This window comes from Brienomyrus brachyistius, chromosome 11, assembly GCF_023856365.1.
Source record: "Brienomyrus brachyistius isolate T26 chromosome 11, BBRACH_0.4, whole genome shotgun sequence".
NCBI classification, from domain to species: Eukaryota; Metazoa; Chordata; class Actinopteri; order Osteoglossiformes; family Mormyridae; genus Brienomyrus; species Brienomyrus brachyistius.
The window spans coordinates 7,243,631-7,365,526 of record NC_064543.1 but is presented as its reverse complement, the minus strand read 5'-3'; the positions used below and the strand labels follow the sequence as shown (position 1 = coordinate 7,365,526).

The window sequence follows — 121,896 nt, the reverse complement described above, 5'->3', positions numbered from 1 at the left end:
ATTTTCCAGCATATTTCATTTAGAACGTCATTAGAAGTGTGAATAAGAGAGTGAAGGAAATAAGGGGAAAACGCAAAAACAGAGAAATTGTCACGCACCTTTAAATATGACTACTTGGGTAAAATACGGAACGTAGTTATTAAAAATGTCACTAACAGCAAACTGGCCACCATTACCAGAACGCAATTTATAAATGACACATAAATATTCTGTAGAAATTTGTCCCTGGGAGAAAATGATGGATTCGTGGGTGCCAGTCTATCCCCGAGCTTGGTAAATGTCTATCTCAACTGCTCATTTCTAAGACACTCGCCAGATCTAAGCTGTGTTGGAAACACACCCCACACAGCTATGCAGGTAACTAAATCCTTTACTGTACTGTACACCCTGTCGTGAGTGACCACTCCAGCTGATGCTATGCTTAAGCACATTTATCCAAAATAAAGGAACATACTCTGACTTTCTGACAGCTTTACCCAAAGAAAGAATAACCGTCAGTCAGCATCGAAGTTTATGCTCCTTAAACGGAGTCATGGTCAGACTGAGATACTGAGAACTTTGTGGAAAGTGAGATGTTTGAGAGGAACATAAAGGTACAGGCTACTGGATTTTCTCACCGAACATCAAAGGATTTCCCTTCTGTTTAGCACAGGACAGAATTGAATTAATAGACAGAGATAATGTGGCTTGTTAACTTCATGTGTCAATATGTGTCTTTGTATTTGAAACTGATGGAACAAGGTGTTCTCAACAGAAATCTATGCATGTACAACTTCTTTGGTGCCATAACTTGTGGAGTCTAATAAAATGGTCTTTAACTGGTAGGGTTTTGGTGTAAGTGCTTTGCTGATGTACCCTTAAACAGGGCACGTAATTGTGATCTGTGATTCTGCAGCATAAAGGGATAAATATTGTATATAGTGTTGGTTGCCCAATAAACAACTAAATATAATTTTATAAGTTGAGTATCTCATTGCCCACATTTGATATCTAATGACACATAACATTAATCTATCTCTGTCTAGTCTAGACCAGTGTTTCTTAACCCAGTACTCGGGGACCCCAGACGGTCCACATTTTTGCTCCATACCAGGAGCTGGGAGGGAGCAAAAATGTGGACTGCTTGGCAGGGAGCTTGAAGGAGAAAAAGCAAAAAACAGGGACCGTTTAATAATCTAAGCACTCTTTGTACTAGGGGAGTGTATGAGCTGGGTTTCAGACTGTGAGGCTTGTAGGGACAACCACTGTCTCCACATAAGTACCCTGTAGATCAGTGGCTTCGCTTTGGCTAGAAAAACAAACCCTATCTTCAGAGTGTGTCTCTGGGTGTGATGCTTCTTTGAACATTCTGTGTTTTACCAACCAAAATGAACTCTTAGTAAAATTTTCATTCTTGATAAATAATACTTATTTTAATGTAAACTCTGAAATGCCATTCGGTTGCATGAAAAGCATGCCGTTTCCCAACCGTAACTTCCCCATGACGGAAAAAAACATGGCATTCTTTAAGTCCTTAAACATACAACGTGCTTTGATTAAATAACCTAAAACTAGACCAGCTTTTGCTTTTATTAATGAGCCTATTACTAGGCAGAGGAGAGATCTTGGCCTCCATGCTTTCATCGTGATTACTCAGAGACATGTTGTGTATTTTCACTCTTTCTGTACAGAATCACGACGAAAACATCGAGTTTAAAATTTAAAATGATCCAAATCATAATGTTGTTTTGAAATTAAAGATATTATCATACTGCTCATTTGGAGGTACCAGAACCTGAAAAGGCAATTGTAATTATAAGCTATAATTGATAATTTTGTAAAAGTTGCTTCTATGTAACCCATGTTTAATATAGTTAATATACTTTAATATCGCTGCATGAATAATACATGCACACACAGAAATAAGATTAACAATACAATCTGTTATATTTACAGGCTACCATTTATACCGACGGGACTTTGAAGGACTCGGGAAACGAGCGTTCACTCAGTCCTATGCAGAGCTGCGGGCGCTTCCGTTTATCGCACCTGTAATAATGCGTCTCGCCGGTAATTGGAGTCCCGGGTCGCACGCCGGCACCTCTGGCACCGCCCACCGCGCCAAGGGCCCGCCCCGTCACGTGACGCGCTGCGGGCTGACTCAGCTGACTTGTCACGCAGCGTCAGTCCGGAGTCGCACAATTATGAAAAAGCTATCTTCCGCTGGAGCTGGAGCGGAGGCAGATTACCCCGACGTCACCCGGGCTTTCCTTCCAAGGCTAATCGATAACACCGCCGATAGATGGCTAAGAGCCACGGAGCGGCTCTTCCTGAGTTTGCACGGTGAAGAGAATGGTATGCAGCCTCGCCGGACGCTGTTTATTTTTGTGGTAGGGTGGCGAGCTGGAGATGTGTGGCTGGTGGTGTCGGTACTGTCGGTGCTGGTGGGAGATATAAGTGTAGTCTGGAGCACGTCTGTCAGTGCTGTCACGGCTCTCTGGTCAGCGACAGTGTGGTATCGACTGCGGGACGCAATGCTAGTCACCGTTAAACACGGGGAGTGCAGCCCCTATCTTCCCCATCAGCATGTGATTCCTCATATGCGTTTCTGGTGAGGGGTCGGCGCAAGCGTCCGTGTGCTGCGCGCCTGTCTTGGTTTCGGCACGATCGATGTTGGAAAAGCGAAAGGGCTGCGCCTCGCCGACTCGAGCATGTTCTCATGTACGGAGCTCCGTGGTGTCATGGAGACTCCCTGCACTGTCGCGGCATGTGGCAGCCGCGAGCGACCTCGGCGCGAGCACGCGGGATTCCCACGCGAGCGGCCGCGTAACCCAGACCGTTTCGACCGGTGCGGCTGGAGAACCGGGCCGCCTTGCTCTGTCACATTCGCTCCGTCACATTCGCTCCGGTGCGGCGAGTTTGTCCCGCTTCGAAGGTCTGCGAGGTACAGTTCAGTCTTACTCAATCTGACACTGAAGGAGACGAGGCGGCGTGCCAATTTAATGACGGACGCTGCACAAACTGACACAGGCTGGCCAAGCTGTCACGGTCTTCCCCGGTTCCCCTGCGCTGGCCCCGTTTTTTTTTTAGTATCGCCGGCATGTTCTAGAATGATCTGAAACTGCACGCACTATGTGGAATAAGGCTGAGTAGTTCTGTGTCGGTGTCGAGGGCAAGATGTACCCGTGGAGCTGAGTCTTGTCACACAGCAGCATTTGGCGTCAGGCTTTCGTCAGCACGGTGCGCTGGATGCTCCTGCAGTCTGTCCTGGCGTGGCTTTACGTTACAACGCAGCTTTCATGCTCTCATATGGGAGGGTGCCCTTAAATATGCGGCAGTCTGCCTAATATAACTATGCGAGAGTCTCGTCAGTAATGATTTGTTATAATAATTCCAGAGTTAAGCTAGCACCCAGTCTGTAATAGAGACGTAAAGAATATCTAAGAAAGTATTTATTCCACTGCAGACGATATTCTCTCTTTTTTACTGAAGCATTCGGAATGGATACACATAATGAATCTAAAGTGTTTTTTTTTGCCGTTTGCCCTCCCAGCACTGTCGTGAATGTTCTGCCAAATATAAGATTTGATCTGGTGAACTGAACAACATAAACAGTGTTAATAAAAACACAATAGAATAAAACAATTATTACAATAAATGTCCCCATGACCCAGACCAGTCGGGTGGGTACCTAAATAGATAGTAGATAGATAATTGCATTCTCGAATACCGAGACACAGTATTTAACGCAAACCTGAAAAAAACATGTGCAGTATAATACATAAATCTGAGGAGAATTGTGGTTAATAGGATGCTGAAGATGATTTTCAGAAAGTTACTCATTTCTAGTTATTTCTAGAACATGTTCTAGTTATGTATCTGTGTGGTGGTGGGTTAAGGTTTTGGTTTGTTTTGCTTAAACATGCCTGCTGTTCTGGAGGCAGGATTGCAATTATATTCTGAGTGCAGAACCTTTACCTACCTCAGGGGTCTAATTGTCATTGTTTATGATCTTGGGCCATTGACAGAAATGGCCATGCTTGGACTAACAAGCAGCGTCTTCTTAAAGAGTGAGAGTCTGTGGCCGATTTTATCTGTCACCACTGGGCCCTGTGGGCAGGTCAAACGGTGATTTTTCCCACGAATGACTATACATAATAGATAAGGCAGGAGTGTAAAGAACGAGTCAGTCTGTTACAGGTTAACACGGTTCATCACCTCCTTGAGGTTCTGATGCATAAATGCACTAACTCTGTGTTGTTTTGGCATTTGTGTTTATATGATGCCTTTTATGTTAAATTATTTGAGACCTTTAAAATTGATGGAGTTCTTCACTAACAATTATAAGCAGGGACCTGTGATTTAGGTCTTTCAGTTCTCTTGGTTTAACTTCATAGTACTTTTCTTGTGAGGTGTTGTATTACTGTAATGTGTTAGGGGTGGGTGGCTGCATGTTTGATTTGAGATTGATACTCTGGCTCATATGATCGCCAAGTTCACCTCTTTCTTTATTCACAGCCAACATATCTATGGTAGTAACTTTAAAATGCTTTGCTAATTAGTTTTTAAAGTGTTCCCCTCATGTCCAATCCTGTTTTGCAAAGGCTGCATTTCTCTATCTTCTCTTGTGTCTTTCCTTAACTGATTTAGCCTGAAGTGCAACAATTCTGTCCCGCTAATAGTTTTGTCTGTGAATGATAATTCATTGACAGTTTTATTTAATGAATAAGTGAAGTTTCTGGTGGTAGTTGATGTTCACAGACAGCCTCAACGATCTTGTTCTGCACGAGATTCTCATCTTGGTGTTGCCTGTTTTAGATTGGTGTTCACTCAGTTTAATCTTAATAGGGGATATCTATTGAAAAAGAACTTTAAAAATGTTGAGTACAACTTCAGCATCGAGAAATAATGACAGTTGCTTCATTTTCAGAGATCCTTTCCATCTCAGAAATAAGCTTCCTTCTCAAAGCAGGTGAAAAAGTGTGTAATGCTGTCTGGGGTTGGCCACTTGTAAGGAAGTGCAGTTTTCCCACTTGGTGTCCTTGAGTCTGAAGGTTGTGGATTTGCAGTTCAACAAAGCTGTTTCAGTGATTACTGTGCTGGATTTCCTTCCGCTCTTTTGAGTTTGAATTCTGCTACCAGTTTAATAATTTATGGTAATCAGATGTAGGAACTGTTAAGCAGTGATCTGGTGAGTTTTTCTGTCGCTAGGCTTTTCCATTATGAGTACATCACTTGTAGTTCACTTGGAGTATTACAGGATTCACAAACATTTGGCTGCTCACAGATGCAGGTGTTGGTTGTGTCAGTGTGAGCTTTTAAGATCATGCCATTTGGGAAACGTTGAGGGTCCTCTTCTCGTACTTACTGGCACGCTTTCCGGAAGGCATTAAAACCGCATGGTAACTTTTCAGTCACGGATTTCAACTTATTTGCTCACTTATTCTGCCGCAGTGGACGAAGAGGGGGGAAGAGGACAAAAGAAGGGTGTGTAATGTTAAAATACAAAAAAAAAAATCCGGCATAGCAGCTCCAAGACTGTTTTTCTACGATAACACTCATGTTTCTGATGTGCGTCTTTCTGTGTTTAGCTATGTGACTGAAATGCAGGACAGTGACGCTGTGGGTCTGTGAGGTGCTGAGCTGGTTTTCAGCCACTAGGGTAAAATGGTGTTGACTTGTTAGCTTTTTTCTGGCTTACAGGTTGCCTTTGGCTCAGTGCACTTTTACACGTTACTGTGTCAGTTGTTACGGTGCTCATCCATCACCAGTGCACTGGGTACTTGTATCGTACTTCAGTCATTACATTTCCCTGCTGTTTTTTTCTGCTTGATAATTAGCCATCGTTAAGCCAATAAGGATTCATATTCCTGATCATGGAAATATCTTTGAAATATATCAGTCTCATTTAACCTATAAATTCATTTCTATTTTAAATAATTCTGCAACATTAAAACTTTTTCCAGTTAATATATAAGGGCAGTAAATTCGTCTGTCATAACTCCTTTGAGCATTCAGAAGCTTATGTTGTCTTTCTTTATGTGTGTTTGAGTGTGTAGTGTTCCCCAGATCAAGCACAGTAAATAGGAACACCTTTCGTCACTTGCATTAGATCGCAGACCTGTCGTGGACCCTGCAGCGAGGCCCAGGGCTGGTGCTAAGTCACATTCCGGCACCCTGACTCATTGAAAAGAATGCAAGATGGTGATGATTTTAGAAGGATTAAGCTAAAATTACAGGAATAGACAAGGAAAGACCATTGTGCGGACTCCGTATCTGGTGGCACCTGAACCACTCCTCTTCTCGTTCCTTGGAGGCAAATCGCCTGGTTCTTCACTTATCCGGAATAAAAGGAACAGGTCTAGTTGCCACAAAAAGCTCAAACTAGATACAGAAAGCGAAATGAGCATCTTTACTGGTCTGGTGAAGTGATTGTAAATAAATCTGTACCTGGTCTCAGTTGATTTTTACTAAATGTGAAATTTTACTAAATTTTACCATTGATCCTAATAAATGTGGCTCATGTCTTCTCACCTAATTTATAAGCAGGAATTAGTCTGTTTATATATTTTTTTTTTGATCGGTGCTTGTTGTGTAAAGATGACACTGCCCGGCTGCTTTGTTCTCAGGAAATACCGCATTGCCTAGAATCGTGTTGCCTTTTCAGTGAAGATACAGGGTGTGCACTGTCAGGTATTTGCATTGTATGGAAACGCTACAGACTGCATTCGTAAAGCCCAAGAGGAAAGCACTCTTGTCTCATTTGTTACTGAGATGTTTGTGTTTGTTTAGTCACTTGTACTACAGGGTTGTACTAAATGATTGCCATTTGGCGGCTGCTGACGTAACAGAGTTACGTGAAGAATATCGAGTGTGTACAGCTGATACCTTAAATACGGCTCTTATTTGACATGCCAGGTTGAGAGCATCGTTACATCAGGTCATACAAAAAAGTCTATCTAGCCTCTCAGATCTATCCATACTATAATTGTGTTTTGTTCTTGTACCACCTTATGAATGTAAGTTGTTACTGCTAGAGCGAATGTAGATTACCTGGGGTGTTGTGCCGGGAATGTAGAGGAGGCGAGTCTGCCTCACGCGGTGACGTGTTCGTTTCAGTGTCGTCAAAATCATGTGGTGCAACTGCTTGCGAAGGCCGCCTTTACGGAATTGCAGAAAATTTCCTTGCTCTGTCTCTGGCAGTGTCTGTGGTGGAAATGTCCATTGACTGGCTTATTATGACTGGGCCTGTAATTCCCAACCCCCCCCCCCCACCTCTGGGGGAGGTGTTGGTCCAGAGTTTATGTACATATACACCATTTGTTAAGTCAAGAATTGTTCTTTACGTAATAATGAAGTTAGCCATTTCTTCTTTGCAGCTGCACAGTTGGCTTGAGACTTTTTTTATTTTATTTTATTTATTTATTGAGCACATGCTCATTTACATCATCATTTTTGGAATATACAATGCTGGCTAGTTCTTAGTTTCCTGTGGCCAATTACTTCTTGTGAATATTTAACCAGATAATTGAACAGCACGAATAACAGAGGAGATGTAATATGCAACTTGCTAAAATATAATGTAATAGCTGGTCTCAATCTATATGCTGCAAGATCCTTGGGGGCTGCATGTTGAGTTGATTGTGGAGTATTTGTGCAGAAATTGTGAATGAAATCTTTATGAACACTTAGATAAAAATGTGTTCTTTGGGAAAAGTCTGTGCAGAAACGTAGAATTGTGTTAATGAAAGCTTGGGAGAAACATTTCGGAGACAAAGAACATCTACTTGGTGTTTGGCAGAAGCTTGACATGTTTATGCCTGACATTTAGAGGGACCATGGCTACGTTCTCATCAAGGACAAAATCGCGGTTCTGTGCTTCTGCTGTGTATTTGTGGATGTGGCAGGCTTTTTCATGTATGCTGCTGAAGGTAAATGTTTTTATTAGTTGTATAGTTTTTATGCTGGAAATAACTGTATGAGATGGCTTATTTCTGTCACAAAGACACGAAAATGCTGGGAGGGAATCGCCTCCGAAGCCTTCTGGTAGGTGATACTCCTAAAGTCTGCCCTGCAGTTTGAGGACGCTGTGAATCTGAGGGTGGAGTCTTCTGTATGTCCTTCATCTGCCCAGCTTGTCTTCTCTTTGCTGTCCACCCCACCCCACCCCCCCAAAAAAAACACACTCACACCCCGTCTCTTGGAAACGACTGTCTTGCTCTAAACCCCTTCTTTGCGGCCCCACACAGATTAAACAGCCTGAACTCTTGTGTTTTTTTTTCTGGAGAGTGATTGTTCAGCGTTTAACAGGGGACTTTTTTTTTTGTTAAAAAAAAAAAGAAAGAATTCCACTGTCATTTAGACGTCGAGACTTAAGCAGGTACACGCTGAACCTGAGAATTAGATGGATGTAGACTGGCATTCTTGGATGGGATAGGATATGCCTCCGGTACGATATGCCTGGAATGTTCCGCTATTCCTTTTTGTTACAAGATGAAGAACGGGAACGTGAGGTGTGTATTGTAGTTTGAGGCGCGACATTGATGGCCTTGGAACATCATTTTAAATAAAAGAATAGTGATGTTTAACAAGCTGTAAAACAAAAGTATGACAGTTGTTTTTTTTTAGTTGTGACTGGCCAACAGCAGTTTATGTCTGGCGCAGGTGCATAGTAGTTTTGGAGAGTCATTAATGATTATTTTTAGACATGAGGTTTTGTAGTAGCTTTTCTCATCACTGCTGAGTGCTGGTTGAAGGGTTTAGGTGCTCCGGTGCTGTGGAATGCAGAGCTCTCGTCCAGGATCCCTGGGGGGGGGTGGTGGTGGTGGTGGTGGTGGGGGGGGGGGGGTTGTGAGATCCAGCTCGATGAACAAAAAGGTGTTGGGGCTTGAAATTTAATTAAAAATTCTTTGGAGTTAAACCCCTTTGGCTGGATAAGGCATCGTGCTTGGGTGATTCCGGGGACTAGTTTAGCGGTTCTACGGGGTTGACGCTGCGGACGTGAAGAATTTTGTATGATTGCTTCATTTGTTTATTCAGCTGCCTGCTGATCCTTGAGGGTTTTTCTGGGTAAATCTGAGATTATATCGAGGTTACCTGGACAATCCCCCCCCCCTCCCCGTCAATGCAGCTAATTTGTGAATAAGCTGTACACGAATGTCATGTTTTTGCTCCTATAAAAAACAAGCTAAGGGTCAAACAGGTGCTGTTTCCTGGAGAAAAGATTAGAGGAACTCCATATGACTTTTATCTTCTGTTATATTCTTCTTGGGATGAATGAATGTAATGATTTGTCGTCTCCTCTTTTTTCCACTCCCAGAAATCCTGGGTAGAAAGAACTTTCACCAAGCGGGAATGTGTGTACATACTTCCAGTGTCAAAAGACCCACACAGGTACGTGCAAAGACGACTGGATGGGGTTGTAACATCACACTTTTTGCTTTGGGGTTATAGCACAGGGTCAGCCAACATACAACGCCCCTGGAACTGCAGTTTAAGGGTCTTGCTCAAGGGCTCAGGGACATATGACTGTTCTGCAGAGGCCTGGGTTTGAACTGGCAACCTTCTGGTCATGGGCACAGAGGCTTAGCCCACTGAGCCATTCACTGCCCAATTAAACACAAGCCCAATTCTCCCAGCAAAAGAAACTTCTAAAAACAGATTCTTGTTTTACTTTATAATGGTTTGCACTTGATCTTTTTCAGTGACAGTCAGTTTTATAAATATGGGCAGATTTACAGGGCTTGATGCACACATTCAGGGGCTTATGGTGGCAGTATATTTCATTTGTGGACGTTTGCTGGACCTGGCTGCTCAGGTTCATCATAATGAGCATCTAAGTGAAGCTGAAGGTGGTGTGAGCCAGGCGTGCTGGTGAGGAGGTCCACACAGACGTCAGAGGGGATCAGGGAGCCCAATTCAGATTTGTCTTCCCGCGCCTGGCCAAGCCGCAACACAAGCTGGTGGATTTTCAGCACGCCCCAGCAAGAAGACTCCCCCTACCTCAGAATATGTGCATCTGAAAAAGTGAGGGACTATCCCTCTGAGCCGTCTCCTCCACGTCTGTCCTACTAGTGTATTGCCGTATGGAGCGTGGTTTCTGGAAACGAGGGTCATGTGTGCGAGGCCAACCGAGGGGCCTTCCTTTTTAAGGAATATCATTTTCTTTCCCCCAGTTTTGGACAATTATTTTTAGAAGTACATGCATAAAAACATCCTGGGTAAAGCGACTAGTGTATTATGCTTACACTGCTCAGGATAAAACAAACACAAAGGAGGTGTTCTCAAACAGGTATAAAGGTGTTGCAGTTCATACCTTCTAAGGATTTGTGTAACGACAGGAGAGTGGGAGTTATTAACCCTGGTAGATTGGATTACTTAGTGCTGTCAATCAGTGTTTGCTACCAATGGGAGGGAGGTTAAATCTGCCTGTGTCACGCAGCCCACTATAATTCCATCCCCTGTTTCACCCAGTGCTTCCAAAGCAGGTTTGACATTAATGGGAACTTTCCAGTGTAAAATGAAGCTTTCACTCTGTTACTACTTGAAAGCCATTGTTTTTGGTTATCCTTTGATTATAAAACCAATGTTTTGTTTGTGTCAGAAAGTTAGCTTTTATTCTGCTTCGATTTTTTTTTTCTTTTAATTATTTTCAAGAGAAAGAGTTAATTAGTGCAGGGAGGAAAAAAAGGTGCACAGGGCTGTACTTTTTGAATCTGTTATGTCTCCAGTAAATTACCATTAGGGTTCCTCAGAAAATATGGTTAAATGTCAAAACCATTCATTGGCATAAACACAGAGTGCTAGGCTCTGTGTCTACTCTGCTGTTTTGCATAATAAAAGGTTTCGGTTACAAATGAAGCGGTCCTGGGGCTTGTTTACTGTACCCTCACAGACAGCTGACAGGGGTAAACGGAAAGCTGTTATTTCTGCGGTGCGCCCAACCTGGGCAACCTCGCGGTTTCTGAATTTTTTTTTTTCCCATTGACCTTCATAGTCTGTGCCCTGGTGGGTTAATGACGAGCAGCTTATTTTACTATATTATGTTTGTCAGGTTGGTTTAGTCAGCTTGCAAGACTCATCAGAAAACATAAAGCTTCTTGGTGTGGTCTGAATCAGTGTATACTGTAGAATGTTTAATCTCATATTTTATAACTGATATTAAACGAGTTTTATCACCCGTTGTTACATTGTAGCTTGAGATTCTGTTGAATTATTTCAATGGAAGATCTGTGAGACACTAGTGTCTAGTCAATCATTCTAGCTGTATGGCAATACATAACATTTTCTGTTTTTTTTATGTTTATTTTTAGATGCCTTCCAGGATGTCAGATCTGCCAGCAGTTAGTGCGGTGAGTTTTGACCGGTCGTGTTTCTCAGAACTTCTGGTTTCCTTGTCCAGTGTCCAGGTTAATATGTTGGTTGTAAGTACATTACGAAAACTTATGGTTGAGAACTGTTGGATGGTCTCCACCTTCTAGCAAACATCTTAATGTGGATCAGGATGTGATGAGCTCTTGATCTTCCCGCTCTACTGTTTCTAATGATTGACGCTGTCGGCACAGACCTCAAATGACCTGGGCCATCTTCTCTGGCAGGTGCTGCTGTGGGCGGCTGGTCCGGCAGCATGCCGGCTTCACCGCCAGCCTGGCCACCAAGTACTCGGACGTGAAGGTGGGAGAGAGCCCCATGCCCGAGCTGGAGCAGTGGTCGGTGGAGAAACACACGGAGGAGTCCCCTACTGATGCCTACGGTGTCATCAACTTCCAGGGGGGGGCCCACTCATACAGAGCCAAGGTCTGCACCCGAAAGGGTGCCCCCCCCCCCCCCCCCCCCCCATCTCATCCTGCTCGTCTACTCAGTCGTTATGCCAGTGTTACAGTTACGGCGTGGATGCCGGCTGGAAATATTCAGCGTGTGGGAGGACTGAGTAAGAGTATCAGCACACAAGGGCTGTTTGTGAAGCAATCGGTCACATCTGCTTAGACAAAATACAGCACTCGACTGCCCTTACCACATAATTAAACTGAGATGTGTGAAATTACGCGAATTATTTTAGTGTATCAGATCACAGTTAAAAAAAATAATTCCAACAGCTTTCTGTATTCTCACATCAGTTGATATTTATCAGTCGGTAATGGTCATATTATTATTTGAGCCTGATGACTTTGGTTTGCAAAGGGAAGGTGTGGGTGAGCAAGTGATAGCGAGGTGTCAGGAAGAACGAATTGGTAAACCGGTATGAGGGATGGTCCATGTCCGACCTCAGCCAACCGCTGTATGCCGTCCATTTATGCCGAATGAATGACTGGGGCATGTGCCCGGCCCATGATGGGTGTGTACGTAGTAACACTGGCATGATTTTTTTTGGGTAACACACATCACAGTTCAATAGTCTCTTGATTAAATAGGTGTAGACATGCATCGCATCCCAGTGAGGATGCTTTTTCTCGTACTGTAATGAGGAGGAGCACAGGAGAGCCGATGTCTTCAGAGCTTGGTGGTCTGAAAGGCCTGTCTTGTCGTCTTTGCCCCCTCTACCTCTCCCTCCTTCCCTGCCCCTGGGAGCAGTACTTGCGGTTGTCCTACGACTCCAAGCCTGAGATGATCCTACGCCTCATGCTGAAAGAATGGCAGATGGAGCTTCCGAAAATCGTCATCTCCGTCCATGGTGGCCTGCAGAACTTCGAGCTGCACCCGCGTATCAAGCAGGTGGTGGGGAAGGGGCTGATAAAGGCGGCTGTCACCACCGGTGCCTGGATCCTGACCGGGGGCGTAAACACAGGTGAGAACCTGAGCCCTAATCACCTGGCCCCAGAGGGCAGGAGGACATAATGACAGGAGGGTTTATGTTCCGCACATTATTTATGCTGAAGGGTGTTTATGTCTAATTCCCGTTGCCATTAAGAGGCACGCATGTGTCATTTAGATTTGTCAGAATGCTCTGTTGCATCATCGTTGTTTTTATGCTATATGAAGCGTTGCTTAACCCTTGTATAAATATTAACATAAAAATGTATATCCATTAAATATGATTTTCCTATTGAAATAACATGCAAGTAATAATATTGTTTAATGTTTTGTAATGCCTATCAGGCGAAATGCCTTTTCTGTTTATTTGCATGTAAAGCAAAGCACCTACCCCTCAAAATATGCTGACATCAGCATTTTTTTTTTACTTATATATATATATATATATATATATATATATATATATATATATATATATATATATATATATATATATATATATATATATATATAAAAAATCTCTGCAAGGTTCCAAATCTGCCATCGCCCTTTATCCACAAAAAAAGCTAAATTTGGCAAATATGGCAAAAACTGTCATTAGATAATGTCCCATTCACACTTTGGAGTTTAAGAACAGGGAGTGGCAATAGGGGCAATGAGGGTAAAATAATGTTTTTACTCTTATTTCAGTGACATTCTAAGTAATTCTGACTGAGAGATGAAGTAATGGTGGGGGGAAAGCGTGTTTTTGTTTGAACGCAGAGTACAAACGCAGCACTTAAAAAGTGCATGTAAAAATGCTGATATTTTACCACGCTTGGGTCACTAGCAGCCTGGTGCCTTTTTGGTAAATAAAATGTTAAGCTAGCTTACCATAAATTTGGTAATAAATTAAAGTACATGGCACACCTGGGAACATCATCCGCGCTGAGTTGTATGACTCCGGGAGAGCCGTAAACATGATGTCACCGGTCACTAGTGAACCTAGCTTGGTATACAAGGGATAATTATGTAAACCAGGTTGTATTGCTGGTGTCTGTGTTTGTGTGACTATCCATGGCACTCAATAGAAAGTGACACGCAGTGAATTGATACAATGACTCATTCAGCACTTGTTTCTAGCTGAACTGAACAATGAACCACATTTAGCCGGACTTGGTGTTTTACTCAGGGCTGATTTGCGTGTTTGTCAAAGTTAGTGGCCTATTTTGTTTTTTGTTTTTTTCCTGTTTTCTTCAGGTGTAGCAAAACACGTGGGAGACGCCCTGAAAGAGCACTCATGCAGGTCCGCACGAAAAATTGGCACTATTGGGATAGCTCCATGGGGAGTTATTGAAAACCGGAACGACCTCATCGGGAAAGATGTGAGGAGACAACCACCCACATTCTTCTGAATCGGTTTAGTTGTCCTGGTAGAGGCTCGCCCACAGTTTCCTGGTCCATTGGGCTCCGGTTGGAGTTGCATCCCGCTTTAAATGCCACCACTATTTTTCGCTCGTTTGCAAGTGAATTCGATACAGGCCTGTATGTTCGCAGGTCAGCGCGTATGCACCGGCTCAGAGGGAAGTGGGGGAGCGCAAGCACTGATTAAGCTGCATGCTTACATAGCAGTTTGTAACTGAGCTGAGATCAGCTCCGAGAAGCGCTTCGGTTTCGGGCAAGTTTATCTGAGATATCGCTCCTTGCCTCTCCTTCGAAGGTGGAGGTGAGGTGTGATCCGGTATTAGGGGTGGGGGCGCGGGGATAGTAGGGGTCATCTGAAGCAGAACAAGCAGTGGGGGGGGGGGGTGTTTCTGTCAGGCCCAAGGGAAGTAAATGTCCAAATGGTCATTTGTAATTTCTGTTTTCCATTGTGTGTAATTACTGAGCTCCACTTACCCCCTCCCCGGGGCCTCTGTTCGACACCCAGGTGGTCGCCGCATATCAAACGCTGCTGAACCCCTTGAGCAAGCTGAACGTCCTCAACAACCTGCACTCACATTTCGTCCTGGTGGACGACGGTACGGTCGGCAAATATGGCGCCGAGGTCAAACTGAGGCGGGAGCTGGAGAAGCACATCAACCTGCAGAAGATACATGCCAGTAAGTCCGTGCTGCTACTGGGGCCTGCCTTCCGGACATAATGAAATGAGGCTTTATTCGGCGCAACATCACAGTGCTTCTCTTCACGTACCCCATGATGCTCTCCTTTGAGACATGCGCACACACACACACACATATAATGGTTGAGAGCAAAGCTTGGGGTCCAAGCGCAGGGTCAACCCTCTTAGCTGGCCCCTCTGCTCTTCCCTGCTGAGGACGGGATTTGAGCCAGTGACCTTCGGAGGCCCAGCGAGTTGCACTGGGGTGGGGGTATTTGGGGGGTGGGTTCTGGGCCTATCGCAGACAGCACAGGGCACAAATCAGCAGCATGCCTGGAACAACCTCACTCAGACAATTATACAGTAATATTTGAGGGACATCAATTAACCGAAATGCACGAACTCTGGAAGTCTGTGTGACTGTGTGATATGGGGAACCCTCCCACCCCTGCAGGTATGAGGCAATAGCGCTACCAGCTGAGACATATTATCCTTTTTTTTTTTATAATATCTGAGTTTGGTTATTCCCCAGCTTGCGTAACGCATCCGCGTAAATTACCCTCTGTGGTGCGCTAGGTGTGCTGAAGTCGTGATTTATAATGATGGCTTTAAACACAGCCCGGTCACACTGAGCTGACCTAGTTTTCCCACAATGGATGGTTACGGAGGCCAAGCAGAGGTCCGCTGCGGCGATTTCCTCATTACACATTGTCTCCGGGGGGGCTTGGCGTTCCTTCCTTCTGCCTTTCTGTGTTCTAACGGCGCCGTGCTGTCCTGCCTGCGTCTCCCATCAGGGATCGGTCAGGGCGTGCCAGTAGTGGCCCTGATCTTCGAGGGCGGACCCAACGTCATCCTGACGGTGCTGGAGTACCTGCAGGAGAGCCCGCCCGTGCCCGTGGTGGTGTGCGAGGGCACGGGCCGCGCCGCAGACATCCTGGCCTACGTCCACAAGCAGACGGAGGAAGGCGGGTGAGGCTGGCCGAGCCAGGCATAAGCAGGCACCTTCATGTTAGTGCGGTCGCTTCTGTGCCTGTTGTGTCTGGTTTGACCCAATGATGGTCTGCCAGAGCAGGATTGTGGTGATCTGGGGTTAATTCCAGGGAAGCACAGGTCTCGGTTTCTCGGCCTACCCAGAATGGCAGACATGCACCTTGCCTCAGCCTTGGCCTGTGAAGTTGGGAACAAGCTTGGGTCTGAGCGGAACAAGACCTGGTTTCGAACCCAGAACCTTGCCGTAGTACATTTCTCCCCACTTCTGGTCCTGGAGCGCCATTTTGCAAAATGGTTTCCAGATTTTCCTGCTCAGACACACTTTTTCAGCTCACCAGCTGATTGCCAGGTTTAATAGTGTGTGTTTGAAAGTTAAATGAGTCGCCGTCTGGCCCTGCAGAACTGGAATTGGGAAACCTTGTGATGGTAGCAGAGTCACCGTGCCATGCACATATTTTTATATGGGTCTCCGCTCTGAATAAATTCCCTTCAGGTCATATGTCAATTCACATATATTAGCATTTTTTATATCAAGTAAAAAAAAGTCTTATGATTGACATCAAGTAGACTCCATAACGATGAACTAGGGAAGATATCAGTAATTAATTGTGACAGAAAAGTGATGTTTTACCTTTTCTCTTTTGACCAATCAGGCGCCTGCCTGAAGGGGTTGAAACCGAAATTATTGCAACTATAAAAAAGACCTTCAACTTTGGGCAATGTGATGCGATCCACCTCTTCCAGAAGCTAATGGAATGCATGAAGAGCAAAGATCTGGTGAGATGTGTGCCTGGTGTAGCTGTGAAGGATAAACAGGCAGTAGATGACTGGATGGATGTCAAATGGTCGTCTTGAGCTTAGGAACAAATGCAGGGGAGTTAATTACAAGCTTGGTCTTGGGCAAAATTTATATCGTTAAATAATTTATTAAATGTATTAAAAGTAAGAATGTGTTCACTCTGCATGGAGATTTTTTTAACTGTTCCCTGTTGTTGTGAAACAAAGATAACCGTCTTTCACATTGGATCTGAGGATCACCAGGACATCGACGTCGCCATCCTCACAGCCTTGCTGAAAGGTACTTCCAGCTCTTCCCTGGAGGGGACCTTATGGCCATCTTATGTTGTATTTAGCTGTTTTTTTTTTTTTAAAGTTCATTTAGATATTTTGGGGGATCTCTTACTCTCTCCCTGCTAAGATGTCATCAGACTGCTCTTCTCGCACACTCATGTCCTGAGCGGGTTTACTGAGATTGGGGCTGTAGCGGTGGAAGGGACAAAGAAGCGATTTACAGATATTCATATGTGTTCCCGAAATTAAGAAGCTGAATATTCGCACTAAATTACCACAATGCAGGTTTTTGGGTTTGAAAGGAAGCTCTGCTGACTCGTCATTCAGGCTTTGGTGTAGCTAACAGTCTTGCAGACAGATGATGTCATTTTTGTTGTGTGAAAGTATTTATGGCTTTAGGGGTTAGGACTAGATCTAAATCCGGATGACGAGGTTTGGGAATGGGCCACCCGTTGGAGTCTCGTCAGACCGTCCTAAGCCTGTGACGAACAGGTCAAATCAGTTTGTCAATCTAAAACCCATATTGAAAACTGCTGTTTTATTTTTAATTTTTTCTTTTTTAAGATCTTGCGACTGTTCTCAAGCCACTATTTACTATTTATAGTATATGAGACCGCTGTGCTTTCCACTGAACCTAAAGCCATTAAAATCTGTCCTAATCTTCTTCCATTTCATCGTATCAAAATATAAGTGAATGTTGTTTGATTTTATTAAACAGAGCCCTGTATTTTAGTGACTGTTAGAAGGTTCAGTGTAGATGAGCTGTTTCTGCTTGCTGGGTTACATGGTCATAATGTTTTACATTGTGTGCCGATGCCTTTGCGTAGTAAATTGCCTGTGATGTCACTTGCTTAGGAATGGAGGTCAGCTATGACAGCATCTGTCTTCAGGCTTAATGACGGCATGACACGCAAGATGTCAGACCCAAAAATGAGAAACCCAAGCCCGCCTGCCCATCCTTCCCGTCCCCTGTCCCCTCCCCCCCCCCCCCCCCCCCCCCCCCCCGCTGCCCCACTCTTACAGGCAACGCACTACAAAAGAATAGTGTGATGGCTCATGGGATTTTTACTTACACAAAAAATGTTCTGAGGGTAGAAGGAAAAATGATTAGTTCACAAAGAACCAATCGGATTATAGAGTAGGTGGGTCCAAGCAACTAAAGGAGGCAGCACCAACCGATCAGATGTCTTGGTCCCGCCTCCTCTAGTTGCTTGGACCCACTTCCTCTACAATCTGATTCAGAGTGATAACCAATCACTTTTTTCCTTCTGTTGTAAGACTCCTTCTGCAGTAAGACTCCCACAAGCAGCGTGATGAGAAACCCTTCAGTCTTATTTTCTGGGTGTTCTACTGAATTCTAATTGACGTTTTGTACAGTGTGTGACTTTCTGCCTGCGTGCCTGTCTGTCTGACTGTCCGTCCGTCCAGGTACCAACACCTCTGCCTTTGACCAGCTTGTCCTCACCTTGGCCTGGGACCGGGTGGACATTGCCAAAAACCATGTGTTTGTATATGGGCAGCAGTTACTGGTAGGTAAACAGAAGCAAATGGTCCTGGTAACACCCTGGATAAGGTCTCCTGCCAAATGAATGAAAGTGAGAAACGTTAATAATTAGGGTATTATTATCAGTGACTCATTGTATGTTTATCATAACCTAACTGACTTTACTGCTCATCAGCTAAACAGTCTCCAGTTACACAGTCAAAAATTCGCCTCAGATTCCTGTAATCTTTCAAGGGATGCTGGATTATTGTACAGGGTTATATGCTACTGTGATCATTAATTTGTGATCCAATATTATGCCTTATCCCACAAATTGGGAGAAGGGGTTCTGGCTGGTGTTGGAGGATCTGCTAGTTTACCCATCTGAGCATATTTATGTGTGCCTACATGTTTGTATTGAGTGGTGACCTGAACTTCTGTGTGTGCTGATTGAATGTGTGTGTGTGTGTGTGTGTGTGTGTGTGTGTGTGTGTGCACACGCTCACCCTAGGTGGGCTCACTGGAGCAGGTAATGCTGGACGCGCTGGTGATGGACCGGGTCGACTTCGTGAAGCTGCTTATAGAGAATGGGGTCAGTATGCACCGGTTCCTCACCATCAGCCGGCTGGAAGAGCTCTACAACACGGTACGCTTATCCCTCCATGCTCGCAAAACCTCATCATAGGACGTCCTTCGAGGGCCTTTATTTACCAACCCTTTCTCTCTGTTTGCTGTCCTGATTATAGAAACAATCCCCAACCAATGCAACACTGTATCACCTTGTAAGGGATGTGAAGCAGGTAAGAAGGAACAGTGTTGTACACCTAACAATAGTGCTACTTTTTCTGTGCTCTGTAGACTGTATGTTTCTGTGATTTCTTGTTGATTAATGGCTTCTCTCACTGTAGGGTAACCTGCCACCAAATTACAAAATCACGCTGATTGACGTTGGCCTTGTCATTGAGTACCTGATGGGTGGGACCTACAGATGCAACTACACCAGGAAGAGGTTCAGAATTATTTACAACAACCTCCACGGAAGCACCCGGGTAAACCATTTAAACTAGCCATCTGTTTGGGTCTACAGTCCCCAAAAAGGAACAAATCATTCAAACATGTTTGGGGTGTGACATCCTTGATGTGATCTCAGTGCCTGTCCCTTCTAAAACTCGACCCTTTAACATCCTCTCAGCGAGGACGGCATTCATCCAGCAATGCATCACAGCTGCGAAAGAACCATGAGGCCTTCAGCATCCAAGCAGACAAGAAGGAGAAGACCCGTCACAATCACTTCATCAAAACCGCACAACCCTACAAACCCAAGGTGCTCCAAGGAGCTCGGCCTTTAAGCATTATACACCTGAAATTGTCCTTGGGTGATTTTAATTGGCTGCTTTGCTTGCTGCCTTAATTGGTTGGAATTCTTGGTCTGAAACAGCCAGAATCCACGACGGAGCAGTCAAAGAAGAAGACCCGCGAGGAGATTGTGGACATCGACGACCCAGAGATGCGGCGCTTCCCTTATCCCTTCAACGAGCTCCTTGTGTGGGCTGTACTCATGAAGCGGCAGAAGATGTCGCTCTTCTTCTGGCAGCACGGTGAGGAGTCCATGGCGAAGGCTCTGGTGGCCTGCAAGCTGTGCCGCTCCTTGAGTTACGAGGCCAAGAAGAGCGACGTGGTGGACGACACGTCCGAGGAGCTCAAGGAATACTCAAAGTGAGTGCAATTAGTCGACATTTGCTTAAAAATCATGGTGATCAAAATTGTATTTGACACATGATGTATGTACAAGAGAGTGGCGACAAGGTTCCGCATTGAGGGGAAACTAGGGAGGGGGCACCGAAGAATCAGCAGTTGACTAGCTTGGAAAATCGTCTGCAAGTTGAGGAATATTTTTGTAAATGTGTAAGTATCTGTGGATTGTGGTGACGAGGTGATCAGTGATCATGGTTAGGTGATCTAGCTGTGAGAGGGTGTTCGGATGCTCATGAAGTCATATCAACTTCTGGGTGCCCTTTTCAGATGCTGCTGTAAGATGGATGGATGTGTGTGTGTGTGGGGGGGGTATCGAGATGGGGGTGAACATTTTATGGCATTGGTTCCCGAGATCTGTCTGGCTCCTGAAAGCACTGATTTTGGTTCTGGATTCAGTGAATTTGGCACGCTGGCGGTGGACCTGCTGGAGCAGTCCTTCAGGCAGGATGAGACGATGGCCATGAAACTGCTGACCTACGAGCTGAAGAACTGGAGTAACTCGACCTGTCTGAAGCTGGCGGTGTCCTCCAGGTTAAGGCCCTTTGTGGCCCACACCTGTACTCAGATGCTGCTGTCTGATATGTGGATGGGCCGGCTGAACATGCGGAAGAATTCCTGGTACAAGGTGATATTGCGTTCTGGCTGTCTTTCTTTAATTCCGTCATTCCCTTTGTTTGCTTATACTTTGTTTTTATTATGTTTATGATGTTTTTATTCACACTGGGCCCTCCATCACTGCAATGTTGCAAATTATCTATATTTATCCAGGGATTAATTGCTTGTATGCCACTGGCTATGTAATAGAAAAACAAACTAACATCCACATGCCTTCAAATGTCATCATTCAAGGATGAGTGATTACCAGTTCTGACAGTTTTCTGTTTTTTTTTTTTTTTTAGTTAGTAGCTATAGATTTCATAGTGGTTGATTTTCTTCTTCCTGTGTCTTTTTTTTATTCTGTTGTACTGTGTCATTGCCTTAGGTGTTTGTGTTTGTAGCATAGATACACTGGCCTGTCCAGAACAAATACGATTATTAGCATGTGGCACTTAACTAGCTAGATTAACATCAAGCTTCGGCTAGCCAGCAATCTAAAACATAATATGTGACTGGAATACTTGATGCGCAAAACATTTATAAGTACTTATTCATGAACTAACTTCATGACACTGTGGGTGATGTAAATGGAATTGAATTGCTCATAGGCAAGAAAAATATCTTGAGGATAGACAAGGAAACTTTGCAGTTGTCAATGAGGCTGTGTTTCTGTGACAGTCAGTATAATTGGTTGATTTTAGGCAGGGGAAATTCTAGGGTTTGACCCTTAGGGGGGACCTAACCCCCAGGAATTACAGGGAAAAAATTGCTTAAATGAATTGAGAGACAAAGGGCGCTTTTCCACTGCAGTAGGTACCTTACTTTTGGTCCTTCAAGAAGTACCAAAAGTACGATGCTTCAAGGTGTTGATTTTCCACTGGTGTAAAAATTTGTAACGACACTGAGTGACATCACAATGCAAGGTGGGGTATTTTGTACTGAATTCAAAAAGTAGTTGCAGTATATTATAGGGCCGGAAGATGTGGGATATTAATACCCACATCACATGTTACGGTTATGGAATTCTTGTATTACTAAAAAAGTACCCCAGTCGTTTAGTACTTCTGGCACAGTTACTCAGTGGAAAACAGAAATTGCCAAAAGTATGGTACTTGGTGCAGTGGAAAAGCACCCAAAGAACTGGGTGATGGAAGCCCCCTAAAATAAGGTCTAGCATCACCTATGGTTTTAGGAAAAAAAAAATAGTGCTGGAAGAGAATACATTAAAGCAGGTTTTATATGATTGTGTGAAATGTAGGTATATAACATATTCGACTTTATGATGAAGACCCAGACACGTCATGTCCATTAACACCATTTGCCCAATTCTGTCCTTCAGGTGATCTTGAGCATTTTGGTTCCACCAGCCATCCTCTTGCTGGAGTACAAAACCAAGGCAGAGATGTCCCACATCCCTCAGTCGCAGGATGCCCACCAGATGACCATGGAGGACAGTGAACACAACTTCCAGAATGTAGCTGACGACATCCAAATGGTCAGCCTTCAACTTCCATCAGTCTATCAGTTGGTTTATTATTTTTTTTTTTCTGGTTCAAATTAGTGAATTGTCGCAATGTGTGCTTGTTTTCACAGGATTCATGATTTTCAGAGAAAGTCCACGGCGTTATTGTAAATCAATTAGCCATGTGTCTTGGTACGGGATGGCATATGAAAATTGACATAGGGAGCATTGATAAAGAGGTTTAATAGGACCGGCTTTTTATTTCTAGGCTGACGAGGAACAGGGTAGGCTTGCAGTTAAATGCACATGCACTGCTACATGCTGAACGGTGGATGGTAAAGTCATGTATGTCGTTTACACTATAGGAACTAGGGCAGATGGAGTAGACTTTTATCAAAGGTTTCCTGATTCGACTGGTACCTCCTGAGACTGACAGTGTCTTCAGACAGTATAAATAACGCAACAATTAGTGTTTGCATGGCTAGGAGTTCAGCGCCTTTGCCAGCGTTTCCTGAACTGTGTTGAAGTATCACTACCGCCGTTATTAAGCAGCAGCTACTTACTTCTTTTTGCTCTCAACGACTTTTAAGGACGTTTTCAAGGAAGCCAGAATCAACGACAACGTGGAAGTGAAGAGTGAGCCGGAGGTGCACGTGCGCCCCCGCAGGCTGCCCATCACCAGGAAGTTCTATGCGTTCTACCACGCCCCCATTGTGAAGTTCTGGTTTAACGCGGTACGTGGGAGCCGGTATGCACTAGGGAAAGTGCTCCCGTCCTCCGCTCCCAGCCAGAGTGCATACATGCTCTCGCAGTGAGACGATTTTGGCCGCAGGCACATTTCCAGGCCTTCTTGGCCCCCCCATTTCATTTGCATTTCCCAGGGGAAAGCTTGGTTCCCATCCCAGGCGTGCATGGTGCTGACGGAGAGAGCAGATACTATCGCAGATCACATAATCAGAGGGCACGGCACCCGCATTAAAAGCTGGCGAATTACCCCAAGCCCCCGCTCCGGAACCTCCTAAAGCAGCGCCACACTTGGTCACACACGCCGCTGATAATAATTTCGTACTTGGCAGCTTTTGTGTGTGTGTGTTTCCGTTGCTTAATGGTCAAACACCGGCACCCACCACTGTTTTTTTTTTTATCCCTCCGAGGGCTTGTCGCTTTCAAGATTAACTGATTTGGGTGGGTTGAGAGTGAGTGCCCAGAAGGTGGGTAATAGATTTCTTCATAAGGCTGTCTGGGAAGACATTTCAGTAAATGGAACAGTTCTGGAAGTGTGTATTTTATTGGTCATATACTGTCATAGTTGGCAGATAGAGTGAGTGTGTGTGTGTGTGAGCTGCCTGGTTGACTGGCATCCCGTGGGTAATCTAAAGTCGCCAGTTCACCCTGCTGTATAGGACATACAAACTCCGCCCACACAGGCCAGGGGTGTGATTCACACCTCTGATCCAGGAGGTGGGAGGCTATGGTGCCACCTATTGAACCACCACTGCTGTTTACTTTCCTGGGAGGTATGTCCTGCTCAAAGAAGAACGATGATTTACTCTGCCATGCAAGCCGAAATATCGAACGGCTTTGCAGGGCTGTAGCGCATGACATGGGTGCATTAAAAGAATTCCTACATGGAGCCCATGCAGCTGACATCGGGGTGAAATGGATAAATAAAATAGATAAAGGGAAAAGCACAGAATGATGTTTAAACGAACATTATTTCACACAGTGTTTAATACTTCCATTCACTGAGACTGTAGTCTCTTGCCTTTCCCTGGGCCTTCCTGAGCGAGTCATTTCCCATTTTGCCATTCAGCTGGCGTTCCTGGGCTTCCTGATGCTGTACTCTTTCGTGGTTCTGGTCCGGATGCCAGCATGGCCCTTGCCACAGGAGTGGATTGTCATCGGCTACATATTCACCTTGGGTGTGGAGAAGATCCGTGAGGTACGTATGGGGCCCTCTCACAGCCTGCAACATGCTTAGTTTTAGACTTGGATGAAAGTTTTAAAATATGTGTCATGAAATCCGATATGTTATGAAATCTGACATTCGATATATTAAGAAACATAAAATCTGATTTTTTTTTTGTAGATGTTTATGTCAGAAGCTGGAAAAATAAGTCAAAAGATTAAAGTGTGGTTCAGTGAATATTTTAACATATCGGACACCCTCGCTATCCTCACATTCTTCGTGGGGTTCGGATTAAGATTTGGATCAGATGAAACTTTCACAACGGGAAGGCTCGTCTATTGCCTGAATATCATTTTTTGGTATGTGAGGCTCCTCGATATCTTGACTGTTAACCAGCAAGCTGGACCCTATGTCATGATGATTGCTAAAATGGTGAGTGAGAGAATCTGTCCTCTGTGCAAACATCTCCGCATGTGCCGAATGACTTGACACCTCAGACTCTTCCCATTGAGCATGCTAGCGCAACATTTGCGACAATACTTCCTTTTAGTTACATCTAGTTCAGTAAAAATGTTTTTCTTAACACTACAGTGACTCTTGCATCGTTCAATGCCATTGAAAAAGAATTCTGCCTGCATTGTGTCATACATTGTGCTAAAAACAAGTGCTGTATTGTACCATCTCAATTATGATTGTGCAATTAATGAGTAATTAACATGTGTGACAGTAAAAGTACATTCATCTTGTAACTAATGACCTTGTAATGGCATTGTAAACCGCAATACAAGTGTGTGTGTTTTTTAAATGGCCTTTGTTCACAGTAACTTGTAACTTAGACCTCAATCTGTCTGTGATGTCGTTGCAGGTTGCCAATATGTTTTACATAGTTGTCATCATGGCAGTGGTCCTCCTTAGCTATGGCGTTCCTCGAAAAGCCATCTTGTACCCAAATGAAAATGCATCGTGGACCCTAGCTAAGGACGTCGTCTTCCAGCCGTACTGGATGATGTATGGTGAAGTGTATGCTTATGAAATTGATGGTAAGGGCCACCCAAGTTTGGTGAATATGAAAGCAAATGCCTTTGAGATGTTAGCAGTGATGGGAATGCAAATTAATATAAATATCAAGTTCAGCTATTTCATTTTCATTGGCTTTCCCCTCAGTCTGTGCAAACAACTCTGAAGTGAAACACCTGTGTGCGTCAGGGGTGTGGCTGACACAACTACTGCAAGCTGTCTACCTCTTTGTTCAATATATTCTCATGGTGAATCTTCTCATCGCTTTCTTCAAGTAAGCGTCTCCGTTTCAGACAGTCTGGTTCGGTCTGCCCGCGCAGTCAGTGTCCGACGGCCGAGCACCAAGTGCGCTTCTGCTCTGTCCTTGCAGCAATGTGTACTTCCAGATGAAGTCCATGTCCAACCTGGTGTGGAAGTACCAGCGTTACCACTTCGTCTTGGCGTACCACGAGAGGCCGGTGCTCCCCCCACCGCTCATCTTACTCAGTCACCTGGCTGCTCTCTTCTCCTGCATCTGCAGGAAGCGGAAGAAAGACAGTGGAACCTATGGCCCAAGTATGGGCGATGTCCGTCTCTGTGGACATGCATGGGGGCCCATAAGGCCGTTTTGAGTCAATTTTTTTCAATTCTAACGGGACATTCTTGTTGTCTAATTTTTATTACTCCTCCCCCCCCCACCTCTTCCCCTGCCTCAGAGCTTTTTCTAACAGAAGAAGATCAAAAAAAGTTGCACGACTTTGAAGAGCAGTGTGTGGAGATGTACTTCCAAGAAAAGGATGACCAGTTTCACTCCAAGAGTGAGGAACGGATCCGGGTGACCTCGGATAGGTGTGTCTTCCTGAAGCTGCCTTTCGGAAAGCAGGACCGTACGGCATTTCCTTCTGGGAACTATGCAAAGAATTCATGTATCTGTTGACAGTGTTGTGGTGTTAAAAACACTCTGTGTTTGTGTGGTGGAGAGACGTTGATTCTTATTCATATTTCTGAGATTGTGTCAGTGACACCTTTGATTTATTTTGACGTTCTTTTCAGGGTTGAAACCATGTGCATTCAGCTGAAGGAAGTTGGCAACAGGGTGAACTTTATAAAACGCTCTCTTCACACACTAGACTCTCAGATTGGCCACCTGCAAGACCTGTCTGCCCTCACGGTGGACACGCTGAAGGCTTTGACTGCCCAGAGGGCCTCAGAGGTCAGCAAAGTCCACAATGAGATCAGCCGGGAGCTCAGCGTGTCCAAGAACCTCGGGCCCAACCTGGTGGACGTGGGAACGCAGCCGAAGTCCTTTGCTTGCATGAAGCACAGCATAGGGGCTTACCTCGGGTCATCGTTCGTGCAGGGCGGCGGCAAAATTCCTGACTCCCTGTTCAGTTGCGGAGTTCGGGAAATGGCTGAGCGGGGTTCGGGGCCTGACCTCCACCCGAGGAACACGGACTGCCTGGAGGATGGTTCCTCGCAAAGCGTTTTAGGCAAGAGTGGGATGTCTCACCCTGACCTGCAGCTGGGGGGGCACTCCATCGATGGGGACAGGCTGGCCCTTCCCGAAGAGTCCGGGGGTGTCCCCCCGTCCCATAGCCCACCTGACATCCCCTCTCCGACCGCACGGTTTTTTGTCAGCACTCCATCTCAGCCAGATGGCCCTGTCGGTGATTCCACAGATGAGGGGCACCTGGACGTCCCACCCGGGAGCCCTACCGTCGAATTTGGGGCGTTTGTTGGTAAGTGTCCGAACAGGAAATGCATGTTCCCCAGCATTGTTATCATTACGACTGCCCCCGATTCTGCTGCTGCTGCTGCTCCACCTCCTCCTTCCCCTCGGGAGCTGCGTGCTAAGGGGGGGGGGTACATCAACGAGGCATTCTGCAATGATGAGGCCACCGCCTATGGGGGTTCTGCATCCCGGGAGGAGAGGAGCAGCCCCTTACCGGGCTGTGACCTGGCCTCGGCCATCCGGCCCAAGAAGACCCTCCAGGATGGAGGGAGACCCGCTGAGAACACAAAGCATAGCCGCTGCGGTAAAGGAATCCTACAGAAGCTCCGGGCCTCGGCCAGAGTGAGAGGTTTGGCTCTGACCTCTCCGAACTGCGTGTGTGGCTGCAGGTCACCTGCTCCTCTTCGGTGGTGAACAGATCGCACTGCGGAATGAGGTCACCTCCTCTACTCCTCCTGCCTTGCATCACAAAACTGTTTGCTCAAGCTGTCTGGCTTTGTGTGGAGGGTGCTGGGATTAATCACATGTTCATTTTTGTTCCTATTTAATGTCATTTATTTTTCAACTTTTAATGTCAATCTTTCACGCAACGCTCTGTAATGTAAGTCATGGGTAAATTTGTAGTAACTATGGACTGAGACGTGCAGCCCCATGTAAAAATGGAAAAACTTAAGACATTCATAAAGGGCGACATAAATCTTTTTTTTTATTATTTTATTGTTTTGAATATGCCAGTAAATGTTTGGGAGCAGTTGTAGCGTGTATGAACGGCCGAATGTCCAGATCCAGAGGGATTGTTTCAGGTGGGGGTGTCAAACACGCTTCCTGGTGAAGCTTTTTATTTGGCTTCATCAGTTTTCCATCTAGTTTGGATGGTTGGAAAAGGAACATAAGCAGTTAATGTTGGGTGGGAGGTGGGGTTAGGGGTTGCTGGACTGAGAAGCTGCTGGCTCACAGGTTTGTGTTTGGCACTTCCGCACATCTTAAGGAGAGCAGGCCGAGAGCTCGAGTAAAGAATAGCAGGTCGGCGCCCAGCCAAACTGGGAAAAGCAGAGAGGAGCCGTTCTGCTTACAGATCAGCACACATTTTAGCCTGGTGATATAACCACCTGCTCTGTCCCTCCCCGTCCTCTTCCGCTTGTCAGGACCGTGCTGTGTTTAAAAACATTTGGTGATAGTGGCTGACTTTCCCCCCTGCTTTGTTTTTTTAGTAAATCTCACATGTACACGTGTAGAGGGTGGTGGATTTCACACACGACAGGTGTGGGCGGTTTGATTCCACTGGCATTGTTCAAAATCCTGATCTGAGGTCTGTCACCGTGTTGTATCCTCTGCTCTTTGTTTTGGGTTCGATCCTGTTTTGTTTTTAAAAAACATTTCTGATCAGCTGGTGCCCCAACCCGCTCTCTAGCAGCACCACTGACTTGTCTCTCCCTGACGGCCAAGGTCACAAAGATAACTTGGAGCCTCAGAGATCATTCTCGAAAGACGTCAATCCTGGAAATAGGCAATTCACTCCATACAAGAGGATCAATGAAATGGTCAGCTTTATTTAGTAATTTGTATTTTGTTTATATATAAAATCACATATACATACACACACACACACACACACACACACACCTTCTTATGTATTTTTCCGTCCTTTAGGGTCAACTAGAAGGTCAGATGAGGACCGTGAATTCATATGCTGGATTCACAGAGTTTGATAGGAGTCCTGAATCTCTCCGTCCTGAAATGGGTTTGTGTGACTCATTACTGCCCCCTTCAGTTGGAAGCCCAAGAGTGTGAATGACAGGAATTGCATCAGGGATGTTCCTTATGGGTGTGGCTCATTTTTTGTCCGCCGCACACAGGTTCAGCACAGAACAGGAAGGAAGGCAGTCGAGTATCCGCTGAAGATATCTTCCACGAGGACCTGAGGGCCTCCTCAGTGTTGGTAAGCTTCAGCTCGCCCATCAGGACCCCAGTAAGGGTCGCGGCAACATGCCCCGTGTGACCCCGTGTGACCCCGTGTGACCCCGTGCTCACGTTTCCTGTCGTCGTTTTTTTTTTCTCCTCCCCTTCTTCCCTTCCCGCCCTAATATGCAGGAGCAGGTGCAGGTACAAGGCAAATCAGGCCAAGCCAGCGGTCTGTAAGTACTCTGATGCCACCTCACCTGACACATGAAATGCATCCTGTCCGCGAGACGGTCAGCGTCGCCCCTCAAAATTGTGCGAAGCCACCAGCACCCGGCTGTCCCCCGCAGGATGAGGGCGAACGGCCCTTAAGCCACGTGCAGCTATTACAGCGTTTAGTGTGATACTTACCGCCATTTCCCCCCCCCCCCCACTCCATTCTATTTGGAATCAGGAACTCATCTCTTCCTCAGAGAGCATGGAGCATGCCAGGCTCCAGAATTAGCATTTTTTTTTTTCCATAGAATTACAGGATTTGTAGTGTTTGCCGCAGTTGTAGACGGCTCGACGGAAGTTTGATCTCGTTCGAAAACCGAAACGGAAGAAGCTTGTTTGTGTACTGGTCTGTTTTAATGCTGAATTCTGACTGTCCTTCCTTGCAGAGCTCCTGGAGAGGACCTCCTAAATGGTAAGATGTTATGTGTCTTGTTTGAAATATGTTCTTTCGTGGCCTAAACAGCCAGAACCAAAGAGTGTTTGGTCGGTCGTGGACCGCCCTCGGGCCGGGCTATCACTGGCCACCGTTCTCTCTTGTTTTCCTCTCGGCTGCTAACTTTCGCCCAGCCGGAAGCTTCCTCTGATCGGCACAGTTAAAATCCTCTTTAGTGCAATGACATTCCTGCCGCAGAGGTGGCTCGCTGTCTTCGGTTAACCTGTTCTATTTCTGGAGACTGGCCTTTGGGCCTTGCGGTACCGTTAGCCTGCGAGGTGGTTTCGAGTGGAGGTCTTCTGGACCTGAGTGGGGAAGCTGGTGTTCCATGCTTGACTGAATTACACACCTGGTGAATCTGCGCCAGGAATAAATGGCCGACTAGCGGTACATGGCTCATGTTATCGCTTTCTCGTCAACGTTCAGCAGTTTATGGCCGAGGATGGTATTTTAATAGTGTAACGTTTCGCTGTGTTATGTAATTACAGCCCCAGCAGGCCTCTATGCCTCAAGACACACGCATCTGGCAGGCAGGAAGGACTGTAAGTGAATAAATTCGTCTCTTTTGCACACAGCAACACGTGTAAAACAGCATGTTATGTAGAAGTGTTTTGAAGCGCATTGTGCCACCTAGTGGCGACTTCTGCTGCAGTCTTCAGCTGGCCAGCATGAGAGGCGTGAGAAGCTCAGCAGTCATCGGATGTTTGCATTTGTTTTATTTTGCTGTTGTGCAGCCATTGGTTCCCCCTTCAAGCCTATGGACACAAGTTACCAATATTCAGGTGAGGGAGCCAATGAATTATTTCATGACTTTTACTTTTAATTCCCTCTGGCGGTACTCTTAAAAAAATACACCCCTGTCTCTGTGTCCTCCAGCTGTGGAGCGCAATAACCTGATGAGATTGTCTCAGAGCATTTCATTCACCCCTGTGCCCCCAAGAGGTATGTCCTAGTCCTACCCTTGGTTCGCCATTTAGGTCCCCCGTCTGCCCAGTCTCACTGTTCTGTGGTGTGCCTCCTCCCCCCCCCCGCCCACAGGAGAGCCCATCACAGTGTACCGGCTGGAGGAGAGCTCCCCAAACACCATCAACAATAGTATGTCCTCTTGGTCCCAGAGGGGACTGTGTGCAAAGATAGAGTTCCTCAGTAAAGAAGAGATGGGTGGTGGCCTGCGGAGGGCGCTCAAGGTGCTCTGCACGTGGTCTGAGTATGACATCCTCAAACCAGGCCACCTGTACATCGTCAAGTCTTTCCTGCCAGAGGTGGTCAACACCTGGCAGAGCGTCTACAAGGAAGACACTGTGCTGCACCTGTGTCTCAGGGTAGGTGACAGTGCGCCCTGCACATCGCCATGACGGTCTGCGTCTGCCTGCGGTCAAACACATGTATTCGGTTTTCTCTGCATCGTTCCAATTGGCCTCATTTTCACATTTTAAAATACAAGAATCGATACTGCTTGACCCCTCATCTGGAGAAATGGAACAGAATGATGGAGTTTCTGAAATTTACTTTGGGAATATTTCTGATCCGTTATGTTTTGATTTATTTTCTGTATTGATGCTTCTGTTAGAAATTCGTGAAATTATTGGTGGATTTTCTAGTATTTTATTCATGTAGAAAAATGTTTCCATAATATCAAAGAATCTTCCCTGTCCTCCCTCTGACTTATTCATAAAGGATCTGCTGTTTCTTCCACATTTTGTGATTTGGAATATGCTATTTTTAAGTCTCGTCCTCACGGAACTGTTCTAATTCACTTTGCACTTTAAAAAACAAAACCGCAGCAACAGCAAATGTACCTCATCTTCATGAATGTCGAGGAGCTGTGCTTTGTAGTCGTGACCAACCGGCTCCTTCCACGTTGTGGAAGAGGAAGGAAGGAGTCAGACTTGTAAATACAGCAAACCCAACCTGCTAAGGCTGTTTACAGATACATGGTGACGTGAAAACTGATGTAACAAGTTGGTCACATGAAAATTTTAAAAACATACAGCTGTGTTCCGGTCAGAAGAGATCAAGGAGGGCTCATGATAAGAGGCTGCAATTTCTGTGACTTTCATACCCTCTGTACTGAGCGTGGATGTGGAGAGCAAACGAGCTGGATAAGAACATTCTGCAGGAATCACCATTGGAGGCTCAGGTTGCCCCAGGTTGATGCTATGGGGCGACAAAGGCTACACTCTGTAACCTCACTGACTTTTTTTCTTTTTCTTTTTATTTCATTTCTCTCCCTTGCCGCCCTCCCCCCAATTTAGGAAATTCAGCAGCAGAGAGCTGCTCAGAAGCTGACTTTTGCCTTCAACCAAATGAAGCCGAAGACTATTCCTTATTCTCCCAGGTATTTTGACTTTAATAGCTGGACCTCTCTTCCCCAAAAAAAATACTAAAATCTGAAAGCACGTCTGTTTCTTCGCTCCACTTTCCCATAGGTTCCTGGAAGTGTTTCTGTTGTACTGTCATTCTGCTGGTCAGTGGTTCGCCATCGAAGAGTGCATCACTGGAGAATTCAGGAAGTTCAACAACAACAACGGGGATGAGATCGTCCCCACAAACTTGCTGGAAGAAACCATGCTAGCCTTTAGCCACTGGACGTACGAGTACACCAGAGGAGAGCTGCTGGTCCTGGATTTACAAGGTACAATTTGATTTATCTTGATTTTATCTTCGCCTGTAGGGCAAAAGGTCAGGAGAAAACTGCGATAGAGATCGTCGAGCACTTTATGCGTGAATGTAAGATGGGAGGACTTTGTACATCGGGCAGTTTGACAATATCACCTTCGCCGTGTCTTTCTAGGTGTTGGGGAGATACTGACTGATCCATCTGTGATAAAAAGTGGGGAAAAGGGGTAAGTATCCATGCGGTATCCTCACCTGCACCTTCCCACAGAGCTCCGCATGTCCTGGGACACCGCTTTCGTGACGTCGCTTTCCGTGCCGACGGAGACCTTTTACACACGCTGGGGATGCAGTACACCATAAACTCTGCAACAGAGATTATAAAACGGAATGTAATGTTTCAAAGGTAGGCCGACATCCTCCCTGACACCACAACAAACGGGACACCCTCTGTCTCAGTCCACAGATGACAGTCGGACCTCAAACGGTGAGAGCTATAAGGGAATGGGTAACACTCTTCTTAGAATTTAATGCATGTATCCCTCCTCCCCCGAGGTCGTATGACATGGTGTTTGGACCTGCAAATCTGGGAGATGATGCAATAAGAAATTTCAGAGCAAAACATCACTGTAATTCCTGCTGCAGAAAACTGAAACTTCCTGGTAGGTAATTTTTGTAGTTTTTAGTCATTACTTAATACATTAAAATAAGTCTTTTTTGTTTTTTTGTTTTTTTTTTTTTTTTTTTTTTTTTTTTTACCTGTTTCTCAAATAATTAATTTTTTATGTCTGGTCAGATCTGAAGCGCAATGACTACACGCCTGACAAGGCAGCGCTGAGTCCAGATGAGGCGGCGGACGGTTCGGCTGCCCTGGGAAGCAGCACCAAAGAGCAGAAGCACTCCATGCGGCTGATGCTGTGAGGCCGCCCGCGCGGAATGCAGACGCACACGGTCAGAGCGCCGCTCTTCCGCCCGCTCGCTTAACTGCGCAGATGCAGATGCTTGAGTCGGTCAGCTGCACCTCAAAACAGGCAAAGGTATCCATTCCAATAAACACCTGTATCTGTACATTATCTGCCTGCATCTTGGCAGAAAACAACAAATGAGCGAGCGTGATGAATATGAAGATTTTTAAGTATGTACCTGGGGGGGGGGCAACTTTGAAGACCTTTTTTTTTTTTTTTCTTTTTCAAGTTTATATATTGCTATTAGCATATGAAGGGGCTAACAACTGGTACAATCTCATTGTATAGATGGTTATAGTATTTATTATGAATTATGAGACGCTGCCTTGTATGAAACAGAAGCAATTTAAAGTGCATTGCCAGGTTTCGAAGAGAACCTGTCTACATTTAGACTGCAAGAATTTGTCGGGCAGAATGTACTGCTGATTTTTAAAAATAAATGTAAAAACAATGTAAAAAAAAAAAAAAAGTAGTGATAACTCTATGGCATTTGTGGTACATACTATTAATAAAGTGGATTTCAAATCTTGTAAAATAAGGGCAGATTGCAATGCAACTTTTACAGTACAATGTATGTAATTTTAACGTGTTGAAGTCTATATGAAACTGTGTCCACCAAAAAAAGAGAAAATGTTAATAGGTGCATTTTTAATGTTACAAAGGTACTATTATCACTTCTGTCATTCAAGTGTCGTACGAACAAATTAATCTAGTGTATCTTATAGATACATTTATATGGCACGAACATAATGGATTAAAGGTAGAATATTTTATGCAGGGGAAATGTGAACCGTATTATGGGGATAATACTGTATTCCTTTTGTACTGTATATCATTTAATAAAATATAAAATGCTTAATGCCATCTGTTTTTTTTGGAGCCATCCTGCAACAGGAAGCACGTCCTTTGGTCACCGTGTCTTTGGATGCAGACGCTGTGGGGTCCGTTCCAGACTGTGGTACACGTGACACACCCATCAAACAAATTGCCCCTCGATGACTTGTTCCCTAAGGTATTGGAGATGTCGAAATGCTGTCCCCATTCGGAATAACTTCACGGGCGAATGTAAGGTAGCTAGATAGAATGGTGCAAATAATGGTTTTGGGACCTAGCCTATTGCAGCCCTCCTGTAGGTGAGTGAAGAAGAAGTGCCGCATTTAGGATACAAGGACCAATACAGGTAAAATTGCACGAAAATATTTTCAAAGTCATGGGGAAAAGGTATAAATTAACTAGATCAATCTTGGGATTTTGTGAATCGATATCGAATTATCAAATCCAGGATCAGGATTAGTCATAAAATCGTTCCCCCCCAGCCCCCCCCCCCCCCCCCCCCCCCCCCCCCACTAATAATAACATTTAGATGGAGTGGGTAGAGACTCGTGTCTGGAACCTGTCTGCTCTCGGTCAGCCACAAACCTCTCCCACCATAGCTTTACTCACTAAGAGAACCGTATAGTTTTTGTGTTTGATATCAGGTTAAAGTCTATGAGTAGCCTCTCATTCAACTGTGAGTGCGGATCAGGGTGACCAGCCTAGATGAACTCGGTCCTCCGTAAACTGTTGCTGTTCTCTGACAGTTCCCCTGAAACTCAGCTGACCCGACTTTTTTGTCCGGGGTCAAGGGCAACAACTCGTTTGCTGTAAATAAGGTAGTTAAGCATAGTTATTGGAGCGTAAATCTTTGTGAATGTGCTGTGTCTGCGACTGTAAGGTCTGAGTCATTAGATGCTACGGGAGATTGTCACAGGGTCATTTCCATGCAAGACATTTACCAGGATTGCTCAAAATAACTTTACAGTATGACCAAGAAGTGTATTGAAAATGAATAACATGATTTTACACATTTCATTCCCCTTTGTCCCCTGTCATAATCTAGCTTTTTATAGTCTGAGATTGTTTATGATGACAGTATAATCAGGCTTGCCAGCTCTCATGCATCCGGTGTGACACTCACACTTTCAGACTCGGACTCACGCAAGAAATCTTATGGCAAATCTTTATTATTCCATTATAAACCTAAAATCAGCTACATCAAAAGCGTTGGGGTAGTTTGCAAACCCTACAGACTATTTACAAAGTAATAAAACTTTTCCATAATTGTAAAAGTGCGTGCAGACTCGTCTCGAATTGAAAATCTTCCGCCAGCCAGGTGACTAAAGTTTGCCACCCTGATGCTGATCTTTAAACGGTCCCCCACCATTTATGATGACTGTCATTGATAAGCTTTTTCCCCTCTCAAATCTAGTAATGGAAAGGCTCTTGTTGAAGAAGGAAAAAAAAGGCTGTAAGCTGACTGAACTAGATTGGGGTGGCTTTATTGAGGAGTCATCAACATTTTTTTATAATCTTTACTACCAGAAAGATAGTAGAAGAAAATTGCCATTGGAGAAACATTATGATGTTACATAAAGCAAAGCAAGTTTATTTGTACAGCACATTTCATACCATTAGGCAAGTCAAAGTGCTTTACGTAAGAAGGATAAAATGTAATTGGATTGTACAATATACAACACAGTTGTCTTATACAATATAAAGACACTAATGAAGTGGTTTTTGGCTGTATGCTATAGTTTTAATAAAAAAAAAAAGTTTGAATTCTATTTGGTAGGCATCTTTGATCTAAGTGATACTATTTAAAAAAGAATATGTAAAAAAAAATATTTCATAATTTTGAAATCAAACAATGTTGAGGTTGTATTCAGCTTCTGAACACCAGTGTAATATGTTGATGGAATTCCATTATGGGCTAATGTTAAAGTAAAATGCATTCCGGACCTGGATGCTGATGAGCGGTGGATGGATGGATGGCAAGCATCTGGTGACATCTAGTGTTAGAATTAGGAATAACAACATGGACATTGGTTTCTTTCTGCTAGTACACAAAAATCACTAAATGGCTTAATTGTACACATGTTCTTAAATTGAGATAAAAAATCAAAGTAAATACGGTCAATATGCCAATTCGGAAGAGAAGGGGTTTTGGGTAATTTTCAGACTTGGAGTCGGTACGTTCTGTTTCAACACTGAGTAGGTATGTTGCGGACAGTCAGTGAAGTATTGGATTGAAAAGAATAATATTTTGGGATTTATTTTGACATACAAGCAGCTAAAAGACAATGTTAACACGTCCTCTATGATTACTGTCTGGAAAATGAAGGTGTGATGTATGATTCTGAGTGATGTAGATAGAATCGTGCATAAATTTGCCCCATGTATGTTTTTATAAACAAATGCACATTTTTTTTTCTTAAATTAATCACTAATAGAGCACCACAGTTTAGAGAGACCCATTCACCTAACTGCATGTCTTTGAAGTATTGTATGTGTGTGTGTCAAGCAATGGACAGACATCCCGTCCACAGTGCGTCCCCTGCCTTGTGCCCTTTGCACCTTCAGCATCTATGCAACCTTGTACTCGATGGATGGATGATTTCGTGCTGTAATGTATAATTACATTTGATCATGTGGACCTGTTTGCTCATAAAAGATAAATTACAGAACTATGCAAAAGTGTTAAATCCTTAAAATGGTCAGATTTACCAGAATTACAAACGTTAGATGCACATTATCTTCCTGTCAGTATTTTTTAGTACAAACTGAGCATCTCACAGTAAATTTACAGTCAAAATCTGTTATTCGCTAGCAAATCTTGAAAAGAAAGTCAAAAACTAAGAAATGCTGCTTGCATAGGTATTCAACCCCTACACATAGTATTTGTACAGCTGCCTTTTGCTGCAGTCACACTATTTTGGGGGTAAATAGCTACCAGCTTTTTAAACTGCGCAGGAGTGATTTTTGTTCATTCTTTATGCCTGCTTTGTTCCGGGTCTTTCAGGTCAGTGGGATGTTGCTTTTTGATTGCAATTTTCAGGTGCTGTATGGGATTTGGATATGGACTTCAACCAGATTTTTGCATAGCACAGTAACAGAGCCCTTAAATTTTGCTGCGTACATTAGCCCTGCCAAAATGTGTGAAGATTACATAATGAAAACGATATATAAAATTAACTCTCGGTAGGTTGCTAAGACACCGTTGCTAGGGTAATCACTTGTATACAAGTAAACACTTTTCCAGTGGTAAACAAAAGAACTACTGGAATCTACCGCCTGTGGAAAGTGAAGAGATGTTAGGTCGTACATGTTCAGTCTTCTTCTATGTGTAGTTGAGTAAGATTTTTACTCAGGGTTTGTTAGTGATTTTGTTTTTGGCCTGCTGAATGATTCCAAGGGACGGTCTGGCTAAAGAAGGTGCTCCTCTTTCTGCAGTAAATGGCAGCCTTTCAGCATGCATGTGGGTGGCTCTTGGTTGTAAGTTTCCAGGGGAAATGGAGGTTTGCCATAATTGAGATGTTTTTCTGCTGCTCTGTGTATTGGGGACATTGCAGCCTGCCGGTCAGATTCGCAGAGTGACTGCTGTAGGCAGGACATACTAACTAAAGTGGCAGCTGGAGCAGGACATTGTGGGTAGCTGTGCAGTTTTGCTTTGTGGCTTCCAGCCATACTTCAGAGGAGTTCCAGGTCTCCTGTGCGGGAAGCCTGACTACAACAGGCACCCCCTTACCCAGCACCGCGGTACCGCGGGTAACACGGCCATTATGGACGTGGACTCATCATTTGAAGGCTGGCCAGTTCAAAAGACAAGTTTTGACAAGCATCAGCAACATGGCTGTCAGTCAGTGAACGTCTCCTTCTCCTCTCCAGGGCTTGTGAACACGGCTTCTCAGTCACGCTGGTGGCATTTAACCCGGTGACACTCCCCCTTGTCCTCTGCCACACATGACAGAATGGCCACACAGGCCAATAATTCAGTGTTCAGCTATCTGCGGTGATAGGATGCAAGTCATTCTTATTCACCAGAGAATTCTTATCAGGAATATAAGGTATAAAGCTGTATGTTATTTGGTCAGATATTCTACAGCAGTGTGTCAGAACCCGGTCCTCTGGGACTCCCAGGCGGTCCACATTTTCGCTCCCTCCCAAGCCCCAGTATAAGCAACAACGTAGACTGTATGGGGGTCTCCGAGGACCAGGTGGAGAAACTGTTCAAAAGGCTTGAGACTTTCCTGAGGCTCATGCAGGAAGTCTGGCTGGGGCTGCACTGCACAGGTGGTGGGTCTGGTGGAAAATGAGGGTGGTGGCATGTACTCTGTAGTCTGATGGCAGCCTGATTTGTTCACCACTGGAAAAGTCTGATGGCAGCAATCAGCAAGATGCCCAGGGGATGCGGCTCGTCCCCTTGGACACCCTCCACACCACCACCTCCTCGTCACGTCAGGAGCCCTCTGCTGGCAGTAACCTGTTAGACCGCATAGTCTCAGGCCGACATTCCTAGGCCAGGCCATCCATAAGAAAATCAATGTACATAAATGTACGTTAAGTCTGAGTCTCTAATCAGGATTTCTTTTCCTCACATGACAAGAGGACTCTGTCTGGCTGATTGACTATCCTAATGTGCTGACCCAAGCCGGCTGTGTCCCAAATGTGGGGTGAGACAGGACACTGTGATGCTCACTGCCCAGAGCAGACCCCCCCACAGTTCCTGCTTCTGCATCTCAGACAGTACCTGTTCTTTATTCTCCATGGCGAAGAGTGCCTCTCTATGCTTTCTATTTCTACACTTCTCGGAATCCTCTCCTCTTACATTTGTCCTGCCAGCAAAGATATTCTCCAACACCTAAATATCCTCAAACTTAACCTCACAGTCCAGCCCCCAAAATACAAATAAAAATGTATAGTTATTGGCTTTAGCCTTCAGCTCTTTGCTTCTCTTCTCATCCACACCAGTCTCCTGAACCGGTTTATAGAAAATGTCATGCCGACTTTGGAATTTTTACTTCTGAGGAGATGAAAATAAGAAGCTGAGGATCAGCTCTTCCTTCTCCATCTTCTCTTGTAGTCCATCAGCTGCATATAGCAGATACTCAGTGATGGAACACAGTTCGCAATTATATTGTTTCTTCTGAGAGGATTTCTTTGGTCCTTCTTTAGGGAACTTGCATGTCCATGGCCCACAGACCCTCTTTGGAGACTTGGATGTGGGCCAGTATACAGCCTACAGCTACAAGGCCTTGTCTCAACTACCCGTTTGACGACACAGCTGTGAGCGAAGTCCAGGAACGTCTAATTCAGGTCTCCAATGTCTATGTCCTGCTCTACAGCCACCAGGACCAGCGCCGGCCTGTTATTGCAGACCTGTGACTCCACCCCCCACGTAATGATGTCGTGAACTAAAAATAATGTGTTTACATGAACATGTGGGTCCCACTTCACATAATGGAAGGTTATGGTGCGGTGGGTGTCATACAGTTAAGCTGTGCTGTACATGCCTGAACGTCTTCAAACTAGCCCATTTACATCTTCAAATATCTCCCAGTAGACAGACCCATAGCAGAAAACCATTTACATATGGATACATGCTGACCAGCACAGTTACCCGCACACCAGACCCTAACAATACATGACCGATAGCGCCACCTTGTGGACATGCAACAGGAGCAGTTATTCAGAAAAATTACACAGAATATTCATTTTCCCAGTCTAATATTAGTGTATATATTAAAAAGTGAAAGTATCTTCACAGCATTTAAAGAAACAGATTACATACATAATGCATATACAGAACATAACTGTTTTCACACTGAGGATAAGTTGAAAAATGAAAACACACAATTCTATGTTCCTCCTATTTGGGGGTTTTACTTGCTCTAATGGTGCACAAACATTTTAAAACCCAAAACCGTATTCAAAAATAAAAATGGTTTTAATTTGAGTAATTTTTAAGATTAAATTTTAATGTTTTGTATGGAGGGAACCCATCGTAAATATTCACGCTGCTCTCACATCAGCCTTACCTGGAAAAATGTACATGAAATCTTTCAAAAAAAGAAAAAGATTTAAGAAAATTTAAATCAGTCAGTAAAACTTTAACCGAGGGGGCACAGAAAATGTAGTAGTACTCTTACTTAGTTTCTGGTTAATTAATACATTAAGTGTTAGTTACCTACTGTTCCCATGTTCATCATTAACCAATCATAACGGTTCATGCAGATATTATATGTGTTGATGATTTGTACTTAAGTAGTAACTGAGTTACTAAGTTACTTGCACCCCTTCAAGTAAAATGTTACAGAACAATCTTTCATATTTTTCTTAAACACTGAAAGATACAAAAACTGAGTATTTCTGCTTTTGGTTTAATTAGTAACTCCATTTCCCTACGGTAAAGAACAGCATCTTTAATAACACGAGAAACAAAAAACAAGATCTTCTGCCGGACACTAGCTAAGCCCCTTCTTCGAAAGGGAGAAGCAGACACTCCAAACTGACGGAAAATTGTCGTCATACTGCAGAAACAAGGTCCCCAAAATTCCCTCCTCAACAGATGAAACAAAACTCTCACTCTCCATAAAACGATCAGCACTTTGTAATGCTCATCCAGATTTAATGTGCAACATCCGCAGTAGGTATGTGCAATACATACAACTCTTTATTGTTATCTGATCCGATGTATTCACAGCACAGGGAACCATAAGGTCAGATAAGTGAAAGGCCATCAGAACTGAAAACAAGAAAATTAAGGGATCCCAGCAATGAAAAGAACCAGTCTTTGATATTCTGAGTGATGTTAGCTGGTGAATGCGAACCATGCAGATCAGTCACGCTGACAGCACGAGTCATGCGCACTACCAGTTTCAGTGAGAAGAACCATCACCCGTTGGCCATCGAAGCTTCTACCGTGCGTGGAGGTGCTATGCACCATGATGGACCTTTCCACCTTTGCTCCTTCACCTTGCGTAGAGGTCTGCTAATGTCCACTCTGTCCGGTCCCTTCTACAAGGATGTGTAGAAGAAGATGTAGGCAGCAGAAGACTTTACAGAGGACGTGGAGAGCTCGGTCACCTCGTGGTCGTCAAACTTGAACCAGCGCTGCCTGGCCGTGTTCTTGCAGAAGGCCGTGTAGTGGCCGCCGTCCAGCCCTCCATAGTGGTTCTGTTTCATGGGAAAATTTACCGTCAAACTCCACTGAATAAGGCGCAAGAACAGACCTGAAAGTGAGCGTGTTGGCTGGACTTTAACTCGAGCTGAAGGCGAGCAAACTCACAGACATGCCGTAGAGGCTGTACTTCTTCAGGCCTTGCTTTGGCCCGATAACATACTGCATTAGGTCCAGATTTTCCAGAGGGAAGTCAACATATGTCTGCAGCTTCTGTTTCCATCTTCCATCATAGGAGAAGCTTAAAGAGTCAGAAGAGGCTGTCAAATGACTGTTAAACGAGAATGTATAAAGGCACCAATGCAATGCCGTCTATCAGCAGATCGAGGGCCAAGTCATACCGTTTCAGATGCACCAGGAGGATGGGAGGGACTTTCCAGATCTCCAGCTTTTTTGTGGCATCTCGGTGTGTCTTGCAGTGACTGCAGAACACCTTGTTGTTGTCTGTCAGTTTCTCTTCCTTAGAGAACAACTTCAAGCAGTCCTGTGGAGAGAGGGTTTTAAAAAAAAAAAGCTCAGTTTGCAGACCTGTAGGCGCAGCATCCACCATATCGCAGCTTAGCAGCCGAACCTGCAGTGAGCATCGGCTGGAGGAGGCCAAGGGCAGCGACAGGTACATGAATGTCTCAAAGGTACGCGACTTCTGCTGGCACACCAGGCACTGTACAGTGGACTTGAACTGGCCCTGGAATAGTGCCACAATGATGGACTCATTCAGCTGCTTGTGTTTGCTCCAGGCCAGTTCTGCTGCCCTGTGATCATCCAGTTGATCGTTGGCTTCCTCTTTGCACCTATTGCGTTTGTCAGCCTGCGTAGAGACGGAAAAACAATCAATGGACATCCAAACAACCGAGAGTCAAACCATCAAAGCAGAGAACCGTCAGCCCTAAGATCACCTTTCGTCAACGTCCATGACCATCTGGAACTTAAAACCTTTAAAATATACAACCTGATCCTTCAAAATCCTTTCCCATCCTTACAGCCATACTGCAGTTCTTGTGAGCTCTGAAGTGCAGAACACCTGCTAATATCATTAGCCAAGGGAAAGGAGTGATCTGATTCGTCCAAATGCAATACAGTAAGAACAGGGACTGTTCTAAACCACGCAGAATGTTTTCTATGGGATGCATGGCAGACACAAGATGGGCTCTGACCCACTTGCTCAGGCACTGAAACTCTTCCACCTCATATCCATGGCTACCCAGTGAAAACAACATCAAGCCCAGGCATGGCCAGTTCAGATGAAATCAGGCATGATGCATGTTCTTGGTGGAGGGCGTGAATGCATGCAGGAGATTTCTCTTATGCAAGACAGAACGTATGAAAGACACGTACAACACAGAAAGCAGAATCACAGACACACTACAGGGTTTACTTACTCTCTAATTGGGCCATAAAAACGAACACCAAAAAAAAAAAGGAGAAAATTAAATGCCGTCAAAAACATGTAAGATAAGCAGGTCAAGGAATCACTTTAATTCGTAAACCAGATGCTGTCAGAATGACAACAATGTAATCCCCGGAAAGCCCCGCCTCTCCCTCCTCCATCTAATCCCTACTCCTCCCAGACCCCCCCCCCCCCATCATCCACAATCTCTACAATCTCAATGTAATGAGGTTCCGCAGATCCGTGTCTGTCCTTTCATTTTGCCAGCACTAAGTGACACTGCGTAAATGTTTTTTTTCTCAAAATGAAATACATCCGGAGATCATGACCTGGGAAGTTTGGAAACCCAGTAAATAACTTAAAAAGTATCGCACTAAAAAGACCAAAATGTCTGGGGCTGCCTGACTGCGTTTTCCCGAATCAGCCCTGCTTCAGTTCTGGTGCAATTTCTCTAAGAATTCGATTAGTTCCAGATCTTCACCCGTACAATATACGTCTGACAAATGTATCCTGCAGCTGACCTTTCCACCGAGTGCCGCTGCTTCGATTCGTCTCAGAATGAAATCAGGTGTAGATTTTCATCCACATGTTTTTTCTGAAGCGGTAATAAAATCCATAAATATACTTTTGTTATGTTCTAAAGATCAAGTGTCTTCTACGGTCGCCTTTCCTTTATCTGCCACTAAACAGCACTGTGTCAACTTCAGTATTTTTCAGTATTTAATTGCTTCACCCACACAATTTGCCTACGAAGTTTGAACAAGATCCATGAAATATGTTCCGAGTTACTGCGCTAATGATATAAGCATCTGGGGCGGCGATGAACAGGTTTTCCAAACCATATGCGTTTCACGTCTGAGAAATGCCTTAACCTGTGTGTCTGATTATCTACAGCACTGGGGGGGGGGTGTGTTCTTTGGTGCACGACTCACTTTATTGAGGTCCTCGTGCAAGCCATCCATAAGGAAAAGCAGCAACTCCTGGGAGTCCTGCTGGTCGTAGCCGGCAAACTGGTCATTGATCTTGCCGATGGTGACCTTGAAGTCGCGGGGGCTAATGAACTTGTACTGGCCAGACCAGAGGGCCTTCATGATGACGCCAAACTCCTCCGCCACCTCGCCCTTGTGCCCTAGGATGTTGGCTCTGCACCACAGAGAAACACAAGGTTCGTTACTTGCTCCAAGGTAGAATGGGGGGGGGGGTTAGGGATGGAGGAGGTAGAAAGGAGGCCTGATCTGGCTTGAACCGCACCTGTTGATGTGTTCCTGGTAGTAGTCCTTGTTGAAGTAGTTGGCCATGGTTGTTGTGTTGCACAAGCACTGCAGGATGGAGTTCATGTAGCAGGTGTTGCCCAAGTTGCGCAGGCCTGTTAGAGATGGCCCAAGCCCGCCAAACACGGGGTTGAGATTCATGATCTTGGCTGCCGATGGCCGTGAGATCTCGGCTTTGGCGTAGGCTGTGATGCTGACTGGCCTGAAGCAGAGAACATGGAAGTGAGCGTCCTGTCCCTTCGTCTTTCAAGCCATACTGATAAACAGAATTACGGGAGCCAATTTTTGCCTCTCTCGTGTATTTGCATTCCTGAGGCCCTGAGTACTGCGACCACACGACAGCAACATCCCTGAGCAGACTGGAGGCCATCAGAAAGGACACCGAGCTTACGGGTGCGTACTTCGTATCGCGGTTGACAGTGGGCGTGGCTGCAGGCTTCTTCAGACCCTCCTTCTGCACGTCCTGCACAAGGTCTGGGGAGGAGTAGGAGCGCTTCAACTTGGACCACTCCCGCTCGGGCTCCTGCGTCACCTGCTTCTGTTTGGGCGTCGGGGGTGTGGCTGGGGGCGTGGCTGGGGGTGTATGTTCCACACCCACCTCAGGTGGGTACAGGTGCACTGTGTTGGTGGGGGAATGGTAGTACCGGTATGTGCCAGTCACAGTGTCCAGAAACTGGTGGGAATAAAGAAAATCCTTTAATTGCTGAAAGTGGGATGATGATAGGAACATGTGCAGACAGACAGAACGTCAAACATCTGGAGCAAAAGACACGGCCGACTGCAACGATTCTTGGCTTTACCCTCATCCAGCCTGCTGGCAGTCCGGGGACAGCCCTTCCCATCTCTGCATTTCTTGTCCTGGGCACTGGGTCCTGCTGGGAAATACCCCCATTAGGGCAGATTAATTACTATTTAGCCTGTGTAAATATGACCAATGTGCTGTTCATCCGCTTTTGCAATTGTAGAGGTTTGTAACAAACTCTGGGGCACTTGTGAAATTATAACAATTTCCATGTGTGACATCACTGCCAGCTCTGTCCCCCCCCCCCCCGCATCCTCCCAACTCCTCTCTGACATTTCAGTTAAACACACCTTCCTCCTTACATGCGTCTGTTCGCGGAGCTTTGCCACAAACCTGTCTTGAGTTTTGACCGACACTCTAAGCAGAGGCTGTCGAAACCTGACCGGGCCGGTCATGTAGCAGCAGGACCAACCTTGGATCCAGGAGCAGTGCCTCCCGGGTCTCGGCCTGGCATCCCACTGCTTTGGTCCTTTTGCCCAGGCTGCTCTTCTTCCTCCCTGTCCTTCCCACTCTGCTGCTCCTTCTCCACCTCCTTCTCTGCCTGCTGCCCCTCTTTCTCCCTCTCCTCTTCCTCTCGCTGCCGTTCCTCCCTGGCCGCTTGCTCCTGCCGCTCCTTTTCTTCCTTGGCCCGTTGCTGCCTCTGTCTCTCCTCCTCCTCATGCTCCTCCCTCGCCTGCCGCTCCCGCCTCCGCTGCTCCTGCTCCTGCTTGGCCTTCTCCATTAGGAGCACGGTGTCTGCGTGAATGCGGCTCCGCTCCTCCTCACTCAAGGAGCCCCTGGGATCAAAGGCGGGCTTGATCGAACGGTCAGGGATGACGGGGCCATCGCCAGCCGGCCTCTGGGACGCAGGAATCTCGTCGTTTGGCCTGGCACCGTCGGACACCTTGACCGCAGGCTTCTTGGCGCGGTCAAACTGGAGGAAGAGCGACAGAATTAAAACCAGAAGACGGAAGAGGAGACATGGTGCTAAGCGTACATGCCAACAGCACGAACCTTAGGAATGACCTTGGTGGGACCTGCTGGATGGCTCTCCGCCGCCTGGCTTGAAGGAACTTCAGATGGGAGGGATGCAGTTACCACCTTCGGTGTCTCGGGCGCATCCTCCATCACCTTCTGCGTTGTTTCATGCACAGCCGAATTCCCATTTATCTCCACAGGGGGCGCCGGTTCCGGTTCTGGCTCGGGTGGAGTTGGCGGCTTGGGCTCCTCCAGGGATGGGTAGCTGAAGTTCACTGACATCAACAGAGATAACACAAATAAACGGTAAAGGCTGGTAAATGTAATAATATAGACACAGCATGTATTACGCGGCTGTGGGGACACAGATGCATGCTCGAGGTTGACGTGAATCGCTGCTTGGAGAGAGACATACACACTTACATCTTGGGATGACGTCACCCCGGGTTTCTGCTCTCGGTGGTTTTACTTTGGCGTTGGATGTGTACATTGGGTAGAAGAGCAGCCAGTTCTCGTACCCCCCCTCCAGCACCAGTGGCTCACTGCGGAGGAAGGTCTTGCTGTCCCACTGGGGAAGGCAGAGACGGCGGGCGGTCAGCTTCCACACCGTGCGGCCTCTCAGGGCAGCCCCGCTCCCCTTTGGATGACTGGCACAGGGCTACTTCTCACCTTATAAAGGGCATCCTTCAGGCTCTGCAGGGTGGTGCCCAGCCTGAGATCTGTCACTGAGCTGAACCAGTCCAGCAGGACGACGTAGTCCGCAATGCCCCGGTGGCTCCACTGCTCCTTAGACCTCTCTGGGAGTTTGACTGCGATCTGATCAACAGTGATTCTGGGGAAGAGGGCGCCGGCACATTTGAGTGCAGTCCTACAGTTGTGCTACATGTAACCATAATTCCACATGTCCAACCATCTTCTGACTGCCTATACTAGTCTGGGGGGGGGAATACAAGGCATATCTTGTATTCAAAACACCTGTGCTGGGATTCAAAATTCCTGGAGCTGGGAAGGAACAGCCAACCTCTGTGCCAGAATGATCACATGGCAAGTTTTATTCATCTAGCCAACATAGGAATTAACCCAAAAAGACAGGATTGGGCACTGCATGGCTCTGAAGGGCACTCCGGCCACTTCCTGAGGTCCTGCCCTTACCCTGGGAGCACAGCCTCCTCCGGGACGCTGATGCAGGTTTGCGTCGGCAGCTGGATGTGTGACTCCTCAAAATCCCCGCAGCTCCTAGCATCCATGATGATGACACTCATGGTGTTATCTTTTGTCATTTGGAAGAGCTGCTGGGCACTGATTCCACCCTGGAGGGCACTTCCTGTTGGGGGGGGGGGGGGAACAGGTGAGGTCATCTGAGTTCTGTTAGCCAGGGGGATTAAACACATTATGGAGCAGAATCCTAACCTTTTGGGGTTTCACTCTTCGGGTCCTTCAGGTCCCCCCTGATCTAAAGCACAGGACGGCATGACAAAACACAGCATTAAACCATATTAAAAACATAACCGCATAAATGACAGGTCACTACTCCAGTAGATCAGCAGGTCGCAGCTTATTTTGCATACAGCAAATGTACTTTTAAGTACTACATGTGAGTCTTATAATATTTTATGTTTGTGTCGATAATTTGCTACTATATCTACTAGCAGCCTTCGTATCGCAGGGTTACACATCTGCAGATTCAAGCGAAGCATGGATTGAAAATATTTGGGGAAAGAAATTTGAGAAAGTTCCAATTAGAAGTAATCTAGAGATTGTTTAAAGTATACAGGAGGATGTGTGTAGGTTATATGCAAATACGACGCCATTTTATATAAGGGACTTGAGCATGCACAGATTTTGGTATCCATGAGGGGTCCTGGACACCATCACCCATGGATACGAAGGCTTGACTGTGCAAACATATTTATTCAAGCTGGTAGTCATTGTAAACATCTATCGGGCATGGCTGAGCAGTACAGGGATACTTACATTATCCTTCTTGGCATCTGATGCCTTATCCAAAGTGCCCTTTCTTCTCTCCTTTTCTGAGCTTTCCTCTTTCTTCTTGACGTCGTCTTGTTTTTCCTTCTCCTCTAGCTTTTTCCGTACCTCAGCCTCCTCATACCTTTTCCATGAGGGACACAGTTATTAAAAGGGTACAGCAAAGTTGTCTTAAACACCCCAGCAACCATTACTGTACATTTGTTTTTAGGTGTATAGTATTCAAACCTCAGGGATTATTACCCAAAATAACATTTCATGTTACTTGGGAAGATGCCATTTAGCATTGATTTTCAGGATCATGTACCTGAATAGCAGTATGTATGGTTGTAATAGTACAAGGTCTAACCTTAGCTTAAGGCTCTCAGACAGCCTTTCTGCCTCCTCTATGGCTTTTTTGAAGCTATTTGGACCAAGCAACGAAAGGTAATAATCCTTTGGGGGGAAAAAGAAAATGTATTTATTCGTCACTGATTGACAACAGAACAGAATGAATTCCTTTATGCCCATTAGACAGAACTGACTTTATATTAACAGACATTAAAACTGCTATTCAGCTAGAAATATTTTAGCTGCATTTGTTTTACGGTTTGTAGGTCACATGCTTAGTTTTCCTACGTCAGTTGTAAATACGTCATAGACACGTGTAGTCGGACGTCACCTTCTGCTGCCGGAAATCGGGCCTTTTTCTGATGAGATCATAGACGGTGAGATACTTCATGTACATCACATAGGCCTTTTCCTCATCTCTGTCCAGGCGATACTCCTCCGCCGCTTTAAATATTTTACAGGCACTCTGGACATAGCTGGAATAGAGCCGCAATAGAGCCAAAAAAGTTAGAAAAATAGAAACACATCAACCAAATAGCAACTTAACTGTGTTGACGAACACCCGTGACATTCAATACAGCCAGTGTAAAGGTCGCCCCCGAACGGATCGTATCTTGTTCGGAAAACTTTTGTACAGAATAATTTGTGAGTAATGGGGACATGCAAAATTATACAAGTGAAGCCATAATATAAATACATTACATTAGAACACATAACTTGTCACACACCTCCGCGTACTCGTTTTTTCAGGCTTGATTTCGGCTTTCTTGTTGAGTTCTCCCAACGAGGTGGACAGGTACAAGTCCTTCACCCCAGATGTTACAGCCGGCATCTTAGCGGGTTTACTAGTGACCTTGGACAGGTATTTTCACATGCTCGTTTTAGGTAAACGCTGACCTGTTTGAAAACAAACATAAAAATGACATTTATTTAATTCGGCTTTCGCTGTGGTATATATTAATTCTAGATGCAAGTTTTAACGTCTGGCATATTTGCATGACATGTTTGGAAAAACAAAGCGAATTCATAAAAGCAACACCTTACTTCCTCATGTAAATAAGTTATCCGTCACTGACAGTAACATCTGCCAAGTTTCACTTCTACCGTCACCGTCCCTAGCTCGGCAGTAAATTTCCCAAAGCTAAAATCTAAATAGGTAAAGTATTAACCGACACACTAGGTAACTGTTGCTTTTAACATACCACTTTTAATATACTGCCAGTCTTAGAAACTACTAATTTACATTGCATAATTAACGAAGACCTTTACACTAAATCGCTATTTTAACATCTAATTTAATTAATTTAACGACGTCTGAGGGTAACGCTTACCAGCAAGTCCACTGGTCAAAAACAGCACTGCGCAGTACTGGTGTCGTTAAACTAACGTAACCGGACAGCCTACAATATGTCGACAGTAAGTACCCAAGGGCCCTAATACAAGAGAAACTGAACCGAAATATAGCTAGTTTAACCCACCGTTAAGGACAAAACACTTAGCCCAGTAAACTTTGGGTGATCACTCCCCAGTGAGCACTGATCCAGGAAACACCACAGCTACGATCTAGGCTAGCTTACGCAAAGAAACATAACTGCAGTAAAACATGCATTAGCAATGCCCCAAAATATAAAGTGCGCGCTCCGTCATATCGGTTCAGTTCATTCCAGGAATATCTCAAAGGAACGGAATACATACGTTATGTCACTAGCAGCGAATATATGGTTTGTTTTGGTTCCCCCCCTCCCCGAACATCTGATTCCCGGAAGAGCCCCCAAAAGCACGAGACGTGACGTCATATTCAAAACGTGCCAACTTTATCAGCGAGCTGTCTGAAAACGCAGAAAGTTTGCTGCGCTTCCAGGTCACTTTATGTACACGTTAATTTGCAAGTGTTTTATGACTTTTGAAAACTGCTGGAAAATGTATATATCTGGTTTAATTCTCAATATATATGTTCTCCGTGTGTTATTTTAACACCTGCATTATTTTGCCAGTTTACTGATTAAAGATATTCAATACCAATGCTATATGAAGAGCAGACTCCAACTGAATTTTTATTTATTTATTTGTTTGTCTGTTTTTTGTTGGGGGGGGGGGGAGTAATGGGGTTTTGAATAGCTAACCATCTGGCCGAGCTACTGGACCCCTCAGCAATGCGGTTTGCCTACACTCCCATAGAGCGCATGCACAAAATGGTTGCCGTGTATCACTCCGCCTGCATACTTATTTCAATATGGTCTCCTTTGTTACCACGCTACGAAAGAACCATAAAACTACCGCACATTACCATCCAATGTTAAACTGCACCACCGCAGACGAAGTGGCACTAGGCTACCCGTCAAGGCCACGGCGACCCAACTTCGACTGCCGCGCCGAAGTGGTGGAAATAGTGACCCTGTCAGATCTGTATACATCCGCGCAGGATACGGGGACTTTTCTTTGAGTAAAAAAAAAAAAAAAAATTGAGCGTCGAAGAGACGGCATTAAAGAATTACCCCCCGTGTGCCTAAGAGCCGCCAGCGGTCTGCCGCCCTGCACGCCTGCTTTACCCACCCCGGAAAAAGGTAAGGCTAGGACAGGGCTGCACTCAACATGTCAGACATTAACGAAGCTTTTCCAGGTCAGTGTCGGGGTATTTTATGCGGCTCCACCGGATGTGGAAGTTGATCTCTTTTGCTGGTACAAAAATAATTCCACTTCCCCCGGAACCCCGATCATCCGACCGATTTCCTGTTTATTGCATTAACTTGCGAGGTTTCCGGAGTTACCGGCGTTTAACGGTGTTTAAAACGTTTTCGCGAAATTGCATTTTGTTCCTGGATTTGTTTAAAAAAGGGGGGGAGGGGGGCCTGCATACATGTTGTTGTTGTGGTAGAAAATGGTGGCCTGTAGTGAAGCAGGGGGTGCCGCGAGCCCGTCGTTCTTAAAAGCGGGGAAGTGGTCCCTCGTGGTCCCGCCGCCGCTCGTGGTATTGAGCGGATCTGGATCTGGGCTGGTTTATTTATCACGGTCATTTCATTTACCCAACTTTGGTCATGCTTACTTCTTCGCGCCCCTTTCCCTGCGAAATCCCCCCCCCCGAATAAATCTGAATTGACTTATAAGGCATGCTTATCATGAATCCAAGTTAATATTAAGGAACATGCCAAAACGTCTTCTGTACATTTAAAAGAATGAATCCAAAACTACCCGAAGGGTTTTCCGTGGGTGTTGACCGCATTGACTGGGTGTGAGTCCCATTTGTTCTGCAGTCACGACTGTAGTGCAATGAATCATGTTCAATGGATGAATATCTATTTAAACAGCAAAGTTCTGTTTTAGTGTCAATTCAGAAGAATCCAGATCACTTGCATCGAGTGGTACATCTTATGATGCTTTCTTACATGTTATTGAAGGGGAAATATTTATTAGATATTGACGTTCAGGAAACTTAATTACCAAATCTAAACTGTAAATACTATTATTTTTGTTGCTCTCATTTTAAGGAGCCAAAGCGGTTCCTTAATTATTTAGGCGTTTGTTTATGCAGTGTAAGCCATACAAGCAGGTCTTCGGTTTTCTATATTAGTATTTACATAACCTTTCCTATGCGTCCAGGAAGAATTTGAGTTTGATTCGCCAAGGGAAAAATCAGAAGGTGACAGTAATGAACAACAGTATTCGTGAAGCATCTTCCAAAAAGTTGGATTATGCAGAAAGTTTACTACATCAGCGTTTTGATGTAGTACGGCGTTTTATTTTAAAGCACATTTCTTAGCTTTTAATGATACCACTTAGCCTATGAAATTGTATTTTTTAAATGTACAGTTGGAAAAAGAACCACTTAGAATTCATAAATACTAAATTATTTCTTTAAGACAACCCAGGACTGTCTTCCCGTGGTCCCATATGTCAGCCTTGGTTAGTACACAGAAGCCCAGTCCAAACCGTGTCCCGTTATAAGCATCAGGAAAGGGCCCCAAAACTCCACACATTAATGCCTTAATTCCAGCAAACCCCCCAACCCCACCTTGCAACACTGACCTGGATGAGCAGTTGGAAGTTGGATGGATAGATGGAAATTTAACTGTTAAATGTCACCCCTGCCACACACAACTGAAAAAAAAATTCCCTTAATTAGAAGCTACATTAAGTCAAGTCTTACAGTTAACTTACATTACATTTATTAACGGTGTTCATTAGCTTTTTTTTATTGAATTTATATTGAGTGCTTATAGATAAAAATATACATACATTGTATGCCTTGAGCAATATGGTATCATACTGTTTAACTTGCAGCTATAGACTGATTCAGTACCTGACAAAGTGTGCCTTTATCAACACTAGATGTCCCTGGTGGATTTGGGGAAAAAGCTTCTAGAAGCTGCCCGATCGGGTCAGGATGACGAGGTCCGTATTTTGATGGCCAATGGAGCTCCCTTCACGACAGACTGGGTGAGTAAACCTGGATGTTGACGGTACCCAAATCCATTGAAGGAAAAGGCTTATTTTTGCTAGTGTAGCAGAAGTGATTTATTAATGTATTGAAATTTCTATACTAGAGTTGAGTGGTGCCCATGACGCAGCATCGTATTCTATGTAGTGGTGCATAGAGCCTTCTTAACGATGGCATCCTGCCCTGCTTACCGACATGTCTGTGAGCTCGTTCTCATTGTACCATCTCCTCCCTGTAGCTGGGAACCTCCCCTCTGCACCTCTCTGCTCAGTACGGCCATTACTCCACCACAGAGGTCCTGCTGCGGGCTGGCGTCAGCCGGGATGCCAGGACCAAGGTGGACCGGACACCCCTCCACATGGCGGCGTCAGAGGGCCACGCGCGCATCGTGGAGGTGCTGCTGAAGGTAAGGCTGAACTCACTTTGACTAGCAAGGGCTTTTGATTGGGGTTCCCCACTGTGATGTGTGGACCCGGCCGGCCATGATTGCTGGCCCTGCAGCCTGAGCCACAAGGGTGGGTAGTTCAGGTCCAGAAAGTAAAAATCCGGGCCATGATTTTATTTCAACCAACCGGTTGAGTTATCTATCACTGTAACTCCTTATACTTGACTGGTTAGTTGAAACAAAATCTGGGCCTGGATTTTTCCTTTCTGGACCTGAATTAGCCGCCTCTGCTGAGCGCCATGTCCGGTTCTGTTCAAATCCCAAGGCTGACCCTGAACATGAGTCTGTCCTAATATATTTGTTGCTCTAAAAATGTTCTGGGGAGCAGGCATTGGGGAGGTTGGGGGGGCAGGGTAGCACAGGGGTTGCTACTTTGATATCGCAGTGGCTGCCGTCCATTAAAAACAACCGACGATGAACCACTTACTGGGCCACCATGTGACTTTGTCGAAACACCCCCGGGGGGCGCCCCCCATTATCTCACGAGCGGCCTCTGACCTGTGGCTGGTTTCAAGCATGGCGCCGATGTCAACGCGAAGGACATGCTGAAGATGACAGCCCTCCATTGGGCCGCGGAGCACAGCCACCGCGACGTTGTCGAGCTCCTCATAAAGTACGGCGCCGATGTTCACGCGCAGAGCAAATTCAGCAAGAGTGCCCTGGACATCGCCATCGACAACGGGAATGAGGAGCTGGCTGAGATCCTCCAGGTAGAAGTCACTTTTTATTAGCCGGTTAGATATTAATAAAACCAGTGTCCAGTGTCCCCCCCCCCCCCCCGCCTTGTGCCCTGTGCTTCCTGGGACAGTCCGAGGCTACACTGTGACCCTACTGGATAAACAACTGTGATGAAAGGTGGATGGCTGTTGCTCACACAGAGCGAAAGTAAAACTTTTGTAATTTGTCCCTCAGGTGTCTATGCAGAACCAGATAAACACCAATCCAGAGAGTCCAGACACTGTGACCATACACACCACGACGCCACAGTTTATTATCGGACCTGGAGGGGTGGTTAACCTGACAGGCCTTGTCTCTGCTGGGAATTCCTCCAAATCAGCAGGTATGTCTTTAAAGTTAATGGGTTAAGGATCCCTAGAGGAGTGTCCCCTGAACAATTAGCGGTAAAATAGAAATTCAAGCTTTGGAAATGTTTCATGCATGTGCATAAATGTAGTGCCGTGAGTGTAACGGAAATGAGAGAAAAATCACTAAAATCGGTGACAGTATTGGCATGAATTTGTGGCTCAGCCGGTCTTCATGTGATAAGGTGGCCTTATTCTGTTGAGGTTTTTTAACCGGTTGTTACTGGTTTCGAAGAATCGTAAACATGACTTAACGTCCACTCGATCTGTGTGTGTGTGCCAAGATGCTCTGTCGGGATACAGGTGACCGTACGTGTTGACTAACTGATGTCACGTTTTCTCTTAGATGAGGCGGGTCTGTCAACGTTACAGTTTGGCGACTCCTCAACATCAGTTTTAGCTACATTAGCCGCGTTAGCGGAAGCGTCCACCCCTTTATCCAATTCATCCGAAACACAAGGTACTCTATGTTAAGTTGTTTAGAACGTAATTTAGATAACGTAGCTTATTTTTGCACTGTTTTCTTACCACTGCATTGTGTTTGCATTCATTTATTGGTTATTTTTTGGCGGATTGTTCATTGACGCTCAGTTTTTGCATTGGCACGTGTAGAGGTATCAGGGGCTGAATGACAATATATTTTTTCAATCGATTTCGGTGTTGAGGGCTTATTCAGATGTAGAGTATATGCTGTTCTGTAGTGTTTGTATTGCTGCAAGAAGCAAGGGATGTAAACTTTCGAAAATATTTTCTTGATATGTCAGAAACAGGTTGTTATGAATTAATTGATAAATCACAAAATCGTGCATATTGTTTATCGACTGAGACGTGATGGGATGAGATTTTCACATGAAGGTGGCCGGTGTTGTCCATTGTCTTGTTTGTCGTTGGTTTTTTATTTATTTTTTTTACTTCCATATGGCTGGTTTTGTGAGTTTGTTCTCAATGGAGACTAGGATTAGCATGAATGAATGCATTTCCCCTGTTTGTGGTTAAGTGAGGTGATGGGGAGCCCCCTCCGCACAATTGCGAGCGTTGCATTATGCAGTCCTTGACCTTTTCGTTATCACTATTGATCTAAGCAAAAAACAGCCTGTAAAACTCACTTTGAATACCATCCAGAGGGCAGGTTTCCATGTGGAGAATAGACTGGATTTGCTTTTACGTTGCTCTGTGGCAAATTACACTTGAGAGCTTTTAGTTTCATCAAAGCACGATATCCCCGGCATATTCAGGGATGTTTTAAAGCCATGGCATATTTCAGACTTGTGTCTGATCACAGACTTGCAGCGTTATTACTGGTAATTTTACAGTGACTCATTTCAGTGAACATTGTCTGCTGAAATAAAGAAAATAGTATTTGGGATTTGAAAAACGTGCAAAATCTTTTTACATTTTTTTTTCCATATTCCATCAAGTTCTTCTGTTTTTCTTTGGTAAAAATTTTAGCTAGCATGTATATCTTAGTAAGGAATTCTATGTTCCGTGACTTCTGCAGACAAGTCTGTCAGTTTGTTGCGGGAGCCAGTGACTGCACACTTCCTGTGAAGCTCTTTTCTTTTCCAGTCGTCGCCACAGAAGAGGTGGTGACTGCCGACTCTGTGGACGGTGCTATTCAGCAGGTAGTCAGCTCAGGGGGTCAGCAGGTCATCACCATAGTAACAGATGGCATCCAGCTTGGCAACCTGCAGACGGCCAGCGGGATTGGCCAGCCCATAATAGTGACAATGCCTGATGGCCAACAAGGTAAATCTTTTAATTAAGAAAAGGAATTGAATCATCCTTTTGATTTTTCCCCCTTGTGTCAAACAAACACTTTTTAAAAGACTGACATATGATATGCTGAAGTGATAGAATTCAATTGAATATCCTTCAAATCAGACGCAACGGTAATTATTAGTCCATGAAAAGATGGCTGTGCTAATAGATTTGTTTTTGCGCATTCTTTAAAAATCCTACCAATGAAGTAAATCTTATATTGATATAATTAAAATATATTAAAAAAATTTATGCTGTCAATATATTCACGATATGTTTAATATTGGGTTTATGAATCACTGCCGACTAAACTGATGATGGCATTTGGCACTACTCTTTATTGGAAAGTTTTAAATGTGCTGTGAATTAGTTAACATTTTATGATGGCAGAAGGTAGTACCGGGGCAGTATGCCGATCGAGCTGCTGCTTCTAATGCCGGATGTGTTCAGTTCTCACAGTGCCAGCCACAGACATGGCGGAGGAGACCGTGATCAGCGAAGAGCCGACAGTCAAACGGCAGCGCATAGAGATCATAGAGAACCACATAGAGAGCCCCGAAATCGAGGTAAGCTGAAACCGGGTCCAGCTTCTGTTCCGCATCATCAGTGGCAAGCTGTTTACTGACGACTGCGCTGGGTCGCGCGTGAGAACCTCGCGTTTCTCTGAAATTTCCTGCGACGTGTGCAGAAGCAGCTGCTTTTCGCGTGAATAGTGTTCAGCTTCTGAAATGGGTCCTGAGTACATGTGGGAGCCAGACAGACATGAAAGGCAAATGGCTAACATGCTCTTAGTGTGCTTTAAGAACATGACCAGTGTTCATGTCAGATGGGCCTGAACACTGGTGTGCGCTGAGCTTTCTATTTTAACATTTTGGTTTTGTCATTTTAGGTACAATATGAACACCCCAGATAATATAATGGAGGCAGTGGTTGTATAATTGAGGAAATAAAGGAAAGTACTTCAGAATGCAAAGGAGGGGAAAAGTGACGGAGAATGTGTAAAAATGTATCTATTTTTTTACTTTGATATCAGTATTTAAAGAATACATTAACACTGTAAAAAAAAAAAAAATCTGTCCTGATGTCAGAGACATTAAATAGCTATTGCAAGATGAGGTATATTTTGCAAATAAAATGTCAATAAAACAATTGCTGAATATGTTCTTTTCTCAATTTTTTTTCCCCTTCCTTGCTCATTTTCTGTTGCCTGAAAGAACCCGATTGCTACTGAGTAGGGGACATTTGAGACATAAGGAATGTTTGTCAGCCAAATCAAAACTGGCTGCAAAATACATTATTTTCAGGAGAGCAGCTGAACAAATGGTACAAGTAATGAGCAAAACCTTGTTTGTTCTCAGAGCTGTTGAACCTTCCTCCTTTCGATCCTGATTTCATAGTGCGATCTGTTTGAAAACAATTAACTCTGAGGGAGAACACCAGCCGAACACCTGCCTAGCTTTTCACAGCAAACAGCAGATGAACGTGTAGAAATGATGTTTGTTAGTGTGATATTTATTCTCAATTTTAATGTTCAGAGAGGGAAGAAGACCAAAAGGAGTGCTTTCATCTGTGTAAAAATAATCAATAGCGAAAATGTAAATATTTATGCATGATAAAGTTTTAGCTACTTTGTTGACAAATTGTGCGGCAGAAACCTTTTATCTGCAGGGTGGGTTGTCTCAGAGGCATTGTCTGTATTTTCAGATAAAGGATAAATTAAAGTTGCATTGATGAGCATTTTTATTGCATATATCTGGACTGGGTAATTCCTGATTTTTTTTGATGGGGCTTTAGTAAGGTTTGCCATTGTGTAGAGCAGTGAAAGTAAACACGCAGTCTGGACCTTTGAATACAAACAACCTTTAATACAGGTTGGTGTAGAAAAGCCATTGCCAACTTTGAAGTTCCATGTTTGTGGCGAGTCGTGCATGTCAACCAAGGTACCTGCTTCTCTGAACCCATGAGCAGGGGTGTCGTTTGAAGTATAAGGTTGCCCACAGTTGTGTTGTGAGGTTTTTTTTTTAAGAATGAAAGTCATTTCTGTTAGACTCAAGTTGTTTCCCTCCCTCTCGAAAATGAAAATTGTTTTTCCAGGAGAAGGAAACCTTACAAAAACAGTTAGAGGAGGCCAATCGGGAAGCGCAGAAATATCGGCAGCAGCTTCTGAAGAAGGAACAGGAGGCCGAGGCGTACAGGCAGAAGCTGGAAGCCATCACCCGTCACCAGAGCAGCAAGAAGGCCGCATGAGCCGCCCCCCACCTGCACCCCCACCCCAGGAGGGACACGCTCAGCCAGCGGGAGAGCTGCCGTCGCTCTACAGCTCTGTCTACGGAGTGTGCTGGAGGAACAACACTAAAACTGTCTGTTACGTTAGGCAATAGGGACGAGGGCCTTGCCCTGCTTGCCAAGCGATTCGCCAGCTGTGCAACAGACGGTTCCAAGACCCACGTTAGCCGAAGGTGCTTTGATGGGTTCCTGAGCTCTTACCGGCGTCCGTTTGTTTAAAAAAGAAAAGAAAAGGACAGACTGAATTTAACGGATTGCCTCCCTCCTCTTTTTAGTGGATGGTTATTTTTAAATATGTTTTGTAACACAGGTGATGCTGCAGGTTTAGCCTCTGTGCTCCGGGTTGACTTGGTTGAAGCTGACTTTCTTCACCTGTGCTTTTTCTGATTTTTTTTTTCCCTCCATTGTTTATAGGTCAAAGATGTATAAATTGTGAAACAGTGGGCAGTAATGAGTCTGTAAGCTCGGTAATGAGTCTGTAAGCTCGGTAATGTGCACACTACAAGAAACGGTTCCCTCAGCTTGAAAAGTAAAAGACAGCAGGATAATCCAGGAAAAGGAATTCTGTTATGAATGTCGTGGCAACTGTTACCAGGGCCACAGTTCTGGCAGTCTTTGGGAGTGTGGTCTCCACTAACCAAATCCCTAGTTGATTAGATACACAGGAAACAAACAGGTGGAAACGATTACTCCACTGTTCATTTTTTTAAAATAAAATATTTTTTAGCATTTAAAATGAAGGAAACAATTGAAGGATAGATTTACATGTACATATTTTATCCATTAATGTCCATAAAATGAAAGTCTTTAATTCCAGAAGTTTCCACCTTTCCCAAAACAGATATTTTGAAATGTGTACCTTTTATATGTTTAGTTATGCCTTCTTTAACACATTACGTGAGAATGGAATTGTTTTATGTTGCCCTGGTAAAAATTCAATCTTGCATTGACGCATACATTTTTATATGTGTTTTATATGTATTTTGTGTTGTGATTTTAGAACTACCGAAACCATCAAACCATTTGTACTAAATCTCATATCCACACTAAGTCTTCTGTTCGGATGCATGGGATTTGTGGTGTTCCTGTAAAAGAAGGAAAGATTTAATTTTCAGTGTGAACCGTTATCAGACAACTTTTTAAATTTCCTGTGCATTTTAAATGAAAAATATAGTGGCATATTGCATTACACATACATGTCTCCTCATTTTAGATCTTAAAGGCAAAATATGCTTGTCGTGTACCTGCATGCTCATTCAGAGCTGATGACGCCAGACCTTCTGTAGTTTGGTTTCGTGTTTTTGACAGTTACTGTCAGCTGCTGACAATTCCCTATTTTTGTTTGTTATAACCACTAACGAGGCTGCATTTCAGTCACGGTTTGCAATGAAGACGTCCAAGACCACTAAGCTCTAGTGCAAATACAAACCGCAGTAGGGCAGCTTGGTGAGTCAAACCGGAGCTCATTATGTCTCTGAGGTAAGTGCCTCAGATCCATATGTGAATTTTCCCAGGCTCTGCCAGCCCTCTATAGTGATCACCATGTCATTTTTCTTTTAAGCAAATATTGCATATCCCATGTGCCTAAGTACATACTCACCACCAATAATTAACCAATAGCCAATATATTTCAAATATTTGTTGATTACCTAGAATCTAATTTTCATTGGTGCACAGGATGTGCTGTGTGCACCACAAATAGACTATGAGATTAAAACGTGGTGTAAGAATTTTAAATAGGAAACAAATAAAGAATAAATGTAGGAAAAATATTGTGAAAACTCAAAGCAAAATGATGCAACATAGCAGTACTTTTGCCGCATTATAAAACCGGTGAATCATAATTTATTTAGTGATTGCTGCCTCCTTAAAGAGGTACCTGATCTAGTCATGAAGATCTAGATTCACAAAACTACTTTTTTGTTACGGAGTCAACCATTGAACTAAAGGAACTAACAAAATGGAGGTTCGAGAGATTCTGTAACTGGTCAAATCAGTCCAGCACTAATAAATCAAACACAAGTGCATCTTTAGTTATGTACAACCTGTTTTATAAGGACCAGTGACTAATCCAGTCTCAAGCATAGTAATGTACAGTATAAATAAACATACCAAAGCCACATGCTAGGTATTGGATGGACACCAATGGGTAATTGTGATTAAAATATATCACTGGTGGATTTCTGGATTAAATCTTCCTGAAAAATATGGGAAGGGTAGGATTATGGGTAAAAGAAATGTTTACATAAACTGAGTCATGTCAATCCAAAAATGACGCATGTGCTTTTTCAAATTTACCTCTCATATCTCCAAGTCCCTTTCTGTGGGCCATTGATATTATTGTCTGTAATGATAATGACGTCACCATTTGGGTGTGCGCCTGTAAGGGTCCTATAAAAACCTGCGTCCTTCGCAAAAAAAAAAAAAAAACACTGGCCACCCTTGCCTGTAGTACATCGTGTCTGATTTTACAGTGGACTCTTGAGAATGCAGGCTGCAGAGTACAATCGCAGAGGTAAGGGATGTGTCGTTTAATTTGTCGTTTTTCTTGTCTCGTTGCTACAGTACTTGTATCTCTGATAAATATATATATTTTTTTATGTGAAATGTGATTAAAATGTCAGACACAGAAATTTAATGCATAAGCTGGGACTTGAAGGCACTCGTTCAAAAATTTTGAAGCAAATGTCTGTCGTGCTCATCATAGAGGTATTTGTGTTATATTATGTCTCTAGAATAACTGATAATTGTAACTTCACTGTTTTCTGCACTCAAGGCAAAGAGCTCATTGACTATATCACGGAATACCTGACCCAGATCAGGCTGAGGCGGGTCAGCCCCGACGTCCAGCCGGGTTACATGCGCAGCCTCCTTCCAGAAAATGCTCCCATAGAACCAGAAAACTGGGAGGAAATCTTTCATGACATTGAAAAAATAATAATGCCTGGGGTAAGCTTTTCACAGTATTCCTCTGTAATCATGCTTTCTGAAAATTCATTTTGTTGTTTAGGTCTAGAGCAGTGATTCCCAGCCCGCTCCTCAGGGACCTCCAGACAGTCCATGTTTTTGTTCCCTCCCAGCTCCCGGCCAGACAGTCCGCATTTTTGCTCCCTGACAACTCCCAAAGATGGGGACTGTTTGGGAGGGAGCAAAAATGTGGACTGTTTGGAGGTCCCCGAGGACCAGGTTAGGAAACACTGCCCCGGAGAGCTACAGGGACAATTCTGGATGAAATTAACATGGTACCAGTGAAAGATCTGGAATGGGAAACTCAATCAAGATGGATGTCCAATTAAAATTGGATGGGTGCTTTTCCACTGCACAAAGTTGCAGATGGTTGCAGAACCACCTAGATGGTTCTGTTTTCTGATGTATTGGAAATGAAAATTATATTATAATTCTGAGGTATTTCTCTTATAAATATTGCACCAGCTTTGTAGGTTCCTTAATGCTGACGTTGTGACCCTTAAGCATCTGAGTTGGTTGTAATGTATGGAGTTGGTTGGTTTCTGGAAGGTCTGATATGGTTGCAGTTGATGCTGGTAGGCGAGCTGGAGCACCTGAGTTGGATTTAATGGATGGCGATTATTCAGGCTGCAGTGATCTAGCACTGGAGAGTGACAACAGGGCTGTGTCTCACCATGCACCAGGTGGTACACTGGCAGAGCCCCTACATGCATGCCTACTTCCCTGCTCTCAGCTCCTGGCCCTCCCTCCTGGGAGACATGCTGGCGGATGCCATCAACTGCCTTGGATTCACCTGGGTAAGTGGGTGGAGGTTCCTGTGACGAGGTGCTCAAGCCGACGAACAGGTGGCTGTTTGTTTTGCAGGCTTAATGTCTTTGTTTCTCCAGACAAGTTAAGATCTTAAATACAATGAAACATATAGTCAAGAGGGACAGTTTTGAAAGCCTAACACAAGAATGTGACCGTATCTGAACACCTAAAATATCATCCATCCATCCATCCAACCCAGTGGTGGAGCCAGGAAATTTTCAGTGGGGTGGCCATGGTGGGACCAGAGGTCATTTTGGGGCGGCATATAAATCTAAATATGAATATAAGGCATCTAGAAAATAAAGGAACATTTAAGGTACATAGAGGCTATAATTCTACGTTGTTTATAATTCAGGCAGTGGTGGAATTATCAAATAAACATTTAATATATCAATTCCTTGCGGTTAAGGTAACAAGCGTACACTAAGTACAAGATTCCCAAACGTCTGCTTTGCTGCTGTTCTGAGAGCACATGTTTAGCGCAGCAGTGCAGTGAGTTTATTCTTTATCATCATCAGCTATACCGAGAAATAGGTACGGAGTAAAAGGATCTTGCCACCCCCGACAGATCCACATACGATTCACCCATCCATCCATCCTCCAGTCTGTCCGTCTTGTCACTGCTTATATTGGTCAGAATGACGGAGCCGAACATACTGGTCACTCAAACCCCACCTCTGCTTTGCAGGCTTCTAGCCCAGCTTGCACTGAGCTGGAGATAAACGTTCTGGACTGGCTCTGCAAGGCGCTGGGGCTGCCCTCCCATTTTCTGCACCACCACACCGGCAGCAGAGGTGGAGGAATGCTGCAGGTATTGCCTTGCCCCCCCCCCCCCCCCCCCCCCCCGCACCAGGCAGGAGAACATCATGTTACATGTATATATTGATATTGTTCCACTTGCTCCTTGTGTCCTTGGAGAAAGTTTAGAACCTGACCCATATTAACTACATAAATCAGTGTTTCCCAGTCCGGTCTTTGGGGACCCACAGACAGTCCACATCTTTGCTCCCTCCCAGCTCCCCGTAAACTGTCTGTGGGCCCCCAAGGATCAGACTGGGAAACAGTGATATAAATAAACATTCACTGGGTGAAATGGCTGCAGTGTTTATGTAGTATAATATTTTTAAAATTTATCTATATGTAATGCTACTGTTTATGGATTTAAAGTTCCCACGAGCATGGTGACCTTCACGTTGTTGGAATGAGTCTCTAATTGTAAACAGAGCTTAAAATTAAAAGGATGTAACTGTCATTTAAGTAGTAAGATCTTTCCTGGTGTTGATTTAGCCTTCAGGAGAAAATCATGTTCTTTTAGGCTGTTTTGTTAATATTTGAAGGGACCCACGGCTAACATAACGTGTCTTCCAGAGCACGGTCAGCGAGTGCACCTTGGTCTCCCTGCTTGCGGCCAGGAAGGCTAAGATCCTCGAGCTGAAGGAGACAGAGGCGGACATTGATGACTCCGTGCTGAACTCCCGGCTGGTCGCCTATGCATCTGACCAGGTTAGATGTGGCGGGGAGGGACTGATGGCTGTTAGCATGACGTGTATCATGCCATGGCCTCCCTTGGCCTTATGACGTCGGAGGTGATCCTCAGGGGTGATCCTCAGGGGTGATCCTAAGGGGTGATCCTCAGGGGCAATCTTCAGGGGTGATCCTCAGGGGTGATCCTCATGGGTGATCCTCAGGGGCAACACCCAGCCTAACCCCCTGTGATTGCTCTGCACTCTAGGCTCACTCCTCTGTGGAGAAGGCAGGTCTGATTTCCCTGGTCAAAATCCGCTTCCTGCCCACAGACGAGCAGTTTTCCCTCCGCGGAGAAACGCTGCAGACAGCGATTGAGGAGGACCGGAGGAAAGGTCTAGTACCAGTCTTGGTAGGTTGTAGGCTTCAATCTACTTACAGTTCAGTTATGATGCACATAGCAGAACTGCCTATGATAAATGTAACTAAACTTGCCTTGTTTCCACCTCCCTGTTGTTTTCTGACAGCTCTGTGTGACTCTGGGCACTACAGGAGTCTGTTCATTTGACCGCTTGTCTGAACTGGGACCAGTGTGTATGTTCATCTTTTCTTCTCATCTGCTATCCATGCACTGCCTAGCCAGCTTTATGTTATTTCTCTGTTCTCATGTACATATTTTACGCCATCTTCCATTGCCAAGGACTGCTTCCAATACTGAGAACAGAAGTATGCAAAATGGTAAAACCCCCCCAGATGTCAATCTTGCCTCACCCCAAATATCAAGGATGCATCGGTTGCATCCTCAATAAACGAGACCAAACCCATGATCCACTGCACCCCAAGTTCATTCTAGGGAGGCAAGTTAGCAAGACTGCTCTTGCCAAGACTGCAAGTACGATTTTTTGCATTCTTGGTATTGAGAAATAGCTTTAGTGCCTGTGAAAGCACGGGAGTAGCATTAATGCTGTTATCAGACTGAGGGAGGCGCCGACGTCACATGACCAGATCTCCTGCTCTTCAGGTGCCAGAGAAGGCCTGTGGCTGCATGTAGACGCCGCATATGCTGGCTCCGCCTTCCTCTGCCCCGAGCTGCGGGGCTTCCTCAATGGCATTGAGTTCGCAGACTCCTTCGTCTTCAACCCCTCCAAATGGATGATGGTCCATTTTGACTGCACTGCCTTCTGGTAAGAGAACCGCTTTATCCAACCATCCTTCCCATTCAAGATCCATTTACTTTTAGATATATTTGACAGACGGTATCGTTCAAAGCATCGTGCAAGAGAGACAGGTAAAATATAACAAGCATATTGCTTTCAAGGAGCCAATTTAGGTACAAGTGCTGCTAAGATAAGTGCAAGGTAGTTTATACGTGATTAATCTTGACACTCTGCTGGTGCTGCAGGGTCAAGGACAAGTACAAGCTTCAACAGACCTTCACTGTGGACCCGGTCTATCTCAGGCATGAGAACTCTGGGGCTGCCACTGATTTTATGGTATGACACTGGTCCCTTTCTTCTGTGTTACTGCTGTGTTTTCATGTTACATTCATTCTAGAATTTTGGGATCCTGGCACTCAGTTTATTACAATTAGTCCTTAAAATTTATTGACTGCAGCTAGAATTTTTTTATATCCGTATACAGTAGCTAGAATTTTTTATTGTTGCAAATCTCTCCTCAAAGGTAGTACATCAGGGCTCCCTTCCAGGACCCTGGTAATATTTTTTACGTGACTCTGCCTGCCACTACTTAGCAGCCCTTTTTGTTTATTGCTCTCAGCATTGGCAGATTCCTCTCAGTCGCCGGTTCCGTTCACTGAAGCTTTGGTTTGTGATGCGATCATTCGGAGTGAAGAACCTGCAGGCGCACATACGACACGTAAGGCAAAAGCACTTAAGGGTGCATGGACTCTATCTCATTTGGCAACAGTGACACTTGTGCTGGTGTTTAAGTATGTTCTCCTCCTTCCTGTTATTTCAGGGCATTGACATGGCGAAGCTGTTTGAGTCCTTTGTCAGGGCTGATCCAAATTTTGAAATTCCAGCTCAGAGACACCTTGGCTTGGTGGTTTTCTGTTTGAAGGTACGTTGTAGCTTTCTGTGAGAATAGCAAAACGGGTCTGAGAGAATATGCCACAAAACAATCCTTTAGTCTTTAGTCTTTGTTGAGAAACTGTAAAGATTATTATTACTCTATACCATTGGGCACCGACCAGTTGATCACAATCAGAAGGTCCATCTTTAAGATGTTCCTAGTCCATCTTGACACTTTCACACTGTTGCTGTCGCCAATCAGAAAAATATATCAAGATATCGCCCCCCCCCCCCCCCCCCCCCATCAAAAAAATTATTGTGGCAACTCAGCAGCTCTTCAAATACATTGTAAAAAAAAAAATTGAGACCACTGCTCTACACAAAGGACAAAGCTTTGTAGGCCCACAACAAAGATATGGTACAATAAGGAGTTGAAGAGGATAATGATTGTCGGATGATCTTTGAACACCACAGGTGAATGACCTCGAGGATAAAAAAGAAAAGTCACTGAATGGGGGAAAGGTTTACAACCTGCTTCTGAAGGACAGAGATCCAAGGAAAATTAACCCTCTCATGTCCAATTGCAGGGAGGAAACTCTTCGACGCAGGAGCTTCTGAGAGCACTGACCAAGTCAGGCACGATGTACCTCATTCCCGCCGTCATCTCCTCCAAGCTAGTGATCCGCTTCACTGTCACGTCCCAGTTCACCACCAAAGAGGACATTGTACGGGATTGGGGTATCATCCACCACACTGCTACTACCATCTTGGCCAAGAGGGCCGTGGACCGAACCATCAATAGCTCCGGGGAGGTTCTGACAGCCCACAGCTACATGGTGGATCGCGTCGAAGCACGGGATGAGGAGCAGTGCGCCCTGGAGTGTCAGCCCGGGGGGAACATCCACACTCGGGAGGCCGGACACATCACCTACACGGCTACTAGACCTCAGAACGCAATGCTGCCTTTTGACACCTACGTCCATCAGAATGGTCTGGACCAGAGGAGGACCACCCGCTCCTTGAGCTGCAACGGGGAAATGCTGACTGGCCCAAAGGATTCAGACCTCCTCAGACTTCTCTCAAAGGACGTCACCATCGCCGCACGCAACGTGTCCTGCATCAAGGAGGGTGTCCTCTCGAAGATCCCAGAGAGTGCTGGCATCCTGGAAAAGAGGGTTTCCAGGAGGCTCACCAAGCAGTACAGCGTCCCCATCTTCTCGCAGTGCGGGATTCAGTGTGGCGTTATGCAGCCATGCTGCTCCTTCAAGGCTCTGCAGATATTCAACAAACCTTGGTTTGCCTGCAGCAGAGTGAGCTCTGCTTTAACTTAAGATCAGTTTTGGAAAAACCTGCTCCATTTACCGCATCATCGTTACAGTCATTTAGAAAACCTGTTACATTAATTACAGGATGCCGCTGAAGAACTATACATAATTACTGGCAGGTATTCAACTTATTACACCATTATTTCTTTAATCTTCATCAATCAGTGCATTATTGTCTTTTCCTTCCTTCCATGTATTTATCTGCCCAGCCATACATCCATCCATCCATCTGTCCATCCATCCACCTACCCATCTATCTTCCATAATCATTTACCTAATACAGACACTAATATTGCCTTTTGATTTTAAAAAAGTTCTGCAAATTGTGTAACATTCAAAACATTTTATTAACAATTTTTTCCAACAACGTTGGAATTTTTTAAGGTGATACCTGTGGAAATATTTCACAAAACACTAATATGACTGCCATAAATTATTTTTTCATTACTGATGATTCCTTAATTGGGCAATTCTTACTTTTTGTTCAAATACATTTTACAAAAGCTTTCATTCCTGCTGTTTTGTCTCTACACTAAATTTAGTTGTCACAAATTTGAAAGTATTCTCATTATTTGTCGTCATTAAAAGCTCAATTCCCCAGATTGCACACTGTTCACAGCTTCACCGTGCCGTCCCTTATTGACTCGTACACGTCCCGTGCCAGTGGAACATAGCTCTTCTTGCTGTCGTCCAGAAAGTACAAAGGATCCCGAATCACACCTGGGTCAAAGCCTTCCTCCGCCAGCTTTACCTTCATCTGCTTAAATGTCGCAGTGACAGGCAGGTAACTCTGGGGAAATTGGGGGAAAAAAAACATAGATTGACATAAATTCTGTAAAATAAATAAACTTTTCAGGGAATTCTGGCCTAAATGTAAATGCGCTGTACTCCGTTTTACCTGGATTCTGAGAAATCGCGGTCTTGCATAGCTGGGTAGATAGGACTGTACAACCTCATAGGTCCTGGCTCCATCAAAATTTTGACCATCTTCCAGCAAAAGTGCAGCCATTCCTACTCTACCCTCATGTCCTGAAAGATACATATCAAGTAACGTAAAAAAATATAAACAGAAGAAATATAACGGATAACATATAAAATATAACAGAAGAAAAATATTAAAAAGTAAAAAGCTGCCATGCAATTACAAACCTGCAAAGTTTTAAAAGAGATTCATTTGTTTTAGAAACCTTTGAATTACTGAACTTCCATAGCTGTTTAATCAATGCGAGGTCATGTGACTGCTGATCCAATCCCAGAAAGCACAGGTCACAGGGTCACTCTGAACAGGATGTTGATGCTTTGCAGGGCATGCGCACACACTCACAATCACACGCTAAGGGCAATTTAGAGAGACTAACCCACCAAACCCACTAAACCATATGCCCTTAGACTGGGAAAAAACAGGGAATTCAGAGAATATACAAACTTCCTACTGAAGGGGCCAGGGCTGGGAACAGAATCCATTTTTTTATTATTATAAAAATCATCATACAGAATAAATCACACAAAATAAAATATTTGCCACTTTCAAAATTGAGACGTTTTTTTCCCAAAATGCACAACAACATTACCATGACTCAGATCAATGACATCACTACTAAAGCTCAACTCTGCTTTCAGATGACAGAACCCGAATTCTGCTTCATTACCTGGTACCTTGGCACCAAACACATTAGCTTCTTTAATGCAATTCACCATGATCAGAACTTCAGCAACTTCAGTGGTGGCAACATTCTCCCCCCTTCCATCTAAAACGAAAGTAAATAGTCACACTTCTCCAAAGACCGATAATCACATAGCAATCCATCACAAAAACACTCAATCAAGTGTCAATCTAGTGTCAATCTAGAATGTGATTTCAATTCAGGTAAAACTAAACCTCTTCAGTAAAAACTGGCACAAAAACAAACCAGCCCAGTGAGTTTGCGAGACTGGAATAATTTTTAGTGGGAAGTTTTATTGTGAAAAAAATAATTAACTACCGAATGAAGGAAAAGATTTTTAGAACATCTTGGAACATAGTATGAAGCACAGAGAGGCACCGTCGGTCAGCAGAGTTACACGTGCAGATCTGTCCACATGACTGTGCAGAACTACACTGATCTACAGCTAAGTGGCCTGAGAGGTTCATCATCAAACCAAAATGAAAATGATGCTGCTATTAAAAGCAAATCACTATTTTACATTGTTAGTTTTGCCTGGCTTATAAAAGAAGAGTGATTCTATATTATTTCTGCCTATAATGCGAACTGTAGGAGTAAAACCACATACATAAATAATAAAATTTAAATTCTTATTCCTTATAAGGATTAAAAAGAAGATTCACTCAAAAAATGTAGTACTAATGACCATCACTTAGGCCATTATTACTTGGATTTTAACAGTTTTGCTCATCTAACCTGAAAGTGTCTCCAATACGATCCTGAAAGTAGACGAATCCTTCGTGATCAATCTTCATGAGGTCGCCGGTGTTGAAATATAAGTCACCTTTCTGAAACACATCCCTCAGCTGCTTCTTCTGAGTTTGCTGCGGGTTTCTAGCATATCCAGCGAACGGAGCGATTTTGGTTATTTTCGCCACCAAAAGCCCGGTCTCTCCTACAGAAAGTGAAAAAGGTTAATGACACCAAATGCTGTGGCTTTTTATTCCTGTATAATTCACATCGGAGGAGCATCATGAACTTTGCGTTTTATACCTTTTGGCACCTGCACACAGAATCCTCTGGAGTCCCTCACTGGTTCTTCCTTCTCTGTGTCATATTTAATCAGTGCGTACCGGCAAAACATCTGCAGAACACAAATTATGAAATCAGATTGAAAAAACGGCACCGTAAGAGAAAAACTAAAAGGCACAGTAATTCTTAAAACACGTATTTATACTTAATTGTCCAGTCGTCCATCTACACATCATTTTCTGAACCTCTGAGTTTGTGGTTTAAGTTAGAATTATTTTAATTCTTCCTTCTCTGTGTCATATTTAATCAGTGCGTACCGGCAAAACATCTGCAGAACACAAATTATTACATCAGATTGAAAAAGAGAAAAATTAAAAGATAGTCATTCTTAAAACACATATCTATGACTGACCTGTCAGTCTATTATCTGCACGTCATTTTCTGAGTTTCCACGTTTATGGATTATATATTATTTAGAAAAAAAATTAGATTTGTCGCTGTCAGAAATGACAGCATCGCAGTCATTTGGTCTGGCTATCTAAACCACACTCCTCCCACACTCTCCAATTCGTACAATTTCTAGAAATACTGGATGGATTAACCCATAAATATGAAAGCAAACTAGAAAGACTTGATAGATCACCTGGAAATGTAAAAGTTAATTAGCTGGTAGGAAAGTATGCATATCCATGTATAGCGTTGCATTGGCATACAAGTGACTTGATCTTGATGGACAAGAAGTGACACTTTATTGATCCCCAGGGGAAATTCTCTTCATGCCTCCCCCAACTTACTCTCTATAGGTGAAGGGCAAGCTGGTTGTGAAGGACAGTCACCTGATCTGTGGCCCAGGATGCTGGGTGTTTGCTCAAGGACCCACAGACGTGCCTAGGCTAGGATTGAGCTAACTTTCGGATCACAGGTACGGAGACTTAGCCCACTGAGCCATATGCTGCCCGCAATTGATGATTGCCGAATCCACATTTTGAACGTTTAAACATGGCCAGTCTCTTTCCTTTTCAGACTTACATATAAGCTTGGGGTCCAAGCAAAGCCACTTATCAGTGCCAGCCAGCTACTGCACTGCTACAGGTAAAATCTGTCGAACGGGGAGGCTAGCAACCAGCAATCGATATAAATATCCACGAAATATTTGTGTTTAAAAGAGCCACAGAAAACCTGTGTATACAAAATTGTGGCTGCAGGTTCCATTTTTGCTCTCGCCTGCCCTCTTCTGGCAGTTTTTGCTGCTCTCTGTCAGCACAGTTACAATTTTGGATTTTATCAAGTGTATATTTTTCTGTGTAGATTTTCATTCGTCTAAAGTGATAATAAGATCCATCAAAGATCAAATAGCGTAAATACAGTAAATAATGACAAATAGATCGATCCTGTTCGCAAGGATAAGCCTCTAATCATGTCATCCTTCTCTTAGCTGTCACTAAACACTGTTTCTTCAGTTTTGGTGCAATTTATCACAATAGATCCAGACCATCACCCAGACAAATTGTGCCTTCTGATGACTGCACAATTGATGACTATCCAGAACTGCTTCAATTTTGATGCAGTTTGTCTCAAAATTTGGTCAGGTCCAGATCTTAACCCTTACAACATGTCTGCAAAGATTGAAAAAGATCTGTCAAATACTTTTTGATTTATCGCACTAATAGGATCAAATGTCTGAGACTATCACTTTTTTTTTACTATCACTATGCAGAGTTGCTTCGGTTCTGGGGGGAGGTATCTTAAAATTTGAACAACGCCAATTTGTCACCCCTACAATGTGCCTGCAAAGCTTAAAAAAGATCCATACAATGTTTTCAGAGTTACTGTGTTCACAAGACCAAGTGTTTTCAACAGCTGCTATTTCCTTCCTTTGCAGATACACAGCGCTGCTGCTTCATTTTTGAGGCAATCTATCTGAAAATGAAACCAGGTGTAGATCCTCATCTCTATAATATAATTTGTGAAGCAGTACTAACATCCATCAAACACTATTTGAGTTATCATCAAGGTCATATGTCATTTGCCTTTATCCTTCCTATTGTTACCATTAAGAGGCGTTGTTCCAGTTTTGGGACGATTTGTGTCAAAAAATTTAATCAGTTCCAGTCTGGCACACATACAATGCCTGGGAAAAGCTTAAAAAAGATCCATCAAAAACTTTTTGAGTTATAATCTTATTAAATGTTAAAACTATCCTTTTTTTGATATCACTATGGAGCGCTGCTTCAATTTTGGGGCGATCACTTTCAAAACTAAACAATTTTCATTCCAGCCCTCCTACAATGCCTCTGTTTAGTTTGAAAAAGATATATCAAGTAACTTTTGAGTTATCATCTTAACAGTATTAAGTGTCAGAATTCTTAGCTATTTTAGCTATTACTATGCGGCACTGCTTCAATTTTGAGGTGATCTGTCTCCAAATGTAATCTGCTTTCATTCCTAATGAATCACTGTAATATCTGAAAAAGATCCATAAAATGGTTTTTGAGTCATTGTCTTGCATACCAAAGTGTCTGTGGTATTAAAACCATGTGTTCCCCATAGTCCAGGGAATACAATTATATCATGTTCAGCTATCGTACCTTATACAGAAAAAACTCCCGTCCACATGCACCAGGTTTTCCAATGTAGTTCAGAAAGCCAACATTGCTCTCAGTCGCGCCGTAACACTCGCAGATTCGTACGTCTCCGTACCTCTGAAGAAACTCGGACCAAGTATCTGTCCGTATGCCGTTGCCGATAGCCAGCCTGACCTTGTGATCTCGGTCATTGTCTTTCTGAAAGGTAACAAATACACATAAATACTACAATAATGATGTTTCTCTTCCTGAGAGTCAACCCAAGGTTTCTCTGCACAGTTTTATCAATCTATCCATCCATCCATCCATCCATTTTCCAAACCGCTTATCCTACTGGGTCGCGGGGGATCCGGAGCCTATCCCAGAAACAATGGGCACGAGGCAGGGAACAACCCAGGATGGGGGGCCAGCCCATCGCAGGGCACACTCACACCATTCACTCACACATGCACACCTACGGGCAATTTAGAAACTCCAATTAGTCTCAGCATGTTTTTGGACTGTGGGGGGAAACCGGAGTACCCAGAGGAAACCCCACGACGACATGGGGAGAACATGCAAACTCCACACACACGTGACCCAAGCAGAGACTCGAACCCGGGTCCCAGAGGTGTGAGGCAACAGTGCTAACCACTGCACCACCATGCCGCCCCAGTAATTTTCATTTAATTAAAAAATAAAGTTCCATTACATTACAAACGTACTGTTTGGAGATGAACAAGTTCACGCGAACATATCAAGATGCTACAACTCAAAATACTAGGCCTCTACGCCACAGAACATGTACAATTTGATATTAAAAATTCCATCCAAAATTCTGTTCAGACTCCAAAGGCTCATGTCTTCCTGCTCTGTGCTTCAATAAGAACGACATAACCAGAATTTTATCAATTAAAATTTAGCTGGACTAATGGTAAAACTGGGAGGTGCTTTTTAAAAATATGGTTAACAATTTACCTAAAAGAATAGGTTAGATTAACCTAAATTCAAGAATAATATGTGTACAGAAGTACAAAATGTGCTTCTATTCGTTCTGTTGATTTGGCAATGTACTTTATTCAGAGATTAGTGATTACCTTCGGTTGGTTGCAAAGGTATCGCATTATTTCTCCAATGTACTGTATCACGGTCACATTATACTTTCGGCAATCATCCCAGAACTGGGAAGTGGAAAACTTGCGTTTCAACACAATGGTCACACCTGAAAATGGGAAGGAAAATGGGTATGAGTATCTCACTACATTAAAATTCACATTTACAAGAGAATTTTATCCTTAAGAGGTAAAAATGACTGCAGTAGGGTGTCATGTGACTGTCATGGGGAGTCGCAGTGGAGAGGTAAAGGTGAGGTCAGATCCAAATCCCACAATCCTTTGGGGGACAGCTCAGCAGGTTAGGCTGCTGTGGCTGTGATTGGAAGGTTAGCGGCTCAAATCCCATCCTTGGCAGAACAGTCACCTCTCAAGTGGGGTGCTTGTAAACTCCAGAACATTCTTAATCCATAAACACTGCTGATACCAGCTTGTGCTCGGGTAAAACTAGATACATCTTTAAATTTTGACATTCAAAATTAATTTTGACATTCAGACTATCCATTTGTCTTTCTCCTTCCATTAGAAAGAATTTGATATTTCCACTCCTGTGAGTATAATCACATCCAGCTCTAAACCAGGGGTGGCCAGTCTTATCCACAAAGGGCCAGTGTGTATGCAGATTTGTGGGATAACCTTTAGGTCAGCTACTCAAACCCAGGTGTGAGGACTCTTCAGCCAATCAGCCCTCTAATTAGTAACCTAATTAGGGAGTTACAGCGAAAACCTGCACACACACGGGCCCTTTGCAGATAAGACTGCCCTTCCCTGCTTTAGACCTTCACTTTTTCACAAATTTTCCCATTTTCTCATGCAGTAGCAACCGATCTACATACGTTCTTAAAGGGACCCAATTTGCAAACACATACTGAACCAACAACAACAAAGAAAATAAATCAATAAGGGATTTACATACAAGAATGTCAATCAAACATAATTCAATAACCAATTAACTGTGTCCTGGGGGCTCCTACAGCCCTTAAACCCTCCAAATTACTCCGAGGCCCCAGGTTAACATCCTGAGCCTGTGCTTTTGCCCTGAGTTGCACTCTTGGCTGCGTGGATATGTCTCAGAAGAGAACACGATGGGATATTCAAAAAGAAGCATTGGAAAGTATTCATTGACAAAGCAAATAAAGCATAATTTCAATATCTTGCTGAAATGCTTGCCAACTTTTTTGCTTCACACTTTGTTTCACACTTTACCTCTTTCAATTGCACCGCAAAATCCCATAAGGAATCCAGAGGCATGGTAGAGAGGAAGGTAAATGTACAACACATCGCCAGAGGTCACTCCATTTAATTTTTGTACAAAAGATGCCATCCAGACCCTCTCATGGTTTAACACTGCAGCCTTAGGAAGTCCTTGAAAGACATACAGCGAAGAAACAAGATTTCGTATTTAACAGAGAGAATCCGTATTTAACAGAGGTGGAGATTTCAGGTCCAGAGAGTACAAATCGAGACCAACATTTTGTTTCAGCCAACCAGTTGAGTGTAAAGAGTCACAGTCACAGAGCACTCAGCTGGTTGGTTGAACCAACCAGTCTTGATTTGTACTCTCTGGACCTGAAATCTCCACCTCAGGTATTCAGTTTGCTTTATAGTATTTGCTTCATTAGAATGTTTCAAGTTGAATAATTTATAAATAATTGTATTTTGGTAATTAAGCTGCAATATCTTCAGAGTTTTTTCAAATTTCATTTTCTATTCAGATGCAATGTGCCCTCTGCTGTAGATGGACACATTCTCAACGACAGAAAATCACAGACATCATATGTGTAAAATCATGTTTCTGCCACACGAATGTTCCTGTTCAGTTTTGTTCAGATCTTCATGGTAGAGTAAATATTCATTATTTTATTACCTGTTGTGCCGGATGTATAGATGTACACTGAAGGGGATTTCATAGTAATATTTGACCTACAGGTTGGGGATATCGCTTCATCGGAGGCCTGACTGATTTTGTCCGAGAGCGTTTCTATTCCTTGGGTGTCGCATTCTTCGTCCAGAATGAACACAGAGGCGTTACTCTCCTTCAGCCCCGGTAACACCTCTTCAACGGCGCTTTTCAAATCTAGGAGAACATGACTTTGTAGGTTGATTCTGTTACTATAATCAAGATTAATAATTAATAATAATAAAATGTTATTTTATTATTATATAATAATCATCCAAACGGTTCATTCACGATTTACAAAGTATTTCAGCCAAATGCAGATTCTTACCTGCTGCGGCTATTAATACTCTCGCCCCCGAACAAGAAAAACAATGCAGTAGGGATTTGGATCTAATGTTGCAGTTCAGCAGCGCAACGACACAGCCCAGTTTCGCCAGGGCCAAGTAAATCCACACGTACAGGGGTTCATTTCCGAGGAAAACTGCGACGGTATCGCCCTCTTTCAAGCGAGCGTGTGTCAGCAAAGCTCTGCCAATTTTATTGCTGACTTTATCCGCGTCCTTATAACTATATGTTTCATCACCGAAAACAATGAAGGCTTTGTTCGGGTTCTTCTTCACCTTGTCCAAAAAGCAGTCCAATATGGTATAACAAGGCTTTTTTCGTTTGCATTTCGAAATAAAAATGCCAACGTGAACTGCCGCTAAGAAGTATCTTAAATCGTGGAGTAAGTAAGGAAACCAGGAACACAGGAGAAACGGCAGGACTGCGAGTCCGGCAAGAGCAGCATACAGCGTGAACATGCTGAACAGCACTTCATAAACCATATTCGCCCGAAGTCATGGTTTTCCAGAATAACTTTAGTCACACGCCCTGTTTGCGCTTAAATTCACCAGTGATTCGATCCCTAGGCGGAGCCTGTGTTTCGTGGCCGCGGTTAGACGGCCTGTCAGATGAAAGGTTCAGCACAACTAGATATTGCGCAACAAGTTATAGAACTTCTTGAAATAACAAGAAAGAAAGTACCTTGAAAGATACTTTAAATAAAGAAACATGTTAAATAATAATAATAATAAGACACATAAGAATAACACTGCAATGAAAGTGCAGTGCATTTATAATCTTAGCATGATTTTTAACTGAAGGGGGAAATCAGAGAACCTATGGGATGTTCCACAAAGCAAGATCAAGACTTAATAATAATAATAATAATAATAATAATAATAAATATAAAAGAAACGCAATTCCATTCATTCATTCATATTCTGAAACCGGCGGGGGGGGGGGGGGGGGGGGGGGGGGGGGGGGGACGGACGGACCTGCAGATGTGCCAAGGCTGGCCTCAAACCAGCAACCTTTGGATCTGATCACAGGCACAGAGGCACAAGTTGTCCCAACTTAAGACAAAAGTAATGATTGTCCAGTATGAGTTAAGCTAAGGAGTATTTCTATTGGACTGTCATGAGAAGAAGAAACACAACAACGATATAGAGGAAAACACACAGACTCCACATGCATGGAAGGGGTGGGGGCTCAACCCCCAGTCCTAGAGGTGTGAGGCTACAGTGCAAACAAGGGGACTACTGTGCCACCCCACGGTATATTACTCCATAGTACACTCCCGTATTTTGTGTCCGATCCATAAGTATCTATGTTCATGTCCAACCAATGAGAATCCATGGGCGAGTGCACTGATTGGACTGCTCCCCTGCTTTAATTTTAGGGTGAATTGAGCCGCTTCTGTCGCGGAATTTGATAGATGATTGGGGCAAAAAGTCATGTCCAAAACTCAGGTGTAACCAGGGCTGGACTGGCATCTGCACAAGAAGTCTGTGAACCAAAGCATCTCTGGCTCTGGGGAGGTTCTGACGGCCCACGGTGACATTGTGGATGGAGCCAAAACTCAGCATGAGGAGGCCAGAAACACAGACACATGACTTCAGCATGTAATGCTGCCTTCTGGCTTTTGGGGGGGGCTGATGAGTGGCTCAGCGGGCTAAGTCAAGGACCACCCACTCCTTGAGCTGCAATGGGGAAATGCTGACTGGCCTAAAGGATTCAGACCTCCTCAGACTTCTCTCAACGGATGTCAGCATCGCCGCACGCAACGTGTCCTGCATCAAGGAGGGTGTCCTCTCGAAGATCCCAGAGAGTGCTGGCATCCTATAAAGAGGGTTTCGAGGAGGCTCACCAAGCAGTACAGCGTCCCCATCTTCATTCAGTGTGGCGTTATGCAGCCATGCTGCTCCTTCAAGGCTCTGCAGATATTCAACAAACCTTGGTTTGCCTGCAGCAGAGTGAGCTCTGCTTTAACTTAAGATCAGTTTTGGAAAAAGCTGCTCAATTTACCGCATCATCGTTAAGGAACCTTGCTAAACTAATCCGAGCACGCACAGGTCAGTGATTGTCAAACACTGGGGGCGCAGGATAATTTTCTGAAAATGATAAAACAAAGTTTATATTTTTTATCGTTGCCAACTTCCCCCCCTTGGCAAATTTTATTGGTAGTAGTAGCTGGTTGGAAAAATATATCATGGGGAATTTTTCAGTATATTAAACTGTTCTTAGGTGTCTATAAAGAAAGTATGTGATCTTTTGTTTGGTGGAAAAATGCCCAAAGTGCTTTTACAGATGAATCGCTTGCGAACGTCACACCATTAATTTATTTGAATATATATATTTGAAAAGGGGAAACAATAACTTTTGAGATTCACGGTGTCAGTTCCATGTACCGAACTCTGTTTATTCAACTTTCCGAGGTAGAGTCAGATTCCCATTTTATGGCACCTTTGCGGTTGGGTTTTAAGGATTTTTGCAGAGGTGTGGGGCAGGCTATTTTACGGGAGTGTTTTCCCTATATTTTCTTTTGACAAACCCTGATCCCCTTGCCAGTTTATCGTGGGAGATTTATTCTGTGGAAAATGAAAGATCGACCTGCGGAACAGATTCCCTAATTAGCTACGATGATGTCAGGGGCCGGTACTTAGAAATGTTATTCGTTATTAACTAGCCAACAAAATCCCGAATCCTCCACTATGCAAAACTGCCGATCATCCAATGCAATAGTCTCCATTATTTTAGTAGTTGTGTCTTCAGATTGACAGAATATAAATTTATGAAGGTTAGGCCTCCACATGACAAACCACGTTGGGGATGAGAACCTGAGTGCAGCCAATCCCTCAGCACCATTCCAGTCCAGATGGACCAAGGTGAGTTCCTCCCCCCAGTGGCTGGAGTGCCAATCCTGCCATTAATATCATACCCAGGAGGAAGCAATTGCAGGTTAAGGACCTTCCTCAAGGGCCCAACAGAGTACAATCACTCCAGGCATTCAGGGGATTTGAACCCACAACCTTGCAGTTGCTGGCACAGATCCCTAGCCTCAAGGCCACCACTCCACCCCATTAAACTGACAAAAAGAATATAAATATCTATATATATAAAGAAAGTAAGTGGCATTTTAAGACATGGACCATAAGACTTACACAAAGATACACAGGGAATAGACTGTCCAGACTGGCATGTAAGTTTAATATTCAACAAATGAACAGGTCACATGACCAGCACTCAGAGTATTCAGATAAAAACCCATTTATCGGCTTTCACATTCCTAGTTGATTCACCCAGCAATGAGAGGAAATGCATCCCCACCACAGCAGCCCGAGCATTCGGTACACAGCCACCTGCCCACCTGCCCACTCACCCCACCAAACAACAGCTGCTCATAGTGCTAATTCTCATCCGTATGACTGCTGTAATACACTGCTAATCTTAATAAAAGATTATATGACTACACTGCAGCACTCCTCAGCACTACTCAGCTTGATACTGTGTATCTATAATGTATATAATATTTTCTGTTTTATTTTCATATTTACTGCAATTTTTTACTTTTATAGCTTTGGTGGGAAACACAGTTTAATTATACATGTGCAGTAATTATCACTATTATTTGAATAATCATAATTATTTAAAGCTCAATTCCCCATTTCACACACTGTTCACAGCTTCACCGTGCCGTCCCTTATTGACTCGTACACGTCCCGTGCCAGTGGAACATAGCTCTTCTTGCTGTCGTCCAGAAAGTACAAAGGATCCCGAATCACACCTGGGTCAAAGCCTTCCTCCGCCAGCTTTACCTTCATCTGCTTAAATGTCCCAGTGACAGGCAGGTAACTCTGGGGAAAATTGGGGGGAAAAAACATAGATTGACATAAATTCTGTAAAATAAATAAACTTTTCAGGGAATTCTGGCCTAAATGTAAATGCGCTGTACTCCGTTTTACCTGGATTCTGAGAAATCGCGGTCTTGCATAGCTGGGCAGATAGGACTGTACAACCTCATAGGTCCTGGCTCCATCAAAATTTTCACCATCTTCCAGCAAAAGTGCAGCCATTCCTACTCTACCCTCATGTCCTGAAAGATACATATCAAGTAACGTAAAAAATATAAACAGAAGAAATATAACGGATAACATATAAAACATAACAGAAGGAAAATATAAAAAAGTTGCCATGCAATTCAGAGAATATACAAAGCTCCTACTGAAGGGGTCAGGGGTGGGAACCGAATCCATTTTATTATTATTATAAAAATCATCATACAGAATAAATCACACAAAATAAAATATTTGTCACTTTCAAAATTGAGGTGTTTTTTCCCAAAATGCACAACAACATTACCATGACTCAGATCAATGACATCACTACTAAAGCTCAACTCTGCTTTCAGATGACAGAACCCGAATTTTGCTTCATTACCTGGTACCTTGACACCAAACACATTAGCTTCTTTAATGCAATTCACCATGATCAGAACTTCAGCAACTTCAGTGGTGGCAACATTCTCCCCCTTCCATCTAAAACGAAAGTAAATAGTCACACTTCTCCAAAGACCGATAATCACAAAAACACTCAATCAAGTGTCAATCTAGTGTCAATCTAGAATGTGATTTCAATTCAGGTAAAACTAAACTTCTTCACTAAAAACTGGCACAAAAACAAACCAACCCAGTGAGTTGGCGAGACTGGAAGAATTTTTAGTGGGAAGTTTTATTGTGATAAAAATAATTAACTACCGAATGAAGTAAAAGATTTTTAGAACATCTTGGAACATAGTATGAAGCACAGAGAGGCACCGTCGGTCAGCAGAGTTACACGTGCAGATCTGTCCACATGACTGTGCAGAACTACACTGATCTACAGCATCAGCAGGCAGCTAAGTGGCCTGAGAGGTTCATCATCAAACCAAAATGAAAATGATGCTGCTATTAAAAGCAAATCACTATTTTACATTGTTAGTTTTGCCTGGCTTATAAAAGAAGAGTGATTCTATATTATTTCTGCCAATAATGTGAACTGTAGGAGTAAAACTACATACATAAATAATAAAATTTAAATTCTTATTCCTTATAAGGATTAAAAAGAAGATTCACTCAAAAAATGTAGTACTAATTATCACCGCTTGGGCCATTATTACTTGGATTTTAACAGTTTTGCTCATCTAACCTGAAAGTGTCTCCAATACGATCCTGAAAGTAGACGAATCCTTCGTGATCAATCTTCATGAGGTCTCCGGTGTTGAAATATAAGTCACCTTTCTGAAACACATCCCTCAGCTGCTTCTTCTGCGTTTGCTGCGGGTTTCTAGCATATCCAGCGAACGGAGTGATTTTGGTTATTTTCGCCACCAAAAGCCCGGTCTCTCCTACAGAAAGTGAAAAGGGTTAATGACACCAAATGCTGTGGCTTTTTATTCCTGTATAATTCACATCGGAGGAGCATCATGAACTTTGCGTTTTATACCTTTTGGCACCTGCACACAGAATCCTCTGGAGTCCCTCACTGGATCTTCCTTCTCTGTGTCATATTTAATCAGTGCGTACCGGCAAAACATCTGCAGAACACAAATTATTAAATCAGATTGAAAAAACGGCACCGTAAGAGAAAAACTAAAAGGCACAGTAATTCTTAAAACACGTATTTATACTTAATTGTCCAGTCGTCCATCTACACATCAATTTCTGAACCTCTGCGTTTGTGGTTTAAGTTAGAATTATGCTTTGCCTTCATACCTTAAACAGAAAAAACTCCCTTCCGCATGCACCAAGTTTTCCGACGTAGTTCAGAAAAGCAATGTTGCTCTCTGTCGCACCATAACACTCGCCGATTCGTACATTTCCGTACCGCCGCAGAAACTCAGACCAAGTATCTGTCCGTATGCCGTTGCCGATAGCCAGTCTGACCTTGTGATCTCGGTCATTGTCTTTCTAAAAGGTAAATATAATATAATAAGGTAAACAGACATATATACTATCTTAATGGTGTCTCTCTTTCTGATAGTCAATGTATATTAGTTACAACTAGTATATATAAACAATCCCATTACTTTACAAATGTAGGCCTTCTGTTTGATGATGAACAAGTTCACGAGAACATCTCAAGATACTACAATTCAATAAACTTAGCCTCTCTACTCCACAGAACATGTACAATTTGATATTAAAAATTCCATCCAAAATTCTGTTCAGACTCCAAAGGCTCATGTCTTCCTGCTCTGTGCTTCAATAAGAACGACATAACCAGAATTTCATCAATTGAAATTTTGCTGGACTAATGGTAAAACTGGGAGGTGCTTTTTAAAAATATGGTTAACAATTAACCTAAAAGAATAGGTTAGATTAACCTAAATTCAAGAATAATATGTTTACAGAAGTACAAAATGTGCTTCTATTCGTTCTGTTGATTTGGCAATGTACTTTATTCAGAGATTAGTGATTACCTTCGGTTGGTTGCAAAGGTATCGCATTATTTCTCCAATGTACTGTATCACGGTCACATTATACTTTCGGCAATCATCCCAGAACTGGGAAGCGGAAAACTTGTGTTTCAACACAATGGTCACACCTGAAAATGGGAAGGAAAATGGGGATGAGTATCTCGCTACATTAAAATTCACATTTACAAGAGAATTTTATCCTTAAGAGGTAAAAATGACTGCAGTAGGGTGTCGTGTGACTGTCATGGGGAGTCGCAGTGGAGAGGTAAAGGTGAGGTCAGATCCAAATCCCACAATCCTTTGGGGGACGGCTCAGCAGGTTAGGCTGCTGTGGCTGTGATTGGAAGGTTAGCGGCTCAAATCCCATCCTTTGCAGAACAGTCACCTCTCCAGTGGGACCCTTGAGAAAGGGTTAGGGTTAAGGTTAGGGTTAGGGAAACCCTAGGGAAGGGTTAGGGTTAGGGTTCGGGTTAGGGTTAGGGAAACACTCCAAACTGCTACAAGGCGTCAGATAAATGGCGTGACCCCAAGTTTCACTCTCAACTGTGTGTGTGTGTATGTACAGACACACCGATCAGCCATAACATTAAAACCACCTGTCTAATACTGTGTAGATCCCCCCTCATGCCAAAAAAAGGGTTGTGACATTTCAAGGCCTGGACTCCATAAGACTTCTAAAGGCGTCTTGTGGTAACTGGCACCAAGACATTAGCTTTGCAATGTATTCTGTGCAAAGCTGCAAAGTGGAGCCTCCACGGGTCGGACTGGTTTGGCCAGCACTCCCCACAGATGCTTGATCGGACTAAGATCTGGCCTCAGCGGTCGCCCTACCTTCCACCACTTTTGCTAGATACTGACCACTGCATACCAGGAATACCCCACAAGACCATTCTGAAGATGCTGACCCAGTTGCTTAGCCATTTGAATTTGGCCCTCGTCAAAGTTGGCAAGAACCTTACAAAATGGCCATTTTTCCCGCTTCTAACACATCAACTTGAAGAACTGGCTGTTCACTTGCATTTGTGAAAAAAGCATTGAAATGTGCCTCAATTAGTAATTTAGCAAAAGTCATAAAAGCATAACTTCAGTACTGTCCTGCTGAAATGCTTGCCTACTTTTTTGCTGGGTTGGTTGAGTTTCACACTTTACCTCTTTCAATTCCACCGCAAAGTCCCATAAGGAATCCAGAGGCATGGTAGAGTGGAAGGTAAACGTACATCACATCACCAGAGGTCACTCCATTTAATTTTTGTAGAGAAGACAGCAGCCAGACCTTCTCATGGTTTAACACTGCAGCCTTAGGAAGTCCTTGAAAGACATAAAACCATGTTTAAGAAACAAAATGAAATTGAAACTACAGAAATCCTTAATTTGCTTTATGAAAGAAATGCTTCAAGCTGAAGAATTCTAAAAGAATTCTGTTTTTGTATTTATACCGCAAACTTTTCAGATTATTTAAAAACATTTCCTTTTCTATTCAGATGCAGTGTGCCCTCTGCTGTAGATGGACACCTTCTCAATTTGCTAAATTTGACAGAAAATCCCAGATATCATATGTGTAAAAAATGTGTTTCTGCCACATGAATGTTCCTGTTCAGTTTTCATATTTATTTAAATCCATACAGCCGGGCTGTAGCGGCTGGAATACCAGGGTTGTTCAGTGATTATTATAGGGCAGTCCTGCCCCCCTTTTCAGCCAATCTCTGGGGATTTTACTGATAGCAGGAATGTGGGGGACCTGCGGAGTGGGTAAATGGAGAAATGGCGCCCTCCGCACAACCCTATATATACCAGGGAACATTAATTGTCTCTCTTTTGATTCTAACTGTAGGGGCGGCATGGTAGTGCAGTGGTTAGCACTGTTGACACACACCTCTGGGACCCAGGTTCGAGTCTCCGCCTGGGTCACATGTGTGCGGAGTTTGCATGTTCTCCCCATGTCATTGTGGGGTTTCCTCCGGGTACTCCGGTTTCCCTCCACAGTCAAAAAACATGCTGAGGCTAATTGGAGTTGCTAAATTGCCCATAGGAGTGCACGCGTGATACACCTGTTGCGTGTTCATTACAATAGTTAGTTTATTATATAACCAAAATGTTGTTGAGATTTTATTAAAAGGTACAGTCTAAAGTATATTCTACAGTTTTTATTACCTGTTGTGCCGGATGTATAGATGTACACTGTAGGGGATTTCATAGTAATATTTGACCTACAGGTTGGGGATATCGCTTCATCGGAGGCCTGACTGATTTTGTCCGAGAGCGTTTCTATTCCTTGGGTCTCGCATTCTTCGTCCAGAATGAACACAGAGGCGTTAGTCTCCTTCAGCCCCGGTAACACCTCTTCAACGGCGCTTTTCAAATCTAGGAGAACATGACTTTGTAGGTTGATTCTGTTACTATAATCAAGATTAATAATTAATAATAAAATGTTATTTTATCATTATATAATAATCATCCAAACGGTTCATTCACGATTTACAAAGTATTTCAGCCAAATGCAGATTCTTACCTGCTGCGGCTATTAATACTCTCGCCCCCGAACAAGAAAAACAATGCAGTAGGGATTTGGATCTAATGTTGCAGTTCAGCAGCGCAACGACACAGCCCAGTTTCGCCAGGGCCAAGTAAATCCACACGTACAGGGGTTCATTTCCGAGGAAAACTGCGACGGTATCGCCCTCTTTCAAGCGAGCGTGTGTCAGCAAAGCTCTGCCAATTTTATTGCTGACTTTATCCGCGTCCTTATAACTATATGTTTCATCACCGAAAACAATGAAGGCTTTGTTCGGGTTCTTCTTCACCTTGTCCAAAAAGCAGTCCAATACGGTATAACAAGGCTTTTTTCGTTCGCATTTCGAAATAAAAATGCCAACGTGAACTGTCGCTAAGAAGTATCTTAAATCGTGGAGTAAGTAAGGAAACCAGGAACACAGGAGAAACGGCAGGACTGCTAGTCCGGCAAGAGCAGCATACAGCGTGAACATGCCGAACACCATTAATACATCATATTCGCTTGAAAGCAAGGTTTTCAATAATGATCTTAGTTACAGCCAGTGAGAACCGATGCAGTACCGTACAGTGCGCGGGTTGCGAAGACGATTCCCGTCTTACGGAGAATCACGTGACCGAGGAGTCGCTCTGAACTCTGGAAGATACGGAAGTGGGGCTGCGCGCGGGCGCCTGAGATGCTGTACGGAGAGAGTTTCGCTGGATGTTTATAATCGTGTTAAACAATGGACCCTACTAGAAAGTTCCCTTTTTTGGGAACATTTTTAAACTATATCGTCCAATAAGGTAAATATCTACAAACAAGTTACTGGACCCAGGTTTTCTATATTGTGCTGTTCTTCGGAGTTTATTTAACCTAGTTAACTTAGTGTCCTCGTGTTAAAAGATAACGAATAACGTGTATTTTATTAATCCCACGAAGGGCAATTTACGCGTTGTAGCCGTAGTTATACACAGGGTCAAACAATACACACAACATAAGAGCATAAGGGAAATAAAATGACTCGTACACCCTGAAGCTTTTAAGAACCAGTTCTGTCGGTCAGAACCAGCTGTTGCCATCCACACCCAAAGGGTTTGTGTAGCCCCTGTCCTGTTTAGTGGGTGTGGTCACATGACCCATCGATAACTGGAGTAGCTGGCATTGAAGAGGAGGGGCTAAATCAATGATATGGTCACATGTCCTGGATGACTCCGCCAATACAGAAATAGGCCCCTAATCTGATACGAATACACTGTATGGACAAAAGAATTCGGACTCTTAATCATTTAATTCAGGTGTTTCTTTCAGATCCATTGCAACAAGTGTATAAAACCAAGCACCGAGCCATGCAGTCAGGTTTACAAACATTTGTGAAAGAATGGGCCATTTTGAAGAGCTCAGTGAAATCAAGCTTCGTACTGTCATAGGCTGCCAGCTTTGCAATAAATCTGTTTGTGAAATTTCTTCCCTACTAGATATAACTATATAGGCTGTAACTAAGATCACAATGACTAAGTGGTATTATTGCAAAGTGGAAGCGTTTAAGAGCAACAGAAACTCAGCCATGAAGTGGCAGAACATGTAAAGTAAGAGAGCGTTGTTACTGATTGTTGAGCCACATGATGCATAAAAGTCAATGTTTTGTTGACTCAATAGCTGCAGATTTGCAAACATTCTCTGGCATTAACCCCAGAATAAAAACTGTGTTCCGTGGACTTTGTGGAATGGGCTTCCATGGCCGAGCGGCAGCATAAAAGCCTCTCAGTGTCAGATGGAGTGTAAAGCACGCTGCCACTGGACTCTGGAGTACTGGAAATGTGTTTTGTTCAGTGACGAATCACGCTTTTCCGTCTAGCAGTGTGATGGACGAATCTGAGTTTGGTGGATGCCAGGAGAACGTTACCTGCCTGACTGCATTGTGCCAACTGTAAATCTTGGCAGAGGAGGGAAAATGATCTTAGGAGTTTTACTTACAAAAAAAAAATGTTCTGAGGGCAGAAGGGAAAATGATTGATTCAGAGATATAATCACTGAGATTGTAGAGGTGAATCCAAGCAACAAGTGTAGCTGTTATTTTCCTTCTTAATTTATCAAAAATCTTTAAATGAAGTTACTTTGATGACCAGATAAAATAGTCTATATCTTTGGAGTCTGAAAAATGTTGTATTTTCATTTCATTATGTTCTTCCATGTTTTGTGATTGATACTTTGGAGTTGTCGAAATATGGAAACATGCTTTTCTCCATCCAAAGAGAAACTCCAGTTGAGTGCACTGATTGGATCAGTCCTCTAGGGTGAGTTGAGCAGTTTCTCAAGCGAAATTTGATAGCTGGAGAACAGAAGCATTTTAATCGTCACTCAAAAGTAAGGACACTGCTCGACACCCAATACAGATTTGTAGGGCCACGCAGAGAGCGTTTGAAGAGCAGGTGCCTGACCGAGGTAGGGGCGGGTCCTCCTCAGTAATTTGCATTATTTTCGGAGACCGAAAAGGAGCCCTAAAAGGGGGGTACTTCCAACGGTTCAGACAAAAGGGGCTGGTACTCAGGTACCCCCCTCCCAGCACATCCCCAGGATGGGAAAAGCAAGACGACTTCAATGACCCATAGTTATTTGTGTTTTAGTCTGTTTCGCAAAGCACCCACGATAAGAAAGGTGCACTTTTCCCCTGTTATATGCCTACTCGAAATTACCATTTTGTGCCATCCATGCTCTCCTGCTGTGGGTAAATCCCGGGGAATGCAGAATGCGTCTGAACAATTCAATTTAAATTTATGTAACACATTTTCATAATATTACATTGTCTCAAAGCACTTAACAAACTTGTTTCTGTAATTACAAAAAAATGACATTTCATTATATAAAGCAAATTACATACTTGGATACAGTTATCGGGTCCCTATGTACAATTGTAGTTTAAGTAAACATTTCAGCTCTTTCCTGAAAGCAATTAAACATTCTATGTTACCCATCCATCCATCCATTTTCTGCAATCGCTTATCATATTCAGGGTCACAGGGGGTCCTGAGTCTATCGCAGAGGCTACAGGCACAAGGCAGGGAACAATCCCGGATGGGGCGCCAACCCATCGCAGGGCACAGTCACTCACACACCATTTACTCACACACAGATACGGGCAATTTGGTACCTCCTATTAACCTCAGCATGTTTTTGGACTGTGGGGGGAAACCAAAGGAAACCCCACGATGACATGGGGAGAACATAGTAACGTATGGGGCCATGGCAGTATCTCGAACCCGGGTCCCAGAAATGTGAAGCAACAGTGCTAATCACTGTATCACCATGCCGCCCCCATTCTAAGTTACCGTACGTTAATTTACATTTAAGAAATATGGGAAATAATTAAAAGATGCGTGTATACATTTTTGATGTAGTATTCATTTTACATCATGACCTGCAATGCAAAAAAGTTTAATGGTATCTATTGTTCTTGCTTTTGTATCAAAAGAGTGACTAAGTAACAATGAGACTCAGCTGGAAAATAAAGTAAATATTTAATATTTTTTTCTGTTGTCTGTTTCATAGCTATTATTCTTATTGTTACTGGGCTTGTTTGATTTCCAATGTTACTTTAAGAGTTTACATCCCTGAATTGCAGTTCTAGTCAGGATTATAGTGATGTAAACATGATTTAAAAAGTAATTACATTTAAAACCCTCTATCATATTCTGTCCCACTTTGGACGCCATACCCGTTCATAGACAGTGCTACGTCACGTTGTTGTGCAGCTTCACAGCTTCATGCTCCCTGACAGGATCACCTTATTAATCTCCTCTGTCATTGGTATGTATGTCTTCTGGCTCTCATCCAGAAAAAATAAAGAATCTTGGACCACAGCTGGGTCGAAGCCCTCTTGCACCAGCTTCACTTTCATCTGCTTGAATGTTCCAGTCAGCTCTAAGGAGTTCTGAAGTAAAAAAAAAAAAAGGTCCATGTTAGAGACAGCTATTGGCCTCTTTTAATTTGCAATGTTACAATTCTCACGTGCAATGACAACTGTTGTCCACTAGGCGGACTCCTTATCATGTACTAAAAGTATTTTTGCTTCGTTACAGTTTTTATGCAAGCAACTAGATTTTACATCCATCAATCTTCCAATTGCATATGTAGTACACAAACTGCATTTTCCAGTGCTCTTAAACAAGGCTATATGTAAACATTTACCTGAATTCTGATAAAGGAAGGCCTGGCGTAAGCTGGTAGGTAGGAAGTAACGTGGTTGAACATTGCACCACCATTAAATTGCTCTTCTTTTTTCAGCGTAACAGCAGCCATGCCAACCCTTCCCTCGTGACCTTTATAGATAACAAGACAATTGACTAGGACAGTGATTCCCAATCCGGTCCTCGGGGACACACAGCGGTCCACGTTTTTGCTCGCTGCCAGACAGTCCACATTTTTGCTCCCTCCCAGTGAGCAAAAACATGGACTGTCTGTTGGTTCCTGAGGACCAGATCATCTAACAACAGTGTCAAATTGTTATAATATTTATGAGGAAATGCTAAGTGACTGTGCCTTGGGAACAGAACATCATTTTACCTTTGATTTCAACTCCATAAACGTTTGCTTCTTCAATGAAGTCCAACATTGTGAGAACATCCGAAACTTCTGTTGTGGCTACATTCTCCCCTTTCCATCTGTGAATTTATACAGATTACAGCTGTTTAGGACTACTAATGACAGTGGAGAGACCAGGTGTTGCAGTTTTTCTCCAATTAATTGTACTAATAAAATTGTGATTTAGTTCATTTGATAGTGTCAACTACCCACAGAAGTAATCTGCAAAAACACAGAAGTGTAGTTCTGCCGTTATGAAATCAGGAAGTACCTATACGTATCTCCGACGCGGTCCTGGAAGTAGATAAAGTTGTCATGGTCAAACCTCAGCAGGTCCCCGGTGTTGAAGCAGATGTCTCCCTTTTTAAAGACATCGCGAAGCAGCTTCTTCTCTGTCTGCTGGGTATTCCTTGCGTATCCAGCGAAAGGGGCGAATCTGGTAATCCTGGACACTAAAAGTCCAGTTTCTCCTTTAAAAAAACATACATAATTTGTCAACATTTCTAAAACTCCAAAAAAAAAAAATGTTGAGAAATACATATACAGTCAGTAGTGTATGTTTACAGCTAAAAATAACTCACCTACTGGTACTTCAACACACAGACCCATGGAGTCTCTGATTGGCTCTTCTTCCTCCGTGTCATACTTAATCAGTGCATAGGTGTTTAGTTTCTAAAACACACACAAGAAGCCGGATTAAATGAGTGCTATGAAAGTGAATGGCATTTTATGCTCAGTGTACTGAGTATTGTATGTGTGTGTCTATCATAGAAATATTTTGTGGAAAGTCCCAATTACGTGTATTATCTTGATTTCTACTTATATTCATATTTTAAGTTCTGAGTCTTACATTGTGCAGAAAGTTGATCCTTCCGACCGCACCGATCTTGCCCGTGTAGTTCATGAACCCAATATTCCCTTCTGTGGCGGCATAGAATTCTCTGACCGTAATGTTACCGAACCTGTCGAGGAATTCCTTCCACACATTGGCTCTGACGCCATTTCCAATGGCCAATCTCACTTTATGGTCTCTGTCATTGTGTCTCTGCGTGTGGGGAAAACATAACATTCAGTAACTACAGAAAAAAAGCTGCAAAGATAACGTGCCGCCATTTTGCAATATTGTGAATTTAACAAAACAATTGGTGCAGAATAAAATCTTTAGGAACCAGGGCGTTTGGGAAACCTTGCGACCCGTCATGCGCTGCCACACGTTTGGGTTTCCCCCTCCCTGTGCGTAGTGTTGCCATGTAAAGGCCACTGGCTATTCTGAGAGGGGCACGTATCTACGGTGCTAAAAGTTACTTCCTTTGGCTGGGGAACGACACGCGTGACCAGCTGTGACCTGATCTCCTGTGATATGTGCAGATAGTATTTCAATGGGCAAAGTGAGAGTGTTTAAGTTACCCTTCCGTGCATAGCCATGTGACACTAATAAAATCTAGGGGAACGTTGAAATACACAATAAATCGGATATTGAAAGAGTTATCCCTCCTCCCCATAAAATGCCACTCTTTATTATATAATCTCTCTTTAAAAGCTGCGTCGAGTACAAATCCATAGTCATACCAAATCGAAATAAATCTATTTTTTTCTTTGCATAAAATTTTTAATTTGCTAAAGGAAAAAAGATTTAGTGCGAAACACGAAAACAACGACGCATGAAATCCCAGGGTCTGTAGTTCAACAGTAGGACCGTTTTGGTGGACGGCAGTCCTAAGGAATGACAGCTTTGTCGAGCAGCGGCAGGTATCCGTGAACAGCCAAATTTGGTGGCCGCGAAAGTGAGCAGATGCTGGGAGAAAAGGCGCCGGACAGCTGCCTCGTAAGAGGGGGGCGCCCCCCTGCGCAGCTGAAACATCCCCGGGCTAAGCGGGGACAAGACAGCGCAGCGGGCCGGAGGCCGTCAAGGAAAGCAGCTGTCAGAAGTTCCGAGAAAAACACCTGACGCATTCAGTTTGCTATCCTCTATCAGATTTCTAACTGGACAGAGATATTTCCCCCTCTTAACTGGTTAATACAGTAGCTAATAAATCATAATTTGATTGGCAGTATGCAGACTTCCATATGACTGTACAATGTAAGTGGACTTATTTCTTTGTTATTTATCGAGTATAACCGGCTTCCAGGCATTACGCATTAAATGTTAAGCGAACGTACCTTTGGTGTCTGGCAGAGATAACGCAATAACTCTCCGATGTATTGGATTACCGTCACGTTGTGCTTTCTGCAATCATCCCAGAACTGGGAGGCTGAAAACTTACGTCGTAAAACTATTGTTGCGCCTAAAAGTTCCCAAAACATAGAAAGAAAACCTTTATCAGTTTTTACATTGTTACAGTTATTTTTTGAAATACAGATATCAGCAGTGGAAGTAGAAATCAAATATTCCGATGTGTATTGTTTTCCATAATAATGAAGAAACTAAAAAAAGATATAATTGATTTCTCTTCAGGGTTACGTGGTTCCTTATGTTTCAATTCAACTCCGCAGTCTATTAATAAATAACTATAACAGAATCTTTATTGTCAGTTGTGATTAGGATCGAACTTTAACCCACTTAGATAAATATTCAAGAAAAAGGTAAAGCCATCTGGTTTCTGGCTGACCCAAGCTCTAGTAATGGAGATAATAAGTCTGGAGACTTCTTTCACTTGCATCCTCACAAAAAAAAAAAAAAATCGCATCTGAAATAAACTTGTTACTGCGCTACAGCAGACCTCTAATATTTGGGCTCAGGAGCCATTTGTTAAATCAGGTCTCTTTCATTTAATTTCATGTCATTCTGCAGGGTCCCCATAAGCCTGGAGTTTGTCGCAGGAAGCACAAGGCAGCGGACACTCTGGCATGGATGCCGGTCCATGGCAGCACACACACTATTTACAGATAGCAGTTCACTTAAATGTTTCATGGACCTAGAGGAAATCGATGTTAAGTTAATGTCAGGGTTGGTGCCCGTGTGACCTTGTCCCATGTGCCTTTTCCCCGTTTGGCCAGCAGTTTACTGGGCATCCTGTTTGCTGTTGCCCTAGAGTGTTTTCCCTGCTTCTCAAGCCACCTTGTGGCTCTGTGGGTTGATGGTGTGGCTTAGAGGCAAACACCCCTCTGTCATGAGTTTGAGGCTGGTTTTTGTTTAATATATTGGTTTTACTTTTATCCCTTGGTGTCTGGTATTGTTTATATATGTCTTTGCTTTGTTTCCCCTGTGCCTTGTTTTATTATGTTCTTTTTTGTTTGTGTTCATAGTCTTTCCTAGTGTTGTTGGCCCTCAGTGTTTGTTAATGTTTCCCAGTCTCTAGTGCTTGTTAATTGTAATATACCCCACCTGTTCCTTGTTGCCCTGAGTCCTGCTGATTGGTCGATTTGATTATGGTTCTCATCTGTCCTGTGTGGTATCGTGTTAGTTGTGTATTTAAGTGCCTGCTTTTGTTCTGTTCCTCAGCGGGTCATTGTGGCTGCTTCCCAGTGTTAGCAGTGGCATTGTTAGTTGTTGTCATGACAGTTATCCCATGTCAGCTACTGCAGTTTTTCTGTGTTCCTCTCTGCTTGTAGTATTGCTGTTCCCAGTGTTGTTTCTGTTTTGCCTGTTCGTTTTGACCCCTCACAGTACATTTGTTTTCTGGTTCTCTCTTTGAGTTTTGTTTTGTTAAATAAACCCCTTTTGTTGAGAACTGCTACGTGGATCATTCCTCCTTCATCATGCTCCACCATTACAGAGAACATACAAACTCCATATGCACTGAGCCAGGGACAAGAATGAATCCCACAGCCCTGGAGATATGAGGTCACAGTGCTAACTACTGTGCCACCACAGGCCTGGCGGCAGGTCAAATATGAAGGGAGGGACTACAGGATACTCTGCAGGGGCTGTGGGATGTTCACCTTTAAATATGAAGCTCACTTCCTTCCTCTTTACAATAATCAAATCTGTGATCGGTTGACATTTGCCAAGCTTTGGGGTGTGCCAGGCTTGTGATTGGCTAAGCGAGGCCTACCCTGGCACCACTACAGAGCTAGGCCTGTCATAGCAACCAATTCACCTTCAGTCAATCAGCCTTATATGGAAGAAACTGGGCATTGGGGGCAGCGTGCGGCTCTGTGGGCTAAGCCTGTATGCCTATAATCAGATGGTTGCTGGTTCTAACCCAACCTCAGCACATCTGTGGGTCATTGAGCGAGGCCCTTAACCCCCCCCGCCCCCCCAGCTACCTGGGTACCACAACAGGTGGCAGCCCTTCACAGCCAGCCTATTCTACAAAGAGCAAGTTGTGGGAGGTGTAAAGAGACTTTGCCCACAGGGGTCAATAAAGTATCAATTATTATAATTAATTAAATAATTATCCTTTGATAAGACCAATGCCAAAACGAGGAATAGAAAGAAGAGAGTGAAGATTGCAGTTCAGGGCGACTGATCTACATTTTGTTATTCAGAATGAGGTGTAGTGCAAACTACAGTAAGAATTCAGGTAGCATATATCTTTTATATAAAAGTATAATGTCATGGATCCTTAGATATATTTTACATGCTAATCCCACTTTTGAGATTCAACGGCTAAATACAGGTGCTGGGTCAGTATGTCCTTTTATGATAGAGAGTAAATGTTACCTATTTCTGTGGATCCGAGGAAGCCGAAGATAAAACCAGACGCGTGATACAGAGGCAGATTGACGTAAATAACGTCCTTCGAAGTCACATCGTTGGTCGCCACCACCGCCATGCCGATTAGTAGACGATGTTGGTTGATTATGGCTGCTTTCGGGAGGCCTTCAGCAAAGGTGCAGGGAGGTGGTGTATTAAAGTTAAAGCTGCAGGACTGACTGACGCTGCACTGGAAAGCAGGAGTTTTCTGCATGCCTCACCCATATGCGACTACTATTAAAAAGCTGACAGTTCATGCCTAACAAAGCCGATACCTATGCATGCAAAATCTAAACATCATAGAAATATACTGTCTACATAAGGACACTAAATGAGGGTATTTCTGAAATCTAACATAGCTGAACATAATTAAATACCGGAACACACTGAAATTGAACTAACACAAAGTGCCATAAATGGTTTGAAGAATGAGTCAATGTATATTGATGTTATAGGACAGGAGTTGAACATGCCTGTTGTTCCAGATGTGTAGATGTAAACAGCTGGGCTTTTTAATGTTATGTTGGACCTGGCCGATAGCGGAATGGGCTCATCCGACGCCGCCTCCACCTTGTCCAGCAAGGTCACCAGACCCTGGGTGCTCTGCTCCTTTGCCATGACAAACACGGTGACATCCTGCTCCTGCAAGGCGGGGAGCACTTCCCGCACGGCATCTGTGAGGTCTGAAGAGTGGGGCAGGAATACGGAGGAGTGAAGAAGTTATGACTACAGTTAAGATATAAAACCAAGAGTCAGCGGTGGAAAGTTCAGATCCAGAGAGTACAAATCCAGACCAAGGTTTTGTTCCAACCAATCAGCTGAGTCCTCTGTGACCGTTACTGTTCATCCTCAACTGGTTGGTTGAAACAAAACCTTGGACTGGACTTGTACTTTTTGGTCCTGAACTTCCCATCTCTGCTAAGACCTTTCCATCATGCCCTCCCAACTCTTAACAAAATGACCTAAGATTTCCGTGAATTGTTAAACCGTCACTTCAACAGACGATAGACCAAATTGTGTCAATTGCTTTTCTCCAAAGATATGGTACATAAGGTCAAGACCACCTTCCATGTGGAAACAAGGTCTACATGCAAGTTGACTTAGAACATTGTGATCGGACAGAGACCAAAGTACTTAACGGGGTATTTCGTTTAAACCTAGTTCAAGAAGGGGTATGATTCAAGAATGATCTGGAAACACACATACATACATATTTCATTTTGATTCAAGAGAGAGGTTTGGTTAGTGTTTCCCCAGGCTGAGCAATGCATTTGATATTCTTCCGTAACGTTACTGTGGATTAAATAAATAGTTTACATACAGATATACGGAAACAAACATTTCAAAGCAAATTGCCCTAGTTAATTAAATGAAATTATTTTCACTTTTTACCTGCAGCTGCGATTAGGACTCTCGCCCCACAGCAGCCGAAACAGTGCAGAAGAGACTTTGACCTCACGTTGTGATTGAGCAGAGCCACCGAGCAGCCCAGCTTCTCCAGCGCAAGCCAGGTGAAAACAAACGCTGGCTCGTTTCCCATGTAAAGTGCCGCTGTGTCCCCCGCTTGCAACGTGCTGTGAATTTTCAAAGCCTGTGCGATTTTGTTGCCTTTTGCGTCTGTCTCCCGGTATGAAAACATCTCATTTCCAAAAATGATGAATGGTTTGTCGGGGTGCTTTGCCACTTGCTCGTAGAATTTGTCTAATGCAAAAACTGTTCTCTTCCCCATCGTGCGCCTAGCCAACTTGATCAAAGCTCTTATCATTTTTACCCCATACAAGCAGTCCATCCAAAAGTAAGGAAAATACACATTTATAACCAGTGGTAATACAACCACGGTGGCAAGAAATGCTGAGAAAATGTACATTGTAATCAAAATCAGATGCACATGAATTTATTGCCGAACTATGTTTATCCACCAGTTGAATGAAGTCAGAGGAGCTTTATACTGAAGTATAGCGAGTAAACCTAGCGTCTAAATAAACGTGGACTTTGCTAAATCGGTAGTTTTTTTTTCTTGCGCGAAGGCGGAGCATTGTGATTTTCAGTGAATTGCACCATCATATTTTGAGTCACCTTGTGCTTACAAAGGCTGCGTTGTCTTCCCACAACCATCAGCCCAGTCTTACGCCGTATTACATTTCTGTTAGCCAGTCGGCTTATTTAAAAATTGTAGTGCCGCATCCATATTTAGTAAAGTTATAAACAGTGGTAGTGGGTATTGTAAACGTTTTGATTTAAAGGTCAGATTATAGGCCAACAGTTGAGGGGGGGGGCAAGCTTTGTGCTAAACTGTGTCGCACTAAAAAATGGGAACCAACTTGCAGGTAGGCAGGGGAGGAGGCCTCGCCCTAGACTATAGACTGTGGTGTAATTGAAAAAGCAGAAGGTGCATTACAAGGGTAATGGTGACATTATGCTTATGCTTGACCTACTGGGCCTAACAAGGGAGGGGGTCGCTGATGCTGCAAAAGATAAGACAAAAGGGTGGGTGTGAGTACTAACGAACAGCAAATGTCAAAATAGAGTCGTAGGTCACGTATGTCACGGGAATGGAAAATAACAACAAGACCAGCAGATGCCTCACATGGGCTATATAAGCCAGACACAGACAACAGAGTTTGAGTTTCCTCGGGTAGGTACTGTTTATGCATCTAAGCGCGGCTCCCGGATCGCGATCTGTACAACGAATAAAGAGCATCTCTTTCCTCATCAACGGACTCGGCGGAGTCTAACTCCAACACAGTGAAGTCATTTTAAGTATCTTATAGTTATGCACTACCAAAACAGGTAGGGAACGGTTGCAACACTTTTTGCATCCCTCTCATTTACTCAGAGACTGTTTGGACTACACCAGCCAAATTTGTATACGATAAACTTACATCTGTCTGCTAATTACCCATAGTACTTGTAGTTAATTATATTTTACATATCATGCACAATATTGATTTGAACTGAAGAAGTCAGATGTTGCAACCGTCCCCAACACTGGAGATGGTTGCAACACATATAAGGGACGGTTGCAACATGTTAAACATATATTAAATTTCAATAATTAACCTTTGCTTTTTCTCTGAACTTGCATAGTACTGTGTAAAGCTACTATTATACAATAATATTAAAGTAGATTTTTATTCATATTGAAAGTTCTGTATTTTTATGTGACACAGGATTTTTTAAAAATGCATTTATTGTCCAAACTGGGATCTGCTTTAAAACACATCAAAAAAATATTGAATACAAAGTGAATTTAAAGTCACCTCAACAATTCTACTGGCTCTCAGGATAAATCTGAATTAAAAGAACTTAGGAGTCTGAGGAAGTCTTTGTGTGTAGCTGAAAGTGTTTCAAGTAAACAAGAAAGTCAGCATCTTGCATCCACCCAGATGTGTTGGCTGTCCCAATACAGCCAGGTGGGCCGTCCCGAACAAAATGAGATTTGTAATGCGCACGTGGGAAAATGAGTCCATGTTTGGTATGTAGTTACCAAGTGCATTGATTGCACAAGCTAGTGTGACATGTGTGCCTCTTTCTGCTGAGGTAGCTGCACCAACTTGCCTGTCACCTCGTCTTGCCACAACCCTGTCGGGAGTTTGAACAGTTGTTATCCCAGATTCATCCATGTTCCATATGTTTTGTGACTGAAACTTGTGCTTGTCCAAAAGCTGGCTTAAATTAAATTAAATTAAATTAAATTAAAAAAAATTGTTAACATTTGTTTCATTAAAACTGGTTGCCCTCGAAAGGCTTGTGGCTTGAGGACGTCTTATTGAGAGAGTTGGGTGCCGTTTTAAAAAACCATTAAACCAGTCAACACCAGCCATATAGGCCTCATTCCACTGCGAGGGAAAGTTGTACTTATACTGAGAGGTGAGTTGAAATGCAAGCCTACGAACCTGAAATAAAATGTTATAAAATGCAAATCGTTTTTATTATCTTTCACTTTTTACCGATATTACCCTAACCCTCTCTTACTCTCTTTATACATTTCTGGTAATTTCTCTTACCTCTTTAGGACTTAACCCATAATATGTCTGCTGCCCTTTGTCAATACTGCTTTAGACTCCTCTCTCGGTCTCCTGAGAACACTCTCCTGATGGTGCAGTACCCTGCAGGTGGTAACTTATCTGATCCCTCACTTGCAAGCTTCTCTCTTTTTCTTATGGAATCAAAATAAGGTGGTATGACAGATGGAAAAGTCCTTGGCGACTGCAATGACTGTCCTGCCCTCATTCCTAATTACGTTTGAAGCTTCTTCCAAAATTTTGAGGGGAACCCCTCTGTTAGTAACTCTCTTCCTCACTCTTGGCATACTGGAAAAAAAACAGAATATTATTTCTATTTTTAGATCCATAAACTACAGTTAAGCTGTATAGCAGTATACTTCGGACTTAAACTGAAAACGATTTGCTGATTCTGAACTAAAAATGTTAAAAAGCAATGATATGTAGTCTATTTCAATATGGCTGGTTGGCTTGGGGACGGTTGCAAAAAGTTGATGACCTGCCAGCCATGATGGAACACCGTGTGCTAGATATTCAGAGAGTCAGGGAAACATGCTAACAATGCTGTTTAAAAGTCAACACCACCATGATTTGAACTAGGCATGTTTTGATTAATTAAAATAAAAACTATGGACAGTAAGTCAAAGAAACAACTTGCAAAAAAAATTACTTTCATACCTTCAAAACAGTTATTTTTCAATAAATGCAGCAGATGATGAAACTGTATAGTTTCTCTCTGGTGGAGAGAGGGCCTAACTGAGCATGTGCAGCATGAGTATCGTCACTCTAGCATGTTTCTAATTGGAGAAACAAGACTTGTTGCAACCGTCCACAGTCCCCCCTAATCTGATTTACTTAAAATCTTGTATTGAATGAATGTGCGCATTACAAGATGTCTTCTAATATCTAAAGAATACAATTTTCAAAACACTACATTGTAATTAACTACACCATGTTGATTAGTGTTATTTTGAAGATGGATATTGTAATTGCGGGGCGGCATGGTGGTGCAGTGGTTAGCACTGTTGCCTCACACCTCTGGGACCCGGGTTCGAGTCTCCGCCTGGGTCACATGTGTGTGGAGTTTGCATGTTCTCCCCATGTCGTCGTGGGGTTTCCTCCGGGTACTCCGGTTTCCCCCCCACAGTCCAAAAACATGCTGAGGCTAATTGGACTTGCTAAATTGCCCGTAGGTGTGCATGTGTGAGTGACTGGTGTGTGAGTGTGCCCTGCGATGGGCTGGCCCCCCATCCTGGGTTGTTCCCTGCCTCATGCCCATTGCTTCTGGGATAGGCTCCGGACCCCCCACGACCCAGTAGGATAAGCGGTTTGGAAAATGGATGGATGGATGGATATTATAATAGCACTTTAAATAAAAAATATCACACGAGAATCCAGAGCAGGCCCCATTCCGTGGGGTGTAGATTTTTATTTTCTGGGGGGGGGGGGGGCTTAGGGGGTCAAACCTGGAAATTTACTATGTGGTTGGTTTGAGTTGTTTTTAAATTGCACTACTGAGGAATGCTATTGGTCAGGGTGACTGGGGGTTGTTGTGCTTACCTGCTGGTTGTTTGTGGAGTTTTGACTCCATTTTGTGTTGGGGGTCTAATCATGTTTAGAATTTAAAACAACCTGTTCTGTTAGGCCATGCTCGCCACATCTCTGCTGTGCGTTGTGCTGCCGTTCACCTTACATCTTAGAGTTGTCATATTTGATGGGGAATGCAGGTAGATGGCGCCATCTAGAGGGTCCAGTAGATTTCTCCCCGTATTTCTTATTTATTTTTTTGTTAGGTTTTGGTTTCTAATTACACATTTTTGGTGGCATTAACTGAATAGGAGAATAGAAAAAAAATGTCAAAAACAGCAACGTGGGGTGTTTATAGCAAATAGAATTAGCTGGAGTGAAGATTATGGACAGGCAGTGATTAGCCACCTACTGGAGGGCCAGGCGGTTGTACCTGGCAATACGCAGGCCCAGGTTGAGGGGTTTCATCGTCAACGAGAAGAGCTCTCGCGGTTGACCACCTTGCTGGTCCTGAATGTACCAGCTGGCACCAAAACTCAATGACAGGCTGAAGGTAATGACCGGCAAGACGCTGGGATCTACTGCCTGACGTCTCCATTCTAGGGATTTCTAGCTCAAACCAAAGATCTTATCTGGAGTTTAAAGAATACTCTTGACATTTCACCTACACCTCTTGACATTTCACCTACACCTCTTGACATTTTCCCGACAGCAGGTCAATTTTCTAAATTCTCAATGAGAAACGCGAAGATGACAAGTAGCAAAGACCTTAATTACAATGTCAGCATTCTTATTGATTAATACTACACAAAACATGAATCTCAATACCACTATGAATGGCAATGAACCAGTAGGTCCAAGCGTCGCCCCATGGAAGCATGTTATGCTCGATCTCCAGACCAGACCAATCCAATCACCCCCCCCCCCCCAGCAACCTGTTTACCCACAACAGTGGATTTGCCTCATCGACGGCTTTTCTTTTTCTTCTTCCTGTCTTGCCAAATGTAACATTTGATGCGTGGAAGGAGGATATAATTACGAATATGGCCGATGTTATCCGGTATAAAGCGACATTGTCGGAGTTTGAGTACTATCGAAAAAATCTTGGTAAAAATCCTACCTAACGAAATCCCAAAGTTCCTCACATGTTTAACGAGTTTAAATGCTTTTTTGATTAAACATTTGGGAAAATATTTTCGTATCTTGTGTTTTTGAAGCGCAAAATTCTGGTTTTAGTAGGTTTTTTTCCCGTCGGCGTATGTGATTTGAACGATACCATAGTCAAAAGAAATAAAAACAAATAACATATTTCTGCGATAGTTCGTTTGTTTAATCAATTCTGCAGGGGTAACTAGCCACAGTAGTTCCGTAACCTATTGCCTCAACCTTAAATAGAAACCGGAGATCAGAAGGTCGCAACAGTATCTAGCATATTTATGAAATTATTTAACAATTTTCTTAAAATAATTATGTCATGACACCGATTCTAGTTTTCCTCTGTTAAAGCCGAGCTCTGTAATCGCGGATTTGCATGCATAAATCCCCTCTGTTATCCAGATTATAACGGTTATTTAACCACTTACATAAAAAGGTTTTCGTCACGTACAGCCCCTGATATCTTAAATGGCAAAGTAGGTTGAGCTGAAAGGTAGAGTTTTATATCACGTTCTGCCACGTCGCTTAGTCGGATTTCTGTGAGGGGGCTGATATGCGTGACTTAAGGTTTTAAAAGCGGGCGATTCAAAGCTGGTTTTGGGCCAGCAGAGGGCCTGGTCTACATCATTTTCGTTAAGATTTCTGTTCAACCGCATGCATGTATACAGGCGCAGGCAAGTACAACATAAATCACCGCGATCACTGACAAAACTCACCTTGCCACCACATTTTTACTCAGACATGTTTCCGATGGAGAAGAAAATGATAATTGCCCACATTCTCTGATTATTACAATATATTCTTGACGGGATGGCGTTAACGCATGATTGCCCATTTTTGTCCAAATCCGTGTGTAAAACGCACGTGTAGGTATCGCGATAAGAATGTGGTGAACAAATTCGTTAATGACAGAAAATCTTTAGACTGGGGACCCGATAGCTACGCGTTTAGTAGAGAATAAACGACTTTTGTTTGGTAAAACTTAGCACGCAGATTTGAAAATTTTTAATCGATGGCCGCAGCTGCAGATTCCTCAAAATAACTCAGGCTGTATAGCAATCCATTCTAAAAGCACGGAATGAAAATTTAGTACGTTAAGGTATTTTTTTCAGTTAAAACGCATATTTTATACGTTGCATATACGCTTTCGCACTAAATATCAGTTTCTCCTTTTTGCATTTCAGTCACCCCATTTTGTTGCGCCACTTTTCCCCCCTTTTCTTAGACCCGGTGGGGGGGAGGACTGATAAGAATGTGCTGCCGAGACGTATCGTCTTTCGTGGTGAATTTTTAAAAGTCACGTTGGTTCATGACTCTTAATAGCGACCAATAGGCTACCAAGTGTCGCTGAGGTATAAATGGGTCCTGCAGCACCAAATCTCCAACACGGTCTCCGAGGTACTAAGTCTGAGCATCGCTTAGTCGCCAGAATCCCCATTTTCTTTTAAGTATCGGGCTCGACGACAATGCTGCGAGTAAGGTGTCTGAGAGGAGGTAGCAGGGGGGCTGAGGCAGCTCATCTTATTGGAACTATGGTTAGTATAAATTCATAATTATTTTCAATCATAAATAGCAAAATAAAATTCGTGCATTCTCTAAAGATGGCCTGCTACTCATCGACTTTTGTGTTTAGTATGCAAACATTTAATATAGCATTTAAACAGTTGTATAAATTGTCAACCGATTAAAAATCTGAACATTTTAGAAACCTTTTCTGCAAAGATTAACTTTCTTTCGATGGAAAAAAAATCGAATCATTCCAAGCAATGTTTTTTTTTCAACTTTTATTTTCTTGTTTAATATGTTTAAATGCACAAGTCATTTTCTCCATTAGTTTCTTGTACAACTATGAATGACAGAGCAGCTGTCTTTGGCACCTGGCCTGCCTGAACTTAATGACAGCCACGCCCGCGAAAACCTTGAAAGTTATCTACTGTACGGCTATAGATATCGAATTAAAGTAGTACTTGGCTGAAAATCAACAGGGTTTACCGTCAAAGGTTTGTTACCTCATTGAAACGCCAACAAAGGATTTAAACTCTTTAATATCTAATGAAATAGAAATAAATCGAACTAAACAGTACGTGTGCATCTTGACACGTACTCATCGTATAACATTTTATCTATGTTTTTTTTTTCTCGAGCTTAATTGCCGACAAAAATAAATTGGGCAGATAAAAACATTGTTAATTTGACTTTCATGTAATAAACCAATTAATTGGTTTAGGCTGCGGTGATCCGCTCCCTTGACGACGTGGCCCTAAACGCCCTCTAGGTCGGCCGAGCTGTCACTGGGTGGGTGCAGCGAGCATTCCGGAGCACCGCTAGCTCAGCCGCGGCGGTTCAGCCCGCAGCCGCCGAGGAGGACACCGTGTCCGATTCCGACCGTCTCGAGTGTCCCGTCTGCGCCTACAACGAATGGGACCCGCTGGAGGAAGTCATAGTTGGAAGAGCCGAGAATGCTCGCGTGCCTCCATTCACTGTGGAGGTCAAGGTACGTGATGCAAATTAGAAAGTGCACTTTCGAAATGTATTATTTTTTTGCGAATATCAATTTGTCTTCTAATTTTTTTCTGAGCATATTTAACATACTATCATTAACTTGAATTCTTACAGGCTAATACATATGAGAAGTACTGGCCCTTCTACCAAAAATATGGGGGGCAGACATTTCCTGAGGAACACTTAAAGAAGGCTGTGGCCGAGATTGAGGAAATGTGCAATATTTTGCGCCTGGAGGGGGTCACCGTGAGGAGACCAGAACCCATCGATTGGTCTTTTCAGTACACAACCCCCGATTTCACATCTACAGGTGGGCTTGGTCTGTCTGCTACCTATCCTGCAGGCTTTCTGGTGTGCCATTACTTATTAGTATGTGCAGGTTATTAGGCTTGGTGCTAAAGTTTTGTCCTCTGCAGTTCCCTTTGTCCTGTGGAAGATATTATCTAACTTTAGCCCCCCCTAAAAAAAATGCAAACCCCCAAATAAAGGAGAACTCTGACCATCTTCTCTTCCTCCAGGCATGTACGCTGCAATGCCCCGTGACATTCTTCTGGTCGTGGGGAATGAGATCATCGAAGCCCCGATGGCATGGAGGTCTCGCTTCTTCGAGTACAGGGCCTACCGCCCCCTCATGAAGGAATATTTTCAAAAAGGTGCTAAGTGGACCACGGCCCCAAAACCAACCATGGCTGATGAACTCTATGACCAGGTAAAAAATGTCTTTGAAGCAGCTTATCAATCAAGGACAGGAATGGGCGTGGAAATCCAAACTGCGATATCCTTATCCTTACACTTCGCAAACAGAACCCAAATGGAGGCATGTGAACCGCCACTGCTTATCAGGAAAAAGTGGCAAGTCAGCACTTTCTGGAATTGAGAAATGCAGCTCGATAAATTACCATAGGACATATCGGTTCATTAATTCCTGAACTTTTGAAGTATCGTCTAATTATCTCGCTGTGAAAGACGCAGGAAGATGTTTTGAGCTCAGGGTGTTGAAAATCGGAACGATCGATCGACTTTACTGAAGTTATTTTGCATCGTCGACAGTAGCTACCAGTAAGATAAGCATGAAAACGTAGACCGGCGTTTTTGATTTTTATGCTGCGGACATGGGCAGACTGCCGTACGGCATTCTGATACGGCAATACCGCCAACAAACAGAGGGGGTGCTAAAGCACTTCAGCAACCCTATTTCAAGCATTTCCACTGGTTCTGGGTCACTTCGTGCACCTTTAATTCTTGGTTGTGGTCTAAATGTTACCGGTGAATTGTGTCTACAGGATTACCCCATCCGAACTGTGGAGGACAGACACAAACTCGCTGCTCAGGGAAAGTTTGTCACCACGGAACATGAGCCCTGTTTCGACGCCGCCGACTTCATCCGGGCCGGGCGGGACATTTTCGTCCAGAGGAGTCAGGTGAGTTTCAAAGCCCAACCCCAGCGGCAGTATGGCATGCTTATCGTGAAAGGTGCTTCAGCGAGTGGCTGCTACTTTCACGATCCCCAGAATGTACCTGTCAGCAGGATTATTCAGCAGGAGATCAGAAGGGTTTGGCTGTTTTCAAGGGTGGGTCCAAGCAAATGCAGCCCAAAACTAAACAAAGACCTTGAAATACTACGGTCTGTTTATCATTATGTGGGACTGGTGATACTCTGGAAGGCCATATGTAGGTTAAAATGTGACCTAATCCTTCCGTAACACAACAGCAGATGCAGACACTTTGTAGCTGAAATAAAACAGTAGCATGGAGATAACTGAGTAATTTATTAAATTTATAAAGACAATTTGTAAATGCTCAGAGCTTCAGGATTTATTTTTTTAAGGTGACAAACTTCATGGGGATAGAGTGGATGCAGAGACATCTGGCTCCCACCTACAAGGTGCATATCATCTCTTTCACGGACCCCAACCCCATGCATATCGATGCCACTTTTAACATCATCGGGCCAGGCCTGGTACTGTCCAACCCGGATAGGCCCTGCCACCAGGTAACTGTCCTCTTTGTGTAATATACTAACTATGGTCATGGTAGCATTTGTGTATCATATTTTTTGTCAAGTTTATTTGGAAGCTGAGAAATTATTTTTGATGAATATTAATTTTTATTTTTAGACCCGAGCACCGGGGCGGCATGGTGGTGCAGTGGTTAGCACTGGGGGTGGCATGATGGTGCAGTGGTTAGCACTGGGGGCGGCATGGTGGTGCAGTGGTTAGCACTGGGGGCGGCATGGTGGTGCAGTGGTTAGCACTGGGGGCGGCATGGTGGTGCAGTGGTTAGCACTGGGGGCGGCATGATGGTGCAGTGGTTAGCACTGTTGCCTCACACCTCTGGGACCCGGGTTCGAGTCTCCGCCTGGGTCACATGTGTGTGGAGTTTGCATGCTCTCCTCATGTCATCGTGGGGTTTCCTCCGGGTACTCTGGTTTCCCCCAGAATCCGAAAACATGCTGAGGCTAATTGGAGTTGTTAAATATGCATGCACATGTGCATGTGTGAATGAATGGTGTGTGAGTGTGCCCTGTGATGGGCTGGCCTCCCATCCTAGGTTGTTCCCTGCCTCGTGCCCATTGCTTCCAGGATATGCTCTGGATCCCCCGCAACCCAGTAGGATAAGTGGTTTGGAAAATGGATGGATGGATGGATGGATGGACCTGATCACCAATATGTGGGATTATTGAAATAGGCCTATTTTAAATTAAACTTAAAATGCATCGTTATTACTTTTGTCCTCCCTAAAATAAAGTAGGTAAAGAATATACACCCGCAAGCTTTTAGTTACTGACGTAAATTATCCATAGACTCTGTTGAATAATCGTAGAACCTGTGGGTGGTCACAGAAAAAAATTCTTGCATTGCCCGTTATTACATGTCGTATGCTGCCATCTGCTGGAATAATGTTGTAAATCACTGACATCTCGCTGCTGCTTCTTCATTAATTGCCCGTTAACAGATAAAAATGTTTGAGAAGGCTGGTTGGAATGTGGTGAAACCTCCGACACCTTTGATTCCTGATGGTACGTACTGAATTGAGAAAACTAATCTGATACTGAAAATCTCATTCTGCTTCATGGCTGTTGGCGTTTTCCTGTAAGATCTTAAATTTGCCAGTTTTTTTTGTAGCGTGCGCAAATAATATTGATGAGCGAATTGAAAGAGATCAACTTAACCCTGCTCACATGTTACCTGTCATCTTAGATCATCCCCTGTGGATGTCCTCGAAATGGCTGTCAATGAACGTCTTGATGTTGGATGAAAAGCGTGTAATGGTTGACGCCAATGAGACGTCCATTCAGAAGATGTTTGAGCGTCTTGGTGAGTTGATGCAGACATTTGTATTTATACAGGTAGAGAGAGGATGTATCAGTCCAGTCTGCTGCGTTTGCGCTGCCGTTTCATGGAAATTTTTCCAAACGAAATACAACGCGTTTGGTCTCTGACGGCATTTGGAGAAGGCACTGACTTAGTGGACGACGATCTTAAAGACAAATAAAATATGGGCCAAGAAAATGACATCGTTATTTTTCAACAGGTTTCCTTCAGTATTTCTGTAGTCTGTGAACTTTACCTGAAAAACATATTTCATGTAGAACAACCAGCTGTCCAACACCTTTTAATGTCAGGAGAGCAGCGTTTAGCCCGGATTCCAGAACTTTCATGTCAATGAGTCTGATTGATTCTCGCAGGCATCGCACCCATCAAGGTGAACATTCGCCATGCTAATTCTCTGGGAGGAGGCTTCCATTGCTGGACCGCTGACGTGCGTCGCAGAGGCACCTTGCAGTCCTACTTCAGCTACTAGTCCTGCCCGGAAAAGCTTTCGCTGATCTTTTGCGTGTCTACGTGCCGGAAAACAGCGAGCTACAATTTTTATCTTTGCATGATTTATCAGTGCTGTAAGCATTCGCGCAAAAAAAGCTGCCCTTATCTTCCTCGAATCTCAGTTCAGTTCAGTTCATAACAACTAATAGTGCAAAATGCATCTTATCTGATCAGCTGCTATTAAACACATTAATAATTTACCCCTTGTTCATCAGCCAGACAACTGATAAGTAGGCAGGGTGTTTTGATAAACTAGGAGGATGGATTCAGACATTCTAACACACCTCCCACTGAACGTCACGTTTTCAAGACAGTCCCAACAACCGATCTTCATCATTTTCTTAAAGTTCTGTAAATGTTTAAAAATGACCAGATGTGTTAGTCTTAATTGTAGGTCATGATATAAAATTGACTTGTTTACTCAGGTATTTTATAAAATGTGTATTTATTTTGTTTGTTTGTTTTTTCATTGATATTGGGTTATGTATTATTTTGTCTCCCACAAATGAATATGTTATCATTTTCCTTCAGATCAATAATTATAGGGTCCATTTATATTATTTCAAGTCTGCAGCATATACCTATTGTTTGGGTCACATCTACAACACCGAGTCTTTGGCTCGTCTGGACTGCTGTTCTGCTTTCATAATATTTGCATGAAAAGAACATTTAATAAAACTATCAGTTGACATGAGTTCTCATGGACATACAATAAAGGATATACGGTATGTGTCTTTGCTGAGAATCCATATTGCTCGTCTGAAATTGTAGTCCTACAATTCATATATAGATTAAATAGGAGCCTAGCCGATCTGTTTTATGTGAAAACCGATTGTAAACAGAATATTTGTTTTGTTTTTGCTGCTAAACTTTGCATGCAAATCTGTCCTTGAAATTAAAATAAAGATGCATTACAATATTGTTGGTCACAATGCTGAGCTTTTGACCGTAAGGTATACTTGATAACTTTTTGCGTCGCTAATTGTCTTTTCAGGTCTGGCGTGATGCAAGCGTATTTTTAATGTGTTACGTCATCACCTCAAGCAGTAGCGCTCCTGCTGTCCGTCAATCAAATGATATCCAAGTCGTGAAACTTAAATACTTACTATAATGTGCGTCAATCTCGTCGATCACCAGTCGTTTGTTTGCCAGCCCAGATAAACGAGATTTTTTTGTGCAGATGTTCGTTTTGTTCAGATCTTGATTCACCATAAGCTGAAGCTTAGGTTGTGGATCTTTCATATACACATTTCGAGTCTGGTTGTAACCATGCATGTCTTTTGCATCCCGCTCGAGTGACTTTCCTGCCTTATTTCACAACCCCTGTCCAGTGTCTACAGCACGGAAGGGGAGAGGCTTGTAGATCGAAGTAAACCTCAATTTTGAATATCGAACTAAGTGGAGGTGTGTGTTAAAGGGGTCCGATATGCAGTAAGTAACAGGATTTTTCATCTGACAAACCACATTTTCAAAAAGTTATATCTAATTTTGTGCACAGGAGTCGTTTACTTGGACGAAAACTATATTCAAGAAGAACTACATGTGGTTTTAGAAACCAAAGTCAGTTTGTTTTAATAGCGTACATTATATGTAAAAGGAAGAAGAATTCGGCACTAAATCTTTTAATCTCCCTTCGTTTGTGTTCACAAAAATCCCGCTTTATGACTTAACGGAAAGATCCTGAATGGAAACACGTTATCAAGGAGACTATTAGGCTCTGTAAGAGTGACTTTGAGATGGAAGAACAGAATTTAAATTTTGATTTTGAAGAAGATGAGCTGACGAACGGACCACAACAAAAGGTTTGTTTTAAAAGGTTTGTTGTTACTGACAGATGGTTAGAAGGTGTTTGCAACTTTAAGAGTAAATAGGCTATCCGTAATACGATTTAAAGAGGTCGCTTTATTTAAAGGGAAATACCACCTACCTGGTTATCAAGTAACAAAAAAGTTCCACTTCCTCTGTGATATCTTCTGGCGACATTTACATTTGCGTAGTATTTACCCTAATATTATTTAATCGGTCTATATCTCGTCCTGCGTTTTTTTTATCCGGCTGCTTTATGCTAACATATTAAAGATACAGTCCCATATATGAATGGAGGGGGGGGATTTCGACTCACATTTCTGCTAAAAATAAACCGGCATCTAATCTTGCAGACTGGTCACCTTCATTCCCATTTGTCCAAATGTGAGTTGGCATTGAGAGTAGCTTTTAGTAATATACAATGTTTGTCTTTTGACCTGAACGAAGGTCTTTTTCTCCTGAAATAGACAATCCTGCCTGTGTGGCCTGTATCCATGCAGAATGAAAACGTGACGGTTTAAAAGGAGATTTTTGTTCGGCCATTACTGATTGTTAGGGGGTGCAACATATAAAATGTAATCCAAAAGATGTGGCTATTTTGACAATCTTCGCATGCAGAACTCGAAATGGATCAATAATGAAACAAGGTGGTACAAATATATTTTAAACCTACATAAACGCGCCTTTGCATTGTCTTTATGCACGCTTGATCATTTAATAGAAGGAGGTAGGCTAATTAAATAAGATGCTAATTCAGGTGGCCACGGCATGGTGTGAGCTCATTGTAAGCGCTGTAGGTTAATGAACTGCACTGGGCCCACGGAGTTCATAAACTGGACCGTAACAACTGGCTTTGTCAAAAAAGGTTCAATGAAAAACAAGTTTCCTAGCGTGCGCTCTATTTTTTGCCACTTTTTTTCTCGACAGAATCCTACTCCTATGCCCGTAAATAAGTTTAACTATAATTAAAATATTCTTTTGCTTATACATTACGAGTAGATGCGTCACAGCAAAGGGAAATATAATTTATTATATTTTGGTAGACGAAGTATTTGGGTCAACAGAAACTGTATGGGAGACAGTGACCGACTGTCACATGTGTAACCCCAGCGCTTCATAGCCTCCCCGCTCGCAAGCACGTCTCTGAGAGATTCTTGTCCAGTTGTACCGCCCCGGACTCTTGTGTTTGCCTTCAGACCCGGTTGGTAAATGGAGCTTTAAGGTCTTTTAGACCTCTACGTCCCAAACCACAGGAAATGTGCAATTTGGCAAATGTCTGAGGGATCTTACGCAATGGAACATTTAGGTCTTAAATATTCGATGTCTCGGTTTTCTTTTTTATGGTAGTGAACACGTTTCTGTACTACGACCTGAATTACTTTCTCTTCTGTATTTTTGTTCATTTCGGTGCAGTTTTCTGTGTGTCTTGCACCGTCTGGGCAAGTGATAAAATGTCTCCTTCGATACAGGTGCGGGAAAAATTAAGAGACCACTCTATATTTCTGAACAAATCTGCGTTTTTAAATCCTGGTTTAATCCTGGTTCTGCTGGCAGAAGGCTACGCTGAGCAGCAGGTTGCTACCAGGTTCAACATTTCTAAGACAGCAGGACATAATAATAAGGTGAGCGGGACACACTGGGAACGACCAGAAAGCAGCCAGGGCGGAAGCGAGTCTCTAATGCCGGAGATGATCGGTAACTTATCTGACAGTTCCTCATGAATCTTAGGATGACCTTCAAAAGGACAGGGAAACATTAAGTGCAGGTGTGAAGTGCACTGCTAGGACAGTTCATATCAGGCTTCTAGAAACAGGACTGAAGTCCCAAAAAGCAAGGAAGAAGCCCTTTATTAATGAGAAATGGAGAAGAACCAGGCTGCAGTTTGCAAAAATATATATTTGCATATGAGAGATTAATGATACAAAAAATTGTGTTATTGTATATGTATATGTCAGTGTTTACTACTGCGTTTTCTCTTTGTAGGACTAGATCAGGGTCACCCACTGTAGGACATGGTCAGGCCCAAACCTTAGCTCAGCTCAGTTGATCGTAAGTTGGATTGAAACGGCTACTGTGGTGTCAGTCATCAATAAATATCGTAGATGCCCCCCACAGTCCAAAAACATGCTGTGGTTAATTTGAGTTACTAAATTGCTCATAGGTGTGAATGGTGTGTGACTGTGCCCTGCAATAGGATGGTGCTCCATCCAAGGTTCTTCTCTGTCTTGCACCTATAGGCTCTGTACTCCCCCCCCCCCCCCCCCATGAGTGGCTATGGAAAATTGATGGATCATAAGACGTTATCCCCAACAGAAAACTTTGCAACAGCTTGGTAGCGAGAGTTCAAGGTGATTAGAAGATAATTATTAAAATTTTATCGATCATATAGAAAATTATGCTGAGCTGAGATTTCGACATCACTGCAGGGATTTCTAGCTAAAGATCTGAAAATATGTAGTGTGATTACGCCAAGCCCTTAACAACTAAAATGCAATATAATGTTTCGGTCTAAGAGTCTTTTTTGGCTTGGATGACATTTATGGATATTGTCACGGGACGCTCCGGGAAGTGGGCGAACGCGCTGGCAGGCGAGCAGGCGTAAGCAAGGCAAACGGGGATTTATTAGACGAACCGGGAACAGGAAACATCTCACACTGACTGACATCAATGACGGACAAAGGACTCGGGTAAGACACGGACTGAAATACACAGGACTGATTGAAAATAAGCAGACATAGCTGGGTACAATCCGGGAAACAGACGTGGGTAAGCAGGGGGCGTGGCACACAGGAGGAGCCGACGAGCAGGGCATGACAGATATAACATAAACGATCATTTAAATTATAGCAACATGTCTGTGATTTACATTTTTAGCGAAAGTTTTCATCCCAAAAACCTGCAGCCACACTGGTCCTCCGTGGAACAGGAGCAGTACCCTGGTATAGGCTGTCCTAGGGTACACATCCTCGGACACAAAGAGGGAATGGTGTTTGAAGAAACTTTTTAAATTTGGCCAATCGAGCTGCTGGCATGATACCAATATCAATAGTATGGTAATAATCTCAGATATTCTTCATGTCGCCTCCATAACTAGATGTCATAAATGAATGGCTGTCTGTTAGACACAGAAGATGGTGACGATGGACCGTAAGTAGCTGTTCTTCCTGCTGGCCCATCCGCCTCATCTTAAGTGATATTGAAGGGATTCCGGCGGCATATGATGTCATAAGCGTCGTCCCACCCCGAGTCACAACACACAAACAGTGGTATTCGTTGGATGGTTTGAAGGATTCCACGCAGATTAGTGGGCCCTGTACTTTGATTAAACTTTACTGTTTTACCTGTACTTTGATGTGCTGTGTCTTCAGCAACAAGCTATGTAGATACCCATGATTTTTATACAGTGTTTTATTCTCATTGGTAGTAAAAAAAATGTTTTTGTGTTTTAATTATTAATACATTCACACAATTTATTATCCTTGTGTCATCTGTCTAAATGGATTAAAGAGCATTCAGTTTAACAATGAATTTAGCACTGCTGCCTCACACCCTTGGGACCCGGGTTCGAGTCTCTGCCATGGCTCCATGCATGTAGAGTTTGCATGCTCTCCCCTTGTTGTCATGGGGTTTCCTCCAGGTACTCCAGTTCCCCCCTCCACGGTCCAAAAATCATGCTGAGGTTAACTGGAGTTACCAAATTGCCTGTAGGTGCGCTTGTGTGAATGAATGGTTAGTGTGTGCCCTACGATTGGTTCCCTGCCTTACACCCATAGTCTCTGCGATCGGCCCCAGAAGACCTGCAACCCTGAACAGGACAAGAAGTTACTGAATATGGATGGATTTTAGCATGACAGAAATTTTGAATCAAAGACACCATGTGTTTTGGAGAGCTGAATTTTGGTTGTTTATTATTAAGCTGCATATTAATATGACTGCAGGTCTCTGCTTTCAGGATGATCACAGTAGCACTGAGAGACTGTATCAGTGGGATAAATGCTTTGTCAGGTTTGAACATTTTCTGTCATTTCCCTCTAGTGGAGGCTCACTGCCACTGCGTGGAATTACACCATGCTGGCTGAATCGACTGGCAGTCTGCAATCTTCTGTTTTCCACACAGAAGCGGCTTGTTTGTTTTGGTATAGAAACAAACCCCAGTTGATTGATTGGTCTCAGGTAGACATACAGGAAATTTTTCCACTGGCTCCAGATACACCAATGTCTTGTTTTGTTGTTACAAGCCCCCCACTAGTACAGGCTATGGTAACTTTGGGTCAGACTGCTTCCACTAGGAATTGGTCCTTGAACAAATAATCCAAAACCGATTAATTTCTGTCACCTTTATTGTTAGTCGGGAGCCGTATTTTCACTTCTCCCTACCACAGGTAGACAGGCCCCTTGGGGAAATGAAGCGCTGGAAATGACCAGTAAGATGTTTGCTCGGCGGCCATTGTCTCCTCCTGAAAGCCTCTTTGACCAAGGCTGACGTGAGCTGACGTGGAACTGCGACACGTGCCACAGATCTCATAACCTTATGTCTTCAAGCCTCTTCAGTTTTTGCAAAAAATAACTGAAAGTTGAGCTGAGTAATTATCCTGAATTATTTCATTAATCTGAAATGCTGGCATTAGTTAATGGCAGGGACATTTAAAAACAGGAAGGAAACTGGAAGTGTCATATTTAAAATGAATTTTAATCATTTTTAACGAACAGCATATAAGGAACATTTAATACATTACCGGCAATACACCACGGCCAAATCTTGACTGTGATAATGAGCTCCAGTATAGCTCGAGCGGGCGCTCACTTCTGCACTATGCTGTGTGTGGTGGTGTGCTGTCATATCCATGTACCTTCATCTTCTCCTGAGGGTTTGCCTATAATTTTTTATGAGGTTGGTTCGGTCAGCTTAGAAACAAAGTGTTCAGGTGGGTTTGAATCCTGTTGTGATGCTTAAAGAAACAAAAATCACAAAATTTATTTGACACAAGACCTCAAAATGGACACTCATTTCTGTCGATTATGGTGTATGTGAAAGATAAAATGTAATCTAATTCTGAACTTTTACATATTGAAGTCTAAATTGCCCGTAAGTGTGCATGTGTGAGTGGATGGTGTGTGAGTGTGCCCTGTGATGGGCTGGCCCCCCGTCCGGGGTTGTTCCCTGCCTCATGCCCATAGCTTCCTGGATAGGCTCTGGACCACCTGCGACTCAGAAGGATAAGCAGTTTGGAAAATGGATGGATGGATGGATGGAAGTCTAACAATCATGACTAATGACTCTTGCTAGTCAAGCAATAGATCCTGCAGGTTAGGGGTGAGTACAGGGTGTATTTTCATTTCACAACATAATTCATTAGTTAAACTAAAAGCATACTGAGTGAAAAATGACACAGAATGCTATATTCCTTTAAGACACACTGCTGTGAATGAGCCACATCTCTGTCTGTTAGATCATCTCTGCAAAGGTCTATTGCTGATGCCAGTGCTACTTATTATGGGACATATTTGACATTTCGCAAATAATAGTCTGTTTTCCTCCAGGCCAGGTGATCACACAGAGCAAAAGTGATTCACCTACATATTCATACCTGCTCCACTGATCACCTTGCTTGACTTCATAACGATATGTGATATGATATGATATATGATACCTAGTTTTTGAAATATGGAGTTTTACTTAAAAAAGGTTTTGAGGGGAGAACAAAAAAATGATTGGTTCAGAGAGAGAACCAATCAGATTTCAGAAGAGGTGGGTCCAAGCAACTAGAAGAGGTGGAATCAAGACACCTGGTCGGTTAGTCCCACCTCCTCTATTTGCTTGGCCCACTTCCTTTACAATCTGATTGGTTATCTCTTTGAACCAATCATTTTTCTTTCTGCCTCTCAGAAAAATTTTGTGTAAGTGAAACTCCCATGATTTGGTTACATACAAAGGTTTTGGGTTTTAGTCTCATGGAGCCCTTTGGCTCCACCCTTTTTTGAGACATTTAACTAAAATTCCTCAAGTGTTGTATGTCCAGCTGTATGATTAAATGATGTAAAACTGGGCGATGCTGTGTTTTAAGGCCCCTGTTCCCTACAATGGTCATATTATTGGGTCCGCGACCCTTGCGGCATTCTCTCTGTAACAGGCATCGTGAAGCACCACAAATCATGTGTCTTCAAAACGGTAACAGAAGAACTGAATCTAATTTACATTTATGTTTTATTAGGCCAGTAACCTTGTTCTCCACAATGATTACAAGAATTACTACTCCCCATGCTCAGAAACTAAGTATTATGTAATACTTTTAAAGATATTTCATTTCTTTTGGTATTTTAAAAAGGTCTGGATTCAAACCCTAGCCCAAGAATGGAATGAGAGGAGAATTCAACTGCACTGAGGGAAACTGAATCATTCAAGAAAAAGTGAGATTAAATAATTAAATTAATTTAAATGAAAGAGATTGATAACATTATAGCACATATTCGGTACTATTCAGTCTTCATCAGATATGCCATACCATTATTAGCCTAATGGAAATATGTGATTCCCGATGCTCCGTGTGACAGGGGCCATGAAAAATTTGGAATATAACTGGATTGGTCCGGTTGGGGGCCCAATTAGATTGTGGGAACAGATTCCTTCAACTTGATCACTTTATCACACACTTCCATTAACAACTGAGTATTTCCTGAAACAGATCTATCAATGAAAGTAGCTTCCTTAATGGGATGGTAATGAGCTTTTGACAATAAGCACTGTTGACAAAGATAATTATTTTGAGAGCTTGGGATCATTAAAACTCCTGTGCAAGGGCACCATGAAGGAGGGGGGTGGGGGGGTGGGGGTGGGTGGACAGTTCCAGATGCCCAACAGTAATAGGGGCCCTAAAAAATTTTTTTTGAAAGGTAACTGGATTGGTCTTGATTGGGGGCCCAATATGATATGCTTCTATAGGGCCCACAATCTCTAGCAGTGCCCCTACTCCTCTGCTTGGTTAAATAAGTACATTTCCATCCTGACTGTTGTCTGAGTTATGGGTATTTTTGTGACACTCTAAGAATAGGCAGCATAGATGTTCAGCAGACAGTGATGCAACATCACACCTCTCGTGTATGATCCTGACACCATGTACGGTGTGCTTCTTTCCATTCTGCAGGCCTTACTATGGATTGCATTGCCTTCAGTTTTCATTCGGTGTACAGATGAAGGAAATACTGACATACAAAAAAGCAACAAACTAGGGGAAATAGCTTCAGTGATTAAGGCCTGTTAGGTTTTCTATTAATGTTACTTTTGGTCTGTTATTTTCATTACGCCATTTCTTTAACTCAAAACAGGGTGTTTATTTTCTTCTTTTGTTTCACAACTCACATTTCCTTAGATCAGTAGTAAATGCTTACTATGTTGATATGTATCCTGCAGAAATTTCAGAACAAAAAAGTGATTGTTACGCAAATGAAAGATCTACAATTCAACTTCTGTAATTTATTTTGACATCGCAGGCCTGGGTCACAGCCAGTTTGTTTAAAATATGCAAGAGATGTCTCAAGTCAGAATATTCCTTTACCTGAGCTATACATTGGACGACTACTGTAAAATACCTTAAGATTAGCTTAGCCTGTAAGCTAAGTTGTCCGGAAATATGACCCTTGTAAGTTATGTCAACACAAGATGGTTACGTAAGCATAAGAATATATGAAATATTAATTTCTTTAATGACATAAAATATTATGTAATTTAATACTGTAATAGAATTTTACACGAGTACCACAAACAATCGTTTCTATTTCCGTTATCATCTTAATGCATGCCAAGTCAAAAAAATATTTTTTGGTTAAATTATTTTACATAAAAACGGCTGTATACTATGAGGTGTAACTAGGATCTTGAATATAATTTGTTATTTACTGGCACGCAAAGCTCGTATTTAGGCGTCAGTGTTAATAAAAACCGTAAGGCGAGTTTCAGATTTAACAATTTCATTTTCAAAAATCCCTCGGAAGGCGGGTCCCGCCCAGCTTGCGGGGTACCTGCCGCTGATTGGTCCAGAGCGGCTCATTTGCATTGACGTCAGTAAAGGCTGTAGGTCAATCCTTGCGGGTGCTTTTATTGGATCTGCCGCTGTCAAGCTTTGCTGAAGAATTGGAAGGGCAAACGCTAGAAAGGCACTGAAAGACTAACAGAAAACGGCACTCTGCGGCTATTTTTCGCTTGTGCATTTATAAATAACAAACAGTAGGATCAATTTTTCTAACTTGAAACTTAAGGTCGCACGGCTGTTCTTGTTTTTATACGATTCCATTATTCAGAGGTGGTACCACAGATAATTTGACAGCCTTTACATCATTTTTTTTTTTTGGGGAGGGGGGGAGAAAAAAAATCGTGGGCCTCTGATAAAACTGCAGCTCGTTTGAAATGCATTTTCTTCTTGTCACTTTTGTTACATAACTGCTAACGGGAATGTGAATGATGGTTTCACAAAACGGATCCTGCTTGCTCTCTGTGTTATTTTCGAGAGTTGAAATGGCATGCCTGGTTTGACCAAAACGCATTTTCTTGTATGGGGTGAGACTTCAGATCAAAGCGGCTGCCAAGACGAATTCTGCGCTTGGACAATGCTTTAAGCCTGTTGATTATGAATGGCACTGAAGTGGACCGAACTGTAGCAAAATGAGGTTTGTGCCCCCCCTGCCTTGAATTGAGAGGAGCCGATTTGTTGAAAGGGAACATTTTGTTTTTCTGGGAGAGAAAATTTGATGTTTTCTGCGTGGACAGGAGACATCGTCGACAAACGTGGATAAAAATGGATAAAGCGATTGCCTGAACCGAGGGAGACTGAGTTCAAATTCGGGAGTGAAAAGTTAAGAATTGAGTGTGTTGATGATGATGATGATGATGATGTGGGTACGAGGACGAAGAGGGGAGTAAGTGGAAGAGGAATTGCGTATGGAATTGAATTGTCGAGTTAAAAGTACTCCCGGATTCATGCATTTGCAAGAGAAGGGCGCATTTGTAAAAAATACATATAATTTACTTCATGTAAAAGGCAGAAAGGAAATCTATTTCCTGGTTGGGGGGTGGGGGGGAAGGAAGATATATTATTCAGGGTCACTGCAAGGGAAACGACAGAGAGCGTTTTGCCTTAAGATTATGAGAAAGGAACAAGAAGACAGCGAGATATCCGAGGCAAGAAACACTAACTGAAGGGCAGAAGCGAAGCACTTAAGCAGAAGGAATCGGCAGAATTTGGGTTGAAGTATGGGCTGTGCTTCAAGTATCCATATCTCGGATAGGGTGGTCTATCATAGTGGAAAAGACTCCGAGGATTCCCACTCGCCACAGCAGACCAACGCCAACCAGCAACAAGGAAACCCAACCCTGGGATTACCCATTAAATCTTCTAGTTACAAGGTGAGCCGTAATACTCCTACCCACTCCAGAAGTGAGGAATGATGGTGCGTGCTTGTGCGCATGTGTGACAGCTATGTGCTGTGGATGTGCCTCGGTCAACCAACCATTGTTATAGTTATGCATAATTAATTAATTGAGCTTAATGCACATTTCTGCGGATATTTTTTTCTAATCTGCCGGTGAGAAAGGTAGCAGAATTGCGAACTGTCATTTTCAAACTAGAGGGAAAACATGACTGACGGGAGCTGCAATGATACAGTTGTTGTGATGATTCTTGCATCATCACACGTTTAATATTGCGTGTAAACGTACACAGTTTGCACTGTTATGTAGCTTGAACGCACGACCTGGAAGCCCTTGCATTCCTTGGACCGTTATGCTTACAGAGAGATACGAATGCATATGTCTTGTAATTGCTGCCTTAGATAGTTTTATGGATTAACATGTCGAATGTGATGGGAAATCTCTCATGAACTCGTTCCATTGTGAGCGAATACATTCTGCGCAGATTTAAAAAGCAGTCTTTAAAATATCTGCACATTTAGGATTGTTTGCAGCAAGGTGCCCCCCCCCCCCCTTTTCTTTGCTTTTTGTATTAGTAGGCGGGCCTTCATATTAATATTATGTTAAGTGTAGTCATCCAGGTTTTGGACGGGACACACTACCTGTTGATGTTATTAAAAGGCAGGTTTTTTATGTGCAGTACCGAGCTCCATGAGCGCAGGTAGCATGCATTGATGTTTCCAGTGATCCCACATTCATGTAAGAAGGTGTGTGAGAGGCAGAGCTGCACTAAGCTTTGGGGACAGATTTACTTTCCTGCTAGTTTCTATGTTCAGGCCTCCTGCAGAAACCAAAATGTATTTTTTTTAATGCAACAAAAAAATCGGACCGGTGAATTTATGGATTATACATGAAAGATAAAATTACCATTCAGAAAACAAGAGTAAAAATACCAGTAACCCAACTGAAAATATTTTTTAATGAAAATGCCTTTTCAGTTTTCAATTTTTTTAAGCCAAATATTAATTTTTACGCCTTTTTTCAAAGACACATTGTTGTTTTAGTGTTTATGGAGATGATACACAAAGCACGGCGTTATTTCAGTGGGATTTCTCTTCCTGGCTCCCAGCAGATGTGTGTCTTCAAACAACCCTTTTCCCCCAAATTCTTGTTTTTATGTTTTAATGGTGCCATTTCCTCCCCCCAAAAAAAAGCATGACGTGGAACATTCCTTGCTTGTGTGAAAATGTTCGTGGAGGAAATCTGTACAGTACTTTTCAAACCTGGTGCAGGCCTGTCCTACACCCTGGCCTACACACCCCAAATCGAATCCTCAACGTTAGAATGATTTGTGTTAAGTTGCAGGCTGTTTACAGGCTGCAGCGTCATATTTCATTACCTCAATTTGTGATGTTATGATAAGTATTTTTAAAAGTGTGACTGTGGCTTTGGAAACACCACGGAATCAGTTGATTGAAAAGGATTATTTTACCACTGTAGGTAAGTTGAGAAGCTTTTTATTTTTAAATATTAAGCTGTGTACAGCATTAATTTCCCCTGCTGTATGACCTTAGTTTATTTTCACAGCATGCACATAGTGTTGCGTCGTATATGCGTGTACATTCTAGTGAGGGTAACGTTCCCACATTTGTGCATGGATGCATTCAACCAAACAGAACCTGCATTACGACTTTCTATCAGCAGATTCTCACCTGTAGTTTTCTTCCATGCAATTTCTGTCCAGGTGGAAAGGAAAGCAAAATGCAGTTTATTGTTATTGTGACGTTTTTTTTTTTTTCCTTACCCGTGGCACCTTGGGTGACAGCGACACGGTCAAAATGAACTTCAGAAGCAAAACTTTTCTTTGTGCTATTTCTGTCAGGTTAGTTCTTTCTAGCCTGGGCCAATCAGAGTGCTATTTAAAAAAAATTCGAACTGTATCATCTTAAGAACAAAAGCCACTATTGGTTCAGCTCCAGAGGCCAATGGTGTTGCAAAATGATAAAACATCAGTATTGATTAATCCACTAAGGGAAGTAAATGTGTTGGAATTTTTAATAAAATCCTTCTTTATTGCATTCCAGTCACATGATGGAGAAATTCAGGGGAAAAAAAAAGTTTTATGACGTGAAACTGGTTCTATCGCAGGCGATGGCTTTTGGCCTGAGGTTTTTTTTACCTCGACATAAAACGAGGCGTAATTTGGTTTCGGCAGAAGCCGTCTTTGTGATGTAATCAGGGTTAAAGAAATCACTGTATAATGAGGCCGCTGTGTTTGTGTATCGTTGCACTCACACCTTTATCGTGGCGCAGTGACGTGGGTCGTATCCGCTGTGCGTCGCCCGCAGAGTGCATGACACAGACAGACATGAGAAGTGAGGGAAGGCTGTGTTCTGGCCAATCACTGCCGGGTCTGTGTTGCTACTCAAAGCTTGATAAGAAAACAGAATTTAGACTTTAATTTTCCCCCTCTCTCCACGTCCTGTACTTTTAGCAGTTGGGGAACGGCTGCGGCTCTCCACTGGCCTTTCCTGATGTTTTGTACAAATGGTTTTGTACACATGGCTTGTCTAGAATTAATGGCCGGGCTGCTGGATTTGGGTGGCTTGTTTTAACACACGCAGGGTCACTGTGTACAAGGACGCACACCTCTGCTTTTGCTGCACGTCTCGAGTCTAGGCAGGGAGAATCTGCACCCTGGACTCCGAGGTGCCATTGAGAGGCCATTATTCCTCCTTAAAGTTTCCTGAGTGGCAGGTCCAGCTACAGCGCGGCATGTCCTAGGGAGGCGTACAGGTTGTGGTGAAGTCCAGTGATTTCTTTCTGCTCCGATTTCTGTGCCTCTGGAGCCAAACAGAATCGACTGTAGAGGAGCAGAGATGTAACCCCCCTCCTCCCCCCCCCCTCATACCACCAGCAGTCTCAGTCTTTTGTTTCTGCCTACGGCCTTTTCATTGTGCGTCAGGATATGGCATCAATTTGTTCATTTTGTGAGTTTACGTGCCCTCAGTCGCCCCTATCGCCGCCCACGACTCTGTGATACGCTCGCTGCAATGCCACTGTGTCACCCTATTGCTTTTAGCGCTTTTCTGGGGGGGTGGGCGCCAACACACGGTGCGGTCGGTGTCCTGGCACAGCGGTTGCCACTGATGCCCCCGATGTTTGTGAGCTTAACCTTAATTTGCGTTCGCTACGTTAGTACGTGGAGTCGGCCCAGGGAAACTTAATTAGTGAGTGCGAGGGACAAGCTGAGAATAGATTTCATTTGCACGTGTGAATTGCGTGGTTTGGGTGCTGTTATGCACTGCGAAGCGGAGCCGGTCTTGACCAGTGGGCTCGTTTTTCCTCCCCGGTCGTGCAGTGACGGGTGCAGTGCTTTTCCAGGTACCTCCGTGGCACGCTTCCGGCTGCCTCTCGAGGAGAACCCTCGGCAATGTCTGCTCAGCCTCAGCGGTTCCTGTTTGACGCACGGTGACCGCTTCATTATTGCGTCTAGGAGCATATGGAGTCGGGCTAATTGTGCAGAAATCTCCCAGGACTGGATGCGGTTTCTGCCTCCCTTTTAGGAGGCGACGGATCTTTTATGTGTTTACGTGCGAAGATGGAGCAACACTAAGCAACTGGCAGCGATACTGTGATTATTTCTAAGGCGGCGTTTGTGTCGTTTCGCCTCTTTGACGTGTCCCTTAAGATGTTCTTCTCCTTTTTAAAAAAGAGCCCTTCTGGAGTGTGAATATGAAATATACCGACATTTTAACTCAAAATCGGTACAAGCAGGCTCTTGTTAAAGCTCGCGTTGCTGCACCATTGACGGTCTCTGTAAGGACATTGACATGGACACGGCAGAGTCCATGCTGGTCGTCTGAACTGAAGGCCTTTGTCATGGAACTTGTTGGTTTTTAGGGTTGTTGTGTTTTTTTTTTTTTTTGCAAGTTTAATTTCTGGCGGATTAGCGATGGTCTATTTTAAAGACCCTTGGCAGAGTATAAAGATGTCACAGGGTTAGAGTTTCAAATGACCCCCACCCCCCCCCCCCCCGCCGCCTACATTAACACCCTGGCAAAGAAGCCTTACCCCTGTGAATCATGTGACACTGGAAAGACTCAATCAGCACTTGCTCTACCTGTTGCATGCAGATCAGCTCACGTCCGTCTCTTCGGATTGGACCAGGCCACTTCATTGTTTTTCTCGTCGCTATGTGAAGCGGAATCCCCCTGAAAGAAGACTTCCACTTTCCCAGAAGCCTTTAGGCTGGGAAGTGAGAGCTCAGAAAAAGAGTGGCACTCGGAGATGGATCCTCCTTGGGGGGGGGGGGGTGACCTTATCAGTGTATGTACCATGTTTTACCTTGTGTTTTGACAGTCGTTCACAGACAGGGTCTTTTTTTTTTCTGGAAGGGAGAAAAGTGAGATATCTGAGGCGTAAATGATTGTCAAGGGCACAGTATGGTCTGGCCTGCTACGTCTGCGATAAGGCCCAAGTACAAGGTCCCACACTGGTTTTGTTCCCTTTCAGGAGATAATCTACGACCATGTGGGGTCTAGCACAGGGTCTGAAGGCAAGGCTTCTATGCTGTGGAGAAAAATATCTTCCACAAACCTTCTTTATATCATAACC

At 43.4% G+C, this 121,896-nt stretch overlaps 9 protein-coding genes across 17 annotated transcripts in view; 5 read left to right on the top strand and 4 right to left on the bottom strand.

The window, feature by feature from the left end:
* Positions 1-2,145: 2,145 nt before the first annotated feature.
* trpm7 (transient receptor potential cation channel, subfamily M, member 7) lies at positions 2,146-33,852 on the top strand. 2 transcript variants are annotated; one of them, XM_049031415.1, is made up of 40 exons: positions 2,146-2,334; positions 9,299-9,372; positions 11,292-11,330; positions 11,577-11,775; positions 12,550-12,763; positions 13,969-14,093; positions 14,639-14,810; positions 15,604-15,778; positions 16,453-16,576; positions 16,805-16,877; positions 18,299-18,399; positions 18,865-18,999; positions 19,100-19,153; positions 19,262-19,402; positions 19,546-19,677; positions 19,792-20,069; positions 20,505-20,733; positions 22,045-22,200; positions 22,758-22,901; positions 23,981-24,109; positions 24,257-24,508; positions 24,942-25,116; positions 25,241-25,367; positions 25,464-25,648; positions 25,789-25,921; positions 26,126-26,811; positions 28,251-28,345; positions 28,455-28,545; positions 28,661-28,743; positions 28,896-28,939; positions 29,366-29,391; positions 29,901-29,954; positions 30,147-30,194; positions 30,289-30,354; positions 30,451-30,734; positions 31,668-31,750; positions 31,842-32,047; positions 32,207-32,258; positions 32,584-32,690; positions 32,825-33,852. In XM_049031415.1, the coding sequence occupies exons 1-40, from the start codon at positions 2,332-2,334 to the stop codon at positions 32,947-32,949; spliced, it is 5,619 nt and encodes a 1,872-aa protein (XP_048887372.1). In that variant the 5' UTR covers positions 2,146-2,331; the 3' UTR covers positions 32,950-33,852. The 2 variants fall into 2 exon arrangements, with proteins under 2 accessions (XP_048887372.1, XP_048887371.1); XM_049031414.1 differs by having other exon boundaries at positions 26,126-27,153.
* A 5,667-nt stretch (positions 33,853-39,519) lies between these two features.
* usp8 (ubiquitin specific peptidase 8) lies at positions 39,520-49,534 on the bottom strand. Of its 4 annotated transcripts, none has more exons than XM_049031417.1 (19): positions 49,418-49,534; positions 48,451-48,619; positions 48,054-48,198; positions 47,742-47,827; positions 47,381-47,516; positions 46,817-46,859; positions 46,559-46,730; positions 46,076-46,238; positions 45,830-45,974; positions 45,443-45,681; positions 44,862-45,362; positions 44,448-44,522; positions 44,049-44,320; positions 43,628-43,849; positions 43,309-43,519; positions 41,561-41,797; positions 41,331-41,473; positions 41,098-41,230; positions 39,520-40,985 (listed from the first exon to the last, which is right to left on the bottom strand). In XM_049031417.1, the coding sequence occupies exons 2-19, from the start codon at positions 48,552-48,554 to the stop codon at positions 40,827-40,829; spliced, it is 3,186 nt and encodes a 1,061-aa protein (XP_048887374.1). In that variant the 5' UTR covers positions 48,555-48,619; positions 49,418-49,534; the 3' UTR covers positions 39,520-40,826. The 4 variants fall into 4 exon arrangements, with proteins under 4 accessions (XP_048887374.1, XP_048887373.1, XP_048887376.1 ...); XM_049031416.1 differs by having other exon boundaries at positions 49,054-49,497; XM_049031419.1 differs by having other exon boundaries at positions 44,448-44,519; positions 49,054-49,497.
* Positions 49,535-49,974: 440 nt separating this feature from the next.
* Positions 49,975-58,919, top strand: gabpb1 (GA binding protein transcription factor subunit beta 1). 4 transcript variants are annotated; one of them, XM_049031426.1, is made up of 9 exons: positions 49,975-50,286; positions 52,049-52,156; positions 52,396-52,563; positions 53,118-53,312; positions 53,515-53,662; positions 54,031-54,144; positions 55,251-55,430; positions 55,893-56,008; positions 57,537-58,919. In XM_049031426.1, the coding sequence occupies exons 2-9, from the start codon at positions 52,049-52,051 to the stop codon at positions 57,687-57,689; spliced, it is 1,182 nt and encodes a 393-aa protein (XP_048887383.1). In that variant the 5' UTR covers positions 49,975-50,286; the 3' UTR covers positions 57,690-58,919. The 4 variants fall into 4 exon arrangements, with proteins under 4 accessions (XP_048887383.1, XP_048887382.1, XP_048887380.1 ...); XM_049031425.1 differs by lacking the exons at positions 49,975-50,286; positions 57,537-58,919 and adding exons at positions 50,396-50,502; positions 56,332-56,591; XM_049031423.1 differs by lacking the exon at positions 49,975-50,286 and adding an exon at positions 50,399-50,502.
* Positions 58,920-59,074: 155 nt separating this feature from the next.
* Positions 59,075-66,584, top strand: hdc (histidine decarboxylase). The gene is made up of 11 exons (XM_049031420.1): positions 59,075-60,677; positions 61,379-61,492; positions 62,194-62,316; positions 62,874-63,008; positions 63,238-63,381; positions 63,497-63,563; positions 63,991-64,153; positions 64,372-64,462; positions 64,746-64,844; positions 64,947-65,048; positions 65,587-66,584. Exons 1-11 carry the CDS (start codon positions 60,366-60,368, stop codon positions 66,328-66,330), a joined length of 2,094 nt encoding a protein of 697 aa, XP_048887377.1. The 5' UTR covers positions 59,075-60,365; the 3' UTR covers positions 66,331-66,584.
* Positions 66,585-66,647: 63 nt separating this feature from the next.
* LOC125751961 (very long-chain acyl-CoA synthetase-like) lies at positions 66,648-75,459 on the bottom strand. The gene is made up of 10 exons (XM_049031428.1): positions 74,904-75,459; positions 74,543-74,752; positions 73,882-74,040; positions 72,661-72,785; positions 71,588-71,782; positions 69,021-69,111; positions 68,724-68,922; positions 67,974-68,065; positions 67,223-67,353; positions 66,648-67,114 (listed from the first exon to the last, which is right to left on the bottom strand). Exons 1-10 carry the CDS (start codon positions 75,400-75,402, stop codon positions 66,938-66,940), a joined length of 1,878 nt encoding a protein of 625 aa, XP_048887385.1. The 5' UTR covers positions 75,403-75,459; the 3' UTR covers positions 66,648-66,937.
* Positions 75,460-78,085: 2,626 nt separating this feature from the next.
* On the bottom strand, positions 78,086-84,580 carry LOC125751956 (very long-chain acyl-CoA synthetase-like). Its single transcript, XM_049031421.1, has 10 exons — positions 83,863-84,580; positions 83,505-83,714; positions 82,503-82,661; positions 81,357-81,481; positions 80,650-80,844; positions 80,381-80,471; positions 80,084-80,282; positions 79,337-79,434; positions 78,862-78,992; positions 78,086-78,753 (listed from the first exon to the last, which is right to left on the bottom strand). Exons 1-10 carry the CDS (start codon positions 84,347-84,349, stop codon positions 78,577-78,579), a joined length of 1,872 nt encoding a protein of 623 aa, XP_048887378.1. The 5' UTR covers positions 84,350-84,580; the 3' UTR covers positions 78,086-78,576.
* A 2,019-nt stretch (positions 84,581-86,599) lies between these two features.
* LOC125751957 (very long-chain acyl-CoA synthetase-like) lies at positions 86,600-95,040 on the bottom strand. The gene is made up of 10 exons (XM_049031422.1): positions 94,454-95,040; positions 93,535-93,744; positions 93,029-93,187; positions 90,583-90,707; positions 89,273-89,467; positions 89,004-89,094; positions 88,694-88,892; positions 88,405-88,502; positions 88,030-88,160; positions 86,600-87,772 (listed from the first exon to the last, which is right to left on the bottom strand). Exons 1-10 carry the CDS (start codon positions 94,926-94,928, stop codon positions 87,596-87,598), a joined length of 1,860 nt encoding a protein of 619 aa, XP_048887379.1. The 5' UTR covers positions 94,929-95,040; the 3' UTR covers positions 86,600-87,595.
* Positions 95,041-99,053: 4,013 nt separating this feature from the next.
* Positions 99,054-106,992, top strand: gatm (glycine amidinotransferase (L-arginine:glycine amidinotransferase)). 2 transcript variants are annotated; one of them, XM_048969617.1, is made up of 9 exons: positions 99,054-99,145; positions 102,023-102,241; positions 102,364-102,559; positions 102,768-102,958; positions 103,533-103,670; positions 104,078-104,242; positions 105,205-105,268; positions 105,450-105,566; positions 105,938-106,992. In XM_048969617.1, the coding sequence occupies exons 1-9, from the start codon at positions 99,107-99,109 to the stop codon at positions 106,051-106,053; spliced, it is 1,245 nt and encodes a 414-aa protein (XP_048825574.1). In that variant the 5' UTR covers positions 99,054-99,106; the 3' UTR covers positions 106,054-106,992. The 2 variants fall into 2 exon arrangements, with proteins under 2 accessions (XP_048825574.1, XP_048825573.1); XM_048969616.1 differs by lacking the exon at positions 99,054-99,145 and adding an exon at positions 101,146-101,282.
* An 8,979-nt stretch (positions 106,993-115,971) lies between these two features.
* pde8a (phosphodiesterase 8A) overlaps positions 115,972-121,896 on the top strand; it is a 41,489-nt gene continuing 35,564 nt past the window's right edge. Inside the window, exon 1 of the mRNA XM_049031069.1 lies at positions 115,972-117,276. Within this exon, the coding sequence (XP_048887026.1) occupies positions 117,124-117,276 (153 nt within the window). The 5' untranslated portion in view covers positions 115,972-117,123. The remainder of the gene's footprint in view (positions 117,277-121,896) is intronic.

What these genes read in the sequence shown, in the direction of transcription:
- usp8 (XM_049031417.1), bottom strand. Translation starts at nt 48,554, where the DNA reads ATGCCGGCTGTAACATCTGGGGTGAAGGACTTGTACCTGTCCACCTCG. An exon ending in GAGGAGGCTGTGCTCCCAGG is followed by an intron (nt 46,239 to 46,558) that starts GTAAGGGCAGGA and finishes CCTCTTCCCCAG; the next exon opens with AATCACTGTTGATCAGATCG. An exon ending in GGGTGACGTCATCCCAAGAT is followed by an intron (nt 45,682 to 45,829) that starts GTAAGTGTGTAT and finishes TGTTGATGTCAG; the next exon opens with TGAACTTCAGCTACCCATCC.
- LOC125751961 (XM_049031428.1), bottom strand. Translation starts at nt 75,402, where the DNA reads ATGGTTTATGAAGTGCTGTTCAGCATGTTCACGCTGTATGCTGCTCTT. An exon ending in ACCTTTGCAACCAACCGAAG is followed by an intron (nt 71,783 to 72,660) that starts GTAATCACTAAT and finishes GTTACCTTTCAG; the next exon opens with AAAGACAATGACCGAGATCA. An exon ending in CTGTGTGCAGGTGCCAAAAG is followed by an intron (nt 68,923 to 69,020) that starts GTATAAAACGCA and finishes CACTTTCTGTAG; the next exon opens with GAGAGACCGGGCTTTTGGTG.
- trpm7 (XM_049031414.1), top strand. An exon ending in TGGAGAGGACCTCCTAAATG is followed by an intron (nt 29,392 to 29,900) that starts GTAAGATGTTAT and finishes ATGTAATTACAG; the next exon opens with CCCCAGCAGGCCTCTATGCC. An exon ending in ACTATTCCTTATTCTCCCAG is followed by an intron (nt 31,751 to 31,841) that starts GTATTTTGACTT and finishes ACTTTCCCATAG; the next exon opens with GTTCCTGGAAGTGTTTCTGT.
- gabpb1 (XM_049031426.1), top strand. Translation starts at nt 52,049, where the DNA reads ATGTCCCTGGTGGATTTGGGGAAAAAGCTTCTAGAAGCTGCCCGATCG. An exon ending in CAATTCATCCGAAACACAAG is followed by an intron (nt 54,145 to 55,250) that starts GTACTCTATGTT and finishes TTTCTTTTCCAG; the next exon opens with TCGTCGCCACAGAAGAGGTG. An exon ending in TAGAGAGCCCCGAAATCGAG is followed by an intron (nt 56,009 to 57,536) that starts GTAAGCTGAAAC and finishes TTGTTTTTCCAG; the next exon opens with GAGAAGGAAACCTTACAAAA.
- gatm (XM_048969616.1), top strand. Translation starts at nt 101,214, where the DNA reads ATGCTGCGAGTAAGGTGTCTGAGAGGAGGTAGCAGGGGGGCTGAGGCA. An exon ending in CCCCGATTTCACATCTACAG is followed by an intron (nt 102,560 to 102,767) that starts GTGGGCTTGGTC and finishes CTCTTCCTCCAG; the next exon opens with GCATGTACGCTGCAATGCCC. An exon ending in GAAGATGTTTGAGCGTCTTG is followed by an intron (nt 105,567 to 105,937) that starts GTGAGTTGATGC and finishes TGATTCTCGCAG; the next exon opens with GCATCGCACCCATCAAGGTG.
- LOC125751956 (XM_049031421.1), bottom strand. Translation starts at nt 84,349, where the DNA reads ATGGTGTTCGGCATGTTCACGCTGTATGCTGCTCTTGCCGGACTAGCA. An exon ending in CTATACATCCGGCACAACAG is followed by an intron (nt 82,662 to 83,504) that starts GTAATAAAAACT and finishes ATGTCTTTCAAG; the next exon opens with GACTTCCTAAGGCTGCAGTG. An exon ending in CGCGATTTCTCAGAATCCAG is followed by an intron (nt 78,754 to 78,861) that starts GTAAAACGGAGT and finishes AATTTTCCCCAG; the next exon opens with AGTTACCTGCCTGTCACTGG.
- LOC125751957 (XM_049031422.1), bottom strand. Translation starts at nt 94,928, where the DNA reads ATGTACATTTTCTCAGCATTTCTTGCCACCGTGGTTGTATTACCACTG. An exon ending in CGCGTCGGAGATACGTATAG is followed by an intron (nt 88,503 to 88,693) that starts GTACTTCCTGAT and finishes ATAAATTCACAG; the next exon opens with ATGGAAAGGGGAGAATGTAG. An exon ending in TTATGGAGTTGAAATCAAAG is followed by an intron (nt 88,161 to 88,404) that starts GTAAAATGATGT and finishes TTATCTATAAAG; the next exon opens with GTCACGAGGGAAGGGTTGGC.
- hdc (XM_049031420.1), top strand. Translation starts at nt 60,366, where the DNA reads ATGCATAAGCTGGGACTTGAAGGCACTCGTTCAAAAATTTTGAAGCAA. An exon ending in AAGGTCTAGTACCAGTCTTG is followed by an intron (nt 63,382 to 63,496) that starts GTAGGTTGTAGG and finishes GTTTTCTGACAG; the next exon opens with CTCTGTGTGACTCTGGGCAC. An exon ending in TGCAGGCGCACATACGACAC is followed by an intron (nt 64,845 to 64,946) that starts GTAAGGCAAAAG and finishes CTGTTATTTCAG; the next exon opens with GGCATTGACATGGCGAAGCT.